Here is a 144,179-nt window from a genome sequence, read left to right on the forward strand (position 1 = left end):
ATGAATCCAACTTCAAACGTAAATTATATGCCAGATCGAATTCTAATAAGGAGAAGACTTCATTTCACAAAGTTTCTGAATATCTGAATATCTGAATACACTAAAATTCCTTCTTGTGTAAATTTATTAGAACTAAACATTTATGAAAAATCTAGAAGACCACAATGAACTGACTTATTTCTGACGTGTATGAAGACTTCTCTTACTACCTCCCATTAAAGAGCAGAGTTACTTTTTTATTGACTGCTTGTGTGTGTTACTGGATATTTATGATATGTGACGTTTAACTTTATAAACTTTAAATACTGTTGAAACGTCAAATCGGCTTCTTTGTATGTCGGGTATATTTGTCTGGTGACAGATTTTATTTTTGTTATAAAGTTGCTTACTGAATCCCATAACTTACTTCAATGTATATTTGTATTATAATTCCTTTATTGATATCTCTCTTTCAATTACAAAAACAGTTTAAACTTAAAGAAGTTACAACATAGTTATACCGTCAGTTATTCAAATAAATGTAACATAATGACTCCTGGCCATGCCTACAACTAATTTTAACTTTTGATTTCCTGACGGGTATAAAAAGAAAATAAGAAGAAGAACGAACCGCAAGGAAAATTCAAAACGGAAAGTCCTTTATTAAATGGAAAACTAAAAAGACCGATGGAAAACTAACTTAGTACAAGGAAAACGAACTTATTACACGCATTAACTCATGTAGAAAATGGTGGATGAAACCTGGATGTATAGCTAGCTAAACCTCTCACGTGTATGACAGTCGCATAGAATAACAGTATATAGTCAACAATTAATAAGAATAGAAATAAGAATATTTATTAAATTCAATCAATGACCTGTTTCCGAGCATATACATGTACATGTATATATAATATTAATTATTCAGTAATTTTAAAGATATATTACATTAAATATAAATGATTAAATAACTTAACTCCAAACTAGTTAATGTTTCAAAATAAATAAAATAGAATGCATAGAAAAACCAGAATGTGTCTCCAGTACATGGATGCCCCATCCGCACTTTCATTTTCTACGTTCAGTGGACCGTGAAAATGGGTGAAAATCTATAATTTGGCTTTAAAATTAAATATACATATACATGTATATATGATATTAATTATACAGTGATTTTAAAGATATATTACATTAAATATAAATGATTAAATAACTGTACTCCATACTAGATAATGTTTGAAAATAAATAAAATAGTATAATTTTTGTCTCTATAATACATAGAAAAACAAGAATGTGTCCCCAGTACACGGATGCCCCATCCGCATTACCATTTTCTATGTTCAGTGGACCGTAAAAAGGAAAGGAAATTTATAATTAGGCATTAAAATTAGAAAGATCATATCATAGGGAACATGTGTACTAAGTGTCAAGTTGATAGAATTTCAACTTCATCAAAAACTACCTCGAACAAAAACGAACGGACGAAAGAACGAACGGACGGATGGTAGAACAGACCAGAAAACATAACGATCATAAATGGGGGAAAAAACTACATCACTACTATGTATGTTTAGTTTTTGCAATGCATTTTTTCTCTTATTTCAAAACAATTAATTATAAATATTGACACTGACATATTAACGGTTGCTGGTGTCTTCTCATTCATCCAAATTTTTGAAATAAGGTATTCTCATTTAGCAAACTTTTTATTTTTGTCAATTATTGGGTTGTTTGTTTAGTAATAATAAGGTGTCTTTCTAAAATTTGATAGTAGATTTGTTCCTGTATGTTTTTATATTATTTTAAAAAATATATATAAAATAGGCATACATAAAATGTAAACTATTTAACAAATAAATTTAGTATATCTTAAATAATAAATAAAAGTTTCATAATTTATACAGAAGAAACCCACAAATCAGTAATATTTGTTCATTTTATTTGAGGTTCTGCGTTAATATACATTTATACTAGTAACATGTATATTTGGTATAACAGTTTTACTTCACAACTTGTTTCAATATCCATCATTTAGCAACTAAGTCACATCATCGGACCTAAATTTTGCCATCAAGTTCAAGCACCATATTTATTCATGTACCATATACCACCTATTGGAACTAGACACTGACAGTGACATGATTGCTTTAATTTAGCACTGCTGTACAATAAAGTCAATTTTCCATATGCAATCAACGTATATCACTACACTGATGCAGTATCCAACCGACTTAAACTAGGAGAAAGATCTACTGAACATTCCTTTAGTGTGTGCTATGGATATTTCTGTGCTATGTTTTTTAACCCTTGTGCTTTGCTTCTGTTTATATATATATATATATAAAAAAAAATTATTAGGATTATATATTATGTGAATTTTGTTCTGTTCAGTCTTTGTGTAGTCAAACGTATTCAACTTATATTTTGTCTTATTTGAATCACTTGGTCAGAAGAGCAGAAAAAAAATGAACGAAGAGGATCTATTACACAAAAAAGCTCCATCTCATTGACAAATCTCTTCATGAATAAAAGTGCAACTGATATTTTTCTATCCAATTCACATTTTAATTAACGATTGAAAAACTTAAAATATGTTTAAATGATTTACATTACATTAACTAAATGTCAGTTGCACATTTTACATGCTATGCTAAATAATACTACAGAAAATTTAATCCAGATATAATTTTCAGTTTTATTTTCACCTGTCATTCAACACAAACTCTAATTGAAAAACCCTTTGTTCTTGATTACCTTTGATCTCATCTATCCAACTTTTTTTTACCTGTATTGCCTATAATTTTAAAAAGTTGGACAAATGAGAATGAACCCATATCAACATACAGAAACTGACATATTAACATATTCAGACTCACATGACTTCCGCCAAATAAATTGTTCGTACTTTGAATTCGCCGTTTCAGAATCTAATGCATACTGGGTAAATTTTCAAAAGCGTACACCAAAGCGTTTTGATTGGTTTAAAACGTTATAAACAATGGAAATTCAACCAATGACGTAACGTTATTTTCACTTTGGGGTACGAACAATGAAATTACCCATGATGCTTTAGATTCTGAAACGGCCAATTATTAGGGAAGTTTTTTACATTGTGTGCTTGACACATTAAAAATAATATCTCGCTCTGTTTCATCTGCAGTGTATTCTTTTAAATAAAAACTCGTCTTCAACCTGCATATTTTTTATCAATCTTTTATCTGTATCAATCTTTTTATACCTACCTTTCTCAAAACATTAACGGTACCAATTTCCTGCACCAGATGCGCATTTCGACAATACATGTCTCTTCAGTGGTGCTCCTGGCCAAAATATTTTAAATCCAAAGCTTATATAAAAGATGAAGAGCTATAATCTAACTGATGAGTACTGATTTTAAATTGAGTTAATCTTTTTCGATACTGGAATTTATTAATTTGAATTTAATATGCTTCCTTTTTGAAGATGTTTTTAAATTTAAAATTTTTCTGTTTTTAACATTTGCATTTTCGTCTATAGTATTCTTAAATTCTCGCAATCAAACTTACGAAATGTTTTCTTAATATTAAAGGGGTAATGTTTGACATTTTGAAAAAATAAATGTGATCAAAACAACTAGACTTAACAGGTAAAATGTCGCAAAATGGGTTACAAAACTCAACATTCATAATAGATCTATGTATGATCTGGAAGTCGTTCTGATTCATTAACTTAATGGGATTAATAGAAAACAACAGATTTCACATTTTCCATAAGGTGAAATCAGTTTAAATGATATTTTTGTAAATCTTCTACACGCACCTGCGCAAAGAAAACTTAATTTTGAAGATATGAATAATAGTGTGAAATGCTAACATTGCTGTAATTGGAGAATTCATTTAAGTAGTTGAATTGTAAATACAGTATTTAAATCACATTTCTTTTTTTCCCTCACAATAGCACAGGGACATTCAGACGATTAACACTCAAAATACATCAAATTTACTTTTTTTGTCGAATTTTAACCAGGATTTGATCAGTAGAAATGTTTTCGAACTTATGCTCTATCATTTTAACATTGATATGTCTTTTACTTGTCAATGCTGAGGAAGACACTGCAGATAAACAAAAAGACAGCAAATATAAACCTTTACGGGAACTATATCAGCAAGTAACCACGGGACGAAACATTGAAATCATACCTATTAATATAGTGGGGGAACAAGTCATCATTTATTTTTTTTTCCACCTTACTTATATTCAGGAATATGATGAAGTTGCCGGTAAACTAAGTTTAAACGGATATTTTGGAATTCAGTGGATTGATAAAACTGTATCATGGGATCCTGCAGAATATGGAGTGTCTTCGATTACGTTTAATGATGAACTCTTTTGGAAACCAACATTTTCGATGTCAAATCCTTACGGAGCATTGAAAATATTATATAAAGATGACTCTGTTAAGAGAGCGCACAGTACTGGTCAAATGGACTGGTTTCCTAGCGGTTCTTTTGATATTACATGTCAGGCTGACGTTTCTGATTATCCATTTGATACACAAACATGTACTTTAGCCTTTGTTTTATCAGGATACAGCGATAAAGAGGTAATTTTATGGCCAACAGCTTTTATGACGGATTGGTATGTTCCACATAAAACATGGGATCTAGTTGAAGCGAACATGACCAGAACTGCCTTTCCACAAGTAGCCAATTTTCATATGAAACTTAGAAGAAAACCTTTGTTCTTCGTTTTCAACCTTATACTACCAATAGTCCTGATGTGTCTTCTCAACCCCTTTGTCTTCTTTCTACCAGCAGATTCAGGTGAACGTGTTGGATTTTCTATAACAGTATTATTGGCTATTGCTGTATTTCTTACAATTTCCGCCTCTAGTCTTCCAGCAATATCAGAACCGCGGTTACCGCTGATATCAATTCTTCTCTTTGCTGACGTAGCGTTTAGCGGTATTATCGTAATATTTGTAATTATAAGCCTCAGATTCTATCTACGAAGCGAAAATATTCCTGTGTCATATTTGTGGGGAGAATTTGTGAAGATTTGTCGTATATTGAAATGCGGTTGCCGTTGCACTAAACGGGAGCGTGATAACGATAAAGTAAAGGAGTACAAATACAAAAATGGAGAAAATGACAATTTCAGTATCAGCAAAATCAAACTGTACAGTTCGGGAAACCAGTATCGAGGAACGGACAGTATCGAAATCAACTCTATTTTGTCTAAAGACGAAATTACCTGGAAGAACGTTGGAGAGGAACTCGACTTTGTTTTTGGAACAATAAGTGCCCTTTATATGGTAACGGCACATGTATTATATATTCTAGACGCTGTAATAGATCTGTCTATCTTTACTTAGTGTGATCTTATTCTGAGAAAAGTTTTCACGCGCTTTCAACTTTCGGCTTATGTCAAACACTACAAAGTTAACGTTTTTGTGCATGTATGTTCTGGTTTTTTTTCTTGTCAGTATAGTGCTAGTTTCTCAAGATATTTTATCTATTCCTTGATTTGCAAGTCTTTTGAGGTATAAACTAACATTATTTCCTTGATTGAAAGTAACTCAAAACTAATATCCTCGCCATTAATATATTATGGGAACTTTCGCTTTGAAATACGATGAAATATTGCTCTCGGTAATCTAAAGTATGTTTATATGATTTTGTACCATTGTGTTCTAACATTCGCATTTTATTGTCTGTTATAGTGTTTTGTTGTTTATTTTTGTTTTAGCATTTTTCATGGTGAAATTTAATTTTACGTTTTTCTTTATGTGTTCAATATTAAGGAGGTAGACCTAGGTTAAGGGAAATAACTCTTAAAATCATCTGTATGTTTTTGTCAACCATTTTCAAAAGTATATTCTAAGCTTCTAGGTTACATAGATTATTTTCAATCTGTTTCAGGTAAATGCTTAAAATACATTGATGAACTTAACTTTTACAAACGCTTAACTGATTTAAAGAGTTATCTCCCTGAACCAAGGTCTACCCCCTTAAACGGGGAATGGTAAAATGGTTGCCCCCACCATACTTCCATGTACCTGTCTAGAGTCAGGAACCTCATCGTTTAAGGTATTTATAAAAATGATAATACGTTCCTGTACCTGTCCAAAGTCTGGAACCCTGTTATTGGTGTATATGAAAATAAGGAGATGTGATATGATTGTCATTGAATATTGATATCATAAAAAACGATGTTATCTTTAATTGCACATTATATGGGTAAGATTGAGAGAATAACTTGAACTAATGAGATTAGGAGGATACAAAAAGAGAAACATTCGAATAAAATAATACTCGCTGTTTTATGTACAATTTTGTCAAACGCAATTTCAAATAATCTCAACGGTTACTTTAACTTCTACTCTATAATTAATTTAAATCGTAATGACAAATGATAAAAACGCGATTTTGAGCTGATAAATATCATTGATTACTTTTATGTTCTCTAGTGTTTTTTTTTGTATAATATTTGTATTGTAAATGAATTGTATTGTTTCCTCATAAAATTGAGAAAGGAAATGGTGAATATGTCAAAGCGACAACCACCCGACCATAGAGCAAACAACAGCCGAAGGCAACCAATGGGTCTTCAATGTAGCGAGAATTCCCGCACCCGTAGTTGTCCTTCAGCTGGCCCCTAAAATATGCATAATAGTACAGTGATAATGGACGTCATACTAAACTCCGAATTATACACAAGAAACTAAAATTTAAAATCATACAAGACTAACAAAGGCCAGAGGCTCCTGACTTGGGACAGGCGCAAAATTGCGGCGGGGTTAAACATGTTTATGAGATCTCAACCCTCCCCCTATACCTCTAGCCAATGTAGAAAAGTAAAAGAATAACAATACGCACATTAAAATTCAGTTCAAGAGAAGTCCGAGTCTGATGTCAAAAGATGTAACAAAAGAAAATAAATAAAATGACAATAATACATAAATAACAACAGACTACTAGCAGTTAACTGACATGCCAGCTCCAGACCTCAATTAAACTGATTGAAAGATTATGTCTTCATCATATGAATATCAGGTACAATCCCTCCCGTTAGGGGTTTAGTATCATACTATCATAAAATATATGAGAAGAACATAACCCGTGTCATGCCAACAACTGTTTTATTTAGAAATAAATGTGTTTAGTTCCGATGCAAAGACCCTATCAGTGAATCAATGTTAAATCCAAAATATGCAATCTTTAATGACCTGACAACAGTATCGTAACTATATCCCCTTTTAATAAGTCTATTTAAAGGTTTTGTTAGTTTCTGAGGAGAATACTGACATTTTTGTGCTTTATAAAGAATATTTCCATAAAATTTTGGATGTGAAATACCTGAACGTATAAGATGTCTGCATGTTGAGTTATATTTACGAATTATTTCCTTATACCGGTGATAAAATTTAGTAAATGTTTTGACCAGTTTGTGATATCGAAAACCCTGGTGTAATAATTTTTCAGTAATACATAAATTTCTCTCGCTAAAATCTAATACATTGTTACATACACGAGCGAATCGTACAAGTTGAGATATATAAACACCATAAGATGGTGACAAGGGAACGTCACCATCTAAAAATGGATAATTAACAATAGGAAATGAAAAATCATCTCTTTTATCATAAATTTTTGTATTAAGCTTCCCGTTTATGATATAGATATCAAGATCGAGGAAAGGGCAGTGGTCATTGTTATCATTAGCTTTATTTAAAGTAAGTTCTACAGGATAAATTTCTTTAGTATACATACTGAAGTCGTCATTATTTAGAGCCAATATATCATCCAAATATCTAAAAGTATTGTTAAATTTTTGTATCAAATGTTGTTTTGATGGGTCTTTGCTAATTTTAGTCATAAATTGTAACTCATAACAATACAAAAACAGGTCCGCAATAAGTGGTGCACAGTTAGTCCCCATTGGAATTCCAATAACTTGACGATATACGGAATCTCCAAAGCGAACAAAAATGTTATCAAGTAAAAATTCAAGTGCATAAATAGTATCAAAGCATGTCCAATTGACATAGTTCTTTTGTTTCAATATGCTTTTTATTCAATAAAAGTCTGAAATAATTTGAACTTAATTGTGTGTTGATTTTTTCTCAATACAATCAATATAAATTTCCGATTACTATGAAATGTAATTTGAAAATGTTTGATTTTACAAACAGATTCAGATGATTTTATTTCAATTCAAACCAGATTCCGGTTTAAATAAATACAATGCATTACATTAATGATAGACGAGTACGTATTCCCTCAATAATATTAATGGTTTACATATAATCATATTGGCTCGGTTGTTTAGAATCTAGAATGGTAAATAACGCCTATTTCTTTTAATCAGGAATATTTTGCTCTTATTTCGAGCACGTAGCATTTAGAAATTAGAACAAAGACAGTTTGGTCAGATTTGAAATAAAATGTCGTTTCGTATGACATGCATTTGTTGCAGACTGTTAATCATGTGTCCAATAGCACGTGATAACAAGTCTGGATGGAGGTATGTGGTAGGACGTAAAATAAGACGGACACCGTCATATCCTAAGGATCCCTAAGGTTAAACAAAACGAAGAAAAACAAACCATACTACAAACCAGTGGCTAGTTGATCTTGTCCAATTAACTATTTTTGTATATCATATTGTCCACAGTGCTTCTGATATATTTGCCGCTGAAATATAACTGAATCAAAATCGAAAGTATTTATGAAAGCTGTAAGATTAAATTCCTTCTACTACTCGTTTAAAATTAGAATGAAATACTTTCGCTAAACATTATTTAAATACCTATCATTCAATCCTCCACGCTTCACTGCATACATCACGAATCAATTCATTCTATTGGAAATATAGTTCGATCTGCGATTTTGTTACTTGTTTTTCTGCTTTGTCGAGCTGCTGAGTTAAGCACTTTTCAATTGATGTTTGTAGTTTGTTCTGTTACACCACTCTCCCAGGTTCAAGAGAGGATTCGGCGCCTGCAAACATATATTGGTGTGTCTGTGACAAGTCCAGAACATTTAGATCAGTGGTTGTCGTCGGTTTTTGACAGTCATAATACATTTTTGGAAATTAGTTTTCTATAAAGGAGTAGGTCCAGTAAGACCCCTTTTTGGCCCCAAAATATAGCAGTTTTACAAAATTGTTAAAATGTAAACTTTTAGTTATTTATTTGACAGTAGAATGCTTCTGCTACATTAATATGGGCTCTTTTTGACAATACAATGCACATATGTCAGGTACTGGCACCATTAAGTCATGCTAAATTACTGAAATCTACACAATTCTAGCATTTAAGGTAAATTTTAGACGGTTTCCGTGTAAAACGAAAGTGGCCGCATTCGTGTTCATCCTTAATATTGAAATGTAAATTGTATTTTATGATAATACATAACATATATAAAGGTTGAGGATGAACACGAATGCGGCCACTTTCATTTTTGACAAAAACCATCTGAAAAGTGACATTTTTTGGCATATATGGTAGATTTTTCATATTTGAGCTTGAATCGGATAGTTTTTAATGACTTAAGGTAGATACATGGTATACCGCCATCTTGGATTGTACAATTACAGTACAAAATCGGTATAGTTATTTGCCCAAATCAGCAAATTTGGAAACACATTTGCAATTTAATGGTTAGACTGTTTATTTATATAAAGAAAACTTGCTAATTTATTGTATTATTCAAAATATTTTAACAAATATCAACCCTTTTGGTTTTTAAAATCATTTTTTTCAAATGAGCATTTAAGGGGAGATAACTCTTTTAGCACAAAATTTATACTGGGCTAATAGGGAAATTTGTTATTTTTACTTGTGGCAAGAAAACAAGTCCGGTGACACCATGTTTTCTTTTTATTTTCTTAAAACATATTATAAAACCTATCTTTTCACAATTTATTTCAAAATTCTATCTCATAGAAATTTTTTTATGCACTGTTATGTGTTTTTTCATGAACAAACTAACCAAATTTAGGCAATTTTCAACGACTCATAGCTTGAAAAATAGCACGGTGACCCATACTTTTTATTATATTTTTGAAAAAAGCATAGGAAAATCTTCATTTTGTCAAATTATAAGAAAATTCTGTCTCAAAAAACATTTACTTATGATCTACCTTAATCAGTTAAAATCTTTCACATAAACTAATTGATTCAAATGAAATAGACACTTAAGTGTTTAAAAAGTGGTCAAAATCTTTCGTCAGATGAACCTGAAATTTGAGGTCAAAATCGGTCCTTTCCGGACCTACTCCCTTGTCTGTAAGTTTTCCGAATTGAATTTTTCCTTTTTTCATGTTGGGCCTTTCATAGTATGGTGTTTTTTTTAAATTTTATACTGCACTCGTTCTATTTGAGCAGTCAAAATGCGTTGACTGTATATTTCTATGCCGTATACGGTCACTGACCTGATATCACTTTTACTCATGAATATTTAAATAGAAATTGTCGAAATTATATTTAATTATTCATACGACCTCTTCAACCTGTTCTTGTTTCCAATGTAAACAACGATGCGTTTAACGACTCAAACTTGTTTCTTTTGCAATTTTTGGGAAAACATATTTCAGTTATTAATATTTTTTTGTTTGCAACCTATAAATCATTATGTTTTATGTTTATTGATGATATTTTAGTCTGCAACGAATTCGTTCATCATTGATTGCGGTAATGATGTACATTTCATTGTGTTTTATATTTCTCCGTCAGTGTGATATGAGGCCTTTTTAAAGTGGGATTTTTCCCAATATTTAAATCAAATAAATAACATTAACACAATAAACAACAATTGAAAATGTTTTTTTAGATTGCAGTATAAAGACAATAATAGTGCATTGACTTGACATATCAACGATATGTCAAGTCAATGCACTATTATTGTCTATATAGATGATGGTCAGGTTACCTCTAATAACAGCGTAAATCTACGTCGTTCGAACTTTAATTTGTTGGATAGTTGTCTCAATAGCAAAAATATCACATCGCCTTATTTTTTTTAATTTTTTTTTATGTCAGACCATATCAGAACATACACAACGAAACAATTCATACTGTTAATAATGTCCTTATTCCTGTTTTTTTAGCATTGTCATTTCAAGGCAACGATACATTTTAACATACATTGGTTTTTTTCGAAAAACAAAAGGAAGATAGATTTTAACTTTAAATATACATTTTTTAAATACTGCAAATTATTAAAAATAAATCACGGATAAGTTACTGATGTTGTTTCAATTTCTAGTAATGTTTATTAAATACTGTACGCACTAACCATACAAATTATTAAAAAAAAATCACGGATAAGTTACTGATGTTGTTTCAATTTCTTGTAATTTTCATTAAATACTACGCACTCACCATACACATTATTTAAAAATTCACGAATAAGTTACTGATGTTGTTTCAATTTCTAGTAATGTTTATTAAATACTACGCACTCACCATAAACATTATTAAAAAAAAATCACGGACAAGTTACTGATGTTGTTTCAATTTCTAGTAATGTTTATTAAATACTACGCACTCACCATACACATTATTAAAAAAAAATCACGGACAAGTTACTGATGTTGTTTCAATTTCTAGTAATGTTTATTAAATACTACGCACTCACCATACAAATTATTAAAAAAATCACAGATAAGTTTCTGATGTTGTTTCAATTTCTAGTAATGTTTATTAAATACTACGCACTCACCATACAAATTATTTAAAAAATCACGGATACGTTACTGATGTTGTTTCAATTTCTTGTAATTTTCATTAAATACTACGCACTCACTCGCACCTCATAAATCTCTATTTTTCTCTATTTTTTTCTATTTATCATACTGTAGTGACACGAAGGTCTGTATCGTATTAAGATCAAATGAAAATCGGATCTTTGACTTTAACAAACACGAAGATGTCAGTTTTTGCAACGTCCCTTTTTACTAAATTATTATCAAATCATATGCTTCAGCTTATAGCGCTCAGAGATATCAGTTTTTAAAGCCTGAGAGGCGAAAGATACAAGGAGTACATTCAAACTCTTAAGTCGGAAATTATGAACAACGCCATGGCTAAATTAGTTAAAGACAAACAAACAAACAAAAGTATACAAAACACAACATCAAAAAACAAAATGCCAGCAACACAACCCCATATAAAAAATGGGGATGGTATCGATCCTGCACCACATGTGGCACTCGTCCTTAGTACAAGCCTGGGTTGCGTTTAATATCGTAGCGGCTACATATATTTATGTCTATTGAACGTGTAGCTAGCCTAGCTGCTTCAGTCAATTCGATATTTATTGGAAAGAGCACAATAGAGGCGTGATCCAAATACAGACAATAATCAAAACAACATAGATATTGATAGCAGCTAGGCTAGCTACACGTTCATTAGTAAAACAATTACGTAGCACTATGTAGCTGCTACGATCTTGAACGCACCCCTTGTTATAAGTCTTATTCGGCAGGTCACAATCGTGAAAAGGTGGCGGGATTGTAGTTACGACATATGGAACATATCTGTCATCAACTGTGAAACCGGTATTCTATAAAGGTCAACAAACTGGTGATGCGGTCCGTAAAATTTACGAAGAGATGATTTCAACTTCAACACTTAGAACTCATTTTTTAAAAGAATCATTGTGAGAAGTAATCCTCTATCAAGGAAATTATGATAAAAAAAACTAGCTCTGCAATATCGTATCAACTGGGAGATATATCATGACGCCATACACAGGTGCTGCTGGAATTTTGCATGTTATAAGATACGTTGGAAATATATTAAAACGAACAGTGGCGAATCCAGAAATTTTCATAAGTGTGGGCCCACTGGCTGCTTTAGAGGGGGCTCGCTCCGGTCATGCTTCAGTGAATCCTTATATAATCAACCAATTTTGTTCTAGAAAGAGGGCCTGGGCCCTATATATTCGCATCTGACGAACAAAAAAAGGCAGTCTTCAACAATTGTTGAGTCGAAAACGATTTTCAAGGAGGTTTAATTATAACTAATTGACGATTAGTGAGCTAATGTTTTGGACTTTTTAGCCAATATTTGAATAAATGTTCGAAAAAAACGAAATAACTAAATGTTTGATTTTTTTTGTCTAAATGATATAGTTGCCGTAGCTATAGTGTCTGATAACATTTTGTGAGGGAATTATATTTTTGCTGTACCAGTGACAGTTCATTTCAACGCATTTTACGACAATACCACCATAACAGTCAAAACGATTTTTGTAGCTATAGTATATTAAAAGAAATGAGTTCACTGTGTCATATATATTTTTGTGAAACATTTCAAATTTTAAAGGACGTATTTTCTGAATAAAATCAATAACAGTTTAGATTTTTGAAGCCAACACTTTCTATTGACCTAAACTAGCAACGGAACAATCCTAGTATCGGCGTTTTGCATTTGCGCCGATCTGCATTTCATTTGCGCCGATTTTTTCTTTCATTTGCGCCGATATTTTTTTTATTTGCGCCGATTGTTTTACAGGTAAATTACAGGTGAAAAGATATAAGAAGATGCGGTATGAGTGCCAATGAGACAACTCTCTATCCCAGTCATGTTATAGTTGTTTATTCTTTAGTTTTCTATGTTGTGTTATGTGTTTTATTGTTTTCCTGTTTGTCCTTTTCATTTTTAGCCATGGCGTTGTCAGTTTATTGTCGATTTATGAATTTGACTGTCACTCTGGAGTCTTTCGTCCCTCTTTCATTTACCATTTATCAACCTCTTCCGAAAGCCAGTTGTACAAATGTTATGAATTGTCAATCATAACATGTATATAACTGTTGTCCTCTGCTCACTACGGGGAGGTGGAAGTAGGGTTTCGAGCAAGATAAATCAATATAAAAGCTATATATTTACATACTTTAAAATCAAGAAGTAAAAACCTAAGATAAAAGCACTCTGTTAATGCTAAAATAAAGGATTCAAATCCATTAAAACGGAATACATTCAAATTATAAATCTGTTCTATAGAGTTCGCATTTTAAGATACGTTACGGCCTGGATTTTCTTGATAAAATCTGTAAAAACATACAAGTTGGTGTGCAGATGCTCAGAAATGAGGTGGATAGCGTTACAGTGTGCATATATATGTACTTAGTCTGTAGGCTAAGAATGTAATCAGAAGGAGCGTCATACATATTGTCAAACGTGGAGCAGTCATTGATTTCATTTGGGGGAAGGAATGATAACCCGAAAAAATGGGATAGCCATTTACCAATGATGCTTAATTTGTCTTTATCCTCTGTGCTCAGCCCATGTAAAAGTATTAACTTATCTGTAACTTTCCTGTAAATCCAATTAGGAGAAAAAATAAAATCGGCGCAAATGAAAAAATGAAATCGGCGCAAATGAAAGAATGAATATTTTCAAAATCGGCGCAAATGTCATACGCCCCCTAGTATATCAATACATAAAGGCATATTTTTGGAACTATAGCAAAACTTTTGGTGGACAATTTTTTATTCGTTATAGCAAAAAAATCATCTTAACATATCTATAATTTTCTCCCTACCCATTTGACCACTATTACATATATCATCTGGACTGGTTATTGTTATTGAATCTTGCACAATTTGATAAGATTATAAGTTATAATTATTTGTTTCGTCTACCTCACAAAATCTTGTTATGCACTATAAATTGCGTCTTTGAGTTTAAAGTGTTTGCGTTCCATCTTGTAATCCCACGCTAGCAATCGTTACAGATTTTGCCATCAATTTAACTATCATCTTTTTAAACATCAAAACAAAATTGAATGGTTGTACAATCGAATGTATAATAGTGTCAAGGTGTCTTGAATGAGTTCATATCCTTTAAACAACCTCGTAACATTTGCATACGTTAAAAAACAAATTATAATATGTTTACACAATTAACACTACTTGAATAGCAATTTTCTCACCAATACTTGTTTTCATTCTTATTCAAATTGTAGTCAAAGTGTCCCATCTCGTCATCTCACTTATATCTATCATACCTTTTTAAATTATCTTTAGCATGTTAAGTTAGTAATACTTATTGTTGATTTCGAAATGTGTTATCGTCTCATAAATCAGAAGCCATAAAAGAAAATTTACTAAATTTCGAAGTCATACTGTCCCATCTCTTCATCTCACTCATATCTATAATAACTTTGATATATATTATCTTACATATTGTTGATTTCGAAATGTTTTATCGGCATAAGAAATCAGAAGAAGAAACAAAACGAATATTTACTAAATTTCGAAATGACAATAATATATAAGTAATTATTACACTTCGTCATGATCAAAAGTACAATGAACCTCGATAAAAAGTATGATGTTACAATGCAAATTGAATGTGATCTGAAATACATTGTTTAAATGTATTTTGTTTTAAAAATGGGTTTTATTGTTATCCTGTTTTGAGATTTCAACTAATGGCCCATTTTTTTAACGACATGATTATATGATGTTATCCTGCAATTGGGTGTCATACAGTACTTCATATATACAGATACAGCCCTACAGATATCGCTATGCTGTATCTATATAGATATCGCTCTAAAGCTACGACCATTGCCGGGACTATGTTTGTGTATTGCTTTTGACGAGTATGAACCTGCGTGACCTCAGAATGTGTATTGCAGTCGCATTCCAATGACGTATTGTTTGACCTAATGCTAATTCACGACTTTTTTATACGTTCTGTTTGTTTTCAAACATTTCTTTAGAGAAATAAGAATGAAGCTAATTTTCTGATAACAGACAAACATGAAATGCAGTATTTTCTACGACGACAATCATCGATTTCAAAACTTGAATGTTTACAGGTGTAACAAAATTAACCATGTTAATTTCAGCATGCATGTTAAGTGAATGTCAAGTTCAGTTCAAAATTTCGAAGCGTAGGACAACTCGTACACATTGTTTCAAATTGGGCAATGTTTTATTAAATATATTTGTTTTTACTGTTGAAATTAGTTGTTATGTTAAAAAAGAAAATTATTTACCATGAGCGATGTATCATTGATGACTATTCGAAAATTTTTTTGCGAACCCGTCTTCAGCTGAATGTGTGATTTTAATATTATTGTATAGCAATATAATATTTCCCACAGAACGTAACCAAAAGTTAGCGTGCAATAAATTCTAATATTGCACTAGTGCAATAAATCTTCAAAATTCATGACGTCATCAACGTTTAAATCTGAGTTTAAACCAATTTTTACTTTCAAATATTATATTGCTATACAATAAAAGGGTTATTGCATGAATATTGGGGAATATTGTCCCTCGTAGAACATATATTGCACTCGCAAGCTCGTGCAATATAAAATTCTACTCGGGACAATATTCCCCAATATTCATGCAATAACCCTATATTACTACATGTACGCGTGCATCAAGGGATTTTAAATCGAAATATAATGCAACAAGTTTTAGTTTTCTAAAAAGATATGGACTGCTTCACTCTACACTAATTTAAGGTTATATATACATGTACATGTACATGTATGTGCATGTGATTGTTAAATGAGTATTGGAGACGTGGTATTTTTATATATTGAATGATATAAAATGAATATATTTTAAGAGTGTGCGTTTATACACCCATGCTTTTAGAAAAATTAAATTTCTTGTGTTAAAAAATTGAAACAATTATAAATTTAGACACTTTTGAGGTGTACCTTTCTGGAGGTGTGTCTGTGTTGTCAGAAGTTATAAAATACAGATAATGCATTTTTGTAAACATTGTATAGGAACATTGTTTAGAAAAGCAAATCGTGCAAATTGCAGAGTAAGAAGCAAATTTAAACACGTATTAATAATTTGATATTTCAATATTGAATTTATCTGTGAAATGCATGCATAATAAAACGAACATGAATTAATTACAGTTGATCGGAACTGAAATACACATAGTTAATTTTCCGGCATTTGATGTCTTATCCTGGACGAGAAAAGTCTGTAATTCTTTATTTCAATTAAGCCAATAGCTGTTGCTGTATCTCATCCTCATTATAATGCAACCAATCAGAATCTATAATACGTGATAAGTAATTTATTCAAGATGGCGTGTATTTCGACTGAAACTAATAGCTCCGCACCGTGATGTGAAACAATAAATGTGAGTTTTTGTGTCTTTCAAAGAACAAACAAATATACAGAATTAATTGAAGGATAAAGACAATAACTGTTTAGACAACTAAGTGTTAGTTTTTTTTTATAAAGCTACGGATACACTGCTACTTTTGTACTATGTCTGTACTAAAAATAAGTAGTACTGGAAATTTACTTTTAATAATATTTAGTGCTATTTCATTACTTTAGATATATTGTAAAATTTAGGGACCTGTGATTTACAGTACTTGATTTGTACAACATATTTCTGGTACAGAAATAAATAAATACCAAAAGCGATCACTATATTCCATGTTTGAACATCATAACTAAAAGACATTTGAAATAGACAAACTTTAAACATGCTGAAAATGTAACGATGTAACCAAAATTTGTAGTACTTAAATTTCAAGTACAAACCAAGTACTGTAAAATACAAGTAACTACATATTACAATAATTTTAAAGAAACAAAATAGACTAGTGCTTAATATTAAAAGTAGATTTCCAGTACTACAGATGTTGGGTACAGAAATAGTACCTATGCAAAAGTAGCTGTGTATATAAATGATTCTTTTATTAGTTGTTAATGGCTTTGAACTCGCTGTCAGTAACTGCAAGTACCATCAGATATTTACTTCGTGTATTTTTGTTGTTAAGATGTACAAGTACCCTGCCACGTCCACCATGTGTTTTGAATAGACGTATTTCAATTTGTATTCATCTGGTGAGTTAAGCATTTTTCGACTGTTTTTTTTTTAAGTTCGTTCTTTTGTTGAAATGTAACACCACTGTCACATGTTAGGGGGAGGATTGGTATCCAGTCATCCAGTCACATTATGTATGTATGTGCCCGTCCCAAGTCTGTAGCCGGTAATTCAGTGGTTGTCGTTTGTTGCTGTGTTACAGATTTGTTTTTCGTTCATTTTTTTGGCATATTGATTAGGCCGTTAGTTTTTTCGATTGAAATGTTTTACATTTGTCATCTATGGGCCTTTTATAACTGACAATGCGGTGTGGGTTTTGCTCATTTTTGAAGGCCTTTCGATGACCTATTGTTTTTTAATTTCTGTGTCATTTTGTCTCTTGTGAAGAGTTGTATCATTAGCAATCACATCATATCTTCTTTTTATAACTAATTGGTATGTGCACGTTAGAAGTACGTTTCTTCTACAAAAAACATATCAAAATAATCAGTGACGCTCGAATAAAAAAGAAATTAAACTCCATAATGTACAAGGAAATCTGTAGTAAACACATTTTTAATGCAAAAAAAAAAAAATAAAAAAAAAATACTGAACTCAAACGAAAATTCAAATAGGAAAATCTCTCACTAAATGGCAAAACCAAAAGTCCAAACACATCAAACGAATGGACAACAATTGTCATGTTCCGGACTTGGTACAGGAATACCATTAGAAAATAGAGGATTACACCTGGTTTAAAGCTTATAGGCCCCTTTTGACAAGTACTTTATTTCAAGATGAAAAGTGTTGGTATATGTCAAGTGCTAAATCATCCAGCGTCTTTGAAGTTCACATTTAACAGAAATAAAAAAAATGATAATTTAAATTCTCTCGAAATAACATTTAGATATGCGATAAACAACTACTGACCAAGGTTTCCAACTTCAGACAAGCACATGTATATGTTAAGAGTGTGTGTGTGGGGGGGGGGGGGGGGGGGAGGAGGAGGAGGGGGCGGAGCTTCATAAGTTTTCACCGTAATTTAATACCTTAACAAAAGAATAGTTTTTAATTTCACTATCTATTTCCGTTCTTACTTATCTGGTGTTTAAAGGTCACACAATCCGGGTCACAGTGAGCCAACATTTCTACATTTGTGCATCTTTTAAAAAAATAAGAAACTAAAGGTTCCTAATAAAAGGTCTCCAATAAAAGGTTCCTAATAAAAGGTTCCTAATTAAATGTCCCTAATAAAAGGTCCCTCATAAAAGGTGCCTAATAAAAGGTTCATAATAAAAGAATCATAATAAAAGGTCCGTAATAAAAGGTTCATAATAAAAGGTTCCTAATAAAAGGTTTCTAATAAAAGGTTCCTAATAAAATGTTCATAATAAAAGGTTCCTGATAAAAGGTTCCTAATAAAAGGTCCCTAATAAAAATTCTTGATAAAAAAGGTCCATAATAAAAGGTTCCTAGTAAAAGACCCCTAATAAAAGGTCCCTAATAAAATGTTCCTAATAAAAGGTCCATAATAAAATGTTTCTAATAAACGATTCATAATAAGAGGTTCCTAATAAAAGGTCCCTGATAAAAGGTCCCTAATAAAAGTTTCCTAATAAAAGGTTCCTAATAAAAAGTTCCTTATAAAAGGTCCCTAATAAAAGCTTCCTAATAAAAAGTTCCTTATAAAAGGTCCCTAATAAAAGGTTCCTTATAAAAGGTCCCTAATAAAAGGTTCCTAATAAAAGGTCCCTAATAAAAGGTTCCTTACAGAAGGTCCCTAAAAAAAGGTCCCTAATAAAAGGTTCCTACTAAAAGGTTCATAATCAAAGGTTCCTAAGTAAAGGTAATTTACACGGGTTCGTAATGTAGAACATATTTATTATAAGTATAATTATGTATTTTCATTGCATAATCCTCCTATCATGAATGTATCAATCAGACCGGTTACTTAAATGTCTCTACCGTACGTCTCTAATAAAAGGTACTTTAAAAGTTTACTTTCTTGTCCATACAATGTATATAAAGAAGGGATGGGCCAGGACTTTAATCCCAGCCAATCTTTACATAATATAAAAATAACAATGGTAACTTAATTGCTTTAGATATCATCGGGCGGTCGCTTCATTTTCTAACAAAGCCTTTGGTATTTTGTAATATGTAAATTCGATGGTTGTCATGCGAGTCTGGTATATAAAAGGAAATGATCATTCCACAAGACCAGAGACCGACAATTAGACAGCCACTGATCACCGTACATATTCTAACCGGTAAGTAACTCAGATTTTAATGTTCACTCTGTTATCACCTGCATGAGTGTTTTAATTATCAGGATTATATTTTTCTACAAGAATCTTTATAAATAGTAAAATACTTTTAAAAAGGATATTCTGTGTAGAGGTTTTTGGGACTTTTTTTTGTTTTTTGGTTTAGGTTAAATCAATATTTTGAGAGATATTTTGATGCTAAAAAATCGTATTAAAAAAACAAATTTAAACTTTTAAATTAAATCAAATCAAATATCGAAAATATCATAAAGAAGACAATATGGTAACTTTACAATGATGAAATACGTCGTTTGTTTATGTGTTACACATTTATTTTTCGTTCATTTTTTTTTTATATAAATAAGGCCGTTGGTTTTCTCGTTTGAATTGTTTTACATTCAGTTGTCATTTCGGGGCCTTTAATAACTGACTATGCGGTATGGGCTTTGCTCATTGTTGAAGGCCATACGGTGACCTATTGTTGTTAATTTCTGTGTCATTTTGGTCTCGTGTGGAGAGTTGTCTCATTGGCAATTATACCACATCTTCTTTTTTATAAATTAGAAAGAAATCTAGTCTTCCGTCAAAATTTTTATCACCTTAGAAAATTTTAAAAAGATTTCAGTTTGATTTTTTTTTTATCTCAATACTGAAAAAGTTACGAATGCCCATTATTAAATACACACACATCATATATTAATTTATTAATTACAAACTAAACATGTTTAAATGTACCGTTTAATTTTGCAATAAAACAAAAATATACAAGTTAAAATCTAGAACGTTACGGAAATGCCGCCCATTATTATGGGGAATGTATCGTAAAGACAACAACAAAGCAAAAAAGTCGCGCACCCGGATCTGAGGAGGACGTTCGCTTGTCCCTTAAAGTGTCATTTGTTTTTTCCCACTAATTAAAAAAAAAGTAAACTATTAACCATACAAATAACTTTTTATAAAGCAAAGCATTTTATCTCATATCCTATGGTACTGCAATGAAAACTTTCCGTATGCCATGATACTTGCATAAAATGTTATCTCATATAAACTATGATACTGCTTAATGAATGACAGATGCTCTCGTGTCCCTGGTCTATGCATGTTTCACAACAACAAAAATGAAAACTCAAAACAGATACTAGTGATTTAAGATTAAAAGTATATTTTTGTTTTTATTAAAGCTTACTTAAACGAATAAATTCCATTCTTTTTATGTTTATTTTCAGAGAATAACAAACATGAAAATTATAATTTTCATCGTGATCGCCATGATCGGCGCATATGAAGCGAAAATGTTTCATTTGAAAAGGGGAGGACCCGACAGGGAAAAGGATATCCAAGATGCTATAAAGAGTGTCAAAGATGGGTTCGGCCAGGACAAGGAAGCGGAAATCCGTGAGTGTATGTCCAAGGAAGACAACTGTGAATCTGTCGGATGTTTCTATTACATTGTCTCGGGTCTTACCGATGATGAAGAGTACCACCAAATGGTTGTAGAATGGGCCCTTGGACTACGTAAGATGTGCTGGACCGATATCTGCGAAACATGTGGTTGGTGTGAAAGTGAAGGTGAAGGTGAAGATCGTCGAAGGTCAAACAAAGACAATGCCGTCAGCGACGCTGTTCAAGATATCCAGAATAACTTTGGAGTGGATAAAGAAGAAGAGGTCCGCGCATGTCTAGACAAACCAAGTTGCGAATCAGTTGCTTGCTTTTACATGCTGGCCAAAGAACTTACCGACAAAGAAGATTATCATTTTAAGGTTGGAAGCTGGGCACTGAAAGTTAATAAATTGTGCATGGAAGATGTCTGTGAGGAATGCGGATGGTGCAAAGAGGAGCGCAAACGATCTTTCCCATCAGTCAAAAAGTCTCCTGCTAAACAAATTTCAAGCCTTAGTGTCTCCGCAAAGAAACGCTTCTTGTCACATTTGAAATTTTAAAAATACATTGAGCAGACCAATTGAAAGGACATTTAATGAACTGGACAGTCTTTTAAAGTCAACAAAATTTTCTTTTTTTCAAAATTGATAAGAACGTTTTTCGTGAATTGTAAAAATATAAATGTTTCAATAAACATAATTTTTATATGCATATATATTGTGCCTGGTTTTTCAAGCAACAACAAAAAGATGATCTTTGACTACTTCGTGTGGTAATCAGAATCTTATCAGATTAAAGCGTATCGTCCCCCTTCACAATTTACAGCCTTGTTGAATAATTTCGTATTGTGTTCTTATATTTACGATCAATTTTGCCTGAGGCAGTTGGCTTAATCATATTAGAATTCAAACAATCTTATATAAGTCTAAATCGACTTCTATATAATGCAAAATATGAGATATATAAAGGTCTTGACGTTTGTTTACTTTCCTTATTAATAAGAAAACTTTGTTGTGGTCTAGTAACCCCTCAACTCCATATATCAGACAGAAAGCCCTTGTTTAGAAAACTTTTGACATTTTTTTCTTGGATTTTATCAAAAGGGAATTGCTTAAAATTTGGTCTGCAGTTTCAAAATCTTGAGTGTTCCAAGTAAGCAATTTTTCATTTCCCATGTATACACTTCCTGTTTCCCAACAATTTGAAATTCTACAACACTAATTGCACTATAAAGATATTTGTCGAAGTTTGATTGGCTCCTATTGAAGGAAATGATTTGATATTTGGTATGCAACTTGAAACACTCATTGTACAAGTAAAATTTTCGTCACATTTGTTTTACTTAAATGAAAGGGAATGATAATCTCTGTATACATTAAATGATTGATTGTTGGTTGCTTAACGTCCAGTGGCAATTATTTTATGCATGCTCAGAGCTAGAGCAAAATAACAATACATGAAATAGGTAGGTCCTATATATCTAAATGCCGTCCGGGATGAAATTAAGTTTCGTCGGAGAAATTTGGACTGCCACTGGATAATGAGGATATATTTGATAGGGACAGACATTTTGCCTTGCAACATACCAACTACGAAACCCTCAAGGATGTAACGTTCCCATTCTGACCGGACATGGCTGCCTACTTGTACATCCCGCGCTGTCAAACCGATGCGCCTCACTTGTACTCTTGTACTCTTCTCACCATTGGGGTCAATAAACATGATACCTTAATAAATGGCCCACAGTGACACAGGTCAAGACCCGTTATTCTACTATATATGAAAAAGGGGGGATGAGGTATGCGTTTTGTGACAACTTAAAGACCCTCATAGGTCATTTTTCTCTTTTCTCTTTTTTTTTGCCCGTTATTCCCTATTCTTTATATTTTAGCACCTCATCATTCTCTATTCTTTATTTTTTGCTATTATTTATGTGTTTTGTCCATTTTTTTCTATTTCGAAAACCCCATCAACACCCTCATTATTAAATCTCTGGAAATACTATGAAATAACTATTGATATATCATATGATCCGTGCTTTTATTGCTGTTCGTCAAGATACATATTGTTGGACGTCTTCAGTCTCCTATGCAATATTCGTATAGTGTACGGATATATAAAAAAATAAACTTATTGAAGTACGAGCTATATAGATATTGGAGAAAGCAGGAATGTTTCGTAGCAAGTTTTAATAAATTTTATTTTTGTCTTGCAGTGTATAAATTATGTACGAATATTGTTTTATCCTGGAAACACACATTAACCTTTACATCAAAACAATTCAATTTGTTTTTATTGAAATCGACATGACTTAAACTCGGACCAGGATAAAGGACCCCAAATTTAACTGTGAAGGTTTTTCATATATTATGCGGTATCGGTTTTGATCATTGTTGAATGCTGAAAGGTGACCTATAGTGTCTAACAACCGCATCATTTGTCCTTATTTTATACATTTTCATTCATTTATACTCGATCTGCAATCTTGTGTCATATGCAGTTTCTTTTTAAATTGATAGGCGTGGTATCTCTATGGGTAATTTGTATTCCATTATATTTGCTCTGAATAGAAAACACACATTTTAAAATTCATATATAATAGTGTTGAATAACTTATGTGACCTCGCTTTATTTACGAAAAACACAATACTTCCGAAAACTTAACAGGTTAGAAAGTAGAATATATTGTTAAAAGTACAGTAGGATTCTAGTGAAAAATTTAAACAGAGACAATAAAATACCTTGACTATGCGCACAGTATTGGTGCTACGTTTGTAACGTCAGAAAACGTTCATCGACTGAACGTTGAGAAAACGTTATTGAAGCCTGTGTCAACGTTTGCATCTAAATCTTTTTTAAGTTTTTTTTTTCTTTTGTGTCTACTGTGAGTCAATAAAAATTGCAGTTTACAAATTATAGATTTTGTACGTACAAAAAAATGTACGTGTTATTGTTTAAGTATATTAATTGTTGAAGGTTTGAAGTTTAATAAATATTTGAATGATTGAAAGGATAATATCCATAATGGCGATGGACATTTATTTTTTTCTTGTCAGTTTGTTTACGAGTTTGAATACCCCTTTGATAGGTTTTAAGCCTCTTTTAAAAAGAAAACATAACACATTATGATATTAGCTGTAAGCATGGACCCCCCCCCCCCCCCCCCCGCATAGATGGGTTCCCTGACTTGAAACAAGTAAGTGAACAGAAATGTGATGGGATTATATTAGCTGTTTAATCTTTTACTTTTAACATCGATCAATAAACAACAAGATGTAATAGAAAACCAGTCAAATAACAAGACCAATACTGTGCTTAACCCCGCCGCTTTTTTTGCGCCTGTCCCAAGTCAGGAGCCTCTGGCCTTTGTAAGTCTTGCATGTTAGTTAATTTTTGTTCATTTATATGTTTTGGAGTGTAGAGTGACGTCCATTTTCACTGAACTAGTACACATTTTGTTTAGTGACCAGCGAAGCCCGCCTCTATGTGCGGGATGTTTCTCGCTGTATGTGACTATCAGCTATTTTCTGCCCTTTGGTATTGTTGTTGTCTCTTTGACACATTCCCCATTTCCATTCTCAATTCTATAAGACAGTCGTAGAACAGTAGTTCGTTGCAAATCAGCAAAGAATAGAAAAATGAAAGAATTTCGTAAAATCAATTAACTTTTGCATATGTACTATGTCTGTACTAAAAATATGTAGTACTGGAAATTAACTTTTAATATTTAGCGCTATTTCATTACTTTAGATATATTGTAATATTTAGGGACCTGTGGTTTACAGTACTTGATTTGTACAACATATTTTTGGTACAGAAATAATACCAAAGCGATCACAATATTCCATGTTTGAACATCATAACTAAAAGACATTTGAAATAGACAAACTTTAAACATACTGAAAATGTAACGATGTAATCAAAAATTTGTAGTACTTAAATTTCAAATACAAATCAAGTACTGTAAAATACAGGTACATGTACCTAAATATTACAATGATTTTAAAGTAACAAAATAGTACTGAATATTATAAGTAGATTTCCAGTACTACAGATTTTGGGTACAGAAATAGTACCTATGCATAAGGAGCTGTGTATATATGTGCATGTCATGGTTAAATTAGTATTGGAAATGTGGTATTTTTATATATTGATTGTTATAAAATGAATGTTCTTAAAGAGTGTGAGTTATACACCCATTCTTTAAAAAAAAAAAAAAAATCTTGTTAAAAAATTGAAACAATTATAAATTTAGACACGACTTTTGAGATGTGCCTTCAGTCTGGAGGTGTTTCTGTATTGTCAGAAGTTATAAAATACAGATAATGCATTTTTGTAAACATTGTGTAGGAACATTGTGTAGCAAAGCAAATCGTGCAAATTGCAGAGTAAGAAGCAATTAAACACGTATTTATAACTTGATATTTCAATATTGAATTTATCTGTGAAATGAATGCATAATAAAACGAACATGAATTAATGACAGTTGATCGGGACTGAAATACACATAGTTAATTTTCCGGCATTTGATTTCTTATCCTGGACGAGAATAGTCTATTTTTTATCTCAAATAGCTGTTGCTGTATCTCAGCCTCATTATAATGCAACCAATCAGAATCTATACGTGATAAGTAATTTATTCAAGATGGCGTGTATTTCGACTGAAACTAATAGCTACGCACCGTGATGCGAAGCAATAAATGTGAGTTTTTGTGTCTTTCAAAGCACAAACAAATATACAGAATTAATTGCAGGATAAAGACAATAACTGTTTAGTGTCTTTAAATATCAGCTGTATTTGTACGAGGGTATAAAGAAACAGGTGTAATGCGAGCTTAAGCAAGCTATTACTCTTGTTTCGAGCCGAGTACAAATACAGCTGATATTTAAAGACGCTAAACAGTTGTTTTCTATAAATAGGGAATTTATTAAGGGGGACAACAACATAGCAGTATCAAAGTGAAATACATGCAAAGGTTAAAGTACGAGAATAAACAGAGGACCAGTCTCTTTCGCATATATCAGGTACTTTAGAACTATGAGACTTAGTAATTTGTCTTCCACTGGTGGCACCAGTCGTGTGTTTATATGACGAGAAAAATAAAGCTGGAATATAGTCTCATTCGTATGAAGCAGACATCGTAAATGAACATTTAAACATATGAAATGAAACTAGCATTTTGTTTTAACTTCGTCACTTGTTGCCATTAAGATGAAAATTATTATATTGAAAACCTTGTTTATCTCTTCTTCTCCATGTACATTGAAGTGAAGGATACGTATGCAAAATATACTAGTACTGTACTTACTACATTTAACTTTAACTTAAACATTGAAATCGAAAGTACATGTTGGCTTAGCCATATACATATAATTTTTATTATTATTGATTTTCTAGTCAGTATGATAATCATTTTTTCCTTTCGGGGTTAACTTTACATATGTGCCTATTATTTGTCGGGATTTGGTTTAACCATTAAAGAAAATTTGCCTTTACCTTTTTATGCAGTCCTGTTTGTTCTCTCAATTTTATAACTATTGTCGATTAAAAAAAAAAACCAAAGTACATTTTTCTTCCCTAAGACAATTTTATCGTTGATTGGAGTATATGCATATATGACATTTATATTAATATGGATTTTTCCTCTTTTGTAGATATTTTTTGATTGTGTTACTGTATATGACTGTGCTATTGTATGATTGGACTGGTAGTGTGCCTGAATTTATAGTGAAGGATTTTAGTTTGAGAATCATATTGAATGTAAAATTAATATTAAATAAAATTGAGAATGGAAATGGGGAATGTGCCAAAGTGACAACAACCCGACCATAGAGCAGACAACAGCAGAAGGTCACCAACAGGTCTTCAATGCAACGAGAAATTCCTGCACCCGGAGGCGTCCTTCAGCTGGCCCTTAAACAAATATTTACTAGTTCAGTGATAATGAACGCCATACTAAACTCCAAATTGTACACAAGAAACTAAAAGTTAAAACAATACAAGACAAACAAAGGCCAGAGGCTCCTGACTTGGGACAGGCGCAAAACTGCGACGGGTTAAACAGGTTTGTGAGATCTCAGCCCTCCCCCTATACCTCTAGTCAATGCAGAGAAGTAAACGCATAGCAATGCACACATTAAAATTCAGTTCAAGAGAAGTCCGAGTCTGATGTCAGAAGATGTAACAAAAGAAAATAAACAAAATGACCATTATACATAAATAACAACAGACTACTAGCGGTTAACTGACATGCCAGCTCCAGACTTCAATTCAACTGATTGAAAGATTATGTCTTTATCATATGAATATCAGACACGATCCTCCCCGTGAGGGGTTTAGTATCATACCATCATAACATATATGAGAAGAACATAACCCGTGTCATGCCAACAACTGGTTTTTAAATAAATGTGTTAAGTTCCGATGCAAAGACCCTATAATTAAGTGAATCAATATTAACGCCAAAATATGCAATCTTTAATTACCTGACAACAGTATCGTAACTATATCCCTTCTTAATAAGTCTATTAAAAGGTTTTGTTAGCTTCTGAAGTGAATACTGACATTTTTGTGCTTTATAAAGAATATTTCCATAAAATAATGAATGTGAAATACCTGAACCTATAAATAGTCTGCATGTTCAGTTATATTTACGAATAATGTCCTAATACCGATGATAAAATTAAGTAAATGTTTTGACTAGTTTGTGATATCGAAAACCCTGGTGTAATAATTTTTCAGTAATACATAAATTTCTCTCGTTAAAATCTAAAACATTGTTACATACACGAGCGAATCGTACAAGTTGAGTTATATAAACACCGTAAGATGGTGACAAGGGAACGTCACCATCTAAAAATGGATAATTAACGATAGGAAATGAAAAATCCTCTCTTTTATCATAAATTTTAGTATTAAGCTTTCCGTTAATGATATAGATATCAAGATCGAGGAAAGGGCAGTAGTCATCGTTAGTATTAGCTTTATTTAAAGTAAGTTCTACAGGATAAATTTCTTTAATATACAAACTGAATTCGTCATTATTGAGAGCCAAAATATCATCCAAATATCTAAAAGTATTATTAAATTTGTGTATCAGATGTTGTTTTGATGGGTCTTTGCTAATTTTTGTCATAAATTGTAACTCATAGCAATACAAAAACAGGTCCGCAATAAGTGGTGCACAGTTAGTCCCTATTGGAATTCCGATAACCTGGCGATATACGTTATCTCCAAAGCGAACAAAAATGTTATCTAGTAAAAATTCAAGGGCAGATATAGTATCAAAACATGTCCAATTGACATAGTTTTTTTGTTTACAAAAAAATGACCTAAAAAAGTTTGAACGTATATATTCACATTCTGACTTTTTAAATGCCCATTTAATTAGGTGTGTGATTTTTTTCTTAATGAGAATGTGAGGTAATGTGGTATAAAGGGTAGAAAAATCAAAACTTTGAACAGATCCAAATCACCAATATAAGCATGCAATTTATCATGTACTTCCAACGAGTTTTTGACACTCCAAAAGTAATTAATTCCACAACTTTCGAGAGCCTTATTTGAACAATTTATTATCAGGTTTTTGATTGTACCATGAAAGTAATATGTACCAAGTGTACTGGTAACAAGAATAGATAATTTAGTAGTGGAACAATGGCTTGAAGACGCAATGAATCTATATTTGTAAGGTGTTTTGTGTAGCTTCGGAAGCCAATACATAGTTGGGACTTTCACTGTTTTTGGTTCTGCTTGTAAAGCGGTAGCTAACAGTTTATGTTTGTTACAGATGTCGTTTTCTGAAAATGGAGTCAGTTAGAATGTTGATGATTTGGTGATTTCTTTTTGTAGAACCTCAATGTAAAATTTACGTCAAACAATAATAATATTATTAGCAGCTTTATCGGCCGGGACAAAAACAAATTCCTTGGCTAGTTCTTTTAATTTATGTTTGATACGAGAAATAGGTATAATTATTGTTGTTATTGTTAAGAGTAAAATGTTCTTTAAAATGTTGAATACGTATATCAACTATGTTCATTACTGTATTAAAAAAGAGTCCAAAGATTTTTTGTCAGCTTTTTTCCGTTTTTATCCATTTCAAACAGTAAGTACGGAGTGAGTCGTGGGTGATATAACGACACTCATTCCAATTTATAATTGACGGGGGACGATATTTTGGTCCTTTACTGAGGAATGATTTGAACTCTCGGTCTTAAACGATGTTAAAATCTCCTCATGGGAAATGGGTCAATAAATGTATGCGGAAGTACTGCCATTGCATGAAGTAGGTGTATTTTCACTGATATTAACATCTTTACACAATTGGCTATAATCAAACACAAATTTCCGGGTAGATTTCTAGTAAATATAACAAAAAAGAGGGAGCTTAGTATTATAAAAAATATCCAGGAATTTTTCCTTAACAGAATGGTCGTTAAAAATACCAGCAATATTGACAATATCAAAACCTTTTTTGAAATACTTTATTTTAATAAAATGTTTTTTATGATCTTCAGGACGATCAATTTTAGGAAACACTTGAGTTTAGAATAACAATATGCCATTATAATTTGAACGATTTCATACTTAGGACTGCTATATGAAATTGTGTTGCAATCCTCTAAAATTTTATTTAACTTATTAATCGGTAATGAACAGAGCTTTGTTAACATATAATGTCTGCTGTTGTTTTTTTGAAATAGAAATTAGGTCCGTAATACTGGTATAATTGGTCCGTTGTTTTATTTATTAGGTCTTTCCATCTTTCCGTGTGGAAAGACCCATTGATTTTGTTCTGATTATTATTTTTTTTTCTTCTGCCTAATTTTTTTTGTGGTGTAAAAATGTTTAAAAAGATGTCGCTTAGTTTTTTTGTATATGATATCATACAGTCTATACGCTTTTGAAACTGGCCCTCTTTAACTCGTTACAATGTATATCCTCAGGATGTTAGGTTTTATTTTGACCGAAGCTTTACGAAGACCCCATATGAAAGTTATTTCCCCTTTTGTATTGAAATAAGTGAAATAAATTTGTAACTGGAAAACCATAAGTGATAGAGGCCTAGGGTCTTTTGATTTGAGGTCCTTGGTCCAAAAAATGAAAATGAGGTCAAGGTCAAAGGTCAAGGTCATGTTCAAATTTTTGATTTGGCTTGTTTTCTCTTATTTTCAGAAATCATACAAGATATTGACAAAATATTTTCAGACAATTGTTAGTTGCGAAATATCAACATACGTAACATTTAAAGCGAGTTTTCCCCCTTTTATATCTAATATGGGGACGAAGTCCCCAATAACGGTAGAAAAATCAATAATAAAAAAAAAAAACGGGAAAATTTCCCGAATTTTTCATTCTACTAATGAACTCAAAATCGTTAACTTTTTTTTTCAGATCTAGTTCCTGTTCCGGTTTTCCCCGCATTTGCGCAGAAATCTGTCTTGTTTGCATTAGACTTTGAAAAGAAAATTATATGTATCAGTCTAGTTAAATATAAGATTGGAACTCAATACAATTTCATTTTTAATAATTGTTTGATTTGAGAAAAACGTTACCTGATAGAAGCGTTTCTTTTGTTTACATTGAATATGACGTCATAATGTAAACAACGTCACAGCTAAATCCCTAACCACAGAACCGAAATCGGGAACGTTACGGTATTTCCGTTTCCTTTATTAAAATGTTTGAGGTAAGAAAATAATACATACAGACTTCGTCCCCATTCACAGGTTATGCCTGCCTCATATTATTGGGACGAAGTCCCCAATTACGGTAAAAAAAAAAATTAAAATAAAATCGGGAAAATTTCCCGAATTTTTCATTCTACTAATGAACTCAAAATCGTTAACTTTTTTTTCAGATCTACTTCCTGTTCCGGTTTTCTCCGCTTTTGCGCAGATATCTGTCTTGTTTGCATGAGACTTTGAAGAAAATTATATTTATCAGTCTAGTAAAATATAAGATTGGATCTCAATACAAATTAAATTTTAATAATTGTTTGATATGAAAAAACGTTACATGATGAAAGCGTTTCTTTTGTTTACATCGAATATGACGTCATAACTTAAAGAACGTCACAGCTAATTCCCTAACAACAGAATCAAAATCGGGAACGTTACGTACGGTATTTCGGTTTCTTTTATCAACGTGATTGAATTAAAAAAATAATACATACAGACTTCGTCCCCATTCACAGGTTATGCCTGCCTCATATTATTAGTTGTATGGTAGTATAACTCATAAACAATATAAAGTAGAGGCATAGAGTCTTTTGATTTGAGGTCCTTAGTTGATGACCTTGAAATTGAGCTCAAGGTCATAGGTAAATTTATTGTTCTAGATTTTGACCCTTTCTCTTTCCTCTTATGTATACCTGATAAAGCCATGGGACTTTTTGCAAAAGGTTGCAAGCAATGTGACCTTGAAATAGCCAACCGGAAGTGACCTTTTGAAAACCGGAAGTAGTCATTTTTTGTACTAATTTAATGTAAAAGTATATAGAACCATTTATTTTTGGAATCAGTGAAACTATCAAAACATACCGGAAGTACTAACATCTTTTAAACCGGAAGTAAAAAATGATCTCCCTTATTTATATCTTTTTGTATAGAAACCATATATTTTTGGAATCAGCGTTTAATAAGCTGTCATTTGACGCTAAAATTGACATATAAAACCGAATTTTAATATTTTCATATAAAAAAGATCCTTACTGGTGGAAAGACCATCAATGGTTCTCTGAACAATTGGTTTTTAATTAAATAATTTATATTCGTTTGAGCTGGCGAATTAGGATATAACTCTTGTAAAATGCTTCCAAATAAAAAGAGAGAAAAAAAGATTATTTTTATAAATTATACATTTTCTGAGTTACTAGTATGAACATTGTTAAACCTTTTACCTCCTTGTAGTTGTTTCTTGACAGTTGTGAAAAGTAGTTTTACTGATAAACATTCTGTTATCTTTATATTTAAAAGTTATCGTGAAATTTTTACTTATGAGAACACGTAAACCATACAATAATGCAGTGAATAAATATTGTTTGAATAGTGTCCAGTGGCAAGTATTTCGTGTATGTTCAAGACAAGAACGGGTTAACAATAAATTAAATAGTAGGTAGAGTTTGTTGATAGAGTCGACCGGGATGAAGAGCTTGGAATTTAGATTGTTCTGAAAAAAAGGTATGCTAAATATGGTCATATATCTTTGGCTAAATTAGTTTAAGATCAGATTCATTTTTAATTGACGCCTCTAAACGTCATTGCGTCAATAGCCGTTGAATAATTGTTGCGCAGTAACCTTTCATGATCTAATAAACTTATCACAAGTAGTTAACACGATCTTTGATGCATGTACAATGAACTTTCATAGCAAAATAACTAATCGCAGCTTATAATGATGACGAGTCAGTCGTATAAATGAATTAGCATGATCAAATTAATTATCACTAATTATGATAAAGTATTACATTTCGTTATATAACCATTATACAGATATCACGCACCATCAGCAATTAAGTTACACATGTTAAAATTAATTATACTTTTCTTAAGGCAACTAAACATACAACCGATATACTTTCATCTCTGTCAAGTCATGTGCACGCAAATTGAGAGAAAGCCTTTAGCATCATGAAATGACACACTGCTATTTGATTTATAATATTAGACACAAGCTATTCGATGATGATATAATACTACTTAACTACTATTTTACACTCCTTCAGTTGTACAGCCACTTCACGTAGAAAACATTTAGTTTTTACCGATATAGCTACTGTTTATTTATTTTCGTTCAAAAGATTAGATTTAATATGAAATTAGCAACTTTGGCGATTTCTTTCGTTATACTTTGCCCAGTTGTGGCGCCACCGCCTTTAGACGTTGAATTGAGAGCTAAAAAGGAGTTTTATGATCAATTGAACGACGCCAAAGAGGACGTTTTGGATGTATTTGGTGACAATCTTATTCCAGACTCTATAGAAGATGTGATCGAAGATTCAAATACCGAAGATCCAATTGAGATTAAAAGTGACGAATCTAGTGAATTTGTTCCAGTATCAATACCCAATAAGTTCGATAAATACGATTCCAACGATGACGATTTTATCGACGAAGGAGAATTGCTCGCCATTATTGGAGTGACAGAAAATGAAAACAGTGCTTTTAAAGCAGCAGATGATGATGGTAAAGTATATCTTTATTTTCGTCTGTTACGTACTAAGACACTATTTAACTTCAAAAGGGGAGGGGGTATGTTTTGTTTTCAATTAAAAAAAAGTATTCTGATTCCCAGATTGATGATTAAAAATATTCTGTTTAAGCAAAGAACAAAAAAAATATTTTGAATGCAGATTTTGCCGTTACCTTAAAGTGTTAAATTTTAACTCAGACAAAAATTCATAGCCCCCCCCCCCCCTTCATGAGGTTAAATGGTTGCTTCCTTAACTGTAATTAAAAGTCATTTTGCTTGTCAATTTTTTAACTAATCAAATTATGATGTTATTCAGGCCGTGTACATAACTGCAAAGATAGATTATCGAATACGTTTGATGTTCTTCCAACAAAATGATAACATGTCTATTTAAAAATTACTGATTTCAAAGGCGGATCCAGGGGGGGGGGGCCCGTTTCATGGGGAAAATTTGGTTGATTATATAGGGAATCATTAAAGCATGACAGAAGCTGCAAACCCCCCCCCCCTTTATGTCAGTCAGCGCCCCCCCCCCCCCCTTTTAGGAAAAGTTCTGGATCCGCCACTGGATTTTGTAAAATTTAATATATTATAAAAACACTGTATCTGAATAAAACATTCAGTATATGACATTGTAAATTTAAGTCAAACTAGAAAACACCCGTGATATCGCGGGTCCGTGACTGAATTAAAGTATATAACTATGCGCGAGCCTTATTTTAGTATTAGTATTGTTATCTGATAAAGTCATGCCGATTATAAGATACACAGTTTTCTCTGCTTTCAAATCTTTCTGTTTGAACCCGTCGAACTGGAACTTGTCAATTATTGGTAATATTAATTATTTGGAAAACCGTGTAAAAGGTCCTGGAAAGGAGTATTTTTTAATCAACAGCATTGTCCTATATTGGTTATAAATAAAGTTGAATTCTTTGATTCGTTGTTTTACGTCATGCCCGCTAAGAAATTGAAAACTGTACCTGTACGCCTTATTTTTAGTCCAGATTTTTAGTATTCGTATTGTTATCTTAGAAAGTCTTACTGATTAAAATACTACAATAGGTAACAATTTGACAATTTAGTAGTGTCAACACTGATTATGACCCGTGTATATAGCATATTATCCTGAATACACCGTTGGTTGGTGCGCCTGTCAGATGCGGAACTTACAGATAAGGTAAAAGGTAACAGGTGAATATACTATTGATATCGGTATCGGACTCGACACGGAACTTCTTAATTATTGGCAATATTAATTACGTGGAAAACAAAAGGGCCTGGAGTGGTGTAATTTTTAATCTACACCTTTGTACTATATTAGTTATATATAACGTTGAATTCTTTGATTCGTCGTTTTTACGTGATGACGGGTGACAAATTGGACCTCGTAATTTTAGTATTATAGATAGTTCCCAAAGTTTTTACGTATTGTATTACATACTTTGGCTTTTAAATGTTTATTCTTGAGCACGATTTCTATACTGTTATATTCGTGCATAGCTGACACGAGTGGACAATAGTTGATCAGTGAAAGTTAATGAAGTGTTGATATTCAGAAATGTTCTGGAAGTTAATTCTTGATTGTACTTGATGAATCTATTCTAGAATTATGTGATATGCAGTGCACAAAACTGATTGTATATTTTTATATCATATTACAGAATTACATAATCATGGTTCTCTGAGTGTTTCTAGGCATATGACTGCTGGATATGAATATTATCTAAATTCATACAAAGGAGTAGGTCCGGTAAGGGCCGATTTTGACCTCAAATTTTAGGTTCATCTAAAGAAAGATTTTGGACACTTTTTAAACACTTAAGTGTCTGTTTCAATTGATTCAATTCGTGTATGTGAAAGATTTTGACTGATTTAGTCATTAAAAACGCTCCGATTCAAGCTTAAATATGAAAAATCTATCAAATATGCAAAAAACCGTCACTTTTCAGATGGTTTTTGTCAAAAATGAAAGTGGCCGCATCCGTGTTCATCCTCAACCTTTATATATGTTATGTATTATCATCAAATACAACTTAGATTTCAATATTTTGAATGAACACGAATGTGGCCACTTTCATTTAGGACGGAAACCGTCTAAAATTTAGCTAAAATGCTAAAATTGTGAAGATTTCAGTAATTTAGCATGACTTTATGATGCTAGTACCCGATATTTGTGCATTGTATTGTCAAAAACAGCCCATATATGTGAAGCAGAAGCATTCTACTTTCCAGTAAATAGCTAAAAGATTACATTTTCACAATTTTGTAAACCTGCTATATTTTGGTGCCAAAAAGGGGTCTTACTGAACCTACTCCTTTCAAATTACACTTATACGATAGATTTTTGTTTTGAGAGTGTAGATTTGGTACGGTCTCGTTGATTTGTCGCCTTTGTGGTCGGTTATTTTAACAGGGTGTTTGGTATTCATAAATAAATAAATAATCTTTATTTCAAGAGGATGATCCCATTAGCTAAAACTAATCTTCCTGAGAGTCCTCAAAATAATAATAACATATTTATAAGTACATAGAGTATAAAGTTATATTATACACAATATATACAATTGTATTTAAATAATAATGAAAAAGCATATTAATTTGCACAAATCAAATCGGAACAAACTGTGCCCCTCTTTCTTCCAACTTCTTCCTTTATTTGTTTGAAGCAGACATCATACACGAGTTTGTCAAAAAAGAATGAAAGAAAACAAGCATCATCCTTTTATTCATGATTGATGCCTTACGTTATATAATAGTAAATGATTCTCTCTAACTAAATCATTCATGGCTTTCTTACAATGTTGATGATCGCACCTTTCCCATTAAATTTGAAACTATGAATACCACTGGTACATGTAGGAATGCTTCATATCTGGAGTTACATATACAAATTGACAGCGGACGTCAACTTTATGACAATAACGATGATGAAGATTTTCTCATTGGGAAGTTTTTATATTTTCATGTGGTAACATTCCAGCCACACCTGCAAATGACGTATAATTCTTCGACTTTCTAAGATATTCCAGATCACCACTCCTTGTTAAAAAGACGCTTAAAAATGCAACTATTTAAATATGGTTTTTAATAGAAAAGTTACAGTTGTTCTTCAAAAGATGACGATTTGGTCGATAGTCAGTTATGTTTGTGGTTTGTCATACCCAACATCTTCTAAATTATTACAAAATATAATCTGAAAACGTCACCAACATTGTGCGTAACGTCACTACAACTGTGCTATATATATATTTGTGCAGTTTAACATAAGCCTCGCTTTCTATCTGTTTCTAAGCCTTGAACAAATAAAAATTATTTTTCGAGACAATGTATGGTAATTCTATATGTATAAAGTTGTTTTTCCTTATCTGAAATATTTTCTTAAAGCGAAACATTGTACATACATTTGCGTAAATTAAAAAAATGCACAAATAACTCTAAAAAGAAGTCATTTTACTAGACAATTTGTGCTAGTAGGTTTTATAATTTAAATCAGCAAACAATTTCAGTCTTTTAGATTCATTAATCTTGGGATAACAATCTGTGGAGAAAATTTAATCTAAACTGCAAAAGAAATATTGTAAAGATATTAAACCAGCATGTTTTTCTACAAATTGATGAAATGTAATAACATTCTATTGCATACCGTAAACACGAAACAACATGAACATGCAATTAGTAGTTATATAATGCCAGTTACCATTCACTTAGAAGTGTTTTGCAAATTGTCATGAGAAAACTAAGACATCTAAGTTACTACATAATACGCAAAACACGTGTTGACCAAGTTTCATGCATGTTTTGAATATTCTGTTTGATTTTATCAAAAGCTAATACAAATGCATCTGAAAGTATTACACAGGCGCTTGAGAAATGGAACACGTTTTTTCTATTGAAGATTTTTTTTAATATTTAATATTCTTAGTCATAAAAAACGAGTCACCGGTGAAAAATAATGTTGTTCCAATTCTTGAACCAATGAATAAAAAAATCATAAACTTAGTCTTCTGTGCACACTGTGTCTTTTGAGGCATTCACATAAATGTATTTCTATCGTCGTAAACAACAGAAATACTATAATAATTAATCGTATAAATGTAAGACAGAAAATCTTTATCATTTGCGTAGAAGTCGGTTACTATAGGACAATTGCACTTCTCCCTTCAAACTATGTCTTGATCCACCCACTTTTGTCACAAAAAAATGTTGAAAAAAAAAATGAAAATAAAAGTGGTCAATAACTAATAAACGCTTATACTGTAAGACCATCAAACATTTTTGGTTGCTTTTCACTTTCAGAAGTTTGCCTTCACCCCATCCAATCAACCTCAACTTGCTTATTAATTCACTCTTACGTAGAGTCTGAAAACTTGCTACTGCAAGATATTGTAAAGGTTACATGTATATTAAAGAAGTATTGAATTCAAACATGTTGAAATACTAAGGCTTTTCTACCTCAGTCAGATAACCTTAGCTGTATTTGGCAACACTTTTAGGAATGTTGGATCTAAATGCTCTTCAACTTCGTACTTTATGTGGCATGTTTAACTTTTTTGGATTAGAGCGTCACTGATGAGTCTTTTGTAGACGAAACGCGCGTCTGGCGTATATATAAAATTTAGTCCTGGTATCTTTGATGAGTATTTACCATGGTTACAGTTAAAACAACAGGTACTCACTCAAAATGATAACCGCCTAAATAAACAAAATGCTGACCTTAACCGTGACCTTGGAGGTAATACTTACAATTTCTTATGTTAGGCAACATCGTAGCATTGACGAAAAATATTCATCGAGGCAAGAGGCTGGAGTCATGTAAATGACAATGTTGATATAACGAGTTAAAGTGTTATAAGTTGGATTGATTGACATCAATAAGCGTAGATTGTCTGTAATTGATAGCTGAAGCTGAATGCTCAGATCAATAAATGGTAAAGGGTGGGACAAATCATTAAAAAAATTGTAAGTAAAATATCAATTGATATTAAAACCGATATGATATAATATAGCTTAATTTTTTAGATTTTTTTTCTTTCTTTCAGGGGGTAAGTGACTTTACGCAAAAACACAGGCTCTTCCCTTAAGCCTCGCCGATATGCATGATTTATTTATTGCGAGCGAAATGTTAACATTACAAGTATATCATTACTTTGAGGCAATTAAACTTACGACATTTTATATCTATTTAAGGGCATATCCAACAGTTTATTTCTGACGATGAGAATTTTTTTCTTTTATATATTTATGCTATTTTTACCTGCCATAATAAAATATGTGATAAAAAAACATACCTTCATGTGCTACTTTTTTTAGTAAAATGAGGTCGAAATTTTAGATATTTGCTCAAAATTCGGATTTGTGGACGTATTTTTCCTCCTGACAGAAATGCATAACTTTTTTTTGTTTTGAAAGATAATCAAAGGTTTTTTTTTTTGTTAAAGTGTTTAAAATTTCCTTTTCCTTAAGTATCCTTTAATTTATGATTTTTTTTTTGTTTAGAAAAATAAACTAAAATTTATCAAATGTTCATAAATGTAGAAAAACGTAATTTTATGCTGTATATTTTATTTATCAAATTAAAAAAAATGCATTATTGATTTTTTAATGAAAATTGGTACAAATAATGTTCGTACAATGTACGTAATCAATGCAAATCGAATGTCATTTTAAAAAAGAGGGTTCCATGAACTCATTTACAAGTGAAACCAGTTTGAATGATGAAAATCAGTCGATAATACATCTCTTCCCGATATGTCACAGTTTAACGTCGCGAAAATAACATTAAATACGTTAGCAACATCATTACCTCCCCTGTAACTGTATCGTATGCCCTTACTTTCATATCATTTCGGGCATTTTCTGCAAATATATTAACTGTTGCTTTTCTCCGAGTAGTGATTTAGATTTACGTCTTCCTGTATGGGTTCGATATATTTTTTGACATCTATCTACTAAAGAAAGGCATTTTAAAGTAATTTGATTGGCATCCGCTGATTACACTTTGCTTCGTTTGCGGAATTAACATATTAAATGTATTTCTATCGTCGTAAATATTAAAGATACCATTATTCACATAAATGTACTAGACGTGTTGTTATCTTGTATCGCGTACATTTGTACGTAAAATTCGGTGACTTAGAGGACATTTGCACTTGACCCCTTTCAAACTATGTCTTGATCCCCCCCACTGTTGTCCCCCAAAAATGTTGACAAAAATATTGAAAATAAAAGTGGTCACTAACTAACGTTTAACTTTAAGACCAACAAATATTTTTGTTTGCTCTTCACTTTCAAAAGTTTGCCTTTATCGCACCCAACTCCATTATGGCGTACTTATCAATTCACTCTTACGTCTCTGTCTATCACAGATCATTACACACAAAAGCTCGTTTTTACCAATTGTGCTGGTGCAAAAGTTCAAAAACTTGCTACTGTAGAAATTGTAAAGGTTATATGCAAAAAAGTTTTGAGTTAAAACATGTAACAGTTAAAACCATAGGTACTGCCAACGTATCACTCAAAATGATACCTGCCTTTTATTACAAAATGGTGATCTTGACTTTGACCTTTGGGGTCATATTTACAATTTCTTATGTTAGGCAACATCGTAGGTAGCACTGACGAAACATATCCATCGGCGATAGGCTGGAGTCATTGAATGACAATGTTGATGTTACGAGTGAAACTGTTATAAGTTAGATTGATCATGATTGACATCAATACACTTAGTTTGTCAGCAATTGATAGCTGATGCTGATTGCTCATATCATTTATAAAATGGTATACATGGTATAGGGTTGGGCAAAATCATTGAAAAAACTGTTAGTAAAATATTTATCGATCCTGAAACCGATATGATATTATATAACATAGCTTAATGTTTGTGTCATAATTTTTTTTTCTGTTAGTGGGTGAGTGATTATGCAAAACCGTAGGTTCTGCCCTTAAGCCTCTCCGTTTAACCGTCGAGCATCGAAAAGTTAACATTACGGGTATTTCATTACTTAGAGGCAATTTAACTAACGACATTTTATTTCTATTTAATGCGCATTTGTTGAAAAGCATGCGATTTCCCTTTACTGTATGTACACGGTGTAGTGTTACTGCACCACAACGGAATTCAACATTAAAAAAACTGTTAGTAAAATATTTATCGATCCTGAAACCGATTTGATATTATATAACATAGCTTAATGTTTGTGTCATATTTTTTCTTTCTTTAAGTTGGTGAGTGATTATGCAAAAACTTAGGTTCTGCCCTAAAGCCTCGCCGTTTAACCGTCGATCATCGAAATGTTAACATTACAGGTATAAATAAAACATTGAATTGAATTGGTATTTCATTACTTAGAGGCAATTTAACTAACGACATTTAATTTCTATTTAATGCGCATTTGTTGAAAAGCATGCGATTTCCTTTTACTATATGTGCACGGTGTAGTGTTGCTGAACTACAACGGAATTCGACATAAAGCGGTATTGTTATTCATATAATCATTGTTGAGAACAGATATATATTTTGATAACTTAAAGCTGTTGCTTCATGAGCTGAAAATAGTTTCTGTATAATGATGTATGTATTGGTATTGTTATTATAGATTCAATTTGTAATGTTATTTTGGGAGTTGTGTTGTTTTTGGTTTTTTTCAGTCAATATGTTGGTTTTTTTTATCAAACACCATGTATTCTTTACGCTTGCAACGTTTTTAAGAGTTTCAATGAAACATAAAATTTCACCAATTTTTATACCTGACTTTGTCGGACAGCTAGCTTTTGTAAGTAGATTATCGATGAATAAAGACAACAGTAGTATACCGCTGTTCTGTTCAAAACTCATAAATCTATGGACAAAAAACAAAATCGGGGTAACAAACTAAAACTGAGGAAAACGCATTAAATATTAGAGGAGAACAACGACACAACATTAAAATGTAACACACACAGCAACGTACTAAGCATTAGACAACATCCGATGAGAATAACCAATATAACATCAAAACCAAATATATGAATTTGGGATAGAAAAGTACCGTGACACGTCTTATAGTAATGTGAATTCACACTAAAAAATAGGAGAAAACAAACGACACAACGGAAACACAACGTAAAAATGTTACACACACAGAAACGAACTATGATATAACAATGGCCATTTTCCTGACTTGGTACAGGACATTTTTAAAGAAAAAAATGGTGGGTTGAACCTGGTTTTGTGGCATGCCAGACCTCGCACTTTCATGGCATTGTTAAATATAACATTAAAATGACAACATAATAAAACAGGACTACAATACAAATAAATATCAGAACGTATTAGGCAAAGAAAAACATGAATAATAGATAACAAAAGGCATCAGGTTTAAAATTCATTACGTCAAAAACGCGCCTCGTCAAAACAACACTTACCAGTGACTCCAAGACATAAAAGTTCGAAAGTCAAAAAAAAAGGGGGGGGGGGGACAAAGTTGTACAGCTCTGAGGATCAAAAGATGAAAAATGGTGTGCCAAATACGGCTAGGGTTTTTTGCTTGTGATAAGAACATCCTTATTATATCGAACAATTTATGCTATTACAAACAGTAAATTTTATCAAATGAATATAAAAGATTTACATGATAAAACTGACGTCTTTATAACTAATTACAGAAAACAAAACCATAATACATAATACATTGAAGACCAACACAGAAAATAGACACACCCGACTCAGTGACAAACCAGGCCTGAACGCAAAAAGTCATAACCATGACGTCACATACGAAGTGTTCAAAAGGTACAATATTACGTCATGCAGACATGTTGAATTTTTGAAACAGCACAAATGTGACGTCATATTTGAAAAATTATTTCTAAAAAATAAGATAGAAATAGGATTGAATTAAGATTATAATAGAACTAAATACTGATAAACATTTAAACACAATGCACATTGCAACACTAATCAATAGCAATTAACTATAATTATATATATGTCCGGTTTGTTTTGATGACACTTTTGTTTCATTTCCTATGCTATTTATTGCAATGATGTCATGACTTTTCGCTTTAGACAAAAAAAAGAAAAAAATCTGCTTTATTTTTTTCACTGCAAACCCATTAAAATTACATAATTATTGAAAACAGATTTGTTGATATCTGACAGCTGCTATTTTATCGTGCTATTTTTAACGAATAATATCTGTACTTCAGCTGAAATTTTATGTTGTTGTATATATTTAATATTATATAAGATAGCTAATAAGCTTGATATTAAAATAAACAAAACGTATAATTACTGTCTGCTATAAATATACAGACAGCAGACAGCTTTACAGTTAACAGTAGTTGTGCATAAAGTATTCGTGCACTAGGTGTTTCGATATTATCTATACATGTTTATTGCACAATACACTTCAAATTAAAGTATTACTAAGTTTGTTACAAGTACAAATACAAGCACATTAAAAGAAATGTACAGGCACAACCATTTCTTAACACGAAAGGAAATCATAAACTGAAAGAATAAATTTCATTTATGACACAATGCAATTCAGTACAAATTATTAAAATAAGGGGTGAGATTTTAAACAATTTCAGAAAGACAACCATAGCCTTTAACAAAATGCCTCCAAATAGAATAATGCACACAAGTGTATGAAAATAATTTTGTTTTAAGATATACAGTAATGGAGAACGGAAATACTTTTTTGTTCATAGAACGAGAAAAAAAGTGAAAATTCATAGTCATAACAAAAACTTATTAAAGATGGTATGTATCAAAAATAGAGAGACGAGATACATATAACACTTAATAAGTAAACATTAAAATTGTATCAACAGGTCAAATTAAAACGAAAGAACGATTTGAGAGAACTCGTTGTTACTAAGCTAGTTAAAAACGGCTAAGCCAAAATCAATAAGACAACATAATGAAGAACCAGACATCACAGACTAAAGTCAACTAAAACATATCCAATGGATTTAGTATTTTAACGCCATGGATAGTCAAAAAAGACATGACTTGTACAATGCCAAAAATAAAAGTATCGAAGTTCTTATAGTCCTACATTTGTACATCTTATCGATGTATTTATATTTTGCCATTGAAAACGGTCAAATCCGTCTGAGGTGTACTGATTTACATTTACAGCAGATTCCATCGAGTGTGTAGCGAAAGGTAATATATTTGGTTAGCTTGCTTGTTAGCTGAACCGTAAAGGCATTATAAGTTAAGGTATACAACCCTCCTTTCGAAGTAGCATAGTCCAACAGATAGATCGATTTTTTTTTCTGTCGGACTAGTCTATTCTTAAAGTAGGGTAGTTTACTTAACCTAACAATGACTTCATGGTTCAGCTAACAAGCAAGCTAACCAAAGATATCACCCATGGCTACACATTTAATGGAATCTTCTGTAAGGTTGGGAGAATATGGTTTTATTCTTAATATTTGATTTTGACTGTTGTCAAGTTTTCGTAAAATGCGAATTCTTTTAGATCAGTACTTTGTATCTTAAGTCCTTTTTTACTTGTGTTGTGCTAAGTACCGATCTGATGATTAAAGCTGGTTAAATCTATAATTTCCATTTTATGAATAACTTTACCATATGCTTTGTTATAATTACTGAAGACCAAATGGTAACCTGTAACTGTTCAAATATTATATATTGTTGTTTTAGAACGTAATGCATTATAATATGTAAATTTTTCAAACAGTGTACATCAAAACGTTATGATTGTTTAAAATGGCAATTCTACCAATTACGTACCGTTATTTCCTTTTTGGTATATGAACAGGAATGATACCAATAGTCCTTTTGATTCTGAAACGACGGGTTGTCCAATTAGCAATCATTCCAATTATTCCTAGAAAGAATTAAAGATTAGAGAGTATTCTTTTTCACAACGTATTGGTATTCCAGGTTTTCAAAAGGGGTACCATTGTGATAAAGGTACTTTAAACCATTTTCTTTGAGTGTATGTTGTTTGTTCTCCAATGCATGTATCTATAATTATAAGCTTTGAAAAAATTGGCACTCAACTTGAGTGGCGAAGACTCATAAAAGCGTCTAGTAGGTAAGCCGGTTTTTATTTCTATGATTAAAACTAAAACTTTAAAGCATAAAAAAGTAAGTCAATGATTTAGTCTATTCTAACATGGATTTGGTATGCATTCAAGTAAAAACACACGTCAAACAAACGACATAAATGTTTTATTCTTTCATACATCAAACAAAGCTATGAAAGAGAAAGGGTAAACGAAACAGTAGCAAGACGAGAACATGCGAACTGATGTATATTGCTTTTAAGTTTATAGGGGTAATAAAATAATGGTTATTTGAATTTAAGAGTTTCAAATAGTTTAATGAGACAACATTAAAGAACAGTTAATTATTTTACCTAATACACATAAAGATATTCTTGGAATTCAATAGATGTTACATATTATAACATTTCTCTGATTATTTTGATCAGTTGTACATAAAATTCAGTCGAATTGCAGTTTATTTCTGTTTGTTTATGTTCATAAATATTTAGGAGAATCGAAATATAACACAACAAGCTGTTAGCTGATTAAAGATTTGAAATTGTTTAAAAATTAAAATGCTTCATATTTAAAGTAAAATTGTTCAATGGAAATAAAAAGCACGAATTATGCTAGATGTGGTGAAAAAAACCAGACCTATATCAATTCTCCGTTTTATAATCTTGTACATTCTTGGAATTACTTTTTTTCAAACGCAAAACGGTAAATAGTTAATTGAACATTGAATTTCGTAATTAAAACAGCGAAAGAACCTTGACTTGACTGTAACAACTTTAGTGTGTTTGTAATAACAAAAATCAGTTTGTTTAAAATTTACTTTTGGATTTTTACATTTTGTTTTTAACTCATATGAACATACTGCGGTCTCTCGATTGTCTTGTTGTGGTTATTGTCTAGAGCCTGGAAAGTTGTTGACTCAATTACTGACCGAAATTATCAAATCAGTCGGTATACGAATTTCAAATCAGCATGTACAATACTAATGACGCTGTCACGCTGATCTAAAAAAATGTATAAGATCAGCGTGACTGTTAGCCTTTTTTTTTTTTTTTTTTTTTTTATCACAGTCTGTAACTTGAAATGAAACAAAAACAATCAAACTATATTCCAATTTTGTTACTACATGAATCGGGAAAGATCCACAGTCAGGACTTGAAATCATAAATCTCATCAATTTCGACAAAAATGAATCGTGAGTTAGAAAAGATAAGTTAATATTTTATTTCCTGTACATGTATAGATGAAAGTTTCTTGGTTTATTTGAAGTATTGGAATGCTTTAAAAGGGCATTAGCTACGATTTAGACAAACAATTAAAATATGTTTTCTTCCAAACATTTACAAAGCAGAATTTTGAAACAATATTTCGTTATAAGCAGTCAGGTAAGTTCAATTTTGTCAGCATATTAAGCAAAAAAGAACATCCCAAGTAGGTGTACGTATTAATGTTGCTGCACTACGAAACTCACCAGAAATTCAGTATTATTCACATAACCATTATTGAGAACAGATATAGATATATATATATATGCTGTGTCATCGAAATTTAAACAGTTTCTGTCTAATGATATTTGCATTAGAATTGAAAGTAGATCAAGTTTGTAAAATTATGATTGAAGTGTTGTTGTTTGTTATTTCAATCATGAAAATCCTTTATCAAGCACCATGCATTATTTACGCCCCGCGCGTTCTTTTTTTAAGTACATGGTTTAAATATTCCAGCAGAAAATAAAAAATCCCAATACTTTTTTAAACTTCTTTGTAGGAACCAATGGCTAAGCAAAATATCGAAGACACTATTTTCATTTCCTATCATGCTATTTTGGCAATGATAAGATGGCTCTTCGTTTTCAAAAGATAAAAATGAAAAACGTTTCTATGATTGTTTACCTTTTTGCTATAAAACCATAAGTCAGTATTACATAAGTATTAAACATATTTGTTGATCTCTAACAGCTGATGTTTTATCGAGTGATTTTTTAATGACTAATGTCTAAATTAGATTTCATGTAGTAATATCTATTTAATATTAAAATTAACATGTTTTATATTTGTTTTTATATAACATTTAATTGATGTCTGCTACAAATTACAGACATCAGACAGCTTTCCTGGTGATAGCAGTTTTGCATAAAGTATTAATACGACGTTTTAAAAGTATATTAATACTAAAAAGTAAGATAACAAAAATACCGAACTCCGAGAAAAATTCTAAATGGAAAGTTCCTAAGCAAATGGCAAAATCAAAAGCTCAAACACATCAAACGAATTGATAACAACTGTCATATTCCTGACTTGGTACAGGCATTTTCTGATGTAGGAAATTAAATGGTTGATTACAACTGGTTTTATAGGTAGCTAACATCTCACTTGTATGACAGTCGAATACAATTCCATGATATTGACAACGATGTGTGAACAAAACAAACAGACATAGATGGTAAAAATGTCAAAAATAGGGGTACAGCAGTCAACATTGTGTTATAATCTTAAGCACTATAAAAACAAACAAAAAGGTAACAAAGAAAAACAAAAAGGACATATAAACAAAGCATATTAGCAAAAACGAACGACAAGAATACACAATTTATCATAGTACAATAACACAATGACGAGAATTGTAATTACCGAGCCACATCATATGGTCAAATGGCTATTACCAAAAATAATCTAAATAGTAAAAGTAATAAATTACAAAAACAAATAAAAGAATACTTTATCACGTTATAAAGATGATAAACAAAGTCAGTACCTAGAATCTATACTTCAAGACAATCGTGTATTATTTGTGAAGTTGAAACGGAATATTTATCAACAAGGTCAGTGGTATATCTTCCAATGAACTTTTTTTTAGAAAAAGGACGAGACGTTCTTTGACATACCCTCGCTGGTTCGTCAACCTTCTGCTCAGACACTGGTGACGTTTTACAAAGTCATCAATATATCTGAATGTGAAATTAAATGATCTTGCTTCTTGTATTGCAATAACAACTTTAAACCGTATATTTTTGACATGTACGAATACAGGTATACATTGAATGAATACAAATTCACGTATATAATCCATGGTAATCCATCAAATAGTCCAGAGTCTTCAGTTCTCCGTTCTAATGACTTTTAATGATGGAACCCCGTGTATTTATTACTTGTGATGGTACACATGTTGAAGGATTTAGTATGAAAATGCAGATTTCTTGTGTAGAAAACAATTGATAAAAACTTGTTGACCCCAAAATCCCCCAATGTCTCTATTTAACTCTCGATCTAATTTTTGTTCAGGTCACCCCTACTTCCAATAACTGCGTGTTGTGGCAGTTACTTCGTTACGTGATCAGTTAGTTTTAATGTAATGCTTATGCAATCTTTAATTTCTCTTATGTTTCTCATTACATATATCAATGGCATTTCTTGAGTGGAGAACTAATAATGTTTTCATTGCTAGTTTTGTGCTGTCAAAGCATTCTATCGGAAAAGATTTTTAGCACGAACGCTTAGAAATTTAAGAGATAAAAAATACAAAGATGCATAGGCACTGAATAGTGGACTGGTATAATATTCTAGGAGTAAACTCATTTCACCAAAAAACATCTTATGAGAAAAAAATACTCACATTTCAAAAACATTTCAGTATAATTTACGATCAAATTCATTCAGAGTAGTTTTGGTGAAAAGAGCCCCTATATTGTGCGAAATGTTAAATTTTTGCAAACACTTTTCAATGTTTTGTTGGTACCTTGTAGACTATTTGTCTCCGTTGATTAGTACCCTAAAGGCTTCAATATATAAGTGCTAAATTGTATGAAATATGGCTTATACTGTACCAGGGCTTTATCACCGTCCGGCATGGTAACATAAAAATATGTATCACTGTTCTATATTGACATATTTTTCAAGTTTGACCCAATTAGGGCATGAGTTTGGTTTATATTATTTGACTTTTGACCTTATAACGGTCATTAACTAAATAAACCCCTAAAAATATATGTCAACAAGTATACAACGTGACAAGTAACTGTTTGTTGTACTCACCTTGTATATCATTCAAATCATTTTTAAATGACAAAAAGGAATATACATGGTTGGTGTTGTCATACCACTATCTTAAGATTAGGTGAATGTGTGCGCACAATCATGTTAAATCTAGTCATACTTTTAACGTGCATGCCAAGAGCTTGTAATTCAGTTGCTGTTGTTGGTGCTGTTTTCCAGACTTTAGTGGTTCATTGTGGTATTAATCAGACCGTTGGTTTTCTCTTTTAAATTGTTTGACATTTCGTCATACTGGGGCCTTTTACAGTTTACTTTACGATAGTGTTTGCCTATCGTTATAGGCCTATGGTAACTTGAAATTGTTCACATCTTTGTCATGTAGTTTTCTCATTTGAAATCAAACCACATCTCCGTATCTTTATGTTGATTTAAAAGTACCCCCAAATAATTCTGTATTTTAGGGTAAACTGTTTCGAAATGGTACCCTCATAATGGATCCTTTTGTGATCGTATGTTTCAACAAATGCAAGTATTGGTTATAAGCTGTACAAAACTTGGGCACTCAACTTGAAAGGTGAAGCCCAATAATTATAGATTATCATTGATCATCTCAACGAGATTGATTTTCTCGCTTGAGCCGGGACGGCGAAAGCGAGAAAGGCAATCGAGTTGAGATGAACAATGATAATCTTTTTATCGCTATTTTACCTATGACGACGTTACCAATTTCATGTCAATTTCGTTAGCAACGCCACGTGCATGCTTAGTTTCTAGCGATAATTATCCATCTCAAGCGAATAGCATGATATGAAAATTATCACAAAAAAAAAATCAAAGGAAAAATGCACAAAATAGCGATAAAAGCGTATATATATAGTAGGTAATCCGGTTTTATATATGTATATTTTTCGAGTCCGAACTAGAACTATTATGCATAAAAAAGTCAGTAAATGACGTATTCTATTTTAACAAGCATTTGGTGTACATGTAAGTAAAACCACACGTCAAACAAACGACATAAATGCTTTTATGTCATACATCAAACGTAATTATGAAAGAGAAAGCGTAACAAAAACAATAGCAAGACGAGAACATAAGCACTGATGTATATTGCTTCTTAGTTTATAGGGGCAATAAAATAATGGTTATTTGATTTTATGAGTTGCAAATAGTTTAATGAGATAACATTAAAGAACAGTTAATCATACTACTTAACACACATAAAGATATTCTTGGAATTCAATAGATGCTACATATCGTAAAATTTCTCTGATTAGTTTTCCGTTGAACATGAAAATGCAGACAATTTTTTATCTGTTTACTTTATTCTTTTTACAAAAGACGTTTGAACGGTTTATTTATCAGAAATAATTTGGAGGATAAAAAAAAAACAGTACAAATAATAAGATGTTAAATAAAGGAATTTTGATAAAATGAAATTAAGAGGCTGAATAATAAAAGGGCAATTTTCCAATGAAAGTAAACAGCAAGAATAATCCTGCTATATTTGATAAAGACCAGACCTAATTGTAATTCATAATTTACAATTCACCGTTTCAGAATCTGATTCATTATGTGCAATATTTTCAAAAGTTTTCATCAAAATTTTCTGATTGGTTAAAAACCTAATAAATAATGTGAATCCAATCAATGACATGTCGTTATTTCCGTTTGGGGTATGCACAATAAAAAAAACATTTAGATTCTAAAACAGTGAATATTTAGGCAGGTGACTTTTTACAAATTCATTGGTATTTACGCAAATCAGCATACTGTGGTTTCTTTGTGCAGGTTTTGTGGAAGTGCTTGTGTTTCCAGTCTTGAAAGTTGAAGGCTCGATGCTTTGTCTGTCGCGAGTCAAACCAATAAAAATTAAAAAAAGTATAACGATATGTATATTACTTCTTCGGTAACCACAAAGTGTCCAAAGGTAAAACAAGAACTATCTTTAAAAAAGATATCCGACGTATTTAAATTTGAGTATATGTTTAAAACTATCATTTCGATAACCTTCAGAAGCACAAAGATACCATTTAAATAACGTTTTCTCTGTTTGTGTTCAGTATTCTCGGTCCTCGTATCTTTCTGTTTACATTCACCAAAACCCCGCGGAAATCTCAAATGCGTAGGTGCGTTCTAAAAGTCATGTACGTTCGTACAACAAAGTTTACATTAAAAATTATATAATTGTCCCGAATAAACAGCTGTCACTGATGCAAAGAGCTATCGGAGAAACAATATTTTGGTAAAAATACAAAACTTTGTAAGATCTAGTTCAAATATTTATAGTTTTTCAGATGCTTTCCATCACAATATAATTAACGAGACGTTTTCTCAAACACAACCAAATCACCCACCATTACAGCATTTTGTCCATTCACAGAAAGGATTTTCGAGCATGCGTATTCTGTTGCCATAGTTAAGCGTCCTTGAGTTCAAAGGACACAAACCGAAACTATACCGACTACGTCGGAAAAACATGTAATTTTCGAATGAGAGTTGGAATGATATCGTCGGATACGATGGCATGTCTTCATTCAAAGTAGTACCGTGTGCTACAACATTAAAATCGAGTTAATTTTGTTTAAAACTAGTACATAGTAGGATGTACTCATATGACAATAACATATTGGATCAATAATTTCCCCAAACGTATATGGTATATAACGAATGAATTATTTAGCATGTACAATACTGAAGTCATTGAACCGTGGATATTAGTAAGTTCAATACGAAAAAACCTATTCGCCGCATGGATACCAACTTTCCAGCTACAAATTAATGTTATACTTTACCTTTTGTTGTATTTTGGTGGTGTTTTTCTTAACATAGTCCGTAACCTGAAATGACATGAACAAAATCAAATAATGTACCTGTTTTGTAATTAAGTCTATTTGAAACGGGGGGAAATCCATAGCCTGGACGGTAAACAAATAAAATCTCTCTTGACTTAATATAGAAACGTTCATACATTATTTCCTGTACATGTATAACTAAGATTTATTAAATTTGCTTGAAGAATAAGAATTAGCTCTGTAATTCTTAAATTCCTGCATGCGACATCAATTGATGGAAATAAATTATCGAAATACATGTATGCAATATCAGTATTAACAAATAAATGTCTTTATTTTGTAAGTTGTAAGTCCATGCAATTAGTAGTATCATCGTAAATTGTTTTAGGCGAAAAAGGGTCATGTTCAAAGCGTCCAGCTTTTAATAAATGTAGCTCATTTGATCTTTGAAAAATGACTTGCTCGTGTCAATAATTTTATTACGTTATGTTGCCCCCCAGGGTATATAAAAAGCAAATCAATTATCAAAATTGCAATGTAGGTACAGTAAAAATGTTGATCCGGAATTTCGGCTGAACTCATTTTTCGTTATATATACTGCAATAATTTTTATACCGATAGTCAATTGGCAATGCATGTTTGTTTGGTGTCCGGTAATCAGTCTTCTATTTAAAGCTTTCAAGCTATAAATGCCTGAAGATATAAAAGGATCACAATTTTGACAGATTTGGAATATTTATAGTATTTTTTCAAAAGATGTTAAAGGAGGAAATTCTAAACCAGAACCGAACTCTGTTTAAACTAAAACTGTAGATAATATTTATATTGTTATTTTTTTTTTTGTTGGATTTATATAAATTTCTTTTGGTAAGAGAAGTCCTCGGATTTGACAACTTTCAGATTTATATCTATGAAGGAAACAATTATAGGGAATACGTAGCTAGGTTTATTGTTGTTTTGATATTTGTGCCTCTCTCACTTCTTTTATTACGCCGCAAGGATTCTTCTGAAGTTGAAATTATATAGCAGACGAAATATTTACGGAAGTAAGGGGTGGACTTACCGGACGGGCAGAATAATCATTACTAGCATGAGAGTCCAATAAGTATTGGTCGTTAATCTCTTGTTAAATGTTGGATGGGTGTTATGGATCATGGTCTTTTTCTTCCGCCCCTCCTCGACTTAAAATTAATCACTTTTTTTCTTTTCAATAATATACAAGTGTAGGACTTTTTTTTAACTCAATGGTGATATAAAAAAGAAGATGTGGTATGATTGCCAATGAGACAACTATCCACCGGAGACCAAAATGACACAGACATTAACAACTATAGGTCACCGTACGCCCTTCAACAATGAGCAAAGCCCATACCGTATAGTCAGCTATAAAAGGCCCCGATATGACAATGTAAAACAATTCAAACGAGAAAACTAACAGCCTTATTTGTATAAAAAAAATGAACGAGAAACAAATATGTAACATATAAACAAACGACAACCACTGAATTACAGGATCCTGACTTGGGACAGGCACATACATAAATACTGTGGCGGGGTTAAACATGTTAGCGGGATCCAAACCCTCCCCCTAACCTGGGACAGTGGTATAAAAGTACAACATAAGAACGAACTATAAAAATCAGTTGAAAAAGGCTTAACTCATCAGATGGACAAAAATTCAAGGGGACGTGACCGGGTACTTGTACATCCCGACAACAAAAAGACACTAGGAACAGATCTGAGATACTCGCAGTTATCTGAAAGCTAGTTCAAAGCCATTAACAACTAATAAAAAAATCATGCATCTATGACTAAACTTCCCCCACCCCCAATTTCAATCTTCAATTGATAATAATTTAGAATAAAACACCTTTGCCCTCAACTAAAGATGAACAGTTGGTGCCTTATTTGATGCAAGCCATTAAGTTATTAACACAACAAGGACATGGGAAACTATCTAATATAAATGTTCCCCTATGTTCAATTGTCAAAAAACTACTTTTAGTCAACTTACAAAGATCAGGAATTTATTTGTTGCACATATACAGAAAATTAATTTGTTGCACATATTGCATATTTATTCCCGTTAATTGATCTCGTTATTTTGTACAAGATATTGCAAAAAGGTAACTACAAAGAACGTTGAAGAGCAATTAACCGAGAAAACTGAATTGATATGATGCCAACAGCACCTGTTCATCATATGGGTAACATAAGATTTCATCCACTTTAAACTAAAAACTTATCAAATATATGTATCAAATCGGTACAAACACACACTTCTTGCTATGTTGAAGATATAACAATACCCGAGAATTTTACAGGCCACAATAAATTATCATAGGTGGATCCAGGGGGAGCCTGGGGGCCTTGGGGCCTGCCCCTCCCTTTCGTTGGTTGATTATATATAGGGAATCATTGAAGCATGGCTGGAGGCCCCCCCTTTTTAGGTCAGTCAGCGGGCCCCCCTTAGGAAAAGTTCTGGATCAGCCACTGATTATGTACACTAATAGCATATGATAGCACCAGTAATATAACAAGTTTAGATGCCGATATCAAATTTATTTTTCATATCAGCGGTCGTCAATGAGACGAGACAACAACCCAAAATACAAATACACAGGTGTAACATTGAGAGCATACTATTATTATACATTGTACAATAGTAGACAGGTCAAACAGGTGAAATATTGTATCAAACTCATCATATAACCAGAAATATTATGTAAAATTGTTAAAAAGTATTTCAGTGATGTTGGTTTTTGCTCTTTATTGCATGTACATGCATTTTGAAACAAATACGGGGGAAATTGACCATGATACCTTATTTTTTTCTCTATGTGATGCAAAATTATTGATGTGCCAATGAACCAAATATTAAAGAGCTACGGACTCAAAATAAAATAAGATACAAACATTGAAACTAAGAAAATCATATAATTAAATATCAATAGAACATATTAAAATTTTAAAATATCTTTTTTTGTAAATGTGAGATAAAAAAAAAAACCCAACATGGATAATAGGCCGGATAATAGTTATCAAAGGTACCAGGATTATAATTTAGTACTCCAGACGCGCATTTCGTCTACATAAGACTCATCAGTGACGCTCATATCAAAATATTGATAAAAGCAGTCTGCTTTTGTCCATTTCATATTTTGACCATTGCATCATTTATTCATCAGTTAGGCATTTATAACATTTTGACAAAATCATTAATATCAATATTCAACTTGTTGTGTGTGTAAGATTTCTTGCACTTAATTAATTATGCATAATTATTCTAAGTTGCAATATTATTATTTCATACACAACTTTGGTGGAAAAGTAGATTGAGAATGAAATACATATTGAATTCTAAAAATTTAGTAATAGACATTAGCACTAAATAAACAAGATACACCAATCAAATCAACTGTGAACCTTTCGATTGGCAAAGTTGAAAATTGGTGGTGACCGGAGTGTATTGTCGTTTGATCCACACACCATATCTTCCTTATAACTTGCCGTAAACTAAATAGAATCGGACACACATAATATACATGTAGAACAAATAGTTTTACTTGTTCAACTTTCTAAAAAATAATAAGGCAGTGAGATTTGATCTCATTTAAGAATTATTCAGTTTTGAACAAGTCAGAAATAAATGCTAATCAGGTAGTCACAAAGAGATCAAGAAAGAATGTAACAGGTCTGGGCGTATCCAGCCATTGAAAAGGAGGTTCTAATCCAAGAGAAAAAGGGGTTCCAAATATATGTCCCCATTCAAATGTATTCATCGTCTGAAAAAAGCGGGGTTCCAACACCCGAAACCCCCACCCCACCCCCTAAGATCCGCCATTGCAGGGTAGGAACCGTCCTCAAGGAAACTACCTCAGAACTAAATCTTCTTTGCAACGTCTGTTACACTATTTCTCTACTACACATAGGTGTTCAACAGCGATTTAAAATACTATAAATAGCAGTGCAAAATATGGAAATCCTTGATCCTTAGTTCAAATTAGTCAAAAGAGGTTGGCAAAGACCTATTTTACCTACATTCATAAGGCCCTTATCGCCCTGTCTTTGTGTATTTGTTTGACTTTCTAACCTGTTGACCTTGAATGTTATAATAATTGCAACACCACTACTACTAATAATAATAAAATCTATTTATATACGGTAAATTAATGATCCGAACTTGGTGAGGTTCCTTTTGCTCAATCATTAGTTTTCATTTAGTGTTTGTTGTTTCGTTCTTTTTTTTGTCATGTTTTTGTCGGTCTCTCTTCGACTAATGAGTTTTCTCCCTTTGATATCTTTGAAATCTTCCGCCTCTTTTTTTATCAATTCATATTTTTCATATTTTGTTTTCCAGGCGATGGAATGCTCTCACGTGATGAATTTGAAAATGGTCCATGGGATCTTGATAGTGGAGATGTAGATTTATCTGACGACGAAGTTTCTGACGACAAATTAGAAGAATCCGTTGATGATGTTATAGAAGATTTCATCGACTTTGATGACGATGAATTTGAAAATATTTTGGAAAATCAAATTGGTCATGACGTGAAAAGTAATGAGATCGACAATGACATTATTGATGACATCATCGATGACGTGAAAAGTAATGTGATCGACAATGACATTGTTGATGACATCATCGATGACGTGAAAAGTAACGAGATCGACAATGACATTGTTGAAGACATCATCGATGACGTAAAAGATAAGGTTGAAGTAATTAATGATATCGTTGATGACATCACAGATAATATGACAGATGATGACAATAAAATCCTCGTTAACCGCAATACTGGAGGTAAAAATGACGATTTAAGAGATGATAACTAATGTTGATTCCAAGACAAAATAAAAATTTCAAAAAATAGATTTGTTATTTTTTATATCTTTAAGCTTCACCCAAACCAGACCAGGTTTACTGTTGGAATGCATACCTACCGAATAAGACTATTTACCGGGTTTTGGTATAACTTGAGCAACACGACGGATGCCACATGTGAAGCAGGATCATCTTACCATTCCGGAGCACCTGAAATCAACCCAGTTTTTGGTGGGGTCCGTGTTGCTAATGTTGTGTCATGTGTACTATAATTATTTGTCTGTTTGTCTTTTTTTCATTTTAAGCCATGGCGTTGTCAGTTTATTTTCGATCTATAAATTGACTGTCCCTCTGGTATCTTTCGCCCCTTTTTTGTTACATTCAAGACTGTCAGGAGCCCAACACAAGTATCCATAGTCTTTTGTTGGTTGTATGCTTTTTATGTCCCACCTACGATAGTAGAGGGGCATTATGTTTTCTGGTCTGTGCGTCCGTCCGTCCGTCCGTCCTTCCGTTCGTTCGTTCGTCCGTCTGTCCCGCTTCAGGTTAAAGTTTTTGGTCAAGGTAGTTTTTGATGAAGCTGAAGTCCAATCGACTTCAAACTTAGTATACATGTTCCTTATGATATGATCTTTTTAATTGTAATGCCAAATTAGAGGGTTTATCCCAATTTCACGGTCCACTGAACATAGAAAATGATAGTGCGAGTGGGGCATTAGTGTACTGGGGACACATTCTTGTTTTCTTTATCTCTCGACACAAACTATAGATGACAACAAACAATCGAAAATACGCACACGTTTAAAACAATCTGATGTATAAACCAAACCGACAAACCAAACCAAACCAGAGAGTTGTCTCATTCATACCACATCTTCTTTGTTTATATAGTCAATGAACATATGAAAATCATTACAATGAAACATTGCAATTAATATATAAGGCACAAAATGTCTCCTTTCTATCCAAAAGGATCAGAAGATAAATGAATACTCCATTGATTCATTTTACATCCAATTTCTAGAATACCTAAATTAAAAATTGGGAATGTCGAACGTGTTTGACGATTGATCGATCATCACATTTATTTATAAATCATGTAAAGCGGTGCTTCCCTTGACTTTGAGATATATATCCGCCCGCTTAGCTGCTATAGTAGAGTATATTGTATTATTAACCACAGTTAGTATACATGTAGAATGGAAATTTGGTACTAGGCCAGAAGTTTTAGATTTGCAACCAATTCAAGCTGGTAAAGTGAAAATTGTGAACAAAATAATGTTTTACGTTTATACTTGGCGCTCCAACTGAAAATCAACAGTGAATTGAAGAGATAAAATTAGTTGAACATGATTTTGTTTGATTTCGGATATCGTCATGGACTAATGACTCTTGCAATGGTAGAAGTGAAACAGACTGAGTGCTTGCTTCGAAAAAGTAGGTAAAAAACAGATCTTCGTTAGCTGCGCTTATAGAGTATAGAGTATTCCTTGAGCATAGTTGGTATACAGATATAAAGATGGCTGAAGCGTGTCAGAGGTCCTGAGTTCAATCTTCCTCTGGTACCATGCTAGTTTTGGAGAACAATAACGCTCTTATGTTACACTTAGACTGGTACCCGGTCGCTATTGACAAGTTTGGAATACTGAATAGTTTACGAAGGGAATCAGCCTATGTTGTATTTGGCGCTCCAACTGGAAATCAAAAGAGAAAATAAAATCAGTTTAGTTTTATGTCTTGTGTCGTCATAGTACTGTAGTGAGATGGCAAAAGAGTAGTGTAAATCATGTTCTGCAGTTTCACGCCGTGAGAGTTGCATTCACGTATCACTGTTGTCCAGTCACTAGTTGTATATTTTTCGATATTATTTTTTTTGTATTATTCACTCTTTTTATAACACTGTTACAAATGATTAAAAATATCAAAACTATGCATAATATGGTTGCCAGAGTTCCAGTTACCATGCACTACTCAGTGCAAAGATATTGTGATTTTTTTCGCTTCTAAATTTGGATACTAATAAATTATGCAATGAATGTACCTAAAACTAAGATTTATGAACTTCCTACGGCAGAATAGACTTCAGACATTTGTGGTTGGTCTGTTGTGGCGCCTTTGCCTTCAATACACGGTGTGCACTTGGCTACCTTAACGTTTTGCTTCAGGCGCAACCGACAAAGGTTACCCCAGAACACGTGTCATCGCAAACTGATATTAAATCATATTCTGTCAGTGCCACTGTTACTGGATTTTTAGCTCCCTAAGGCATTTGCATTTTTCAAACAACTATATGAATGACAATGTAGTTTGAATATTTCCTATATAGTTCATATCGTCTATAAATATGATATATGAATACATAATTATAAGAAAAAGCTGTGCTTATTGTTGGCATTTCAACTAAAATGTCAAACGTTAAAAGGAAATATCAAATGATACGAAAAGGTTGCTAAAATCTGAAATACAAAAACGATTTTTCAACCCGTATTATTTCTTATACTGTCAGATATTTTAAAGATAAAAAAGGTATCTTGTTTATTCATTTATGTTTCAATTATTTCATTTCTTATTATTGATAACCGACAGGAGCTTCAGTTACAGTTTTTATGTATGGTTTGTCCGACAAACGCCAGTTTAAAACAAAAAGTGGTTGAAAAACAAAGAATCACAATACTTTAGTCTCCTCAACCGATCATGTCTAAATCTTTTTACAAAACTAACATCACTGTTAGAACATGAAACAATGTTTAGTATGATGAATGCTCCTTTTTTCAAGCAGCTTATGACATTTTCAAAAATATATACCAAAACACAAGTTCATCAATAAAAGTTATATAAACTTTATATTGGAATATTATACGAACGAAGTATGTAGAATCGACTGTTCTTTATCAAAATGTAAAACACAAAAAAATGAAAACTTGACTTCAATATTTTAAGAAAGTTGAAAATAACTATTCAAATATAGATGATAATTGATAATTTTAAAAAATTGGTTTTATTTCTTTGATGTTCGTCAGTTATACGCCTCTCCATTCATTAACAAGTCGAGAGTGGACTCCACAACTGCGAGAATACTACACATATAAAAAAAGAAGATGTGGTAAAAATACCATGATTGCCAATGAGACAACTCTACACAAGTCAGAGACCAAATGACACAGAAATTAACATGTATACTATGCCAATACGTCTTTATGATGTATGTGTGAGTGTACTCTATTACATATATGTCATCACCCCTATTAGGGTATTACTGCAGTTTTAAATAAATCTCGGAGAAATAAATAAATCAAAATATTTAAAAAGATGAAAGAAAGATAACTCTAATTTGTAACTGAGAGCTGTTAAGTCATTTCCCCATGCCTGTGATACTGGTCCAGCCTGCTTTTCTCGTCGATATAAAGTACTGTACTGTCAGGTAGTGAACCAGGATCCCATGATGCTACTTATTCCTTCTGAATTTAGCATAGATTATAAAGACAAATTGAAACGTTTTTTAACCTTTACTACCCAGATTTACAATGCCATGTCTTAGCCTGGCGAGTTAACTTTGTGCTTCCTGCATTATAATGTCGCAATTACAGTTGATCAAATTTCAAATGTTTTACGAGGTCTGAAATAAATTTCAAATGTTAAACGAGGGCTGAAATCTTAGAAAGTTTGTTTAGATTTTACCAATGCTTGAGTATGATAATCCAAAAATTGAAACAAAAGTATGAGGAGGATTTTCCTAAATAAAAATAACAACAACATAAAAAGACTGTGTATGACCTTTTGAAATGCAAGTTAACTCGTTATGGCACTGAATTTCCTTCGATGTTAAGATGGAAGGAAAAATCTGGATAATTTTCTTTAAAAAAATGAAAAAAAATCTTTTTTATATTGTTAGTGACAGAGGGATAGGAACTTTCTTTGGTTAAAAGCATATGCATGTCTTGTGTACTTTTTTAAAATTTGGGTTATCCATGATTACAGAATAGGACAATTTTTACTGGTGTTCCTTTTAACTAATTTTAAAGCAAGCCTTTGGTTGATCTCCATCAACACTCGGACTATATAAATAGTCAACGTAAAACAAGAAATACCAGACGTCTAGTTTAAGCTTTTTAGTTGAAATTGTAGTGATAAAAGGTATAGTGTTTGATTTCTTTCCTTTTTAAAATTATACACTAATGTTCGTACATGTAACTAGAAAGGATCAGAGCTTATTGAAAACCAACAAAATAAATCTGTCAAAAATAAATTATACGACCGGAGGCTGTACATTGTACCTGTATACATTCGATTTAAAGGAAATGAATAGTAGCTCAATTATTCGATATTTTATCATTACTAAATGTCTTTTCTATTTTAAACAACAATTGGGTACACGTCACATCTAGGATAATGTTTGATGAAAACAAATTAAATTCGGAAAATGCACTCAAATAGAATATGAAGATCAACAAATTCACAAATTCACTGTTTTCATGATCGGTGAATTTTCACTTCAAGTTTGAGAAAGTTTGATTCATACATCAATATTTTGTAATTTTACATATATATTCGTAAAATAGTCCACTCTGTCAATCACCCGTAACTACATGTACTTATATCATAGAAATATGTAACTTCCGTCATACCTGACTGACTAAGGAAAAATGATTCAGACTATGTTTTTATTGATCATTTATTGATGCGTAATACAACACATACCTAAAGAAAATAAATATTTGAATTTCTAGGATTTAATATTTTAGGATGTGTTTAATCCATGATTCTTAACGGATTAAAGAGATATAATCTTAAGATAGACGAACGGAAGTGATCGTGTAATATTGTCCAAGATGGAAATCCAAAGTTAGTTTAAGATAAGATGTTGATTTTTAATCAATGATCAATTCATTACAATTCTTCGGTTCAAAGTTGAAAGCCTGATGTCATCGAGCTGTGGTAACTTCTGTAAACATGAATTTAGAAGATATCATATTTTTTTGGATTACGTCAGTCCGTATGATTTCGTCAATTTTCAAGTAAGTATACAGAATATACTATATAAGTTAAATATAGCATTGCACATAATTTGCACTTTTTTTTTTTTTAATGATTCATGTTTTACTTTAAGTTTTGGTTTTTCAGGTTTTTGTTTAAAAGAAAACCTCATTCAATTATCTGTTCACATTTATGTATATAGATCCTTGTATTGGGAACAACATTCTGTCTGCTATTTGAGCTTGAATAAAAGTGTAACAAAGATAATAGCTTACAAATTTTGATTGGCCTAAGTGTCCCTCTGGACTTACAAAAACGCAAAATAATTTCTCATTATTATCTCAATTCAAAGTTGATGAACTTCAGAATAATTCATAAATTATACATGTACATGTACAAAAAATGTATGCTACAACTCCGATCATTATTTTTGCAGAATGAAAAAAAAAAACTTCTACAAAAGTTTATACCAAAGGCATTTATTAATAAACACTTTTTTATTTATTCCCTTACCTATAGTCAGATAATTATACATTTTAAGAAAAGTTCGGACAGTACAACAATATATAAAGTAGGAAGTCTTGTTTGACCACTATATCTGTTACCTCAGTTAGACCCGGAACAGAGATGTCATTAATAAATCATTGACGAGTGACCACTTTAACATCTCCTAATGGGGCTTTTATCATTCTTCACATTAAGATGACGAGTTGTAGGTGACTTATTCAGACATAATAATAAGATTGATTTAAAAAAGAATATCTAAATTAGGTCATAACACCACAAGATCAATATACCTTTAAAAAAACAAAAGTGGTAACAAGAAATAAAGGTTTCAACCTGATATGATAACTCAGAGGACAGACAAACAAATCCGTAGATGAAAGAAAAATGCACTCAAAGGAAAACTGGACGCAGAAAACAAGATAAAGGAAAAACTACCCCCACCCCAAACCCTACCCCAAACAAAAAACAAACAAAAAACAAACAAAAAACAACAACAAAAAAATAACAATACTGCAAATAGCTTAGTCGATTATCAATTTTTTTAGAAGTCTTGAAAAAATTTGGGCAAAGAGAAACACTGTAAAAGTGCAAATTCTTAGTAAACTGGATATATTTTAAGATATTTAGTCCAAGAGTTCACTATTTCTTATATCAGTGGTAGCCATCGGTCACTGGACATTTTCTCTTTTACATGAACCCCGATAGATGGTATCATTTACATAAATATCACTAACTCGGTCATACTTATAAAGTATCCAATCTAATCAGATCTCGATATCAATAGATTAATGTCAAACATCATAAATTAATCTGATATTTTTTTCAAAATCTTTTTTTATCTGTTCATCTCATCCAATCACGATATAGTATATCACTCAATCACTGACAGTTACTTTTTGTCTGGGGGTCACTCTCTTACATATGTATAAGGGAGCTACCATTTGATTTTTATGGGGGGGGGGGGGGGGGGGGGGGGGGCTAGGATGAAATTTGAAAAAATAGGCTGGACATGAGTTTTGAGTAAAAAAAAAAGGCAGGATGAGACACTTGCAAAAAAAAAAGTCAGGACGACACTTTAGGTAAAAAAAAGTCAAGATAAACTAAAAAAAAAAAAAGGCAGGACAGAGATTACAGCTAAACAAAATGCAGGACATCATTTTTCATCCTAGCCCCCCCCCCCCCCCCCCCCCCCCCCCCCCCCCCCCCCCCCCCCATAAAAATCAAATGGTAGCTCCCTAAGGTTAAAAATAAAAGTTTTTTATAATTAGCTCCGACCGTGCTAGGGCTGTATAGCCAGTCACGGTCGTTAATACGATCATCATTTATAATTAGGGTGGTTACCTGGTCTGCCAGTTGCCCACCCGTATGATACAAACGTACATTTGTAACACCAAGGAGGTTATATGAGAAGGAGACGAAAGACGATAACTACACATAAAATGTTACCGACTTTTCTGTAAGTGGGTGTTAATTAGTATAATATAACCTCCTTGGTAACACATGTGTGCCCACAATTTAATTGATCCCCACACTATTCATATTTCCGGATAAAACGTAATATCCAATTCTAATCGAGACATGTCAATCTACGTGTGTCGCCACTCCAGACAGATTTTGATAAATTACTAAACAAATAGAGACGTAACTTCAAGAATCACTGCAAAATATTGTTAATACAAAATAATGAAAATAAAAAAAAAATGACGTACTTAAATTATTGTTTTTCTGTTGATTATAGTTGGCAGATTGAGGGTAAAAAATTACGCACAACGACTGACGTTCACGATCCTAGACTAGGGCTAAATATTTGAAAGGGTTTGCATGCTTCCGGTACATTTGTGCATGTTAGGGGGTCTCCTATAACTTCGAACCATGGTTTCAGCAAACCAGAATACGTCTTTTGTGTTATTAGTATGCTCTGCGTCAGTGTATTTATATATACAGCAATGAATCAAAATAGAAATCCAGTCTACAATGGAGCACTCGATTAAATATCTGAAAAGGGAATGGAATGTTTTTTCTTATTGGTATCGATTGCCTCATAATAATATAAGAGGTACCAATTATTGTATTCTGTAGGGTCTTTTCTTATCTAAATAAGTACACGTGAGGGTTTAATGGTACAATTTGGCATCTGAAGGGTTTGAGTGGTACCGTTGAAATTTTACCAATTTGTAGAAATTATGTTAGACTATACGAATACAGTAGAAATGTATATTTTTTTTTATTACAATTACTATCTTTATCCTTGATAAGTATATTTTTTTTCTTTTTTCAGTGTGGTTGCCACAAACTATATGTGTTCTGGCGTTTATTCTGGGCAGTGTACCATTTTGCATGGATTATCCTAACAGGAGTTTATAGTTATCAGTGGGCTGGTGACGATCCCAGTCAACAAGTCAAATGGTTTATTTATCTGACATACTGGGCATATTTTGTGTTAACTCTGTCAACAATTATTGATGCTGTTTGTGTTGTATTTATAAGTATCAAGAGAGATGACATACTGCAAGGTTAGTATATATTCTGTAATTTTTAAGAGAGTGTGTATGTGTGTAAACATTTTCCTCTTTGAATATATCAGCGGTTATTGCCACGCCTTAAAAAGCTTTATAAAGCTTGATGTTGACGCAGAGACGAGACTTAAGTGTGCTGCTTCCATTGGCGGTGTTAACCATTTGTTTTGATTTAAGATAATACCAATGCAAGGGAAACCACGAATGGTATGTCATTGATGATATTTTTTTTACATTTGCATCAGAATTGGCATATCTCATTTTTTCGGAGATTTTTTGGACCAGTCCTTTAGTCCTGGTCTATTGACATTCTAACCTTTAGCTGTAATTGGCAGTTTTCTGTGGTTAAACATGGGGGGAAAAAATAATATTTTAACAAACAAAGAAAAAAGGCAATACATGTAAATGGCAACTAAGTCTTAATCGGATCGATAATGTATTGAAGTGTCAAGATATGGCCTGGAGGTGTCTATGGTATACATATTTTAATATCTGCTATTTTGACCTTGATATTTATCAATCAAACATTTTGAAACTGCGAATGAGTAAAGAATGTTTTTATGAATTAATTTTCTGTCGCTATAAGGAATAAACAGTCTAGCGTGAAAATGGGTCATTGTTGAAGGCTATACAGGTGCCTATAATTGCGTAGATTCACTTCATTTTAACTTTCAATTTGGCGTATAATTTTCTCATTGGCAGTCATACCACATCTTCCATTGATCAGTGGCGAATCAATGTGGTGTTCCTGGGTTGGAACCACCTTTTTGACGATCAATGCTTTTGAATGTGGATATATGGTTGGAATCTTCCTTATCCTGAGTATGACCCCCCCTTTTTTTTTAAATAAATGGATCTACCCATGTTTAATTTTTAATATAATTTGGAGCTTTACCATGTGATAGTCAGTTTCGATATACAATTTTCAATGTATTTGCAACAAAAAAATCCATCACCGTTTCCACACCTCTAAAAATTGTTATAAGAAAACAATCTGTGTGGTAAGCTATAAAACACTCCGATATAACACAATGAGAAAAAAATCGAAAGAAAGTATCAACGGCCTGCAAAAATGATAAGTTAAAAAAACCAGTAAGGCACACGACACCAAACTACATGTACAACCACTGAATTACAGATCTCTGGCTTTGGACTGAGTCTTGTCATTTTCTTCAGCCATATTATAATAAATATCGTGGAATGAACTGTCCAGTTAAAAGAACTCTTTCGGAAATAAAAGAATACTTCAAGGGAGTTCGCTTCTCAGTTTCAAAATAATTATTTTTTTCAAATCAATAGTTTATATTGATAGGTGAATAATAAAGGAATCAAAAGAGCAAAAATAATATATACATGTAGGTCAATGTGCTTGTTTTCGAGATATTAGCCACTGAAATTTTTGCGGGAAAATATTCTCATTAACAAGTTTAAGTTCTCAAAAACTATTAAAAAATAATTTAAGTTTATAGATGGCTTATCATTATACAATGTAAAAGATTAATAAAAAGAAAAATAGGGGTCAATGGGCAATTTTTTTTAAGGAATTAAAATGGATAAAACAAGAGAATTCCGAAAATCTCAATAAAATCCCCAAATATGACAAGCGAACCTCCTTAACAGTAATGTTTTTTAATTGTTTCACGTTTAATTTGGAGATGGATACCACCATTTAATTTTAAAAAATTGAAATATTCAACTAATCGCCCGGCACAAGTAAACAGGATTGTTTTAAGTTGGACATATTTATTGATACAGTGTTAATCCTTGATTTATTGTATACGAATGCACTTGTTGAGACTTATTCCAGATTTGGCAAGACCAACTATTTTATAGAAATAAAAAGGTGTTGTGCGATTGCGAATGAGAGAGATAGTTATTCACCAGATTCAAAATCAGAGAGTTTCTAGCAACTGAGCATAGTAAGGCCTTCAAATATGAGCAAAACCAATTTCGCATAGTCAGTTATTAAAAGATTCGGACATGAAAAAATGTCGAAAATCAAAACGAGAAAATCAGGGCCTCGTTTATGATAAAGTGACAACAAACGTAAAGCAATTAAAATATAACAGACAGCAAAAACAACAACCTCTGAATTACATACAGATTAAATATACCGTATGTTTCTCCTATAACACAGAGTGTCGGTCTTCGTGCTATATTTAGAGTTCAGGTCTCACTAACTTTAAAAGATGGACATGCAATGCGAAAATGATAAATTTTAAATTTGGAAAAAAACAGTCTCCGGGACAAGTTTGCAATTCCGCTGAGTGCAAAAGTTGTCACCTTAATTTTTGGAGTTAAGTCAAAACAAAGTTGATAACTTGGTTGGTATTGGTTCTCTGATATTTGTCCTAAAATTTTTTGGATCTAGCACCACTGTTGAAAAAGTTATGCCCCTTTTTTCAACAATTTCCTCAGAGGAAAAGTACTTTTCCTCAAGGGAAATCAAATTTCCCTGAAGGAAAAAGATTTTTCCTCAAGGGAAATTGTTTTTTCCTCAAGGGAAAAAGATTTCCCTTAGGGAATTTGCTGCATAATAATTTCCTTTGAGGAAATTCTATTTCCTTAGAGGAAATTCTTTTTCCTTAGAGGAAATTCTTTTTCCTTTGAGGAAATTTGCAGCTTCAAATTTTCCTTAGAGGAAATACTTTTTCCTTTGAGGAAATTTATAGCTTCAAATTTTCCTTGGAGGAAATACTTTTTCCTGTGAGGAAATTTTTGACAAACACTTTTCCTTGAAGGAAAATTCAAGACAACAAATTTCCTCTAGGGAAATCATTGTTCTTCAAATTTCCTCTAAGGAAATTTCTGAACATCAAATTTCCCTTAAGGAAATGTTTTCCCTTATTTTTACTTGTTAAACATTTCTTCACTACACCATGTATACAAACAGTATGAATATAATTATTACAAGACTGTATAATTGATGCAAATGATATTTAAAACTTTAATAAATGTTTGACTCAACATTTTAATGACATTGAAAATAATACAGTCTGACTGTTTAGATCTAGGTATTGTTTATACTTTTTATATAAATTTAACTTTGATTTATATTTTTTTTTGGAGCAAATGCTTCTATTTTCTTTGTAATTTTTTCAATGCGATACATTAATAAGCAACCAATTTGAATGTCATACCATTTGTGGTGTTCTAAAGAATTTGTTTATATATTTGCAGATTAAATAATAAAATAAACACTTTTCGTGTTATTTTAAATTAGAATTTCTTCTGTTTCAGCTTGTATACAGTTATTCTATCCACTACGTAAGAATTCAGTGAATACATTTTTGCAAATTGTTCTTCAATGATCTTCTTCTGTATATTTGATATGAGGGAGCGATGTAAATGAGTGGATAAAACTGGTGTTCCTTTTTTCAACAACAAAATAGTATTTGTTCAGCATTCTCCTTTCTTTTGATTAAGATATGTTGTTGCTTTTATGCAATAGTGTTTTTGTGTATCTATGATAGAACTCCATTTTGTTTATGGTCATTATCATGTGATAATGTTGAAATTTCCTATTTCTTTTTTGCAGGAAAGCACACATTCCATTTCAAATTAATCCAATTATGCACTATGTAAATAAATTTCAACTTTAAGTTTCCTCTTCAGTAATGACCTATTGATCATGAAAACCAAGATGTCTGATCACCTATAAATACACAAAATAAACAAATAAAATGTTATAAATGGAGAGAGAAACAGCAATAAATGTTTTTCATGTGTATCTTTCCTTATTAAAATACATTAAGTAAACTTGAACTCGAGAAAAATAAATAACTGCGATGTAGACTAGAAAGTATAAAATGCCAAATAAAGTATTCACGAAAAATTAGTTGATTTACAGAAGTCAAGTCCGTGTTTGCAGGAAATTTACATCATTGGTTGTCTGGTGGAGAGTTGTCTTATTGGCAATCATACCACATCTTATTTTTATATAACCTTGCCATATTCCTATTGTGCCTGTCCAAAGTTCAGAGCCTGTAGCTTTTGTCAGTTTAGTCTGACACTAAAATTTAGTGGTTGTTGTTGTTGTTGTTTCATACCGGTCATATTTATTTTTTGTAATTTATTTTGTTATAAACTAGGCAATTACCATGATTAGTTTTACAGTTTGGATTGTTTCAATGTTTCATCTCAAAGCCATGATAGTTTTCATATTTAATATACCACATCTTTTAATTTTTATAGTAATCATGATACTAGTAATCATCTTTCAAGTTCAATAACTTTTTTATATTAAAAGGTGCCTTACCATTTAGGTTTAGTTGGCTTCTGCAAATTTTACATTGCCTATCATTTCTGCTGTATATAATTTCTCTGTATCTTCTATAGTTCTTGTCCTATACATAAAAGAGTAAAAGTTGAATGACATCTTGCATCAATATTTTTTTCTGTTTAATGTACATTATGTATATTAATGTGTGTTTAATAAAAATCTCAACCGTGAGTGCTTGATAAGCTTCTTGCTCTTATAGCTGGTCTTTAAGCTTTAAATGAATTTTAATGATCGACTAAAAAACTATGAGCACTGTGCAAATAAGACCCCTGCCCTCCAAAAAAAAAACAACATGCACAAACAGTGGTATTTATTGACATAAAACATGTATATAATTTGGCTCCATTTATAGATATATATCTCAAGTGACTATTAGTTTAAGGCTGCGATTTTTTTAACAAATACATAAATTTCTAAAAACCTTTCAAAGTTTTTGAAAATGGACAATTTTAAAATAACTTTGCAACAACTAAAGTTCCTTAACTCTGCATCTTATAAAAAATATACATGATAAATAGGGAATGATACTCCAGCTTGCATATTATTCAAAGTTTTAAAGGAACATAACTGAAGAACGGTAAAAGTTTTACTACCAAAATTTGAAATTGATCTGATTAAAATTATGATAAAAAGTATTTTTTTAAAGTTTAATAATAAAATTTGGTTGAGGAAAACTTAAGTTAGAAGGCCGAAAATTTTTTTCCATTTTTAAAGAACATAACTATAGAATTTAGTAAAAGAGACACTACCAAAATTCAAACTTAATCTGTATTTTGTGATGATAAGCATTGTGTATTGATTTCATAACATTTGGTTGAGACAAACTAAATTTTAGAGAACAGGAAACCAAAAATTTAGCATATTTTCCCCGTTTCTAAAGGGGCATAACTCTGATACTCTAGTACAGTAACACTGACATCACCAAAATTCAAACTTGATCTGAGAATTGTGATAACAAGCTTTTGTAAAAGTTTAATTGAATTTGGTTGAGGCAAACTAAAGTACTGTAAGAGAACAAAAAACAACTTTGGGACAGACGGACAAACGATCTGACAAGTGTTAAACATTATGCCCCCTCCACTTTGGGTCACAATAATAACTAGAGGCTCTCAAGAGCCTGTGTCGCTCACCTGTTAATGTGTTTACTGATGTCGGCCATCTTTGTTGGTAGGCAGGCGGGGTCATTAGACACTCTTTTTAAAAATAGATACCCTAGTATTATGATTGTGGCCAAGTTTGGTTAAATTTGGCCAAGTAGTTTTAGAAAAGATTTTTATACAAGTTACAAAAATGAGGAAAAGTTGTTTAATATTGACTCTAAAGGGCAATAACTCCTTAGGGGGTCCTCTAACAATTTTGATCATGCTGACTTATTTGTAGATCTTACTTTGTTGAACATTATTGCTGTTTACAGTTTATCTCTATCTATAATAGTATTCAAGATAATAACCAAAAACTGCAAAATTTTCTTAAAATAACCAATTTAAGGGCAGCAACCCAACAACAGGTTGTCCGATTCAACTAAAATTTGTGAGGGGATATATCTTATTCTGATGGACATTAAAATCTTGAAAGATTTGCCCTAAATGTCTTGGTTTCAAAGATATAAAGCAAAAACTGCATTTTACCACTATGTTCTAATTTTAGCCATGTCGGCCATTTTGTTTGGTAGGCTGGGTCATCGGACACATTTTTTAAACTATAAACCACAATGATAATTGTCGCCAAGTTTGATTAAATTTGGCAAAGTAGTTTTAGAGAAGAAGATTTTTAGAAAAGTTACAAAAAATGATGAAAAGTTGTTAAAAATTGACTATAAAGGGCAATAACTCCTTAAGGGGTCGACTGGCAATTTTGGTCTTGTTGACTTATTTGTAGGTCTTACTCTGCTGAACATTATTGCTGTTTACAGTTTATCTTTATCTATAATAGTATTCAAGATAATTACCAAAAACTGCAAAATTTCCTTAAAATAACCATTTCAGGGGCAGCAACCCAACAACAGGTTGTCCGATTCGTCTGAAAATTTCAGGGCAGACAGATCTTCACCTGATAAACAATTTTACCACTGTCAGATTTGCTCTAAATGCTTTGGTTTTTGAGTTATAAGCCAAAAACTGCATTTTACCCCTATGTTCTATTTTTAGCCATGGCGGCCATCTTGGTTGGTTTGACGGGTCACGCCACACATTTTTCAATCTAGATATCCCAAGGATGATTGTGGCCAAGTTTGGTAGAATTTGGCCCAGTAGTTTCAGAGAAGATTTTTGTAAAAGTTTACGGACGACAGACGACGGACGCCAAGTGATGAGAAAAGCTCACTTGACCTTTCAGGTCAGGTGAGCTAAAAAGGGAGTTTGTCAAGATATAAAAACAATTCACCAAAGTTTCATAAAAATTTGTGAAAGCATTCTTGAGACTATCCTAATCCCAAGTCATGATAGTACAATGACATAAATCAGATTTTTTTTTAAATTAAAAGGAAAATTATCATGTTTATGTTATACAAAAATAATTCACCAAGTTTCATGAAAATTGCTCAAAGCATTATTAATAGTATACGTACTGGAAAAATCCCCCCTTTTATGAATAAAATCCCTAACTTTAAATCAAAAATTTAAAATCCCTAAAAATTAAAAAGGAGCTTAATTATCATGATTATATCAATAGATAATTCACCAAAGTATTATGAAAATTTTATGATTAATGTATTCTAATTCCAAGACTATCTAAGACATGGTTTGTTTGAATTAAAAAAGTTGGAATAAAGTACCTGCTAGAATTCAGGAGAATTAGACCAAATCAGGCTATCTTCTAGATTATCAGACAATTGACTGTAGAAAAGGAATTTTCTTTTTTCTTATTTAGCTATTTGTTATCTCTTTCCTTAATATATACTGAACTAAGCCATTTTTTCACATATTTTTATTGTTTTTTCTCTCTTGTGACTTGTTATTTAACATAACAAAAAAAAACAAAGGCAATGAAAGAGAAACTGACAATGCCAAGGCAAAACATAAGATGCAGAAAAGAAAAACAAAACAAAACACTTAGCAACACCAACATCACCAAAAAACTAGTGTTGAATTCATGTGCTCAGTCAGTCAGTGAGAGTTCGCAGATCCTGACCTACTATATCTATGCTTAAAAACCTAAAAATCATATAGTTCTAAACAAATTTTGTAAATTTATACTTGATTAAAATGTTGTCATAAATAGCATAGACACCTCTGAGTTTTGAGAACCACATGTGTTAATTGTGCGAGTATAATCATTGATAATCATGCACAAGATTGACTTTTAAAAGCCTATATATTGAAATTTTCTGAAAATATTGCATGCATTTTATTAATATGACCAATTTCAAGAAATGCACACAGATGTGAGATGATTTATATAATTGTAATTTCAGGAATTTACAGTAAAGGCTTTTATCCTCACTGCATTTTGCACTTTTCCTAATCCAGGAGCCAGAAGTTATGGCCTTTGTGACCTTTGTATGATTTTTATTTTAGTTTCTTTTTTTTATATTGAAGAGTTTAGTATGACGTCCATTATCACTCATTTGTTTAATGGCAAGCTAAAGCATGCCTCACAGGCAAGGATCCAGGGGGGGGGGCTGAGGGTTGGACATGTTGGAACCCCCTTTCTTTATTGGACGATCAATGCATTTGAATGGGGACATGAAGTTGGACACCCCCCCCCCCCCCCAAAAAAAAAAAATTGTCCTGGGTGAGGAACCCCTCCTTTATATGACTAGATCCACCCCAGTCTCATGTACCGGGATTTTCTCGTTGCAATGAAGACCCATTGGTGACCTATGGCTGTTATCTGCTCTTTGGTCATGTTGTTATCTCTTTGATACATTCCCCATTTCCATTTCCATTTTCTTTTCGGTTCTATTATAAATATTAGAAACGAGTTTGGCGCCTTTACAAAAATATAATTGTCTGTACTGATAGGGGAGTATGTGTGCATACCAATATCTAAATTTTCTAGGCCTTCTTTTTGAATATTTTGTGCATTTCTTGGTAAAATACTGTCAGACCTCGAGTGCTGTTGTTTTACAAAAACGGTCAAGTAATGTAGGGGAAAGAAACTAACTAAAAAGACCAAAATAAGCCACAACTAATGGGGGTCTCATTGGGGGTTTTGTTCACGGATCCCGCTTAGTTACTACTTATTTTTTTAGATTCTCGCATGATGCCATCCCGCTTACACTATGTAAGTGAACAATTCTGCTATTTTTGTAATTTCCCATGTCCCGCTAAACTTCATTTCGCGTTTTCACGGCACAATAATTTAAGGGAGGATAGGACCTTTATCGGGACTGTGGGATCGGGTGTTTTTAAGCTCTGGATTTCGGGATTGACCCTTTCGGGATACGATAATTATTTTTTCGAATTTCGGGACCTCGGGATTTCGTGTTTTTAAGCTCGGGTTTTCGGGATCAGTACCCCTCCTACCCTCCCTCATAATTTGACTTTCATGTGTCACGTTTACAAAAAATACGCCTCGACAATCCCGAGTCCCGCTCAGACCCCCCTTATAGGTACATAATGAATAGTTTAAATTACTATGTAGTCAGTAGTCGGGTCAAATACACATGTATATACTTTTAGACGACCTTAGATTCATTTTGAACACAGCGAAAATACTCATTAATATTGAACATTTTAGATCACTTCACATTTAGATTTTATAACTTTTAAAATTAAGACCATATAGATATAGATTTAAGATCATTTAATCGAAAGATTATAATTTGTCAATGCGCAAATGTAACCAGGTACTGCATTTTTTGTTTGCATGCGTCAAGAAACAGTTAAAAGTGCCGGGAATAGAAAAGCAAGTTAAACTTCTCATCTGGACTTTTTAATAAGTCTGTATACCGGACCTCTTCTCTATTTTGGGATTGAAAAAAAATCTAAAGTTAAAAATGCGGTTTTGAGTCTATTTCTTCTTTTTAATTTGGTAACACGTTAAGCCATTAGTGACACTAATATGGTATATTACCAATAATAAGGCCATATATTTCGGTGTGTAGAAATACCGCAAAAGACTTCGTAGTGCACTAAGAAGAAAGTTTTTGCATTAAGGACACTAAAACGATGTTTTAAGATCACAGCGAACATGAATATAAGAGGATATGATTAAATACCTCAAATCTATAAAGTAAGGTATCAATAGATTTTGTAATTTTGAAGTTAAATGACTTTTTAATCAACGCCTGCCACTCGCCACGTGACCAACGGTTTATTGCAGATTCCCGAATCATCATGTTCAATCAACCTAATCCAATAAACAATTGTCTTTTGATCGTTACTTATTGATTAATCAATGGTTGTTAACCTAACGGTTTAGCGTGGTATAAATTCAAGTTTATGAAAGAAAAATAAAAAATAAATTTTGTGTTTTAAAACTTTGCCTTTGTTATATATATTTAGTTTTTAAGGAAATTGCTATGCAAGCTTTTTTTATTTAAAGAACCCTATTTTGAGATTAAAATTGAGAAACAAATGCTTTTGATATTTCATTTCCTTACTAACAACACAAGAGTTTACATACTATCATTATTCCTTGAAAGACATTTGAGAGTATGTGGTGTCCATGGGGTTCTTCAAAATCCGATTACAGAAGTAATATATAGAAAAACTCCAAGAGGTAAAATTATTTTACGTTTTAAAAAGAGAATTATAGAATAAATCATAACTGTCTTCTATGAACGATAACTTTAAACTGGTGTCAATGCTTTTTTTTTTAACAATTCATCTTTATTTCAACAATTGAAAATGAATACCATTTTATTTTATAATGTAATAAGCACTATGGGCAGGCGCGGATCCAGAGCTTGAAGTGGGGGTTTGGGGGAGGGGTTATGTGAGAAATGTTTAAAACACTAGAGAAGTTTTCATGTTATACCAAACCATATGTTTTTCAAGAAATGGCACACTTTTTGTTCATCCGGCATATGGTTACTCTAAATAAAATTTTAAGTATTAATTTTATATGTTTAATTATTTGATTACAGATCGTATCTACCCGTTTTGCAATTCATGTATCACTCTAAGGGAGGCTAATAAAGATATATATAATAAAATATAGAGATAGCAGCCTTGGATTGTCTTAATTAAATCCTTTGGTCCTCTAATTATCAAGTTACCCTCTGGCCAATGTTATTATGACTTGTGTATATTTAAAGAAGTGTAGCGACAACGTGTCACTCTATTCAGTGCTAGATATTCAAATTATAGTAAAGATAACATTAAAACAAGAAATGGTTAATACAAAAAATATTTTAAGATTTTCAACCGGGGGTGGGCTCGCTTTAACCCCCTAAATCCGCTAATGATGTGGGAGAACTAAATTATTTAGTTAACTTAATCATATGACTCTTAAGCCCGTTCTGCCATTATTAAGAAACGCTAAAGAACGGAAATGTATGATTTTAAGATTTGGAAATAAATGAAATTGGTGTCACAAATGGTATGTCTGCTTGTATTTAAAATATTTTATAAATAGATATAATGCTCATATACATAATTATTAACGGTTGTTTTACTTCGCTTATTTATAGCATTTAACAAATAACTTCGTATTCTTATTTTCGGCATCAAATAAAAATAATGGAATAAATATATTTTAAAAGACAAGGAAAGTGAATTAAAAAATATATACAACAAAAAAAAGCGAAAGGAGATGTGGTACGACTGTCAATGAAACACCTATCAACAAAAGTTAAAAATGAAGAAGATGTCAGAAATAAATTGGTCATAATTTATTTACAGTCTAAAACATCGAAGGGACTAAACATCAACCTATACATATTTATACTTGTAATGCATTGGTATATAAACATCGAATCAGAAATATGTTCCTTTCCTAAACATGTTTAAAAACATTGCTGTGATAGTTATCAAAAGTACCAGGATTATAATTTACTACGCCAGACGCGCGTTTCGTCTACACAAGACTCATCAGTAACGCTCAAATCGAAATATTGATAAATGGCATAGTTCTTAACATTAGAAAAATGAATGAAGTATTGGCAACTGGACATTAAGCAACCAAATATCAATCCTCACTTTTCCGTGAAGTGTTCACAATTATTTGTCTTTTTAAAATTAAAAGGATGAAAAATTCCCAAACTGAAAAGAGTTGAAAATACGCTATTAATTTAGAAGTAAAAAATATAGCAGACAGAATAAAGACGGCAAAAACAAACAAATGAAAAAAAAAAATAGAGAACAATTTGAAATACCATATACATGTTTAATCAGTATACTAGTAGATCACGGGCCAAGGTTGAGCGAACATGAATTGCTATCGATTATACTAAAGGTGACAATCAACTTTTTGAGGCACGTGTCGAGAAAACATTAGAAAAAATATAATTTAAAATTATGAAAGGAGTAGGTCCGGTAAGGACCGATTTTGGCCTCAAATTTCAGGTTCATCTGACGAAAGATTTTGACCACTTTTGAAACACTTAAGTGTCTATTTTATTTGATTCTATTAGTGTATGTGGAAGATTTTCACTGATTTTGTCATTAAAAGCTCAATTAAATATGAAAAATCCACCAAATATGCCGGAAAATGTCACTTTTCAGATGGTTTTTGCAATTTAGCATAACTTTATGGTGCTTGCACCCGATATATGTGCCATGTATTGTCAAAAACAGCCCATATTTATGTAGCAGAAGCATTCTACTGTCCAAAAAATAACTAAAAGTTTACTTTTAACAATTTTGTAAAACTGCTATATTTTGGGGCCAAAAAGGTGTCTTACCGGACCTTCTCCTTTTACAAAGTCTATTTCTATATGCCACATCCTTTGTGACAGTTGTATCATTCCATCAGGTCCTTAGTGCACATTCAAGTTTGTTCTTAGTGCACTAAGGAGGTCCTTTGCGGTGTTTCTACGGACCCCATATATTTGAAGCTGTTCAAAATTCTGTACATTATAGGTACGTGTATCAGATCGGACAATAATTTTCATATATATAAAAAAGAATTACTGTATAAGTTATCTAGTATGAAATATGTCCACTGGACCGACCGTGCAAGTGCTATATATATTATATCATGTATATAGCCAGTCAAAAAGATGTGGTATGATTGCCAATGAGACAACTATCCATAAAAGACCAAAATGACACAAACATTAACAACTATAGGTCACACAAGGTCGTTAAAAACTTCCATTTGTTGTTGTTCACTGAAAATAAGCTCATAAAAACACGAATCCCCGTTTACTCAATTCCACCTTTATTTGTTAATATTTCTTTATCTTTTTCTTTTGATTTTATCATATCTTTTTTGTGAAATATTTTGTGTGGTCGAACATGAAATTGCCTCCGATGCTACAAAGAAAATTTGTTTAATGTCATCTGTTGCAATATATGATAAGTACTACACGTGGACAGGATGTTCCCCAGAAAATTATAAGTTATACACACCCCGATATAACCCCGAGGGTACACGCTACTGTCATATGGAAAATAACTGGGTCACCTGTAAGATGGTAATCAGCCATGCAACTAATTAGGTTACTGACCATGTCACTTCAATTTAAAAAGTTTATCGTTAGATATCAAAATGATAAATTCATTTTAATTAAAAATTTAAGAACTAAAGGATTTATCATTATAATGAAGTGAAATAATTCAACCAAATCGTATATAGATTATATCAAGGATTTTCTTACTATACAAATCCTTGATTATATACATATTTTTTTTTTGTCTATGCCGGAAAGAATTGAAAAACTGTATTTATAATTTTTGATTTGTTTTATAGAAATCTGTGTAGGTCTCACGAAATGGAACTCACGCAACGCATGCCTAATTAAGATTTATAAATTTATTGAAAAATATAACAAAAATTTAGTTTTGATATTAAATTAAAGTTACCTTTCCGCGCTGTAATTTATTTGATATGACATGAATCAAGCAATTTTTGCTGAGGGATTTATGGGTTTGTCCATACAACGTATAAAAAAAGAAGTGTATGTTATTAGTATTTCACATGCCTTGTTTTCGCCTTGAAGCTCATTATTCAGAGTGTTGCAGACAAGATGATGAAAATAACGTCCAAGATACTTTTTTCGATCATCGTGAAGAGACAATTTTAATTCCCATTCCTCGATGCACTCTACCCCTGATGAATTGTATATTTATAATTCCTCGTGCTTTTAATTAGCCCCCCACCCCTTTCGTGGTTACCGTTATGCCAACAAATACCCGGGGCTTGATTTACATGTAAAATCATGGGCGGATCCAGCCATAATAAAGGGGGTCCCAACTACATGTCTCCATTAAATAAGGGGTGTCTAAGCATACCTAAGTGTCAAAAGAGAGTTTTTCCCGACCTATTCACATATTTTTAAGGTTTCTATATACAAGGTGATAGGACGTTCGGTTCCGTTGGAATAGGCTACCTTTTCACGCTATGCCTTAAAACTTTTCCTGATGCACAGGTAACCTATTCCAACGGAACGTCCTATCACCTTGTATATAGGAACTTGAGAGGATTCCCGAGATTATCATTTATGCAATGCTTGCTCACAAAATGCTAGGGGAGGCCAACCCCGGATTCCATCCCCTTCGACCCGCCACAGAATACAGATATAATTGATAATTGTTATTTAAAAGTCATATACTATAGCCACTATATAATACAGTCAGGGGTACTACTTGTACAAGTGTATTTTATTTACTTGAAGAAGTAAAAAAATATATACACATATAAGTAAATAAATAATGGTTGAATAATCTCCCCTTAATTTTCTAAAAATTTTACTTGTATAAGTAAATTTTTCTTACAATCCCACAAAAATCCTCAAGTTTTGAGATATAAAATCATGCCTTTAATGATTTTTCCCAGGTTTGCTCAAATTTTTTCATTAAAGTTCAATGTTTCATCTCATTAATTCATCAAAGAAACTGATTGAGCAAAGATCTTATATATTTGTGCAAGGCAATCAAAAATTGCTCCTTTGGGGCTTGTAAATGAGCAGTGTTATGAAGATTACAGACAAATGGGATTTTCATTGTCCATGAAATTACACTTAAATGAATAGCATGAATAGTAAAGACATCTGTAAAGGGTACACAATTTAAAATTCTATTAGAGCAAAGAAATCTGAAGAATTCAAGAAAAGAAGAAAGGATGATTTTTTTACTTATACAAGTAAAAAATTCTGAATGCCTAAGGGACATAACTAAGCCAATTTTTGTTTTTACCTATACAAGTAAATAAAATTCACTTGTATAAGTATCCTACAAATTTACTTATATGTGTATATTTTTTTTTACTTCTTCAAGTAAATAAAATACACTTGTACAAGTAGTACCCCTGACTGTAATACTAGAACCGAACACCTGTTTTGGGATATATATACATACACCACATCTTCCTATGTCTATATAGCTGATTTACCGTAAATAACTGCGAGAAAATGAATAATACACAAGTTGATAATTGTCTCTTCTCTGCTAATTTTAATGTGCATGCAATATTCACTCTGATTTACTTGTGAGACCACCGACACTAATAATAATTACCTACAAAATAATAGGTGCTCCTTTACTGGGAAGAACATTTCGGATCCGATCAATTTATTGGTTCCATTCCCCCATTCTACACTTCTCCTTAGAAAAAATGCCTTGCAATGCGTCATAATTATCTGGACTACTAACTTACTTCCATATAACTTCGAAAACAGACTATAATCTATTTCACTGGATGAGATTGGGCTCACAGATTTTTTAATGGATTGGTAATTTTATTTAAAGCACAAGTTTACAAAGCAAGATTAATCACATTTTTCACCCGGCCTACGGCTACACATCAAATGGTTGCCTCCTTACTGACTTACACCATATGCTTACACCTACACAAGCTAAACAAACATGTGACAACTCTTCACCAATGACCTGAGTGAAAGGTTGACGGGGGGGATCCAGAACTTTTCATTGGGGGGGGGGGGGGGGGGGGTTCAGATGGGGGATGCTTGCCTCAGTCATGTTTCTGTGATTCCCTATATAATCAACAAATTTTTTCACACAAAAAGGGGGGCAGGGATTTCTCCTTAATAAGAAATCTCTATTTTCAGCATAAGCTCATATAAATTTGCCTTTTGAAGAACTGAATTAAATATGAGACGGCTAATGATTTTTCAGATGCTTTACATTAAAATACATCCATGTGACATTCACAATTATATATAGATCCAAATTTAAAAAGCTATTTTTTTTCAATATTTAAATAATGTAGGATCAAATCTTGATACATGTATGTAGTTGAAACTGTTAGCTTTAAACATGTTAAACATTAAAAAATGAACACCCAAAGTTTAAACCACGTTTAAACATCAGAATGACCATGTAGTCTTTATTAATGTATGCTATTGCTATGAAACTAGGTCATTGTAGGTTAACTGTCATCTATTCCCTTAAATCTTTGTTCCCAGTCACCCCAAGTTTGATTTAAATTAGTCAAGTATATATCTACTCTATTAGGTCTCTAGTTTGGATAGTTAATAACTTGCAAATTAAAATCATACTCCTCCCAAATTTATTTCTTTAAATATTATGGATGAAATACATGTAGCAAGTAAGGGATGAAATTAAATTGGATGAAATGTGGCATTTTTTTTTTTGATAAAGTAGTATGTCTGATGTTGTCAAACTTAATTATAGACCCTTAAGGGGCGGATCCAGTCATTTTAAAAAGGGGTGGGGGTGGGATTCTAACCCAGGACAAAAGGGGAAAGGGGGGGGGGGTCCAATTACATGTCCCTATTCAAATGCATTGATAATCCGAAAAAAGGGGGGTTCCAATCCCTTGAACCCCTCTCTGGATCTGTGCCTGCCCTTTAAAAATAAAATTATCCTTATTTTGAGTTAAAGCTTATAGATTTTTCTATAATGCTTCTCAGGGGCGGATCCAGCCATTTTAAAAGGGGGGTCGCAACTAAGAGCAAAGAGGGGTTCCAACTATATCTCCCATTCAAATGCATTGCTCGGTAAAAGAAAAGGATTCCAACCCTCGAATCTATGGTCAGGTTGTTGTCTCTTTGACACATTCCCTTTTCCCATTGTCAATTTTATCATGTAGTCGTCGTTGTCCCAGGACATTTAGTTTTCGCTTAATTACTTTAGTACAAGTAATAGAAATCTATGAAATTCAAACACAAGGTTTGTGACCAGAGTTTTTGTTCAGAGTTTAGGAATTACATGAATTAGGGGCCAACAGGGGCCAATAGTAAACTTTGTTTGATTGTATAGAAAATTGAATTATTGGAGTTCTTTGATATGCCAAATCTAACTGTGTATTTAGATTCCTAGTTTTTTGGTCCTGTTTAAATTGGTCTACCTTAAGGTCCAAAGGGTCCAAAATTAAACTTATTTTGATTTTAACAATATTTAAATTCTTGGTGTTCAGATTAATATGCTGAATCTGAATATTTACATAGATTTTTTTATTATGGGCCCAAATTTCAAGTTGGTCCAAATCGGGGTCCAAAATTTTACTTTGTTTGATTTCAACAAAAATTGATTATATGAGGCTCTTTGATATGCTGAATCTAACCATTCATTAAGATTTTTGATATTTTGGCCCGTTATCAAATTGGTCCACATTGAGTTCTAACATGTCTAAAAGGTCCAAAATTTAACTTTATTTGATTTCACCAAAAAATGAATTATTGGGGTTCTTTGATCATGTTGATATGCTGCATCTAACCATGTATTGAGATTTTGAATATTGGACCATTTTAGAGGTTAATTGTCAATTTAAAATTTTTAAGTACTTGGACCGCATTCATTCTGTGTCAGAAACCTATGCTGCATCAACTATTGAATCACAATCCAAATTTAAAATTCAGAGTTTATCGAGCTTGAATGTTGTGTCCATACTTGCCCCAACTGTTCTGGGTTCAACCTGTACGTTTGTATCAAGCTGAGCCATGCATAGCATTTTTATTGGTTATTTATATATTAATTTGAAATTTTGACAAGTGAGACACATACAGATTATACTGTTAACAATATTTCAGAGTTTAACGTAGTCAAGCGAAACAAATTTTAGAAGAATAGTTGAATCATGTCTTTGTTGTCAAATGAAAAATTAGTACGAACACAAAGAAAAAGTATGGGAATGTTTGTTTTTTAAACTATTGGCCAGGGTGAAAGTCTTTGAAAGTCATGACTGGCAAAAAGTTTGTGAAATGAAATAGCACAAATATTCCATTCTATTTAAATATAACTGAATATAAAGAAAAACACAAACTGATGTTTTATAATAGTTTTTACCCTTTTTATGTTTTATAGGACAAGAAATATAGAAAAATAATGAAAAATATAAACAGTTACAATAGAAATGAGCGCAAAACAAGATAAACAGAATACAACAAGGCCTAAATGGTAAGACCACTTCTATATACTGTAAATTCAGATTTTTCAGGGAATGGACAACTTATTGTGATTACAAAAAAAATCTGCATAAAGATCTATATAGTTACATGATATATATATATATATGTTTCTGTTTTTGCGATACTCACCCAGTCACATTTAATATTCGCATTACTAAAAAGTTTCGATAATTTCTGAATTACAGTAATAAAAGAAATTGCCTTTGAATGATGACTCATATAAAAATAAGAAAATGTGGTATGGTAAATGAGTGACTTATCCACCAGAGTTCAATGAAGCGGATGCAAGAAATTAAAGGCCAATCATGGGCCTGTCTTCAATAATGAGAAAACACTTCCTCTATAGGTCATCCATTAAAGATCTCAACATATAAAGATTTAAACAATCCAATTTAGTTCAACATGTTCAAAGTCAATAACAATTAATAAAAAAAAATCATGCCTAATATAAAATATTGTTTGTTTCTCCAATCCTGATCGACCCTGCAAAAATGGCCCTACTCATAAAATTTTATTGTCAAAACTAAGCCAAATATTATTTTATTCATTTCTGATTTTCGGGCTTGCCGGATCATCCGATAATATTCAGGCTTTTGGGAAAAATAAAATTATTTACCTACCTAACTACCCACACCTGGATTGTCAGAATAGGGATTAGGGAAAAAAATAATATATTAATTTAGGCCTCATGTCTGTGAGCACTCAACCTGACCATAATATAGGACAGTGGTTCAAATATTAACACAACATATGAACATTCTATAACAACTATTGCAAGTGGCTCAACTTTAAATATCACTGCAAGGCACTAAACAACGAATATTAAATCTTAGACACAAAGCACTGAAATAAGAGAACTCATAAGCATGACAAGTAAGAATATCAAATGAAAGTTTCTCAAAATGTTCATTAAAACATGATAAAATAAGCTTATTTATATTGCTGTTTTTTTCTCCATTTATAACATTTTTTTTTATTTTGTGTATTTATAGGTCAGATATCTTGGTTTTTATGATCATCAACAGGTCCTGCAGGTCTATACTGAAGAGGAAACTTAATTGTTAATACTTTTCTACATAATGTGCTAATTGGATTATTAATGTGAAATGAACTCAACTGTGTGTTTTTCTGGAAAAAGAAATAGAAAAAATCCTACAAAATTGCTATAAACAAAATGGAGTACTATCAAAGAACACAATTGTGTAAAATGTAACAACCTACATTCATATTAACTGATGGATTATGGAGAAATTAAGAAAAAAAATAGTATCTTTGTCATGTTTGTTGTCGAAATAAACACCTGCTTTATCCATTCATGTACATGGCTCCATCATATCAAATATACAAAGAAGATGTTTGAAGAACATATGTTGCCAAAATTTATTCAACCAATTGAAGGAAGATGTCTTGTGGATTGAATTATTTATGCACTGAACTGTTATGTAGGGGGTCGAATACACAGCAGCTGAAACAGAAGACAAGTTAATTTGACATGAAAAGTGTTTATTTGATTTAATATGCAAATATGAGCACAATATTAATAACATCACAAATGGTATGATATTCATAGCGTTTTGCTTATTATTGTATTGTCTTAAACATGCTAAACAGTCAGCCTTTTGTTTTTGTATGTTTAATACTCACCATGAAAATTTGTATTACAGTATTAAAGTTTTAATTATCTTTTGTATCAATAATTCAGTCTAGGAGAAAATATATTAATACTGTTTGTACTGTTATGAAATTTCCATAGAGGAAAACTATTTCCTTAAGGGAAATTTGATGTTCAGAAATTTCCCTAGAGGAAATTTGAAGATCAATGATTTCCTTAGAGGAAATTTGTTGTCTTGAATTTTCCTCCAAGGAAAAGTGTTTGTCAAAAATTTCCTCACAGGAAAAAGTATTTCCTCCAAGGAAAATTTGAAGCTACAAATTTCCTCACAGGAAAAAGTATTTCCTCCAAGGAAAATTTGAAGCTGCAAATTTCCTCAAAGGAAAAAGAATTTCCTTTAAGGAAAAAGAATTTCCTCTAAGGAAATAGAATTTCCTCAAAGGAAATAATTATGCAGCAAATTCCCTAAGGGAAATCTTTTTCCTTTGAGGAAAAAACAATTTCCCTTGAGGAAAAATCTTTTTCCTTCAGGGAAATTTGATTTCCCTTGAGGAAAAGTACTTTTCCTCTGAGGAAATTGTTGAAAAAAGGGGCATAACTTTTTCAACAGTGGTGCTAGATCCAAAAAGTTTTAGGACAAATATCAGGGAACTAATACCAACCAAGTTATCAACTTTATTTTGACTTAACTCCAAAAATTAAGGTGACAACTTTTGCACTCAGCGGAATTGCAAACTTGTCCCGGAGACTGTTAAAAAACATGTACATGAAAAATATTGCTATTACCACGCTATTTCAGTTTCCTGTTTCTTTTTCAGACATATCCCCAATAATGCCATGGTATCTAAAAGTAGATTGGGTGTTTTTCAATATATCAAATACTATAAGTATACTGATTTCTATAATGTATTGGGGACTTATTTATACAGGTAAGTAGTTAAAATCTTGAATTTAGATTTGTGTTGGTAGTATTTTGTTCTTTTTATCTATTTTCATAGTGTAATGGTGCTCTCTGTCTTTTCCAATTAATATGTTGGTACATAACCAATATCTCCCCTCTTGTATCCATGATTTTACTTTCTTCACAATCTGGCGCGTAAATGATCTGGTTCAAAGCAAATTACATGAAAATAATATGCCATGACGTTAATGAAATTTGACTCTATTTGATGATCTTTGCGGATATTATACTAGTAGAATAGCAGCATATATGATTATTCTTTTATATGCACTTTTAAATTTATTCACATCTGATTTGTCTAGACATTGTGTTATTTAGCCAAGAGCTTTATATATACTATATTGATATTTGTCTATAACTGAAGACTGAATATTGACAACTAGACGAAATCATTTGTCTTAATATATTACCGTCAGATGCCAAGTATGTCCTGCACTAAAAGGATCCACCATGAAAGATCAGCAGCAGAAACCACAGTTTGTCATTTGTTGTTGTTTTCTGTTTTGCCTCATGCATACCTTTTTTTTCTGGATTGACTTTCATTGGAGACGCTAAGATTCAAAAGTTTGAGCATCTTAGCTTCCGTTGGTTGTTTTTGTTTGTTCTATATTTTTTAGCCATTAATCTTACAGTAATGGTTTCCTGTTTTCTTATATAAGTATTTATTTTTCAGGTTCAGAAGAACTGACGTCTGTGAATATAGAAACACATGCTTTGAACATAGTATATGTTATAATTAACTTTTTCATGACTGGAATTCCGGTGCGTTTTTACCATTTCCTTCATCCAATAGTTTTTGGTATTATATACATTGTGTTTTCAATTATATATGAAGTGTCGGGAGGAACAAATCACCAAAACAAATCCCACATTTATTCCGTCCTAGATTGGAGCGACACGGTCCACACAGCGATGATCGCACTTCTAATTGTATTCGTAGCCATTCCCATTTGTCATTTTACATTGTTTCTTCTCCATCTCATCAGACTTTTTATGAACAAACAATGTTGTTCAAGGCATAAAAGGAGTTGTACAATTGTCACTCCTGAAAATAAATCTTATGGTCTAGACAATAACATGGAACTAAACCACAATAATGAAGTCAAACTGAATGTTTATACAGATGGGGAAGGCAACAATACTCAAAATTTGACAAACCAGTCCCAAATTCTTGTCGATTCAAATTATCAGACTATAATAGATGATTCTTTAAAAATGGATATAGTTTCTATGAAAACTTGGGATGAAGAATCATTTGACACCTTTGACACTGAAACTGAAAATGAAGAGGAAGAGGAAACTGAAAATAAAGAGGAAGATGAAATAAATAACTCACGTGATACCGAAATCAATTGTAAAAGTCTCGAAAAGGAGACGACTATTAAAACTCATGATTTAATTGAAAAAGAAATTTGTGATGACGTAATTAACATAAGAGGAACTTGTGATGATGAACTTCACAAGACAGAAAGTTGTAATCACGTACTTCACATAAGTCAAACTTGTGAAAATGTTCTTCAAATTAGAGAAAGTTGTGATGACGTACTTCACATAAGAGAAACTTCTAATGACAAACATCCCATTCTGGATAACAAAAAAGGTGATACAGAAATTGTCGATCAAGAAAATAACATAAGAACGGATTTGTAAACTTTGCTAAATTATTTTTATAAATAAAATGTTGAAACATTTATATAAATATCGGTGATTACTGCATTGTACCTCTAGCTTATCAATCATTGTATAAATTGTAAACACACAGATTATTGACACATTTACAACGGTATCAAGACGTTTTTATGAAATTGAAATAGGGCAATTCCTTAATCAGGATGAAAATGTAAATATGAACTTAATGAAGATGCGTTTTTCCTCAAGGTGTTAGTAGGGAAGTATTTCACTCTCCATTTGTTAATTGTTTTAGATAAAGGAGTAAAGGCATAAAGACCCTGTTTTTGGAACCAAAAAAAAAAGTATTCGAGCCTGTGTTTTTTCTTTTTGGATATTGCAATTCTTTCACATGTATCTTTGGGGTCTTTACAGTGTCTTTACAGTCAGAATGAAATATTCATTTACAGATCAAAGTTCAACCATAAAATGTCTGAATTGAACCGTTCCTTTACAATAATAATTATGTTTATTTACAAGTATTTTTTCCATAGAAGACACAATTATTGTACAAACTATGACAAACGTATGTTAAAATGACCAATATTTGATAACAAGGGTTTCGAAATCCCTTGAAGTTATAAGTCCAGAGGCATGTTGATTTGGAAAATATCATCCGTACATGATATGTGTTTGCTCCGTTTTCTTTAATAGTTTATATTATTTCATCACTGAAAGACTAAGAAGTCTTTAATATCATAACAATATTTCGAAAATCTTGTACACGAAAAAGTAATCAGATATTGTAAAAAAATAATACCTAACAAAAGGACAAACAAAAATAAAACAAACACTAACGAAAGAAAGCATGAACATCACAAATCTAAACAAACAAGTCACTTATTTAAAATACAGCAACCCATTAAAAACAAATACAAAAACATTATTAATGAAAATGTATGAAAGAAAAAAAGTACAATATTGCTTTTAACCAAACAATAAAAAACCAAGATCAAAGAGTACATCAGACGTTTTACGTCCATCCTCGAGAAAAAAATACCGGATGATAAACAACCATGACAAATTTTTGCCCGATCTGAATTTTTACGAAGTTACTTTTCGAAAAAAAAAATGTTTCACTGTGTATATTTATTTGTAAAAAGTGTTGTCGAATAATAATGGTCATGTTTCGATTAAGAAACAGAAATTCTCAAACATTATAATTTAGATAAATCCTCTCAGAAATGTCTAATATTTAAACAGTGCTAACTAGTGTTTGTGAAATTATCCTGTTTATCAATTGGGTTTTCAAAATTATATTCGATTGCTTGGTAGTAAGGCTGTATAAAATAAGTAAGATCACAACAATACTGAACTCCGAGGAAAATTCAAAAGGGAAAGTCCGTTATCAAATGGCAAAATCAAATGATAAAAGACATCAAACAAATTGACAACAACTGTCATATTCCTGACTTGGTACAGGCATTTTCAAATGTATTTTAGCCAAATTATACAGATACAGTTCTAGATATAACTATGATTTATTAACAAGAGAAATTCAACTTAAATGTTTCTTAATAAGTCGATGTTGTTAAATAAATATAAAAATGAATTTTGAACTTAAAACAATTGCATTTGTACAATATTGTTTGCTTATTTTCTGAAGAGGACATTTGTAACTTGGAATAATTTGTCTGATGTTTTAGTGTTTTCGTTATAGAACATGTGAAAACTAAAAAGAAAATTCTGTGAGAACGAATAATCAAACATATTATTCTCAGCCATTAAGTTTTCAATTCCGGGAATTTATATTAAGAATGGCGACAGATATCTATTCGATTGGTAATTTGTTTACTAATGACTCATCTTAATCTTGGATACAAAAATCGTACCATATGCACCAAAGTACAAGTTGTGAACCCCATACTATACAAGCACGACTCAGTCCCTAGACTGTTATCATAATGTCAACAGGAAAGCCATGAGTTCATTTAGTAATTATGATATCACAACTTGAAAAAACTTTTGAGCAGTTAAGGACGAATTAGGACTCGTTTACTTGGGCTATTTTTAGGGAAACCGTTTTAAGAAAATATATGCAGCTTGCGTCTGTTGTATGATATGATTGCTTTCCTTACATTACAAAACTTTATTTGCACAAAAACAAAAGAGTGTACAATATAACAATTACAAATACTGAATTTACTGGACAGAAGTAATCCCTTTTGATTTTATACATGTAATGACAATTAATTGACATGTAATAGAGGCTTCAACAGTCTATATAAGAATGCAACAAAAATTGCAATGATCAACAAGTCCATAACAAGCGTCAATCATATAATTTTTCGTAGCTACATTCCCCTGTCAGAACTCTTGGATAGGCAGTTAAGGTGTTCAGTTTAAAAGACTCTATGTCATATACAGTCGCTGACCCGATTTCACCTTTCCTCACGAATATTTAGATAGAAGTTGAACTATTCAACCTGTTCTTGTTTCCAAACAACTCGCACTTATTTCTTGAACAATTTTTAGAAAACATATTTCACCTGTTAATATTTTTTGTTTGAAACCTATAATAAATCACTATGTTTTATGCTTATTGTTGATATTTTAGTCCATACTCAAACGAATTCGTTCACCATCGATTGCGGGTTACAACAGGTAATGTACAATTCATTATTTCTTCGCCTGATATGAGGCCTTTTTAAAGGGGGATTTTTTTCCAATATTTAAAAATCAAATAAGTAATATTAACACATTAAACAACAATTGATTTTTTTCTACATTGCAGTATAAAGCCAAATAACAGTGCATTAACTTGACATATCAACGATATAATAATTCGGGCCGAAACGGGGGAAAAGCTCGGCAGAGCCTCGCATTTCCCGTTTTCTAAGCCTCATCCTTATAACGTTGATATGCACTATTATTGTCTATATAATATAAAAATGGAAAAAAAGAAAGAGATTTTCAAAAAAGGGATTGGCTAACAAATGAAATTATCGTGATTATGTTTCACTCTTAACATTTATTAACATTTTCTAAATTTGCTTCTTATTTTTTTAAACCAGGAAAAGAAAGTGGTGCATGCTAGATGTAATTTATTATCCTTCTAATTGCGCTCACTGTTAGTATCAATAGCAACCGTCACTTTAACTCTGTATGAATTAGCAAATATTTTTCGATGTGTTTCAAATTTAATATTCATTATAAATTATTCTTACTGCAGTTATTCATATATCTTCGGGACAATAACAATAATTATACTAGTAATCAGATACGTAGGTTTCAATCTAATTTGTAGAACACAATGAACAATGACGTCTACTAAAAAAAACACTACATTAAAATAAAAAAAATAAAAAATCCCTAATTTACAGATCAGCATATAGCTTACTGCTATACGTTTTGTCGCCTATATCCGTTGTTAGATTTGCAAGTGTATGCAATTGCATGTGACTAGATGGACATAAAGTCAAGCCATCAGCCATGTAGGTTTCAAAACGCATATTGGACTTTCAATTTTGCATTTTTAAATGAGGTTAACTTAACTCCTTCGATTATCAATTCATTTAATTTTTATGTTTCAAGTTTAATTACACACAAAACATGCTCCAACGGTAAACTCTGAGACGGTAAACTCTATAAAACATTTGTTCAATTACTTTGACGTCAATTAAAGTTTATTGAAATATGGCTATAAAAAAGTGTGTGATAACATTGTGTGAGGGAATTCGACGTTTGCTGTACCACTGTTCACTCCAGCGCAATTTATGACAATACCACTGTATCAATCAGAATGATTTTTTTTGCAGTGTTTTAAAAAATGATTTACTTTGTTGTCGCGTATTATTCGTGATACATTCAATGTTTTAAAAAGGCGAATTTTCTGTATAAAGTCAATGATTATGTTGACTTTTGAAGGCCAAACTTTTTACAGCCTTAAATACGCAAATAAAAGATCCAAAAACTATACCAATACAGAATGACATGTTTATAAAATTATAGCAAATCTATTGGTTAACAAATTTTTATTCGTTGTTGCAAAATAATGAACTTAAAATATCTGACATTTTCTCCCTACCCAGTTTACCCCTATACATTTTTATGATGTGGACTGGTCATTGTTATTGAATCGTAGGCAATTTGATTGGATTAAGTTGTTATTAGTTTACCTACAAACTTGTTTATGCTTTTCATTCATGACTATTGATTAGTTAGAACGTGCATGAATGTGTACAGTAACTAAAATGACCTTCAAACTGGACACAGGACGAGTCAATATTATGTTTTATCAATGAAAGTTAAGGTATGAAAGGTAAGAATTGCCACTACTTCTATTTTCACAAAATTTTCTGAATACACCGTTGAAAGATAATTTTTTAAAAACCTATTGTGGAGATAAAAGAGAAAGTTTACAAATAAAACGTTTTGTTCCATTAAACAAGTCATTTCTTAAGAGAAATACCGAAATATATTTTACGCACGACTACGGCAGGTAAAATTATTATTTATCATAACAAAAAAAAAACATTTTTCAGTCTCATTGGAATATGTTAATTACAATTAATCACAAACTTAAGAAGTTAGTAAATAAAGTCAAAATATGTCTGATCTGCCTATTTCTGGACATCAAAAGTCAATACGATCGTTTAAAAGTCAATTTCGTCTACCTCACAAAATCTTGTTAGGCACTATAGACAAGTATTGTTGACACTGCTTATCGTGTTTACCTAGGTACAACGAACACGGAAGTGAAACGTGTGCCTTTGTTGTATGTTTAACTGTAGAAATGGCGACATCAAGTAAATCTACACGTATAAGAAAAGCACAAGTGCCAGTTTCATGCTATTTCTGCAAAGGACCAGAGATTAAATGGAAATGTGAAGATTGCAATATTCGCATGTGTAACTCCTGTAAAGATACACAACTACTCTACCTGCTGTTCATAGTTTACTTTGCTCCGATGACGATTTACTTCACTTCATCTATAACGGTTACACGTCTGACAAGTGTCAGTTGGTAAAAGGGAAACTTTTAAAATCATCAATAAAGATATTGCAGACATTGAACAGAAGAATCTGTGACATGGCAATAAATAAAGACGGTGCAATACTTTTTATCGAATACCATGATCACAAGATTCAAGTTTTATTACATACAGGTGAAGTCAAGACTGTGTTAGATTCTTCTCCAATGATATTATTGGCCATTCATGTAAACAAGGATAATGAAGTAATAGTTGGAGTGAGAGAACCGGGACAACCGCTTCCAGTCCACGATTTTTCAGTCAGACAAGTTATAATTCTTAGTAGTGATTATAAACGTAATAAAACAATAGAGTTAGATAAAAAGGGCAACAAATTATTCAGTTATGCATTACGCATTCGCACTGATTCTAGAAATATTGTCTATATCATTGACATTTTAGACAATGACTCCAACGGTAGAATAGTAGCTGTAGATAGAAAAGGTCGCTTGAAGTTTATTTATGAAGGACATAAGAATACAGGAACATTTAAAACAAAGGGAATTGCTATAACACGAAGTGATAACATTGTAGTTACAGATTACTATAACGAGGCACTACATGTTATTAATTCGAAAGGAAATTTACTTGGACTGCAGTTCATTTTCAAAGACTTGGGATTCTATGATCTATATAGCTTAAGCTTTGACAGTGAAGGCTATTTATTAATTGGGTGTGGTGCAGCCAAAAATGAGGACAACGGAAAAGTTCATATTGTTAAAATGGTAGACAGTCTTATGTAATATGTAGTGCAATTATTAAAAAGCTCTTTTCATTAAAAACAACATTTTTGCGCCTGTCCCAAGTCAAGAGCCTCATCCATTTTTTTAGGTTTGTTTGTTTTTTTTTTTATTTCATTCATATGTTGGAGTGTAGAACGACGTCCAGTTTGACTTAGCTAGTACACTTTTTATTTAGGGGCCAGCTGGGTGCGAGATTTTCTAGCTGCGTTGAAGACCCGTTAGTGGCCTTCGGCTGTTATCTGATCTTTGGTCGGGTTGTTGTCTCTTTGACATATTCCCCATTTCAATGCTCAATTTTATTATATATTGCAAATGATGTAGTAGAAAACATATACAATGAGTGTAGCATGTTGCTTATTTCCTTTAACTACCCCACACGTTGCATTAAATCTACCCCGCCAACTCAGGATGGTTATATGTATATGCAAGAGTTTGCATATATAAGGAGTAAGTACTATACAGATAAGATAAGATAATTTTCTTAACCAATCATGGTGCCCAAAATTTGAGATATACAATTGAATGAATTACAAAATAAAGCAGAGAAAATGATTAGAATGATTACAGTAAATTTAAACCAAAAAAAAAAAAAAAAACACAACAAAAAAAGCAAAAAAAAAAAAAGCACATGAATACACATTCACACTAATTAACCTGATATAAACTAAGTTATTGACAAAACGTAGTTGTAATACAAATCCTAGGTACATTCTATTTTGTTCTGAGTTAAATAATTCAATCATCTCTAAATTTAATTTTGTTTTAAATACTACGCGTGATAAATTTATTTACAAATACAAATCCATGTGTTTTTTGTATTTACTTATAAAGCACTTAAAGGGGCACTAGCTGTCAAATTCATTTTTACCGATTTGACTCAAATTCTCATATTTGGTTTATAACAATGTAAAACATTTATTCAAACTATCAAAAGTCTAAAATAAACAGTTTACAGAGCATGGGGTAGATAATATATAGGTTCGTTTCGTGTGTATTTTAGTCCAGGTGTCATCTAATTAACTATCGATTTTACCTCAGATGACCATATAAGCGATGTAAACAAAAATAAAGATACGAATAGATTAAACCAACACGTGCAATTGCATTTTTATAGGTCTGTTTGATTTTATTTTATAGATTAAAAATAGATGTTTCTCATTGTTTTTAACCATATAAGAATGATTTTATGTGCATCGAATTAGTAATCAAATGATTTACCGTAGTTTCACTTTCATTGTTGACATTCTTTTTCTTTAAATAACCAGTACACGTACAATGCATGCGTTGTCAATCTCTAGCTAGGGGTTAACTTGAAGTTCACATGAATACCGGTTAGAATGATGATGACGTTTTCACTTGCAAGTGAATCAGTCAAAAATTATGTTTAATCGCTTATTTCAACAAAATTAAAGGAAATTGATTGCTAAAAGCAAATTATTATTTCATTATTCCAATTTGATTAATGATTGATCTAATAAAAATCATACTTTATTTTTTTATAAATATCGTAGCTAGTGCCCCTTTAAACGACGTCGTAGATAGCACGAACATAAATGAACTGAAAAATTTTAAAAGACGAGCAACAGATTTAAGAAAAAAAGTGGAGGTATGTTTCAAAATGTATATGATAAAATATAGACACTCTTTTATTCTTCCTGTATGTTTAAGACAAGAACAAATTAACAATAACTTTACGCGTTATAATATGAAGGTAGTTCCTACAAAGAGGGACGTAAAAGGGCAGTTTAATGTCTGGAATTTTTTAATTGTCGTGCTACTAAAAAAGCTTATACAGAGCATATAACCACATTGTGATTTGTTCTCCATGTTATCACCATCTACTGAAAAGAATGCGTATCAACCATCCAGAAAAGAAAAACGAGGTTAACTGTTTAGTACAAATGTACCTTTCTGTTACACATACATGTAGTAATCCCATAAACAATCGAGGCAACTGTTATTATAAAAGTTAGATACAAAGTTTGTAGACCATACAATGAAGAAGGACACATTTAAAAGGTATAGACATGCAGTACATTAAAAAATCACATAAAATATCCCTACTTTTCGGATCAGCATATATTTTACTGTTCTACTTTCTGCTTATTTTTGTTGTTGGATTCAATGCGTGTGCATGCAATTTTAAGTGGCTAGAACGGACATCAATCAAAGAGCTATTTAAACTCATATTGGATTAACAATACCATTTTTTGAATGAGTTTTAAGTGTTACTGTAGGCAACGTTTTATACAACCCTTATACTTCTTTATTTGATATCAACACTACCACACGATTTATTAATGTCCTATTTACCTTTTATCAGTATCATTGCACTAATTTGTAGACTTTATATAAGAGATAACTTATCTTTATTTATCATGTTCATCACGGTGAGTAAGGTTGTCCTGCGATAAAACGTTCTGTGGTGGTGATTCGGTCCTGACTGGTGCTGGTGATCATTGAAAATATGTAAACATAGACGAAAATGATGATTTTTGACGTTTTCTCTGATACAAAAATGGATGGAAACAGTTGAGATTTTTTAATTTTGTTTCTTATGGGTTCATAGACAAACCATTAAAAATGTGACCCTCTAAACTGTTTCAGTAAGCATATTAACATAAAAATGCTCATTTTCAGAAAATCTAGAACTAAAAAAATAAAACAAAATGCTCCTCGAGTCCGCTGCCTATACCCAAATCCACACGACAAATTATTTTGTGAAAAACCTGTGCAATATATCAAAATTTTGCATTTTCTCAGTTTATTCATGTCCTGATACGGTGCTGGTGATTTCGGATAAAAAGTTGGTCATATTTGAAACAAATGTAACAAAATTAATAAAATTGGACAGATAATTGTATTCAATCGGATCTGTGACTCGTATTTTTACTTTTGTGCATCCATTTGGCTGTTTAATAACCGTTTTCAAATAATCGTAATTTATATTACATAAAAGGCCAACATCTTCCGTCCAATATCAGATGAAAATATATCTAAATAGAATAGTGTTATTTAAGATATTAAATGCCCTTGAATTGATGTATCTCTACGTAACATGTTAACTTAAAAAATCCAAAAGGTGATTAAAGTATAGCGACATTTAAAACGCTATTTCTGTTCGGGTTACAATTTAATGTTGTGCTCTTTTGTTTCCTCTTATATTTGAGTGTGAATTCACATTATCATAAGACGTGTCATGGTACTTTTCTGTCCCAAATTGATGTATTTTGTTTTGATGTTAATTATATTTGTTATTCTCATCGGATTTTGTCTAATGCTTAGTTCGTTTCTGTGTGTGGTACATTTTAATGTTGTGTCGTCATTCTCCTATATTTAATGCGTTTCCCTCCGTTTTAGTTTGTGACCCGGATTTGTTTTTTTCTATCGATTTATAAGTTTTGAACATCGGTATACTACTGTTGCCTTTATATAACGACAACAAAGATTTGACTGGTTTATTTCAGTTGAAAATACGAGGTAAGACGTTCTAACTACTTGTACCTCTAATTTCTTCCTTTATGAATACATTGTCTCCAATAAATTTCGACTGGATAAAAAAAAACCGACCTTGACATGCTTTTCAAATATGACTGATTAAAAGTAATTAGAATGGAACAAGATATGAACAATTGCAATTCAAAGTATGAATTTCAACAACGAGCAAAAACTATAACGAATACTAGCTATAAAAAAGTAAACGATTAAAATATGAATACCTTCGGCCTGATTTTAACTACAGCTTTGAACAAAATACAAATATGAAAGAAAGCAACCATCGACAACCACTTGTTTTGGGCACTCTTGATAGGGCTTAACATATAAGTATCATTGCAAATGAGAAAACTCTCCACAAAAGACCAAATGACACAGAAATTACTTATCATAGGCGCCCACCGTCTTCAGCAATTAACAAAGCCCATACCGCATACTCATTAACACGTTTGTTTGCGCTCCACACCACCCTCCCCACCCTCGCCCAAGCAACCCCTCCCCATTCCTCCTTTATTGATATAAATGTGTAACAACACAACAATTTAGCACATAAAATAATAATATAAAGACACAAAGTATTGAACAACGAATACTCACAGCTACTGAAAGATAGTTCAAGACCGCATTTTCAACTAATAGATAAACCATGTTTTCTAAGATAAAAATCTCAATCGTACCGATCAAAAAATTTCGCAAAACTTCAATTCACATTTTAATGTTTGATAAAGCAAACCTTTAAAAGTGTACAGTGAATCTTGTGTTCACAGTTATTGTCATAAAAGTGTTTACATCGGACACTAAAAAGGCATTTGGAAGATGCCAGGAAGTATTTTACAGTTCAATTTGATAATCATGAAGGGATGGAGATTTCATGGAAGTTAACATATCATAAAAATTATGAATTGATAGTATTTTTTTTGGCGAAATACTTTAAACCTTCTTTGCATTAAATTCTAAAACGTTTTCTTGGTGCCGTATTTGTTTAAATCCTCAACAAAATTTCAATAACTTTGTTGAAACGAATAAACGTTTTAAATCAAATTTTCATGGACTTTGATCCACTTTTTAGCTTCCATCCTGATGAGTCATGTAAGCTGTCGGTATCCGGTTGCACCTTCCGCACGTAAACTTTCACATTTCCATCTTCTTTTCTGAAATATTTTACCCAATCCATACGTGACATCATTATTATCATAGTAACTGGTGTTACCAATGTATTGAACATTATTAAAATTTTCCACAATACTATATGAATTTTGTGTGTCAATTTGTTTAGGCAAAACAAAACTGCAAAAACTTCGAATACAGGAGAGATTTTTTTTAAATGTCATGATTATCTGTCGATTTTTCTAGATCTATGGTAAGTAATTATTTCAGATGACATGGACTTACCCGGGTGACCCTGCTGTCTTTCATAATTATATTCATATAGTTACATAATAAATAAACAAACTAAAGGCTGCACCTGTTGTTTTTTTTTGCATTTAAAATTTCGTTGTAACACGACTATTTGTGCTGAATGGAAACTGTGGGGGTTAAAATCTGATATTGCTTATAAATGTTGATATAATAATACTAAGAATTCATAGTATCAAAAAATTAAATAAATGGGTGAATCTAAATACCTTAGTAACGAGTCATATCTACAGAGCAGGTGTGTTTGAGACACTAAACTTAAAAGGTTCGTGATATTACCAATATTTAAATAAAAGTGTATTTCTTAGCCTAGCAGTTCACTCATTTTTTACTTATTTTCAATTAAAATTAAGGCATATTTTATTTTTATTCATGAAATATATTTATATATAGAAAAGTAGGAGACAACGTTCATTCCCTCTCCCTTAATTCTTTATTAAAAATCCATGACATCAAACTTTATTTTGGAATTATAAAATGCAAAACTTAAAAAATGTTATATCTGTTAGTGATATCTATATTATCTCGCCTTCATTCTCTGACAAATTCTAGTGTGCCTGTCCATAAAATAGTAAATTATTTTTTTTAAGTGTTCTATCGAATTTTCGGGAAAAAACCATTCAGACCAAAATTTTATGTTCAAAAAATCTTAAAGATACAGTAAGTGATGCTTAATAGCTAATAGATACATTTTTATTTTGAAGTACAACTTTCAAATCTTACGGGACACTCCCTTCCACTCTTGGAAAATGATTTTTACCTGCAGTAATAAAATCGTTCTTGAACATCTACATCAAATTATTTTTTATCGACAATTTTAGAATTTCAAAACTATTCCATTTCTAAAAAACTTTTACTGTGACCTCCCTCTTCCTTATCCCCCCTAAAAAAAAACCTTAATACTATTGTCATCATCTTAGTCCTCTTAGTCAGCACTACATTGCACACAAAGAAATCTGATTTAAGCTGCTGAAGACACACGATTCTTACGCGCATGAAACACGTAGGTTTTGATTTGGTTGAATAAAAAGAAAAGTATCTACAGTATCGTAGAAATTTGTCAGAAAAAAACAATGTTCCGAATGCTTAGGACACTAAATGTATTATCTGATCTCATCTAAGAAGTGTTTAGGCTCACCTGATTGTTTGTGCCTGATTCGTACAAAATATGTTTAATCCCGACACATTTTTTGCGCCTGGCTCAAGTCAGGAGCCTCTTGCCTGTGTTAGTCTTGTAAGCTTTTTAAAAAAATTTGTTCATTTAAATATGTTATGAAGTTGAGTGTGATGTCCATTTTCATTGAGCTAGATTACATTTTGTTAATTAAAGGGCCGGCTGACGCTCGCCTCTGGGTGGGTTATTTTTTCGCTGTGGTCTTCAGCTGTGGTCTGCTCTTTGATCAGGTTGTTGTATCTGACACCTTGCCCGTTTCTATTCTCAATCTTATTAGAAAAAAGTACTTTGTTCTATATTTATGCTCTCTATTTTTATGCCAAACCTTGTATATTTTGATTTTTTAGGTCACTGTTTAAGGTCGTAGGATGACGTATGGTTGTTAACACATACTTCCTTTGTTTTTTTATTGAAATGTGTTCATTGACAAACATACCACATCATCTTTTTTTATATAGGTATTGTATATTTTACACCGTATTTTTGGTGAGCATGCAAAAGGATCGTAATCCTGAAAATCATAAACATATTTTCTTATCTTAAAAGGGGACAAGAGGGTTTCCATTAACTGGTAAACAAATAAGATTACAGTTAATTTAAAATATTGATTACCGATAACAGCATTTTAAATCACCTTAAATGAGAAAACAGAAAACAGTAAAATCAAAAATTAGGGGTAATTTTTTTTCTCATAATAACAGTAAACAGATTCACAATAATGTCAATTTTAAGAAAACAGACAACAGCTAATTAGTCAATAACAATGAAGCATCAATGATCTTGAATATTTGCCACTTTCAACTAAAATATAAAGGCTCAGAACCATGACCCACCAGCATAGTATCAGCACCGTTTTTCTAATCACCAGCACTTCGTCAGGACAATTTAGTTTGGCGAACTTGAACGACTTTTGCAATAAAACTATGTTGTAATATTCTCTGCATGGTACTTGTTAAATTCATCAATAAAGTTTTTGCAGATGTTACAGAGAAAAATATGTGACATTGCAATGAATAAAGACGGTGAAATACTTTTTATTGAACACCATGATAACAAGATTAAAGTTTTATCATATACTGGTGAAGTCAAGACTGTGTTAGATTCTTCTCCAATGTTCAATTATATATATATTTAATTATATTTAGGTTTTACTGAAGGCAACGTTTTATACAACACTAATACTTCTTTATCTTATATGTCCTATTTACCTTTTATCATTATCATTACACTAATTTGTAGACTTTATACAAAAGATAACTTGTTTTTATTTATCAGGTTTATAGGCAATTAGAAAACCGAATTTTGTTTTGTCAGCTAGTCAAATAATTAGTGTTGGCAAATCGTACACTTTTGCCTATTCGGTTACTCGGATAATCGTTCGACCTATTAACCGGTTAACCGGTAGTTTAAGATGATGTTTGAAAGCCTTATCAATAGCACCCTACACAATAGATATAAGAAGCTGTGGTATGCATGTCAATGTGACTACCTTTCATCCAAGTCATACATTTACGTTTTTATAATACGATGAATCCTTTGGTATTATAAGGCTTGTTTGTGAAATTTCCTGTCGAAGTTTGACTTTTAATAATCAAACACACGGTATTATAACTATGGCGTTTGTACTAACTTCAGATTATTTGTAGTGTTGTCAACCGGATAACCGTTGACAAAACAACAAATAATAGTCTTTGATACTGAGAACACGGGAGTGACGTTTTGTTGCATTTGTAAATGTAGAAATGGCCACATCGAGTACAAGTATAGGTATAGCACAAGTGTTAGTTCCATTGGATTTGAAACGCAAATGAAATTTAATCTTTGAATCATGATTTTTTATAATTTGTTATTGGTTTGAAACTAGATCCCACTAAATCAACTTGATTTTATTGTTTACAACCGATCTGGTAAATCTTACATGTCTGCCATGGTTAAGGCGAAGAAGATGTTGGGGAGCCCGCAAACATGTTTAACTCCGCAATATTTTGTATATACTGTCTCAAGTTAAGTGTCTGTAATGCCGTGAATATCGTTTGTAACTGTATATCATATTTTGCTATTTATTTTGAACAGAAATTAGGGTGGTGGTTTTCTTATTGGAATTCCTATACATTGAATTTTGTCGCAGCCTTTTATAACTTGCTTAGAAGTATGGTTTTGCTCATTGTTGAATGTTGAAGGCCTCTTGATGACATATAGTTGCTAACATCTACGTCATTTGATCTTAGGTGGATAGTTGTCTCATTGGCAATCATACTGCATCTACTTATAACATATTACTACATTGTATGTGCGTTCTTATGCCCTTTTGTGTTTTAAATGAAACAATTGCTGTTAATTTTTATAGTAATCTTCATTATACACGGCAAGAATTACATTACTGAACCATGTCGAACATGAACTGAACCATGACACGAATGAACCAAACCATGACACAGATATTTCAGTAATTTTGAATTGAGTGCAAAAGTAGGTATTTTTCAGAATAATTGACGGCAGTATTATATCACGAAGAAACATGTGATGTTACAGAAAGATAATAACTTTTTTTATGCACGTTAAAACAATTAGCAACTTTTAAATTTGACATACGCAATGTGCCTGCTGTTCATACTTTACTTTGCTCGGGTGACGACTCACTTTACTTCATCTATAACAGTAAAAATCCTGAAAAACTTCAATTTTTGATAGGGAAAGTTTTAAAATCATTAATAAAGATATTGCGGATGTTAAAGAGAATAATATGTGATATTGCAATTAATAAAAACGACGAAATATTTTTTATTGAACGTCATGACCACAAGATTCAAATGATTTCAGTTGTTGGTGAAATCCAGACTGTGGTTGATACTTGCCAAATGACATTAATGGCCATTCATGTAAACAAAGATAATGAAGTAATTGTTGGAATGAGAGAACAAGGACCACCGTTTCCTGTCAACGATTTTTCGGTCCGACAAGTTATAATTTTGGGTAGTGACTATAAACGCAAAGTTACATTAGATTTCGATAAAAAACAAGAGGCTCTCAAGAGCCTGAATCGCTCACCTGAATTTTTTTGGTTTAATCTCTCATCAATGATTATTTTGGCTTTTCAATTTATTTAAATGTTCTTTGAATCGTCCTATTTTCTTCAAAAGCAAAAAAAAATCATTTTCTCCTATGTTCTATTTTAGCCATAGGAGCTATGTTTCTTGACATACAAGGAAATGAAATATAAAATTTATACTAGATACTCTGAAACTCTGAAACTCATTTAGCCTAAGTTTGGCTGAAATTGATACAGCAGTTTCATAAGAGAAGATTTTTTTAAGTAAGTCAACATGATGAACAAATTGTGAAAAAAGTCTTTAAAGGGCAATAACTCCTAAAGAGGTCAATTGACAATTTTGGTCAAATTGACTTATTTGTAGATCTTACTTTGCTGATCATATTTGCTGTTTACAGTTTATCTTTATCTATAATAATATTCAAGATAATGACCAAAAACTGCAAAATTTCCTTAAAATTACCAATTAAGTGGCAGCAACCCAACAATGGTTTGTTTGATTCATCTGAAAATTTCAGGGCTGATAGATCTTGACCTAATGAACATTTTTACTTCATGTCAGATTTGCTCTAAATGCTTTCGTTTTTGAGATATAAGCCAAAAACTGCATTTGACCCTAATGTTCTATTTTAAGTAACGGCGGCCATGTTTTTTGACGGATCAAAAATCAAAGCACACACTTTGTGCAGGATAATCTAAGGAACAATCATGCTAAGTTTTAACCAAATCCATTCAGTAGTTTCAGAGGAGAAGATTTTTTAAAGTTAGCAAATATGATGAACAAATTGTGAAAAATTGTCATAAAAGGACAATAACCCCTTAAGGGGTCAATTGACAATTTTGGTCATATTAACTTATTTGTAGATTTTACTTTGCTGATCTTTTTTGCTGTTTACAGTTTATCTTTATCTATAATAATATTCAAGATAATGACCAAAAACTGCAAAATTTCCTTAAAATTACCAATTAAGTGGCAGCAACCCAACAATGGTTTGTTTGATTCATCTGAAAATTTCAGGGCTGATAGATCTTGACCTAATGAACATTTTTACCCTGTCAGATTTGCTCTAAATGCTTTCGTTTTTGAGATATAAGCCAAAAACTGCATTTGACCCCTATGTTCTATTTTAAGTAACGGCGGCCATGTTTTTTGACGGATCAAAAATCGAAGCGCACATTTTGTGCAGGATATACTAAGGAACAATCATGTTAAGTTTCATTCAAATCCATTCAGTAGTTTCAGAGGAGAAGATGTTTGAAAAATTGTTAACGACGACGACGACGACGACGACGACGACGTCGACGACGACGACGACGACGGACGCCAAGTGATGAGAAAAGCTCACATGGCCTTTTAGGCCAGGTGAGCTAAAAAGGGAATAAATTGTTCAGTTATGTATTTCGCATCCGTACGGATTCTAAAAATGTTGTCTATGTTGTCGATCATTCTCAATACAAAGGTAGAATAGTAGCTGTTGACAGAAACGGTCGCTTGAAGTTTACCTACGGTGAACAAACGGATTTCGGAACATTTCGACCAACGGGAATTACCATTACACCAAGTGATAACATTGTAGTTGCAGATCTTTCTAATTATGCACTGCATGTTATAAATTCGAAAGGAGATTTACTTGTACTGCAGTTCATTTTCAAGGACTTGAACATATATGATCCATATAGTGTATGCTTTGACACTAAAGGGTATTTATTGATTAGATGTGGGAAAGGAGAAAAATGAGGACTACGGTAAAATCCATGTTGTTAAAATGATAGACAGTCTTACGTCGTTCGTAGAACAATAAAAAGCCCTGTTGCAAATGTTGTTAGAGACATAATTTATTTTAAATGTTACAAAAGCATTTTGCTCGTTTCATTTAGTTCCCTCACACTCATTGCATTGAATGTGCCACACCATTTATGCACATATATGGATATTGTATGCTGAGTTAGTACCATACAAATCCTTGGTACATACTTTTATACTGTGTGAAATAATCCAATTGGATTGATGGGAAATACAATGTCTTAAAATAGCACGACTTCCGAAGACCTCTAGACGTTTTGTTGCGATAATACAAGGATTATTCGGTGAAATTAAACCATTATATCATGCTTGTAAGGGGCATTCGACAAGAATATCCATTGTAAGCATGATGTATTTGTATAATATACATATGCCCGAAGCATAAATGTGTGGTTTTGATCTACTTAATAAAGTAATACAAATCATATTTTCTTTTCGATGAAATTTTTCAAACATCTCAAGTTATCTAAACAGTTGTTGATGTTGTAATGGAATTTCACAAAAACTCCGATAGAAAATTTGTTTTAATTGATAGTGCATGTGGTATATAGTATACACTTTCTCGACACTTAAAACAAATTATGTGAAACATAAATGCTAGGATAAACATAATGGAAACACTGGACACTTTAATAATCTCTTGCGTCAGAATCGCCCTTTTATAGAACCAAGGCTTCTAAAAAAAAAAGGAGTGGAAAAAGGTAAGCAAAGTATCATCATTACAATTTTAAAGAATAAAAGTACAATTGATTGACCTCTCCAGTTCAAAATCAGACGGTCTTAGAGTAGACATTCAACACTGTTGAAACTTCAAAATGCCTACATTAGGAATGGATATATACACAATTTTATTTGGATTTTTGGCATTTGTCTATCGTGTCGAAAACAACAGAGGGGTAAATATCTTACCTTTCGAAATAGGTAACAATTTACATTTTTCTTGATAGGTATACTTTTTGCCTCTTTCCAACGTACGATATAGTGTCTAAATTTTTGAACATTTGTTCTCGATATAGCACTTCAATATTATAGTAATGATATATTAGAATGAAAACAAGAACAAGTACGTGCAATGTAGGCTTTGATCATGGTCCAAGACCGTAAGGTGACCTATCGTTTTATCCCAGCCCTCTTCTAAATATGTGTCTTGTAGAGAAGTGTCTCATTGTTAATTATACGTCACATCTTCTTACTCTTTTTATTAGTGTTGTCAACGGTTAACCGGTTAACCGGTTAACCGGTCGAACGACCGAATACCGAATACCAAAAACGCTAACCGGTTAACCGGACTTTTTTTCACTTTAGATAGATTTTATATAAATTTGAATTGAAATCATTAAAAAGTTAGGTTTTATTTTAAAAATTTCGTCGTGGTAATTAATTTGACAGATCAGTTGTCCAGTAAATTGATTGCTATTGTTAATCCTATAAACATAAAATTAATTAGAACTTGTCTCTCAGCTCGGGGCAGGATCTTAAAGAAACATAATTAGTATACATGTTTTTTTTAGCAGTAACTCTAAATCAGTAATGCGATTAAAGTTTACGATTTACTTCATTATTTCGTTTCTGATCTAATATTGTGTAAACCTACATCTAAATGTGCAACCTCTGTCGTGCAAGGCTTAGTCTTACGTTAAACGAAATGCTAACTCAAAAATTTTGAAATGCAAACCAATGTGAATGTACTCAATGTATACGTGATAGTACGAGTAACATGCAAACAAAGTAAAGAAACAGGCCGTACGGTGACCTATAATTGTTAATTTCTGTGTCATTTTGATCTCTTGTAGAGAATTGTCTCATTGGCAATCATACCACTTCTTCTTATAATTAATCACTCAAAATGAAACACTCCACATTTTTTTCGGAGACAACAAGAGAAAAGGAAAGAATAATCAGTTTAAGACATATTCAATTCTACGAGATCAAGAAGTTTTTTTAATTTATTTTTCAATCTGAAGTCGGTACAAACGCTATAGTTGATAAGGTGTAGTTGATTATTAAAAGTCATGCAAACAGGAATCCTTACAGACAAGCCTGATAATGCCAGAGGACAAACTTCAATTCTAAAAGCGTAAATTTATGACTTGGATGAAAAGTTGTCAAATTGACACTCATACCACATCTTATATCTATGTGTAGGGTACTATTAATAAGGCTTGCAAGCACCAACTCATACTGCCGGTTAGCCGGTTAATCGGTCGAACGATTATCCGAGTAACCGGTTAGGCAAAAGTGTACGATTTGACAACACTACTTTTTATATATGAAACACAACAACAAAAAGACGTGCTATGTCTATTACCTGTTACAAAACTTTTAATTTTTCGAAAATATAAGGATTTTCTTATCCCAGGAATAGATTACCTTAGCCGTATTTGGCACAACTTTTTGGACTTTGGGGTACTCAATGCTCTCCAACTTTGTACTTGTTTGGCTTTACAACTATTTTGATCTGAAGCGTCACTGATGAGTCTTATGTAGACGAAACGCGCGTCTCACGAATTAAATTATAATCCTGGTACCTTTGATAGCTATTTAGAGTTAAAGAAGGTACTAAAGAAGATACGTAAGAGAGCTAAAGGTTTCATGGTACTAGTAACCTAATTATATCATGGGAAACTACTACATGAATTACTAGAGGAGATATGTAAACAATACAGGAAGAAAAGATCGTGTGCAATGCCAAAGACGCTCAGTATATTGTAATGCCTCAATATATGTTACACGGTGATTGTGAAAACTGTAATAATATTTCTTTGCAAAACCCATAAAGTTAAATATAACTGACAACTTATTCTCTGTAATATTATTACTATTACAATCGAGCAATTATACGACTAGAAAAGATAAAAGAATGTGTTGGGGTGTTCTCTAAATTAAAACATGAAAAGAGAACGACGGATGACCTAAATTAAAGCATAGGTGGGTTCATGTGTTCATGTAGTTCATTGTATTTAAGATGCCAAAATAAATCGTGTAAACACGATTGAGTGATCGACTCAAAACGCACAATGCTTCAAGATAGAGATGTAATCGTAGGTAATTAGAGACAATATTATTTTTTTCCCCTTTATTTTCAAAAATTCATTTTTTTTTCAATTTTAATTTATTTCCGCATTTTCTGTACATTAGCATAAATATTCCAGAAATGACACATGTTAACTATTTACAAAAAAATCCATGTTAAGTTTTCACATTCTTTACCTTTCTAAGGAGTCTATATGCTAGTTTTGAAATGTTGCACCAAAGTACCGAACATTAAAAGTTTATATTAAAGAATACAAAAATCTTGCTTTGGGCAAGAAAATGTCACAAAAAATTCCCTGATGTCGCAGATTCATGTGACATTCGGTCATTATCATATACATGATATGGTAAAACACATTAAAAGCCGTGATGTAGTGGTTAGTGCATCGGACTACAAACACAAAGGTCCGGGATGAAAATTTCAGGGACTGAATTTTTGGCTCTCCCTTGACACCATTTGCGAGTATGGTCTTGCGGAAACGATGATAGTCCGTTTGAAGGGGACGATAAATGGCTGACCCGTGTTAAGAGAGAGCCATATCTCTTGCACGTAAAAGACACCCTTGTAGATTTCGAAAGAGCAGGCTAAAGCCGCTACAATGCGGCACTCGCACCCGCAAAGTGGAAATGGATTAATTATAAGTTGCAAAACTTATTTCCCAATCCACTTTAAATAAATATGTTTAAACTAAAACACCTTAATACCAGATATCATAGTCGATGTTCTGGCCGGACAAAACTGTATAAGAAAAGGGACCCGAAGAACAAGTCGAATGGAAGACACAAGAAAGAGATATCGAGCATGTGTCAATTAAACGAAATCAGACATTTTTATTTAATTTGATTTTAAATAAAACAGCAAACTAAACTCGCAAAAAAAGCTACCTACAGATCAACAAACGGTTTCACAAAATGGACAAGTGTGTATGTAATAAGCTAAGCTCTAAAAGAGTGACGAAAGATACCAGTTGGAAATTCAAACTTTACTAATGACTCTTCCATTTTTCATATTTAAGCAAACACAATATCTTTAAACAAATCAAAAGATACATAAAGTTTGATAAGACAATTTTTGAAAGTTCATGAAAACCATTTACTGTTCGGGCTAGACTTAAAGAAACGAGTAGGACAAGAAAAATGATAATTTACAATACCCTATCAAAGGATACCTATTTACAAAGCGTAAGCTCAAAATATAAATATTGAGTATGTATATGAAATCATGCCTATCATACTAAAATCTTTCAACTAACAATGACTTTTCACAATTTGAGATCGCTCCCCGATTTTGACAGGATTTGTTGCTCAGTCTTTAGAAAAGGAAGGCCAACGATACAAGAGGGACATTCTCGTTTGAATTGTTTTATTTTGTCATTTCGGGCCCTTTTATAGCGGCGGTATGGGAGTCTCTTTGTTGAAGGCCGTACGGTGACCTATAGTTGTTTATTTCTGTGTCAGTTTGGTTTCTTGTGGAGAGTTCTCGCATTGGCAGTCATACCACATCTTCTTTTTAATATAAATCGAAAATAAACTGACAACGCCATTGTTAAAAATGAAAATGATCCACAGACAAAACATAGAAAGTAAAGACGAAGCAACACGAACCCCACCAAAAACTGGGGTGGTCTCAGGTGATCAAGAAAGGTAAGCAGATCTTGTTCTACATGTGACACCAGTCGTGTTGCTCATGTTAGTACACCTATGTTAATAGTAATAAGTCTGTTCAATAGGTCGCATTCGGGAAAGAGGACGAGATTGTAGTTTAGGCAGTAGGAACATATCCGTTATCATCTGTCAAACGGATATTTCATAACGGTCAACCAACTCATGTTGGCGTTCGTTAAACTAACGAAGGAATGATTTCAACTTCACAATTGGAACTCTTGGTTTAATATCTCCCTTCTGAACAATAACCCTCTATTAAGGAAATCATGATAGGAAACTTAGTTTTACCTGAAGAGTTTTGTAGGCTCGTTTTTTTTTTTTTTTGGTCGTACATGTATTCAGTGTTTGCTCTTCAATTTTGTACTTGTTTGGGTTTCTAAATATTTTGATATGAGCGTCACTGATGAGTCTTATATAGACGAAACGCGTGTCGGGCGTATTAAATTATAAGCCTGGTACCTCTGATGATTATTAGGTATAGTGGTGTTTCTCTTCTATTTATGATATTTTAATGTCCTCTGGGTGTCTTCTGCCTCTATTTATTTTATCAGTTTAAGGACCTAATTTCAAACTGTCACCTGGAAAACATTTGGAAAAACAGGTTTTTTGAAAAAAATAAACATTTTCAAAAAATGCTTAGTAACACAAACGGTTTTGTTTACTGAGCTTTCCTTACTTTTAATATTATAATAAGGAGATGTTGCATGATAACTAAATGCGACAACTATCCTCACAGTTCAAATTGTTTTGACCATGCCTGTGTTTTATCCTCGAAAGTCTTTCCGAATCATTTTTCTCAAACCGGAGCTAGGGGCCGTCTCAAACTTGCTGTGAGGTGAAAGTGTTGTAGATTCGTATTGAAGGTTTCTTATGACTCTGAGATGAAGAATAACATCAAAAGAGGTATTTCTTTTTTGCTTTCTGTGTGTGTTTTTTAGTTCTGTGTCATAAAAGGATACTCCACACGTATCCATGTTTTTTTTCCATTTTGTATGTTGATCGGGCAAAAATGAAAGACATAACGATATTCTAAGTAAATAAAATCTTTAATGCGGTGACATGTTTAATAACAGTGTATCATGCAAATATGTTTTTTTTAAACAATAAGATGCACCAACCAAAAACAAGTCACTTTCAAAATCATAAAACAAATAGTTTAATATCACTGTTTATTTAACAAATAAAAAAAACTTGAGCTTGTTCTAAAATATTTCAAATAATGCTAAATAGTTACTTGACTAAACAAATACAGAACTAAAGACTAGATATAATGTATGCCTAATTAAATAAATGTTTATTATAAGAGACAAAAAAACAGAGAATAGATATTAAATAACATTATTAGACTGAAACATTATTCATTTTAATTACAAAGTTAACGTTATATTTTAATATATCTTCTAGTGGTCAAATTATATTTAACTATCAGCTTAAATCAACAAAGAAAATTATACAGAAATCCGCATAATCAGTCATTCCCAAAAAATGGGTACAATTCGAATGTAGACACTGTTAAAAAATAAATTTCAACTGAGCAGAGAGAGAGTGTTGTTTTCTTCTGTGTCTATATCTCGTCTGTCATTTTTTTAATTTTTACTTACACCATTTTAGTTGTTTTCTAGTTTTAGCATTTTTTGTAACACAAGGTAAGTATGAACGTATCGGAGGTTAGTGTTGTATAAAGTCATCTTAAAAATTGCATTAGAGAAAAACACAAGATTTAAATCCAGGCTCATGTGAAATGGGTTACATTTACCACCATAGCAAACTGATTTATACGTATTATTCTGTATATATTGAAAGCAAACACCAATGTTAAGGTCTGAATTAATATAGTGTTTAAAAAATAATTCAAATAAGTAGTTTTCACAACTTATTTAGTAATAAATTTAAACTAATGAAATGTTATGCTGTATAATATTTTAGTTTCATAATACAGCTTTCCAGGAAAAACCCTATTATTTATGTTTTGAATCACTTGTATGTATTTTTTATGCTTGTATTAATCCACACCCCCATCTTTGTTACGGAGGTTGCTATCAAACCAGTATCTGAATGCTGATACATAGTAACACTTAACTCTTTAATGCTAGCTTTTCTAAACAATGTATTGACATTACAAACTTAAAAACTGTTTTCTATCAAGTTATATGTTTCTTTTAGTCAAATTGACTTGTTCGTGTCAAAATCTCCGTAACGATTCATGAACTTTCACTCAAAAATATGTTTTACCTAAACCGAATACTGTTCAACTTAATTTTATTAGCTCTTTACAGATAATGTCATCTTCCTTCACACCATAATGTATGTATTATACTCAACTATGAAGTTTTGGAGTCAAAATAGTTTCATTTCGAAAATTTCTATCCTCCGTAACGACATTTAAAACCTCCATAACGGACAATTCCAGTTCTTACCAACAGCAAACATATAAATGAATGTAAATATTGGAATTAAATGACAAACAAGACAACAGAATTAAACATTTTTCTTAGTAAATCGTTATCTGAAAAGAGTAAAGTCCTGTTAGAGAAAAAAAAACTTTTTTTCCTTAAATTTCTATCCTCCGTAACGTAAATCAATGATGTCGTCTATGATTGACATCACCTTTTGATTTTTATTAGTGATAATTGATGAACTGATTTGGTATCTATAACAATGTACAAGAATTTCAATTGGTATGATCGTGTTTACATGCATCTTTAGATTTTTTTTATTTGCATAACCTCCGTTACATTGATGAGTCCTAAATAATCTTGAAAATGTTTGCCATAAACCGCTGTTAAAGTTATGATTGTCGTCGTAATTACACAAGTTGTGTTGTAGACTATTTTAAATCTAAGAAAATGGCTGATATAACGTTTATTAAACGTTATAATGTTGCTCACATAATAGGGAAAAACAAGTTAACCTACCTTTCTCAAAACAATATTTTTTTTCTCAAAATCTGTATTTTGTTTGTCTGTTTTATTTATAATAAATGATATCTGCTACAAAAATGACTTTCGGCAGTGTCGGCAGCCGCTGATACTGATAAAAATAGTCTGACAACTTAACTATAAATAACTGCGTCACGGAGGTTATTTAAACGGAGGTTAGTTTTATTTACATTATACATGGAAATATGTAACAATATTGTTGAGTTGCTTTCTCAAAACTGATTATTGAGAACCTTTATGGGTGCTTTCAATGAAATAATCATCATGTTGATTTGTTCTTGGTTAGTGCGTTCCAAAATACGCGTTACGTAGGTTGGATTCTTATATGCGACAATCGAAAAAAAGAGAAAGAGAATATTTTTTTTTATTTTTCGTTTCATTGCAATAAAAGTTAAAGGCAGGATTTTAAAATTTGATGTATCAACTTTGCTTAAAGTCACTTTGGGCATGATTTCCAATCATATAAATATGTTTTGACTGTACCTAAAGATACGTTACGGTAGGTTATACGTTTATCGGCGACATTGGTTTAATGGGTAAATCAAAGTGTATATTATTACTTTTGATTCTAAAATATTTTTGTGGATAAAAATCAATATAGTTTCAAATAAAAAAAGCAAATCTAATCATGATTTAGATGAAATAAAGTATTTTAATTCACACCGATATTTGGAGTTTTTCTTGGCGACATTCGGAATTCGTGTGATTTCCGTATATTGAATAGAAAATCACACAAATATATTTACGATATACATCACAGAAGAATATAATTTTATTTTAGTATACATATTAATCACTTAGAACACGAAAAAGATTATCTGTGACATATGTCCAGCTTGCATTTTGTGGTTATTTGCCGGCGACACTGAAATTTTGTAATTGTACCCATTTTTTGAGAATGACTGAATATATTCTCATTTGTAAATGCGATTTATTTTTTGTTATTATACCTTACATATATTACAAACAATTCTATTGGTTAACACCTTATCACGTGACACAGAATAATTCAGTTAATTTTCATTTAAATGCAAGGAAGGACAAATAACCCTTAAAATTTACACCAGCGTTGAATAACCCTATTATTCACCGGCGAATAACCTTTTTAGTGTCTAGATTTGCACTCGAGTTATCTGCCATGAAAATGACGTCACAGACGTTAATAAACAAAATGGCAGCGTTCACGTTACACTAGTAGCCCATCGAGAGACGAGGAAATAAGTCATTGGACATGAATAGAGTGCTAGGAGGCGATGCCATCTCTTATAAACGGTCCTTTTCAGGGCCATCAACATTTTACAAAAAGATTCTACCTTTGTTGTACATTCGAGAAATTCTATAACACAAATGTAAATTTTAAACGTCAGCTTGTGTTTTTTATGAAAAGAATACAGTTAGTGTTCAAATGGCCCTTCCACTGTTAGTTCGGTATAATTATTCTTAATACTAGAACACACCCGTGATATCGCGGGTCCATGACTGAATTAAAGTATATAACTATGCGTATGCCTTATTTTAGTATTGGTATTGTCATCTGATAAAGTCGTCTGCTTTCAAAATCTTACTGTTTGAACCCGTCGACCTGGAACCTATCAATTATTGGTAATATTAATAATTTGGAAAACAAAAGGGCCTGGAATGGAGTATTTTTTACTCAACAGTATACAGCAAAATTATAAATCCACCGTTTGGAGGTGCGCCTGGTCCATGACTGAATTAAAGTATATAACTATGCGTATGTGTATGCCTTATTTTAGTATTGGTATTGTCATCTGATAAAGTCATGCCGATTATAAAATGCACAATTTTCATCATTTTCTTTCAAAATCTTATTGTGTGAACCCGTCGACCTGGAACCTATCAATTATTGGTAATATTAATAATTTGGAAAACAAAAGGGCCTGGAATGGAGTATTTTTTACTCAACCGTATACAGCAAAATTCTAAATACACCGTTTGGTGGTGCGCCTGTCAGTTGCGGAACGTACAGATAAGGTAATAGGTAACAGGTGAATATACTATTGGTATCGGTGTCGGACTCGATCCGGAACTTCTTAATTATTGGCAATATTAATTACGTGGAAAATAAATGGGCCTGGAGTGGTGTAATTTTTAATCAACACCATTGTACTATATTAATTATATATAAAAGTGAATTCTTTGATTCATCGTTTTTACGTGATGACGGCTGACAAATTGGACCTCGTAATTTTAGTATTATAGATTTATCTATTTGTGTATCAATTTTGCACCTGGATTGCTGTTGAAAACCCGTCCGTATCTCATACCTATATCAATTTATTAAAACAGTACATATTACATATTAGAGTGGGGCGCACATATTCGCCGGGGACACATTTTCGCCGTTTTATGATTTTGAGGTGTAAAAACTTCAAAGGATAGCTGAAATGGAAGAAATATGCCGGTAAATTAGATTTCTATAACAAATATGATTATCTTTTAAACTACGACAAAATTGCGGCACTTACCGCAAAGGACAGAAAAACGGACAACGATTTGCAGCCAATTTCCTGAATGAAAAACACGATTTCAAAGAAGTATTTCTTGGTAATTCTTTGACTGATTGCCCTAAATTTCAGTTCTGTACACCTTTGAAAAATGTCTGCTATTCATCTATTATGAAATTGATTTGAAAAATATTGTTTAGAGCTGCAGTTTTTTGGGTTTAAATAGATGTATAAAAACGGCGAATATGTGTCCCCCATTGACAAAACATCAGGCAATTTCAAACACCCTTTAATCAAACTTTATAGATGGTTATATTCAAACAAACACGTTTTCAAGCTTAAGAATATTTTGCATTTGAAGTTATCTTCATATAGAAATATCAGTATACTTCAAAAACATATAGACCTGAACATAAACTGTAGAAAACATAAAAAGATATGGCGAAAATGAGCACCCCACTCTATATGTTATTTCGTATTTTGATTAAAACAAAATCATGAATTTCTTGTCTCTTTATTGAGTATTCTACATTAGATATTTATAACGGATACAGTAAAAGTGACATTTCAGAATTCGCACATTACATACACCTCTTTATTTGATATAAACACTGCAGCACGATTAAAAGTGTCGTAGTTCTTGCACTTATTTAAAGCTAAATTTAAAAAAAAGATTATCAACTTAAAACGTATTCGACATGTTTATACGTGTAGGCCACTGGAATACCGAACTTTTCACATTACAAGATAGTCACGTATTAATCTTTGACAATGTTTACTTAGTGATAACGAACAAGGAAAAGGTATACGTGACATTTGTTTGTAATTTTAACTGCAGAAATGGCAACAGCAAGCCAATAAACAAGCATAAGAAAAGCGCAAGTTCCAGTTTCGTGCTATTTTTGCAAAGGACAAGAAATAAAATGGAAATGTGAAGTTTGTAATATTTGCATGTGTGACTCCTGTAAAGTTACCGTCCGTCAAGGACTTCGGTGTTCACAAGATCATGACGTCATTTCTATTCAGGATATCGGCAATTCACCAAAAAGTTCCCAGGAGGTAACGTCTGTAGTTATTTCATCAGTTTGCGATTCATACACAACTACTCTACCTGCAGTTCATACTTTACTTTGTGCGGATGACTATTTACTTTACTTCACCTATAACGGTTCAGTGTCTGACAAACATCTGTTGGTGAAGGGGAAACGTTTTCAATCATCAATAAAGATAGTACAGACGGTAAAGAGAAGAATATGTGACATTGCGATTAATAAAGATAGTGAAATACTTTTAATCGAATATCATGACAACAAGGTTCAAGTTTTATCACTTACGGGTGAAGTCAAGACTGTGTTAGAATCTTCTCCAATGACGTTATTGGGGATACACGTAAACAAGGACAATGAAGTTATAGTTGGATAACGAGAATCAGGACCACCGTTTCCAGTTCACGATTTTTCGGCGAGACAAGTTATAATTTTTGGTAGTGATTATCATCGCAGAGTTACATTAGAATTCGACAAAAAAGGGAATAAATTGTTCAGTTATGCAAAACGTATCTGCACCGATTCTAAAAATTACCTCTATGTTGTTGACTGTACTGACAATATACACACCGGTAGAATAGTAGCTGTAGATAAAAAAAATTGTCGCTTGCAGTTAACCTACGATGGACAAAAGAATTTTGGAACATTTCAACCAACGGGAATTACAATTACGCCAAGTGATAACATCGTAATTGCAGATCTATCTAACTATGCACTACATGTTATAAATTCGAAAGGAGATTTACTTGGACTACAATTCATTTTCAAAGACTTGGGTATCGTTAATCCATACAGTGTATGATATGACACTAAGGGATATTTATTGATTGGATCAGGGAAAGGCAAACATGAGATTTACGGTAAAATCTATGTCATTAAAACATGTAAAATGACGGACAGTCTTACGTAATTGTAGTGCAATTAAAACCCTGTTGCAAATGTTTCCTTGGAGACTTTATTAATATTTAATGTTTAATTGAGCATTTTGATTGTTTCGTTAAGTTCCCCCACTCATTGCATTTAATCTACAATGCCAAAGCAGGAAGAGTTGTATGTACATACAAGGATTTTGTATGCTGAGTAAGTACTATACAAATCTTTGGTACATACTTTTGTACTGCGTGAAATAATGATCAGATATTCCAATTAGATGAATTGGAAATACCATGTCTAAAAATAACACGATTTCGGAAGACCTCTAGACTTTTCGTGTAGATGGATACACAAATCATTCGTTTAAATTAGGCATAAAGGGATGTTTGTCAAAATTACCCCCGTGTTAGCATGATATATTTATATAAAATACAATTTGTGATATATATTTGTGTACAAACACAAGCACATATAAAATATGTCCGAAGCGTACATGTTCGGTTTGGATTTACATGTACTTATTAAAAGTATAACAAAAAACAATTATATTTTCTTTTCAATGAAATTTTTCAAACATCTCATATGTTATCTTAGCAGTTGTTGATGTTGGTAGGAAATTTAACAAAAACGCCGCTAGAATATGTTTTCTTAATTGATAGTATATACGGTATAAAGTATACACTTCTCGACAAAAAAAAAACTACAAATTACGTGAAACATAAATGCAAGGGTGAACATAATGGAAACACCACTGTTAAAAATCCTTTACGTCCAAATCGCCCCTTTATAGAATCAGGGGTTAAAATAGTTATCCCACGATGACGCGGTGTGTCAGTGTAAGATCACCCCGATGGCCGGAGGCCAGAGGGTGATCTAACACTGACACACCAAGTCCGAGTGGGATAACTATTTTGCATCCTAGCTGTTTTAGATTAGACGAAAAACCATTTACAATTCATAAAATCTAGTCTAGAACGCAACACAACCATTATAATATACTTTATACATTACTATATGGTTTATACCCTCTTTGCCCCCCGAACACGATGAGTAGATATCAAACAATGTCAACTCGCCCCACTGGCCAATTGGCCAAACCTATATCGTCACTTTATGAAAATAATCGCCCCACTCTTGTTTACCGACTCGCCCCACTTTTGAAAAAGTGTAAAATCAAACTGAACAATCACTGACAACTCACTTATTAACGAAAAGGGTTTAAACCCCACTGAATAAAGGTCTGCCAACTCGCCCCACTTATAAAAATGTCTTGTTTCCTTTAAGTATGTTAAGTTACTGATAGTTCATAACCAGTCGTCCTTGTGTAGTGGTTGTGTCGTGGCTTGATATGCTACAGGTCTTGAGTTCGAATCCCAGCATATACACTGGTTTTTTTCTACGTGAATTTTGATAGATAGTGTTTTCCGTATAATTGTATATTTATTTATAAGTTTTATAGTGGATTTGACATTTCCGCCAAAATGGTACAAAACAAAGGAAAGCATGCATAACAAAGAAACTAAAACTGGTGTGATCTGGTAGGGGGGATCCGGCTCAGATCACCCAAGTTAGACTGGTGCCACATGTGGAGAAGGATCTGCTTACCTTTCTGGATCGCCTGAGACCACCCCTGATTTAGTTGTGTGTGTACTGCTCTGTTTGTACTTTTCTGTGTTTTGTCTGTGGATCATTATCATTTTTAACCTTTCCGTTGTCAGTTGATTTTCGATTTATGTTTGAATGTCCCTTTTCAATAGACTGACCAACAAATCCTGCCAAAATCCGTGACCGATCTCAAATTGTGAAAAGCTTTAGGTCATTGTTAGTTGAAGGGTTATAGTATGATAGGCATGATTTCATATAAGCAGTATTGATAACTTGAACTTACGCTTTGTCAATAAGTATCCTTTGATAGGGCATTGTAAATTATAATTTTTCTTGGACGGCTTGTTTCCATAAGTCTAGCACTTAAAGTTAATGGTTTACAGGTACTTTGTTTTATCTTATTTCATGTATCTTTTGATTTGTTTAAAGCTATCGTGTTTGCTTAATTATGCAAAAGGGAAGAATCATTAGTAAAGTTTTAATGTCCCTCTGGTATCTTTCGCCACTCTTATAGAGCTTCGCTTATTACATACAGACCTTTCCGTTTTGTGAAACTGTTTCTTGATCTACAGGTAGCCATTTTTAGCGTGTGTAGTTTGCTGTTTTATTTAAAATCAAATAAAAATAAAAATGTCTGATTTCGTTTTATTGACACTTGCTCGATATCTCTTCATTGTGTCTCCCATTTGACTTGTTCTTCTGGTCTTTGTTCTCATACTGTATTGTCCAGCCAGAATATTGACTATGATATCTGGTATAAAAGTGTTTTGGTTTAAACATATTTATTTATAGTGGATTGGGAAACAAGTTTTGCAACTTATTTTAATCCCTTTCCTCTTTGCGGGGGTGGGTTCTGCCTTGTGACGGCGTTAGCCTGCTCTTTTTCGAAATCTACAAGGGTGTCTTTTGCGTGCAAGAGATATTGCTCTCTCTTAACACGGTCCAGCCATTTATCGTCCCCTTCCGACGGACTATCATCGTTTCCTCAAGACCATACTCGCAAATGGTGTCTAGGGTGAGCCGAAAATTCAGTCCCTGAAATTTTCATCCCGGAACGGGAATCGAACCAGGAACCTTTGTGCTTGTAGTCCGATGCACTAATAACCACTACACCACGGCTCTCAAAGTGTTTTACCATATCATGTGTATCATCATGACCGAATGTCGCATTTTCTCGCCCAAAACAAGATTTGTATATCCTTTGGTATACGCTTTTAATCTTCAGTACTTTGGTGCACGAATTCAAAACTAGCGTATAGAATTCTTAGACAGGTATAGACTGTGAATAGTTTACTTCAAATTGTTTGTTAAGAGTTAAAGCGTGTCATTTCTGCAATATTTATGTTAATGTATCATAAAAATTGTGAAAATAATTAAAATGATTTAAAAAAAATGGATTTTAGAAAAAAAAGGGGAATATTGTTATCGTGCAACATATATTGAGGCATTACAATATACTGAGCGTCTTAGGCATTGTACACGAATCTTTTCTTGTATTGTTTACTTAGAATAATTCATGGAGTAGTTCCCCATGATATAATTAGGTTACTAGTACCATGAAACCTCTAGCTCTCTTAAGTATCTTTTTTAGTACCTTGTATAATTCTAAGACATAACAAGTCTTATATTGTTGTTGTGTTTTATATATTTAAAAAAAAGGAGAAGACGTGACGTATAATTACCAATGAGACAGTTCTCTACAAGACACAGAATAAGAAGAGGGCATGTATAAAACTATAGGTCACCTTGCGGTCTTCAACCATGAGCAAAGCCCACATTGCATGTACTTGTTCTTGTATGCATTCTAATATATCGTTACTATAATATTGAAGTGCTATATCGAGAACAAAAGTTGAAAAACGTATACACTTGATTAAGATCGTACGTTCGAAAGAGGCAAAAAGTGTCCTAAACAAGAAAAAGGTAAAATTGAGACCTATTTCGTAAGGTAAGATATTTACCCCTCTTTTGTTCTCTGCACGATAGACGAATGCCAACAACCCAAAACTTATTGTGTATATCAAGTCCCAATGTAGGCATTTTTCAGTTTCAAACAGTGTTGACTGTCCACTCTACGACTGTCTGATATTATAATCCTGGTACTTTTGATAACTATTCAACAGGAGGAGTCAATCAATTGCGCTTTTATTCTATAAAATTGGAATAATGGTATTTTGCTTACCCTTTTCCACCTATTGTTGGAACGTGGGATAACTATTAATTATTCAGTCACATTCGGAAAGAGGACGGGATATATCCGTAATCATCTGTAAAACGGATATTCCACAACGGTCAACCAACTCGTGTTCGTCGTCCGTAAAAATAATACAAAGGAATGATTTCAACTTCACACTTGGAACTCTTGGTTTATCATTTTGCTTGTGAGCAGTAACCTTCTATCAAGGAAATCATGATAGGAAATTTAGTTTTACTTGTAGAGTTTTGTAGGCTCGTTTGGTTTTTTTTGGTCGTACATGTATTTAGTGTTTGCTCTTCAATTTTTTACTTGTTTAGCTTTCTTAATATTTTGATCTGAGCGTCAATGATTAGTCTTATATAGACGAAACACGTGTCGGGCGTATTAAATTATAAGCGGCCTGCTAGCTTTCAAGTTGATAATTATTTGGTATAGAGTTTTCCATTCCTCTTCTATTTATGCGATTTCAGTGTCCTCTTGGTGTTTTCTGCTTCTATTTATTTTATCAGTTTAAGGATCTTATTTCAAACTGTCACCAGGAAAACATTTGGACCAACAGGTTGTATGAAAAAATAAATCATTCCAAAAATGCTGATTAACACAAACCATGCGTTTACTGAGCTTTTCTTATTAATATTATAATGAAATGTTGTATGATAGCTAATGCGACAACTATCCTCCACAGTTAAAACTGTGTTAACTAGGGCCGATTTTAATGTGGTTTATCTTCGAAAGTCTATCCGAATCAGTTTGCTCAAACCGGTGCTAATGGGAGTCTCATAATTGCTGTGAGGTGAGAGTGTTGTTTCTTCGTGTTGACGGTTACATATGACTTTGAGATGAAGAACAACATTAAAAGAGCTTCCTTTGCTTTCTGTGTGTTTGTTTCTAGTTTTGTGTCATTGATGGATACTCCACACGTATCAATGTTTTGTTTCTCCATTTTGTATGTTGATCGAGCACAAATGAAAGACATATTAACAATATTCTAAGTAAATAAAATATTTAATGTTAAATAACAGTGTATCATGCAAATATGGTTTTTTTTAAACCAATAAGATGCACCAACCAAAACAAGTCACTTTCAAAATCGTAAAAAAAATATTTTAATATCACGGAATTTTTAACAAATAAAAATAGTAAGACGTTACGCGCGATGTTCGTACATGTAAGCGTAACACAACGTCGCGAATATTTCGTAACGTTCAAACAAAAATTCGACTGAAACGTTGTTTTTAAGCAAGTGCGACATTCTTGCAAGACTCCGCAAAATCGACGGCGCTTTTTAAATACTTATCGAAAATTGATGTATTTTAGTTTTTTGAAAAATTAAGAAAAATAACATTTAAAAAAGACATAAAATTCTACCATTATAAGAGCACTGATAAGCAAACAATTGACGTAAATTTGAGTTGAGTTCGTTTTTACGTCAAAAAAAGGCGGTGCGACAACCTTGTAAGCCTTTGAGAAATCGCTCATAAATTACCATATATCATTTTTCAGGATATTTGTCTTTAAATTCATAAAATTAGGCAAATTAACATTGATGTAGTAAATACAAATACTTAACTTTTTCAATTTTAGATAAATGTTTTTTGATTCTCAAATCTGGAATCCCAATTTTTTCCCCGTGGGACTGATTTGCCCTTGTAGTATGGAACGCTTTTATTTTTTATGACGTCATCATAACGTCATAAAAAATGCATAACAAACTGAAGGGACCATTCTGTTAAATAATGAAAAAACCCGTGTTTCAAGATATTAAATAGTTTAGACGAAAATCATACTTTCGTGGTTACAATTAATGAAATATGTTACGCGGGACAACCTAAAATTAGCCGGTTATTATAGATAAAGCTTGTCGCATGCAGCATAAAACATAGTTTCAACAATTATTTTTTTCTTTTTATTTTTAAAAAACCATTATTTTTAAATGCGTACAATCAGCAATTAATATGATATCACAAAATTATATATTTTGGACTTGCATCTTGCCAACTACACCGATTTTCCAATGAGGTACGAACATCGCGCTTAACGTCATGATCAAGCTTATTAAAAAAAAAATAATTATTGCTTTATATAATAACTAGATCGGAAAAATACAGATTCAGTCGGCACCAAACTCTTTTTCAACTACTAGTCCGAGAACCATTGTGACCAATCGTTAAAATATTTATACTATTTATCCAAACAAAGATTTGCAAAATCTTACTAGTCCAAATGAAATTTTACCAGTCTGGGGCATCGGACTTGTGGAAAACGGTGCAGACTGCAGATTTAACTTTCAAATAGAATGAAATTCAAAACAGTGTGGCTGTGGCCATTGATTGACACATTAAATTCATCCATTGACTGGGACAATTTACGTGAACGTTTGTCTGTAATGATCACTGTTCACGACGTACCTACGATAGACATTTAATATGTGGGGTCACCAAAGGTTTCTTAACGCCTTTAATTTTAAAATAATTCGAAAAAAATAATCAGGAATAACCTTTATGTTTTGATTTATATAATTGATATAAATCAAAACATCGTGTTATTTCTGATTAATTTTTTCGAATTACTTTATTGAGGTGTTTAGAACCTTTGGTGACCCCATAGTTTAAGTGTCTTTAAAAAGTACATAGTGAGCAGTGGTCGTTATATACAAACGTTCACGGAAATTGTCCCAGTCAATGGATGGATTTAATGTGTCAATCAATGACCACAGCCACACTGTTTTGAATTTCATTCTATAAGGTATTCCTAATTCACGGTAAAAGACGAAAATTAGAGAATAGTTCTATATTAAATAAGACTGAAACAATATTTCTTTTAATTATGACGTAAACGTTTCATATTTCGGAAGAAATACGTTTGCGCAAAAAAAATTAAAAAAAATTGGCGCAAATGATACCCCTGAAAAACAGTAATAGGCGCAAAATGATTTCAATATTACTTCTAGTGGTCAAATTAGATTTAACTATCAGCTTAAATCATCAAACAAAAATGAAACAGAAATCAGTATAATAAACTTTAAATGAATTTCTCTTTTTTTCGGTTAATTTTTTTTTTGGTACCATTGCTTGCAATGTTAGTCTGAGTAAATTGTTTGGTATCTTTTCCTCTTTTTTTTTTATTATTGATACGGAATAGGAAACAAATAAAAACCCAACCAATCGTGATTCTACGTAAATCAACCATTCTTGATTTACGACGTGAATCAACTATCCAATCAATCTTTTAAAATGACTGCCAAAACATGCCACATGGAATTCTTTCGGTGCGGAATCGTGTAACTTGACGTATTGTTATTGTTTGTAAATAAAATAATATTTACACTTTTAATTTACTTTGTGTCCACATACTCTGTAATGTAATATATTAAGAAACTTTATGACTAAAACGAGTCAAATGTAAACCACTAAGGCTCCTTTTGCTGATACTGTTATAATTGCATTATTTATCTGAAAAAATCATTTTCGCCTTCAAAAAATGACTTGACCAATATGTTGCTTTATTAATTTAATGGTTAATGCTCATTGAAAAGTATAAAAAAAAAACAACACGTAAGCATAAAAAATCTCGGATACAAAAACAACAACTAAATTGTGGATTCTTTACTTAATAACTAAAACAATTATTTGAAAAATTAATTACATGTACATGTACTAGCAGTTAATCAGATGACACGAAATGGCGGTTCTGTTTTAGTTAAGATGACCAACCAAGAATTACAACTACAAGAACTAAATGTTTTACACTAATATGAGTGAGCCACTTTAAAATATTAAGAAAAATATAATACTTAATACATTTTCTGACACATTAAAAGCATTTAATATGTTTACGGAATACACTGCGCATCCTCTCTTTAAGAGGGAAATTTAGTTACATTGTAAAAAATTGCCCAATAGAAAACAAAATAAATATTCTTTTAACTTAACATTAACAACATGATTCGTTTACTTCATGTGCGAAGATATATATTCAACTACTTCTTCGATCAGTGGTCGATGTGCCGGACAGGGATGCATGCACAGTTGTCCCTGTACCTTTAAAGGGCTTGTCGGGAACATCCTTAGCAGATATCCCAGACTGAAGATGTCTGTTGCTTTTGTCGTGGTCTGTCCGCAGCTTATTTAGGGGCCCATGTGCGGGTATTTATATGCATCTGCTTCGGGTAGATAAAAACTTCGTCCTTCTTTATGGCTGGCATGGCCCATATCAATGAATTTGATTGATAAATCATGGGTATTGACCATGATATTATCACTTTTAATGTCGTTAACAAGAACATCAGCGTCATGAATTACTTTTAAACTTTTTGAAATATTTATAGCAATATGAAGCCCACGGTGATGAAGCCATGCAGAGTGTGTTATAGAAGGGTTTGACAAAAGTTTATACAATTCCATTGAATTTTCAATTAGTTCCTCTACTAAACATAAAGGAAAGCTATAATTTTGTATTATTCCATAGAATTTGGGTGTCTCATTCGTCGGAGTTATTTAGAATTTGAAGTATTCCCGCTTCTTGAGAAATTTAACTAAAGTTTTTGTGCTGGTCATTAGTAAAAAGTTTAATGGCAACTTTCTTAACCCAACTATCATTTTTCAAATTGTCTTGCAGCAGCTCAGCTGTCGTCACATTGCCAAGCACCTTTATATTGCCATTGTCGGAATGTTCAAAACTGATATTATTGATGTTAATACTAGGAATATATTGCTGCGGTGATTGCATTTGTAGTTTGGTCTTGTTGAGTTGATAATCTGGAATTAGAATGTGTTTGGTTTTTGTTTCCGCTTGTGTCCAAAGAGATGGTAGTGAGAGCGACGATAGCTTAAATGCAGAATTTTGTAAAGATAACGATGCCAGCATTTCAGCAGAAATTGTTGGCGATGGTAGCATACAAACTGAAGTCTGGACTGATGGTGATGGCGGAATAATGACATAATTTTGTAAACCTGGTGATAACACATTTACGGCATCTGTATGTTACAACGGCGATGCCACAATCGCGACAGCTGTCTGTGACAAAGGCGATGCCACAAGTACGGCAGCTGTCTGTAATAGTGGCGATACCACAATCACGGCAGCTGTCTGTATCAATGGCGAAGAAAATGGCAACGATACCATTAATACCTCAAATTTCTGGTACGATAGTGAGTGATGCATCCTGGGAAAAGATGACGATATTAGTATCGTTGTGGAAGACTGCGAGGATGGCAGGATCACAGAAGAAGTTACTGATAGTGCTGGAGGAGAAGAAGAAAGAGGTGGTGTCTGTATCGTTATTAAAGAATGAAAACATATCCCTGGTTAAGATGTCGATGACAGTTTTGATGGAATCTCACAAAATGGCTGCAATGGTGACATGTTAGTGGTAGATACAGAAAGCTGAAAAACTGTAAAAGATAAAATCGTACGGAGGTTGGACGCCATTATTGGGTCTTCCACTGTGAAGGACGATGCTAAGTTGTTGTCGGTTTCAATAATACTTCCAAACTTTTCCAAACTCTCCAACGATTGGCTGGATATTTTCTTCTTCGTCAATGAGTCAGAGATCATTTTTCTTTGCATCATTCAAAGACATTTGACAAATTTCATGTATGTCGGGTTTTTCATTATATGGTGGTTTGACGGCTTCCCATGATATGCTAAGTTCAACAATATCTTGCTAATCGTCTCTGTTTTCATCTGAAAGAAGAAAAAGTAGCCGTGTGTTCGAAAAGTACAATAGTTCTGTAAGAAGATTTTATATGAGAGAGAGAAGCGAAAGGTAGCCTATATTATTTGTTTTTTTGTCTATTTATTTTTTAGCCATGGCGTTTTCAGTTTATTTTCTATTTATGAGTTTGACTGTCCCTTTGGTATCTTTCGCCCCCTCTTTTTTTTTTACCTATTAAACATTTTTAGAGTTAAGTAGTATTAAAAATGAAGAAATATGTGCATCATTATCGTCATCGATTGGTATCGAATCAATAAGTGATCATTAAAAAAATAAACGTAATATCGAGTATCGAATTGGTTATAAAGTAGTCGAAACGGTGCTTTACATTATAAAAAAAATAAATAAAAAAAATACCCGATTTTAAGACACTTGTTAGGATAAATGCTTAGGGCTGTATGCAACTTCACAACTGATCACCAACAAGAAGCTGATCGAGCGACCTTGGGAAAATCAATAATAATGAATAATGGGCCAATTTTCTAGTAGTGATTGACAGGTATGAACTACATGTACTCTGATCTGGATCTACTCTGTTTCTAGATGCGATTCTGATTGAAGTATAATGAAAATGGCACTTTTATCTGTCCGAGGTACAGTTTTTTGTCAATTCCGTTATGTTTCAACATAAAAATCCCCGATTTCCCATGGCTTTTCCGTATCCCGATGTTTTTCTATCCCGAATTCCCGATCTTTAAACAAGGCAATCCCGATTTCACATTGCTAAAATCGGGCAATCTCGACGTCCCGAAAATGGTATCCCCCCCTCAAGTATAGAATGTTGACAAATAAAAAGGCATACCGATATTAAAATGAGCATAGAGGATGCCATGATAGACTTTTTTTTTTATTCTAAATTAATAGGAGAATTTTGAAAGTTATACTTCGAAGCAGATCTGTAAAAGAGGGACGAAAGATACCAAAGGGACAGTCAAACTCATAAATCTAAAACAAACTGACAACGCCATGGCTAAAAATGAAAAAGACAAACAAACAACAGCACACACGACACAACATAGAAAACTAAAGAATAAACAACACGAACCCCACCAAAAAACTAGGGGTGATCTCAGGTGCTCCGGAAGGGTAAGCAGATCCTGCTCCACATGCGGCACCCGTCGTGTTGCTTATGTGATAACAAATCCTGTAAATGGTCTAATTCGGTAGGTCACATTCATGAAAGAGAAGGGGATTGTAGTCACGATGTAAGGCCCATATCCGATATCATTTGTGAAACGGTTATTCCATAACGGTCAACCAACTCGTGATGGCGTCCGTAAAATTTACGAAGGGATGATTTCAACATGCTCGAAGGGCACTGAGCCATTTTTTGATTTGATTACATAGGCACTTGTCTCAGAAAAAAAATTTCCTATATATACCTTAATATAATATTAAGGTATACATACAGGAAAAAAAATTCTGAGACAAGTGCCTGTGTTTGATTAACTAAAAAAGTTATAGAAAATCATCAATGTAACGATAATAATGAACAAATACATTAAAACTTACTTTTAAAATCATTATAATCAATTTCTTAGCGAGCAACACCAACAAAAATGTCCATTTTGATCTCCGGCGTCGTTTAAAATTCAATTAATGACGTTACACTTTCAATTATGACGTCACTCACGTGCAGTCCATGTTTAATTGAATTTGGAACATAATGTGTTTTATTCAAAGCCAAAAAAGAACGTCATATTCATAGGCGGGTCAAAAAAGCCGGGCATTTCCACAGGCACTTGTCTCAGAAAAAAATTTCCTATATATACCTTAATATAACATGCACAGTGTTATATTAAGGTATACAGGAAATTTTTTTTCTGAGACAAGTGCCTGTGGGCATTTCGTGGGGAAAATTTTCTTAATAATATGGGAATCACTGAAGCATGACTAAAGGTCATACAGGGTCCCCTCCTTTATAAAAAGTTCTGAATCCACCACTGATTTGGGGGGGGGGGGGGGGTAGGAGGGGCCCTGAAATCCCGGGCTTAAAAATATGAAAATCCCAGAAGGTTCCGAATTTAAATAAATTTTAATCCCGACAACCCGAAATTCGATAAAAGAATTCCCGGATCACGAAAGGCTCAATCCCGAAATCCCGATAAAGGTCCTATCCCCCCTCACTGATATGATAATCTTTTATATTTTCTACCAAGTTTGTGTCATGTTTTTTTTTAGAATTGTTCAGAGAGGGTTTTATTAGAAACCAAACAGGCTTGAGTAAAAAAGGGTCGCAAATTAATAACAAAAGATTTAAATAACGCGATATATATCTATATAAAAAGGATTTGGAATATAATTATCCTTAAAATGTTTAATAATTTTTATTAAATCTTGAAGTAATTGTCGTTGTACAATAGTACAACACAATGACAATCTTGTTTCAACATCGATGTATTTAAAAAAAAATATATCGACTTTAAAAGATCTCAGGAACCTCTCTTTTAATCACGGCTATATGACATTTTCTCTTTTTTCGGTTAAACAAGACGAATCAAAAGAAGAAAAATTAGAGAAACAAGACTGAAAGAAAGAAAGTTACACTTCAAATACAGAAATACCGGGTTTTTTTTATTTACTCACCACCGGGAAGTATTTTGTTCTAGATCTATAACGATGCTTGAGGGTGAAGCTGTTCAAACACATTTGTTGAATTATTGTAATTTGTTACAATTAGCCTGCGACGTTTGGGTCTGTGTGAAACATTAGCGCAACCAAATGCAAGCTTTGATTATTATGAACAAATTTAAGAACTCGTTCATTAATTGTTGTATAATTCAAAATTACCAGTAAATTGTGAGAACTACAGATTTCACCGGTCCTTTAACTTTCATCTGATACCTTAATAACTAAAATAAATGCTACATATTTGAAGACTTTCAACTATGCGTAGGAACTACAGGTACTTTGTTTTCAATATGTACTACTTTCCTGTATGCTATTTTTTTTACCGTACCCGATTAGGTGGTGTTATATCTTACGTCTTACATCCCGCACAAAACCACACAGCTCTAGATCTTTCGATTGTGCCGAATGATTGTAATCCTGTGATGACTTCTAATATATATTTCTATACCCAGTTACATGTAACTAACCGAGCCTAATGATTTCATTTATCTGTATTATAACTATGATAGCTTCTCGTATGGTCACGTGTGTTTATAATATCACAGGAATTAATACAGAACGGAGAGTTACAGTTCCAAATTTTCATATTGAGGTGTGTTTCTCACTTAATTCGTTCAATTTTATACTATTAAACGGGAAGGCCTCATTTTGTGTGTCGCTTCTATTCCTTCCACAATAAATAAATCATCATGCCTCTGTGTTCTATTATAGGTACCAAGCAAAGTCGCATTTGTAATCTATTCTTATGATTATTCAGTTTGGGTTATTTTGGGAGGTGTCAGACCACCAATTACTTCCTCCGAAGTATGACAAAAAATAGTGCATTTGATGTCATTGTTTACTTAAACTAACCAACAAACGAAACTTTTGGTGAAAGAGAAATATATTCAGACCATTTTGAGCCAAAACTTACGTGTCTATGAGTTTGCATTCAATAATTTTTAGTGGTACCTCTATTCGGGACACCTCTTCTTTCTTATATGATTTTAAATTTATGTGGAAAATTGGCATGTAAAAACCTGATACATTTACGATTCAGGATATACCTGGTTTCTTTGAAGTTAAACTTCATGTAAAATATTTAGAAAGCTGTGAAAATTGCAAAATTTGGTTGAACAGATAGGGATATTTTAAAATTGGTGGTCTGACTCCAAGGCGTCCCAACTCGCCGCGATGTAGCCTTTTTGTGCCAATGCGGCGTAAATCAACCAGCAACAATCAACCAAGGCGTCCGGACATTGTTTCCGTCATCAGACCAACTTTTAAGTCATACAAGATTTCTGGTGCCACACTTGCACATAGTTTACATAAGATTACTCGGGGACGGGACAATAATGTTTTAGTTGATAGAAACTCAGACTATATAATATAGCAGTGATCTAAACCTTAAAATAATTTCCATAAGAGTACTTGGGGACAGGACAATACTTTTCGCGTTGATAGAGACTCTATATAATATACTGCAGAGATCGCCGTGGAACCTGAAATTGATAGTTTATTATAGCATTTTTTTCATGCGTAGATTCAAACAATCTTCTATTTTATGTGTGTTTTTAGGGTAATTAAACTTCAAATTCAGATTTTTTAGTCTGCCCTTCCACGAAATATTTCATCATAATTTATCATTTTTTTTTACCTTAGTCCTAGATTCAAAGTGCGTCATCTCTTCCATTTTCATGATTGAAAAAAATAGATGGCGTAATGGGAAGAGAGATGACTTTGCCAAAACAGAATCCCGATTGGTCTATGTTATGATACATGTACACCGAATACTGTTATGATACATATATGTACATACACTTATATTTTTGACGGTAAAACGATATATATGTCTTGCACTCATTATAAATATTATGCAATTACCAGTTTGCATAACGAAAGCCATAATAAAATACCATTGTTTTTTAATATAGATTTAAAAATCATCAAATGTAAAATCAACCTGAAGTCAATTTCGTTGATTGTGGTTCATGCAATTGTCATGCGATCTTAGTAATCGTTTTTCCGACGTAGTCGGTATAGTTTCGGTTTGTGCCCTTTGAACTTAAGGACGCTTAACTATGGCAACAGAATAAGCATCCTCGAAAATCCATTCTGTGATTGGACAAAATGCTGTCATGGTGGGTGATTTGGTTGTGTTTGAAAAAACGTTTCGTTAATTATATCGTGATGGAAAGCAAGTGAAAAACTATAAATATTTGAACTAGATCTTACAAAGATTTTTATTTTTATTAAAATAATTGTTTCTCCAATAGCTCTTTGCATCTGTGACAGCTGTTTATTCGGGACAATTATATAATTTTTAATGTAAACTTTGTTGTACAAACGTATGACTTTTAGAACGCACCTACGTATGTGAAATTTCCGCGGGGTTTTGGTGAATGTAAACAGAAAGATACGAGGACCGAGAATACTGAACACAAACAGAGAAAACGTTATTCAAATGGTATCTTTGTGCTTCTGAAGGTTATCGAAATGATAGTTGATATCAATTGAGGAAGTATACGATATGTGCCATTGTACTACAATGGTTTGTCATTTGAGACATATGTACCATAAAAACATGTCCATTTAAACAATCAATATTACTTTCTATCAACATAGAGAAGAATGGTAAAATTATCTATTTAGATATATAAATTAAAAAAAAATATATGTTTTTCTTCTTTCTAGCTTGGCCTTATTATTCGTGAAATTTAATATCTTTCGTATCTTTGCTTTAATATCTAAGTCATGGTGTGTTATATTGGTTTTTATATTCAGTTCTTGAGACTTTTAAAAGAATAGAGCAGTCAGTGATAAATTAAAAGAATAGAGCAGTCAGTGATAAATTCGAGATTATGTACGGAAACAAAATTTGAGATACCACTTATCAATAAAATTTTCCTAAATAGCACTACAATTTGTAATAAAAACCCAACATTTTTCCAAGGTGGTTTTTTTTTTCTCGTTTAAATTATTTCGGTTCACTGACAAGTTGACTTATATAAAAGACACAGTTTTATAAAGGATTCATTTTTAGAATATTTGATTGCTGGCTTTAATTGTAAATTTAAATATGGATATCAAAATTTCTAATACAAAAAGTAAGTATAAGATGAGTGTGCATCAGATAGTTTTAGTCATCTTTGATATTAATGCATGCAGATGCATCTTCGTTACAAGTTAGTAACAAACTGTAATAAATCACCATTATATGATAATGATTACTTTGATGCAGGAGGGTCTGGTTGGTTGGGTTAGAATAAGGAATAATGGGTCAACGCGTACCATAAAGAATAAAACAAATATAAAGAATTGAGAATGATGGACAAAACAAATACGGAGAACAAACTAATGGTATAAAACATAATACATGGACATGAAGGACGCATTTATCTCATGCAGACCCTTTACATTTTATCCGCGAGCGACAGCCAGTGGTAAACTATTAGTATGAAGGGAAACCCCTTGGTAAAATCACGATTAATTCATACCCATGAATTATTTCCATTCTAATAGGACAAATACAACAATTCTGTATGTGCAATGCTATATGCTCATTTTAACATGGGTAAACATTATCTTTGTCAAAATATGTATACCGAGCGTTAGCAAACCGTACGGTGTTCATCAATGAGAAAAGACTATTAATTTGCGTTTTTTGATTGAGTTAAGCCTTCCAATTGATATGTTATAATGTGTTTTTTTATGTTGGGATGTTATACTATTGTTTCAGAAAAGGGAGAAGGTTTGGTACCACTAAAACGTTTTATCCCGCTGCAAATGTTTGCACCTGTCCTAAGCCAGGAATCTGATTTACAGTAGTTGTCGTCTGTTTGTGTGTTCATACGTATTTCTCGTTTCTCGTTTTTATATAGATTAGACCGTTGGTTTTCACGTTTGAATGGTTTTACACTAGTAATTTTAGGGGCCCTTTAAAGCTTGCTGTTCGGTGTGAGACAAGGCTCCGTGTTGAAGGCAGTACCTTGACCTATAATGGTTTACTTTTATAAATTGTTACTTGGATGGAGAGTTGTCTCATTGACACTCTTACCACATCTTCCCATATCTACATGTATATACCATATAGTCGGCTATAAAACCCCGCGACATGAAAAATATGAAGCAATTTAATGGAGAAACTTGACGGCCTAATTTATAACAAAACAATTTACGAGAAACGTAATGCTTTTGGAAAATTTGACAGACACAAATCAACTACAACCACTGAAATACACGATCCTGACTTGTGTCATGTCAGTCATTTCAAAATAAAGTACAAATTCGGAATCTGAACTTTTCGAAAAAAAAAGTTTAAACAAATGCAAATTAATTTAAAAAACCAATAGCATATTGATTTGTTAATATTTTTTCAAAATATGCAATCTTAACAACACCTGAGAAAATTTTAGTTTAAAATTGTGTGCCAGCTTGTGTCAGATTTTGTCCATCCTGTTACTTTTTTTAACTGATAGCAAACGTGTTAATAGAAAAGAAAATATCCAATGAAAAGTGTGGCTCACATTTGCATAGCAGTGTTCATTTGAAATCACATTTACATTTATCATTTATGTAGATTACCAAAAAAAAATCTGCAGATAGTCGGTACGTTCAGGAAAATCATCACATTTCTTATTTTTCAAACACTCTTAAAAAAATATTGTGGAGACAGTGGCATTGAAAATTTACTATTATGTCCCTTTTCAATTATACTAACTGGAAACTTAGTCAATAGATCAGTTATGTTGATTGTAAAAATTATTTTACACATTTTATGGGGTAACAGGAACGAACAAAGGCAGTAACAGGGAGGACAAAGTGGTAACAGTAGAGACAAAACATAATTTGGGTCACGAAAATCAATAACAAAAAACTGGATTTTTAATTTCATAGGGATACGAACGGGAGATATGAGTATCTAAACATTATACACGAACCATTTATACGTGTATCAACCCTGTCCGGGTCAAACAAACAAAACAAAACAAAAACAAATAAAAAAATTGGTATTGATGTTTTTTGTGTTTTTCGCTAAGTATGAAGTAAGATTTGGTTGCCGCAAGTCGTAAAAATCAGTACATAAGATGACATGCCTTTCTGTGAACTACCACTTTTAAGACCAAGTTCAGCATGTTGGTTCTTATTCATTTATCATATTCTCTTCCTGAATATGCCTTTTTATAAAAGTGTCCACTGGAGGCTACCCAATCACCAGAACAACCACCCATCGTACCGTCTTAGAGAAGGTTGAAGATGTAGGCGTAAAAAGCAAAACTTATTTCATATGTTATAAACAGGAGGACATGCTAAAGAACACAACAATACAAATGAACGGAAATCCAAAATATTTTTTTCTTATTGTCAATGATTCTGATATACATGTATCTAGTTTCTGACACATTTTAACACTGAAGGCTTGTCATTCTTGGATTTTTGGATCATCTCCATAAGTTCACGAAGAGGTTCTGATTTGATTTGGAATCGGAATGATAGCCAATATTCTGGAAGTTGTAGCAGCGTCTCTCAATTATTTTGGCAAAGAAAAGCACGGAGGCGTAAAAAAAAGGGGGGGAAGTTATGTCATTATAAAAATTACAAAAATGAATAATACACACAGATTTGCCGCTGGTGTGCGTATTTATATTTGAAATGGCAAATATATCAATGACCTGCAACTTTAATAAGGCAATAAATCAATTGGTAGAAATTCTTATATCAATTAATGGGTCGACCCATACGTACATAATGTGCACCTACTGTAGACTAAAATTGGTATTCTAATATTTGTATCTCCTAATATCATCTCATTTAAGTGTGATAGTGGTAGCTGTGAAATATGTATGTGACGGAGAAGGGTTTTTCACATTGTTATTTTATGAATAGGGCAGTGGAGTTCAAACCACAACAGGAGGTATAATATACCCACATTTATATGTTGTGCAACCCCCCTTTTTTGGAATAAAAGGCATTCTTTTGTTTTTAATAAGTGTTGCTGTCGTCTCGCAAGGTCTGTATCTCTATTTGCCTGTAACGAGAAAGTTTCATGTCTCTAAGAAACCAGTACAAAAGTTGGCAAAATATGATGATAGTTTTACAACCCAAGCAGAACAAAATAACACATCAAGGAACAAAATGAACCAAATTAGGTTCAGGTACATGTACTAAAGAAAACATTTAAGTACTAATCGCAAAGGGTAAAGCATTCAAAGAGTATTGAAAAGAAACAATGCGTATTCTATATGACACGCTTGAATAAAAGCTGTACAGTAATATCGGCAACTGAATTCTAAATAATAGTTGCACAATTAATAATTTTGTCCATCCTGTTACCAGTCAAGGTAGCACTTGACTTGTTCTAGAAATACTTCAATACAAATGTACATTTTATGAATTAATATCACATTAATATACCGTACGGTAATACAATTTATTTACGATAATGTAAGAGGCATTTTGAGTTATCTGACAAAGTATGTCTATCCTGTTACCATGTTTGTCCCTCCTGTTACCACTGTCTTTGTAACAGGAAGGACAGTAACAGGATGGAAAAATTAGTACATAACTTAAATTGGTTTTAAAATAGTCGCTCCCTGATAATTGATGTAGTGTTTTTATACTTCCGGCCCATGCCTAAGTTACGGCAACAGGCGTTTCATTAGTCTTATACAATTAAAAACTATCTATCAACTGGTAACATTAAAGACATTATAAAAAGGTACGCATACATCAATACTTACCGATCTTTTGATTCTGATGACCAAAATCTTTCCACACAAAAAATTATACCATGTCTTTACGTCCTGTATCCAAGCCTACGACGTCACCATAAAAAACCGCCGTTATTTGAGGGAGAAACTAGTTTTATTCCGTAAACAAATAAATAGTAACAGGAAGGACAAATATTGATGAACAGACATTCCAGTGACTGTGGAATAAAAGTTGTCATGATTTGAAACATGGAAAGTCATTTATTTTCAATTATGATGTTACTAAATGAAGAAAAACCATTCTGTTTACCTTTAAATGCAGTTTTATGTACAGATAATTTGAATGCAAATGTTGTTTATCAAAAATGAACGCATGGAAATTGGCGAATTTTCATACTTCAACGAATATAAAAAAAAATATGAAACTTTTTGCACACTAATATTTGCATGTACTATCTTGCACAATATGTAAACTCTTATCTTAAATTAAAAAAATATGTCAAACTTACAAATAAAACAGACAATAGACAATAACCGAAAAATGTACATTTTTTTGAAATGACTGATGTACAGAATGCCCTAAACTTGGCTAAGCCGAGGGTATATACTTGAATATTATGACCATAATGTTGTAACTCGAATAATTCAAGCCCTTTCCGTGTCCGATTTTCTCCCACGCGGTTAATGTAGCCTTCGTAGATCAGCGGAATATAACGACTGAATTATTCGGGTTAATAATGTTGTTGCTTTTAGATATAATGTCTTTTGACTTGTTTTACATATGTTTTTATTGTCTTTAAATTATTTAGTTTTACAGATTTATTTTGTAATACTGGTGACTTTTGATAGTTTTCAGGGTAAGTTTGGGTTTGTGATATTATTCTAAAAATAAGAAATGTTAGAAATAACTAAGATTGTTTTTAATAATGCTATCAATATGAGGTTTTTGCTAAAATTTAATATTCGATTTCAAATGATCTAATGTAAACTATGCATACATGTTGAACTTGTAAGATAATAAAGCTCTAACCTTATAAAAAACATATATAATACCCTGACACTATTCACAAGCTGTGTATCAAAATGTCTAAAATGTAAATGTTGCCTCTTTATAATATTATACAATGACTGTCTTTTGGTGAGGTAAATACTGTACATGTATGTAGCGTTTCAAAAGACAATTAAACCACACATTTACCGAAACAAAAGACAGTAATTGCTTTATTCCATATTTTGAGAGAAATGTATGTAATGGCAATTATTTACCGAAACAAAAGACAGTAATTGCTTTATTCCGTATTGTGAGAGAAATGTATGTAATGGCAATTATTTACCAAAACTAATTGTTACAGTACATTAAAAACGTTGTATACCAAAATTATGAACGCAAAAGCACGTGACGTTTTGCGTGGTGTATACTTATTTATTCAAAATCTCTTTCATATAGGAAAATCCTACTAAAATTTTATCAATATGGAATAAAATGGATTATTCTAAAAGTTTCAGCTAAAAATGGGTATATTCCATGTAACATAAAAAGCAAGATTTATACAAATACTAACAGTTATTTTTTTTTAATAAATTTAAACATAACTATTACAAATGTATGAAGCTATTCAGGTATGAGCACTCGGGAGCTTGCAATCTGACGATACTTCTTATATTTTGGTATTCCAAAGGGTCATGTTTTTTCCCCAGACTGTTTATGACGTATTCATAATAAATCCTTTAGAAACATGTACGTACAGATAACCCGACTAATCCAGTCGTTACATTAACCGAGAGGACACTGACCGATAGGGGGCACTGAATCATTCGAGTTAACGTACAGATAGATTTTTATGTTTGACTGATTGATTGGTGGTTAACGCTTTTTTCAACACTTCTGTGCTTTTTTTTGGCTCTCACTTTTTACGTAAATAAAACCATGATTTAGTTGTTAGTTTTAATTGGCTTTCAATTAGCTTTAAGAAACAGCGAGATCATTTAGTTTGTATCAGCGATTGGAGTTGTTTTATTTTTGGACGATGTATATTAGATGTAACCAGCACCAACTATTACAGTGGCGGATCCAGGGGGTCCGGGGGTTGGAACTCCCCTTTTTTTGGACGATCAATGCATTTGAATGGGGACATGTAGTTGGAACCCCTCTTTGTCCTGGGTTAGGACCCCCCTTTTTAAAATGGCTGATCCGCCCCTGTTTTACATAACATACATTGGGGACATATATTTTGCTCCCCATGCCGCTAAAGTCATGTATGCTTAAGACCTATGGCACGTTTACTCCACATCAAATGACAAATATGCATCATCATACAAAGGGACACAAGTCTCACGACCGAATAACAAAACACATACGACCATACATATACATAACACTTTCAAGATTTATTTTACTTATTCAGTATCACACACCTACCATGACGTCTATTTGGAACCGCGCACGTACAAAGAAGCTAAAGACTCATGTGATAGAATAAATGCCAGCTTATGTAAATTGACTGCTAGTGTCCAGGAAGAGCTGTCCGACATATTTTCAACTGATGATTACTACAAACCGTACATGTAAGTTGATATTTTTTTAATAATTTTGATACATATAAAATCTTTTTTATTAACTCATTTTCAAATTCACAAGGCTGTTGATTGATTGATGTTCGTATTACGAAAACCGAACAAAATGATCTACAATAATAGTAATTATAGTTTAAGTTACAAAGGACTTTGACATCTTTTCTGTGAATATTTTGTTAGGCAGCAACCATTTGATTTTCTGGGGGGGGGGGGTATGGTTTTTTTTCTGTACAAACTTTTTTTGTCGCGACAAGTCGAAACCAATTTTTTTCTATCAATTTTAGCATTACATATAATGGCAGCTGAGGGTGAAACAAACATTTTTTTTTCTCAGAATCAAAAACAAATGATTTTTTTCTCAAAAAACTGGAAACAAACTTTTTTATCCAAAAAAAAACATAGCCCCCCCCCCCCCCCCCCATCCCCCAGAAAATCAAATGGTTGCTGCCTTAGTATTTAGAAAGGAGTAGGTTCAGTAAGACCCCTTTTTGGCCCCAAAAAATAGCAGTTTTACAAAATTGTTAAAATGTAAACCTTTAGTTATTTATTGGACAGTAGAATGCTTCTGCTACATAAATATGGGCTGTTTTTGACAATACAATGCACATATATCCGGTACTAGCACCATTAAGTCATGCTAAATTACTGAAATCCTCATAATTCTAGCATTTTAGTTAAAATTTAGACGGTTTTCGTGTAAAACGAAAGTGGCCGCATTCGTGTTCATCCTTAATATTGAAATGTAAGTTGTATTTTATGATAATACATAACATACATAAAGGTTGAGGATGAACACGGATGCGGCCACTTTCATTTTTACCAAAAACTATCTGAAAAGTGACGTTTTTCGGCATATTAGGTAGATTTTTCATATTTGAGCTTGAATCGGATCGTTTTTAATGACCAAATCTGTTAAAATCTTTCACATAAACTAATTAATTCATATAAAATAGACACTTTAGTGTTTAAAAAGTGGTCAAAATCTTTCGTCAGATGAACCTGAAATTTGAGGCCAAAATCGGTCCTTACCGGACCTACTCCTTTAACAGCTCTTTTTAAGAAGTTCATTAAAAAAATGTTTCTGTGTGTTTGTATTTGTATGTTTATGTTTTTGTGCGTTTATGTTTATTTGTGATGAAGCCGGTGTAGACGAAATGAACCCATAACAAACAGCACAGATATAATAGAAAGAAACGCTAAGTAGTTACCATACATGATACGTGCTGCAACAAACAAAACGTCTAAAAGCCACACTGAGGCATTCAAAAGGAGCAACAACTCCCACTTCACTACAAGATTATGTCATCATATACTGATATGTTAATTATTCAAACCTCAGCACTGTGCAAATTAATTCATGTAGAAACTTTGTCAAAAAAATTAATTAATTAAAAATCAGTTTAGGTAGGATGAACCATAAATAAATATTTTAAATACATGTACTATGTCCTTTTTATTGAAATACTGCTTTTTGGTCTTCAGTTTGTGGCCCAACTGCCATTATCATGCCACAATAAATATTTAAATTTGTTTTGCGTTATCAATAAGAAATAATTCTCAATAAAGTATAAAGGATAAAAAAATCCTCGAAGAAAAACAGGTACTGATGCTGAAAAATCGTTTATGTTCGATATGTTTTAGGGAAATTGCTTTTTGGACAAATCATAATGGAAGTACAGCTTTACTGACTGAAGGACAAGAATACTATTCAGAATTTCCCACCAGTGACGACGGGGAAGGTGGATTTTGTATATATGCAATCTATAACAAAAACACAACCGATTTTCGATGGGTTCCTTCAGAGTGCAATACTGAAAGTATTAAGATTGGGGATTGCTGTTATTTTGGAATAATGTTTCAAGGTAAGTTATAGCAACGAAGTCTTTTCGTGCTGTATATTGTTTTCGAAGGTGTTTTTTTTTTATCTTTTTTAAGCGGTTGGTGGGTTAGTTTTGTCATTGATTTTTTTGTGTAGTTCTATATCTTCCTTTTTAATGATGTATCTTTTGGTTTTTCTCTTGTCCTTTTGTTTTGGAGTTCTTACATTTCACAAGATAATATCATAAACACAACATAATTAACAAAAGAGGCCGAAGTTCCGGTATATCTTATCTGGTACAAAAGATCTCCAAACAATTGATTAATGGTTTGTGAACAGTGGTATTCTACTGTTGCCTTTATATATGGACTCTCATTTTCTTTATCAAATATTTTATACTGGAGTATTCTGATTTCAACATTATTCCCCATTTGATATTCTTCGTTTTTTGTCGAGCCTGCAACTTTTGGTTGCAGAAAGCTCGACATAGGGATAGTGATCCGGCGGCGGCGGCGGTGTTAGCTCACTTCTTAAAAGCTTTATATTTTAGAAGGTAGAAGACCTGGATGCTTCATACTTTGTATATAGAAGCCTCATGTTACGAACTTTCCGTCAGTCACATGTCCAATGTCCTTGACCTCATTTTCATGGTTCAGTGACTACTTGAAAAAAAGTTCAGATTTTTTGTAATGTTAAATTCTCTCTTATTATAAGTAATTGGATAACTATATTTGGTATGTGCGTACCTTGCAAGGTCCTCATGCCTGTCAGACTGTTTTTACTTGACCTCGACCTCATTTCATGGATCAGTGAACAAGGTTAAGTTTTCGTGGTCAAGTCCATATCTCAGATACTATAAGCAATAGGTCTAGTATATTCGGTGTATGGAAGGACTGTAAGGTGTATATGTCCAACTGGCAGGTGTCATCTTACCTTGACCTCATTTTCATGGTTCAGTGGTTATAGTTAAGTTTTTGTGTTTTGGTCTGTTTTTCTTATACTATATGCAATAGGTCTACTATAATTGGTGTATGGAATGATTGTAAGGTTTACATGTCTAGCTGACAGGTGTCATCTGACCTTGACCTCATTTTCAGGGTTCAGTGGTCAAAGTTAAGTTTTTTAGTTTTAGTCTATTTTTCTAATACTTTATGCATTAGGTCAACTATATTTGGTGTATGGAAATATTTTATAATCTATATGTTGGTTACGCAGGTTTTATTTGACCTTGAACTCATTTTCACGGTTCATTGCTAAGTTTTAAGTGTTTGTGTTTTGGTCTGTTTTTCATTAATTATAAGCAATAGCCTAAGTCAACTATATTTGTTGTATTGAAAAATTGTTAGCTGTACATGTCTGCCTGGCATGGTTCATCTGACCTTGACCTCATGTTCATGGTTCATTGATCAATGTTTCATTTTCTTGATTAATGTTGAGTTTATGTGACAGTTGTAATAAAGCTTTATATTTAAGTCTATCAAGATAGTATCAAGGATTAGTAAAGAAGGCGAGACATTTCAGTGTGTGCACTCTTGAGTTAACAAGGGATAAGGCTCACATTCCATGTCAAGGTAGCAATAACATTTTAAGATCACACCTGTAAAACACTGATGCTTTTTGTTTATCTCCATTCTGTCTTATTTATGCTTTATTCAGGAAAAAGATCAAGGTCAGAGATTTTGTTAATATATAAAATCAAAAATCAAAATTGCTCATGCTGTACAACAATTTCAACAATCAAAATAATTTAATGAAAGAATCGTCTGAAAACATCTGCTCGTGGCTTATTATCTTTCGCGGCAATCCAAACAAACAACAACATATAATAACAGTATTCACTCGGTAAATAGTTTGTGTATGACATAATATTAAATATAACGACTTCTACAGCCAAGAAGGCTGTAATTAAGCTTTACAAAGTTTGCTCACCTGTTCAAAGAACCCATTCTTCGATAATTACAATGAAAATGTGATTGTGTTAACTGCATATAACTTTTCCCTACATTTCACCATGGATTAAAATATATCTAAATTTTATAAAAAATAAAATCCTTGTCACTTAAAATATGGGTTTGTCCTTTTTTTATTCCATTTAGAAGGTAATTTCAAAAAAGGGAAAAACCACACAATGAGCATCTGATGACAAATCATTGTTGGGGCTATTCAACACATAATGCATAATACATGTACTACAAGGAAACAAAATCTACATTTAAGGATGTCTGCGTGTCATGTTTTGGAATTTTAGTCAGATTTTCTTTGAAACCAGGTGAGTAACTATTTATTGCAATAAAAACATATGGTAAACCAGTTCACAGAGATTTGGAATATCTACACATCTTTAAAGCGTACGAAACTTGTAGTGTAATACACATTGAGGCTATCATCTGAAAGTAAGAGTAACAAACTGTCGACACAATGAAAACGTTTTTATTCTTTGTCTGTGTGCTCTGTTTACTGACACTTTAAGTTATACAATAAATTCAGAGGCAGAACCATTGCTTACTTGTTCAAAATATCATTTTGAAGAAAAAAATTTGGAAAAACTTATTCGGTTGGAACATAAAATGGAAATTTTTAGTGAAAAGATGAAAATATGGGAGGATTTAGTTTTGACAAAGTTAACAAAATTTGAAAAGAAAATGGACTCGAATGATGAAACAAATGAAAATTTTCAAATACAAACCAATAACAAAGTTGATATCTTTGAGGAACAGATTAGTAATATGTCCTAATCTTTGACGTCCAACGCGCAAAAACTTAATGAAGCTGAACGTACAAGAAAAAGTGAATTTATATCAATGCAGTCAACACTTCTGTTGGACCAAGAAAAGTTCAACCATTCTTTTAATAATATTGTTGAAAACTTCCAAACAGTTTCCAATGAGACCTTGCGAGACTTGATGGTACAACAAAGAGAAGGTAATATTATTATTTTTACCATTTTGCAATTTTTTTTATTTTATTTCTATATTAATAGTTCATTTATCAATATTTTTCTCATTCAGCAAAACATGAAATTAATATCTGACGTATGTGCATTTTTGTTCTTTCCAAAAATAATCAAAAAGCTTTCAAATCAGTTGCGACCGATTTAACATTTTTTCATGAAAAAATAACATTGTTGTTAAACCTTTTTAGTTTTGTTTACCGCCAATTATATATGCAATATTGGGGTCAATATTGATTTTTTTCTGGAGTATTTTTATGGAGCCTTTAGGGAAGCAACTTTTACAGTTTAACCTCGTTCATTATGAAAAACTATACAGTCTTCATGGTTCGTTATAATACTTCTTTTGTGCTCTTTATTATGATCATGATGTGATACAGTTCTAAAAAGAAAAACTTACGGATTGGTTTATGACTAAACAATACCAAGATGAAGGGAAAACAGAAACTGATTAGATAACAATATTTAGATTTAAGGCCTGCAGATGAAGACATAAAAAATGTGACAGGGTTAATTATGTTTGTGACTTCTCAACCCACTAACCAGGACTGGCAAGTTAACATCGTATCATAAGAATAAAATGTTAAATATGGTTAGTTATAGCTTCATTCATTAGATAAACACTAAGCACAAATCGACTTACATAAATAAAAAAGAGTTGTAGAAACTGAGGGGTGGATTGAACCTACTTTAATAGCATTCATTAAGAAGTCTGTATACACGAACTATGGCATCTGTACATAGACACATAGTACGATGCTGATCACCGAATCAATTTTGCACATGCACATCGTTTCAATTATACAATATACACATTTATGTAGGCGCTTCCCAAACATTGACCGCATACCAAGAATTATATATATGTTTACAGACAAGTGCTAAATAATTATCAATTTTGTGAGAATAATACTCATACTCCGTCCTCTAAACTGAATGGCTGCAGTTTAAACCGACCAAGGATAAACAATTATCGATTTTATTCTTGAAACACGCTGAATTACTTCAACATTGTTTGACTAACTCAAATCATCGAAATATTAATGTTTTATAGAAAATTAAATGTTTTGAATTATACATGCCTCGAACGCTCAGATCTCATGGATAAGGTCTATTTAAAAAATGTATATGAAATTTGACTAAAAACAGAACACCGTATTTAACTTGTGTCCGGAGTACGAATATAATATAGTCTCATAGTTTCGAAGTTCTTTAATCTTCCGTAAAACGGGAATTCGTGTCATTACTAATTCATTTTATTCTTTACATGATACATGTATCCTGGGAAAAAAGAATTGCTTTTCGATATTTGTCTTAAACCCATTCCAGTTTTTATGTTAAATAAAAATAATGAAACCTTAAAAAAAGTCAAACATCTTTTAATATTTCAGTTTTGTCTTAAACCCATTCCAGTTTTTATGTTAAATAAAAATAATGAAATCTTAAAAAAAGTCAAACATCTTTTAATATTTCAGTATCAATCGATACAAATATTTATTTATCAAATTTTCTATAATATAATACTAGAGAACATTTGCACTCTACAAATATGTTGACATGTAAATAGCTATTGTATATATCACATCGGTGATATAACATATGACGACTTTAACAGTCAGGTATAATGCAAACGAAAATAAGTTTGCTCCCCTGTACCAAGGACCCCTGGAAATTTTTATCAGTTATCAGAATGACAATATACTTGTTTCGACTTCGTAATAGTTATAACTCTATTTAGACTTTTTTTTATATAATTAAACATGTGAAATATATCTAACTTAAAAAAAAGTCTTTTTGCCTTTTACATGTTTTAATTAATGTATGCATGTGGCATCTTAATCACCATGTATAAAAAGTAAAACATTGGATCTTCTCCAACATGGTGCATGTGCTCACAACGAACATCAAGCTTTGTAAAAGCTGAAAAATTACTAGTGTAAAAGGATTCAAGCAGGAAAACCAAATATCGAATATACATGTATTTAAAAAAAAACAGAGACGAGAAACATTTATGAACCACACCTAAAACAGACAACTACTGATTAATGGGTTCCTGACTAAGCAGATGTATTCATCCAATGAGAAACAAAACAATGCAATTCACTATGCAAACCTGGTGAGTAATATTTTGCAGTTAGAAAACGAGTGTTTACGCATTTTACAGATACCTAGAATACCTCTCATGTCTGAATGTATATATATTTACAAAATATATTGCTTGGTACACAACTAACTAATTAGTCAAAATGAAAACTGGTTTGGTTCTTTGCCTTTGTGCTCTGTTTACTGATACTTTAAGTTTTACAATTAGTTCCGAAACAGGATCAATGCTTACTTGTTCAAAATTTCATTTTGAAGAAAAGGTTTTGGAAAAACTTATTCGGTTGGAACATAAGATGGAAATGTTTAGTGAAAAGATGAAAATATGGGAAGATTCGATTTCAAAACAGTTTTCAAAATTTGAAGAGAAAATGGATTCGAATGACGAAACTAGAGAAAAAATGAAAATACAGACCAAAAACAAATTTGACATTTTTGAGGAACAGATGAATAATATGTCACAATATTTGGCCTCTAACGCGCAAAAACTTAGTGAATTCAAATCAATACAGACAACTCTCCTGCAGGACCAGGAAAAGTTTAACAATTCTTTTATCGATATTGTTGAAAATTTCCAAATAGTTTCCAATGAGAAATTACGAGAATCGATTGTCCACCAGGGAAAAGGTAATATATAAAAAAAATTCACGATTTGCAAGTCATTATTTATTTAGAAATTATAAGTTCATTTTTCAATATTTTTCTCGCTAAGCACAAGTTTTTTTGAATATCTGATGTATGCGCATTTTTGTTCTATCCTGAGATAATAAAAAAGCCTTGAAATCGGTTGAAAAATTTAATATTTTGGATGAGAAAACACTGTTGTGTTTGCAGTCAAATCAATATGCGAAATTTGAGGTCAATATTGATATTATCTTGAGTTTTTTACAAAGCCATTAGAAAAAAAGCTTCTACAACTTATTACTACTTATTAATAAAGAAATACTATCCGGTCTTCAAGATTCATTCTATTACTTGTTCTATATATTCAAAAAACAATCCTAGTTCAAACATG

At 32.2% G+C, this 144,179-nt stretch overlaps 5 protein-coding genes and 2 long non-coding RNA genes across 7 annotated transcripts; 6 read left to right on the top strand and 1 right to left on the bottom strand.

The window, feature by feature from the left end:
• The first annotated feature begins 3,926 nt into the window (after positions 1 to 3,926).
• LOC139483908 (neuronal acetylcholine receptor subunit alpha-7-like) lies at positions 3,927 to 5,795 on the top strand. Its single transcript, XM_071267645.1, has one exon. It carries the CDS (start codon positions 4,002 to 4,004, stop codon positions 5,331 to 5,333), a length of 1,332 nt encoding a protein of 443 aa, XP_071123746.1. The 5' UTR covers positions 3,927 to 4,001; the 3' UTR covers positions 5,334 to 5,795.
• Positions 5,796 to 19,924: 14,129 nt separating this feature from the next.
• Positions 19,925 to 22,136, top strand: LOC139483923 (uncharacterized). The gene is made up of 2 exons (XM_071267651.1): positions 19,925 to 20,041; positions 21,265 to 22,136. Exon 2 carries the CDS (start codon positions 21,277 to 21,279, stop codon positions 21,979 to 21,981), a length of 705 nt encoding a protein of 234 aa, XP_071123752.1. The 5' UTR covers positions 19,925 to 20,041; positions 21,265 to 21,276; the 3' UTR covers positions 21,982 to 22,136.
• Positions 22,137 to 33,006: 10,870 nt separating this feature from the next.
• LOC139483933 (coiled-coil domain-containing protein 1-like) lies at positions 33,007 to 56,296 on the top strand. Its single transcript, XM_071267660.1, has 2 exons — positions 33,007 to 33,610; positions 55,784 to 56,296. Exons 1-2 carry the CDS (start codon positions 33,238 to 33,240, stop codon positions 56,257 to 56,259), a joined length of 849 nt encoding a protein of 282 aa, XP_071123761.1. The 5' UTR covers positions 33,007 to 33,237; the 3' UTR covers positions 56,260 to 56,296.
• A 4,369-nt stretch (positions 56,297 to 60,665) lies between these two features.
• On the top strand, positions 60,666 to 86,212 carry LOC139483941 (uncharacterized). The gene is made up of 4 exons (XM_071267668.1): positions 60,666 to 61,263; positions 64,008 to 64,242; positions 84,396 to 84,506; positions 85,212 to 86,212. Exons 1-4 carry the CDS (start codon positions 61,168 to 61,170, stop codon positions 86,186 to 86,188), a joined length of 1,419 nt encoding a protein of 472 aa, XP_071123769.1. The 5' UTR covers positions 60,666 to 61,167; the 3' UTR covers positions 86,189 to 86,212.
• On the bottom strand, positions 67,179 to 68,679 carry LOC139483954 (uncharacterized). Its single transcript, XR_011655101.1, has 2 exons — positions 68,504 to 68,679; positions 67,179 to 67,900 (listed from the first exon to the last, which is right to left on the bottom strand). It is a non-coding gene; the product is annotated as an uncharacterized lncRNA (long non-coding RNA).
• LOC139483949 (uncharacterized) lies at positions 78,920 to 83,648 on the top strand. Its single transcript, XR_011655100.1, has 3 exons — positions 78,920 to 79,307; positions 81,862 to 81,954; positions 82,958 to 83,648. It is a non-coding gene; the product is annotated as an uncharacterized lncRNA (long non-coding RNA).
• A 5,025-nt stretch (positions 86,213 to 91,237) lies between the features above and the next one.
• Positions 91,238 to 91,921, top strand: LOC139520002 (uncharacterized). Its single transcript, XM_071312404.1, has one exon. It carries the CDS (start codon positions 91,238 to 91,240, stop codon positions 91,919 to 91,921), a length of 684 nt encoding a protein of 227 aa, XP_071168505.1.
• The last annotated feature ends 52,258 nt before the right edge of the window (positions 91,922 to 144,179 follow it).

This window comes from Mytilus edulis, chromosome 1 (genome assembly GCF_963676685.1).
Source record: "Mytilus edulis chromosome 1, xbMytEdul2.2, whole genome shotgun sequence".
In the NCBI taxonomy this organism is placed as follows: Eukaryota; Metazoa; Mollusca; class Bivalvia; order Mytilida; family Mytilidae; genus Mytilus; species Mytilus edulis.

Excerpts from the sequence above, each read along its gene's own strand:
- LOC139483908 (XM_071267645.1), top strand. The coding sequence starts at position 4,002 with ATGTTTTCGAACTTATGCTCTATCATTTTAACATTGATATGTCTTTTA.
- LOC139483923 (XM_071267651.1), top strand. The coding sequence starts at position 21,277 with ATGAAAATTATAATTTTCATCGTGATCGCCATGATCGGCGCATATGAA.
- LOC139483933 (XM_071267660.1), top strand. The coding sequence starts at position 33,238 with ATGAAATTAGCAACTTTGGCGATTTCTTTCGTTATACTTTGCCCAGTT. Across the intron at positions 33,611-55,783 it reads TAAAGCAGCAGATGATGATG|GCGATGGAATGCTCTCACGT; the intron begins GTAAAGTATATC and ends TTTGTTTTCCAG.
- LOC139483941 (XM_071267668.1), top strand. The coding sequence starts at position 61,168 with ATGTCATCGAGCTGTGGTAACTTCTGTAAACATGAATTTAGAAGATAT. Across the intron at positions 64,243-84,395 it reads GAGAGATGACATACTGCAAG|ACATATCCCCAATAATGCCA; the intron begins GTTAGTATATAT and ends TTTCTTTTTCAG. Across the intron at positions 84,507-85,211 it reads TTGGGGACTTATTTATACAG|GTTCAGAAGAACTGACGTCT; the intron begins GTAAGTAGTTAA and ends TTTATTTTTCAG.
- LOC139520002 (XM_071312404.1), top strand. The coding sequence starts at position 91,238 with ATGGCAATAAATAAAGACGGTGCAATACTTTTTATCGAATACCATGAT.